Raw genomic sequence first — 141,264 nt, forward strand, 5'->3', positions numbered from 1 at the left:
GGCTCGCCCAAGATGTTTCATTAGAGGAACAGGATGCCAGAGGCCCTGCTTTCAATGACAAATAAATGAAGGAGGAACAAAGGCATTCACAAGGGGCTCCAGAGGAAACGGAGAGGGGACGGAGGGCAGCCACCTGCAGAATCACAATAGAGCCGACTCTCTGCGGTGGCCGTGGGAGCTGCAGAGGCCCATCGCTGCTGGACTGGACACGAAAAGTCCTTCTGCTGTAATGTTGCCATCTGCTGGCAGCTCTTTATCAATGCGTGACAGCAGCCTGACATCATCAATTTAAAAAGAGTTTTGCAGTGTGTGTGTGTGTGTGTGTGTGTGATACACACACTTTCTTTTTCCTGAGAGCCACACGAAAACCACAAAAACGTTTTGATGTCTGTACACTTCAACATGAGTCCAGCCAGTTGTGCCATTTGCTGGCACAGGCCTCTTTGGGCAGTCCGTCACAGCGCGTTATTAGAACTTGGCATCAAGCGATCGAAAAGGCAAACAACACTCGAGTTCCACAAGATTGCAGAGGGGAAACGGCAAAAGCCATATTCTCCGTTCCACATATTTTGTATTTTTCACAAGGCCCGGTTTGTTAATAAACTCCTGATGTTAATAAAACGGTTTGACATTTGTGGAAATGCTTCACTTTGCTATATAACTGACAATTAAATGAGAAGATTGATACCACTCCTGTGTCTGCACACGAAGTATGAATATCAATCTTCATCTGACTCGTCGGCAGAAACGTAATAAACATGTTTCTCAGGATGTCAAAGTATTCATTTTACTAAGGTGTCGGAGTCAAGGACTAAAGCACTTTGGATTGTCAAAAGAGGGGATTAAATACAAGAGACACTACTAGTTTTAGCCGTTCTTGTCAGGTCATGCCCCATTTGTGAAATTGGGGATTTTGCATGTCGACGATGGATTCCTTGAACTGAAGGTTCTTTAGGATTTTCAATAAAGTAAATAATAATTTTAAAAAACACACAAATTGTTGACGAGTGCTCGACCTACGCCAAGTTATTGGTTTTGTTTTCTTCCTTCGGGAACTGAACAGCCAATAGAAGCTGCCATGTCTCGTTCTGTTCTGCAATACCATTTCTCCACTGGCCCGCCGAGAATGGAGCGGCGCTACTTCCTCTTGGCCCGGCTCGATGGTGATGGACGCCGGCTCTCTGGGTTTTCCAGTGTTGGAAGAGCAGCATCCCCGGCTCACCTGAGTCAGACACACAGGAAGCGTTTGCCGCCGTGCCAGGAACCACAAGAGCACTGCGTGAAAAGTGGAACACTTTCGCAGCAGGCACCACGGCGATTTATGCAAACATGAGCACCAATGTATTTTTCGGGTTTTTTTGCATTGAGAGTAACATTGCACACATACACTTCCTCACTAAGCAGCCCTCAGTCTCACTCCACAGATTAAGCCCAGATGGGACCGATGTGATGAGTATGAAGGCTTTTGCAGCATAACTGAAAACACTCGCTTTTGTTAACGCACTCCACAAAACTTGCTCCATCCATCACTGGCCAGATGTTCTCTGAAGCCCTTTTTTTTTTCCTCCTCAAGTGGGACCAATCCCCCCCTCAAAATTAATTCACTTCCCATTCCACTTGCGTCCACAACAAAGGCCGTCATGAAATCTAATTGGATGGCTTGTGGTCTTTACGATCAAGCAATCAGGCCAAGGAGCGCCGCGTTTCAGGGAACATGCGTTGTTGTTGTTGACGGACGACCACTCGGGACACGTTTGCACACCCGTGACCCCACTTAATCCTGCCATTAGACCCTGAAGCTTCCCCATCCGGAAGACTTCAAAATACTGCGCTCGCTGCATTAAGACTCTGAGAGGAGCCATTTCCTTGAATAAACATCAAAATCGGTTGCTTTTGTGGCTGGTTTCCTTTTGAATTCCAGCTGAGTGCGATGAAGTCTGGCAGCTCACTGAAATCCATCACGTGTTGAAAGCAATAAAGCATGTCATTTTGCAATAAGTCCGGGGGTAAAAAAAGGAGAGCAATATCATTGTCACAGCTTGTATTGTTTGCTGTGTTGTATTTGCAGCAGTGATTTTTAAACCAATATATTAAACAGAATTTGTGTTGGGGGGGGTAAAAACATGGAACGGCACACACACACACACACACACACACACACACACGCACACAGCTGGTTTTTAGTTTGGCGTTATCTCTGTCCTTCAAAGTCCCTGACCTTACTAAGCTGATTGGCCAGAGGTCACTACACTAAATACAGTTTCCAATTCCTCTGGTAAGCACACAGCTACCACTGATATTTTCCCTACATCCCGCCTGTAATTACTTCCTGTTGTGACGCCGCGATAGGCCTTTACTGTGAGACTTGTTTACGTTTACTAGCTTATTAGTTCAGCCAGTGAACGTTTTCCAAAAAACGTTTGGTCAGAATGTTTTGGACAAAATATGTTTTATTACAGGTTTACCAAATGTTGTCTTATTACCAACTCATTTGTCACAACAGGAATTAAAAAAATAAATAAAATAAAGTTGCACACATCGGAGAGTCAAAGATTTAACATTTGGGTATTAGAAGCGATGACAACAGAGAAAATGAAAAAAGCAAGACCAATGCATCAGACCAAATTTGGCAAAATGCCAAGGATAAAAAAAAAGAAAAGAAAAAAAGAAACTTTTACAAAAACAAAACAGCACAAAAGGCAAAAGCAAAGAGAGGCACGGAGAGACCAAGTGCTAAATCAAACAAAACGAAAGCATACAAAAAGGATTTGCGTTGCTCCGTCGCCCGGACAGGTGCCAGATTCCTGATTTACGGGGCCCAACACTGGTGCTCAGAGAGATGCATGCGTGTCTTTTAAGGGCACAGCCTCCTGCGCACACAAGCACCTTCAAATCCAACAAATAAGAAGAAGAAGAAGAAAAAAACTGTTACTGGAAGGTTTCACTTTGCTGCACAAATCGAGGGAATAGAGTGAGAGCAACAAGACCCTCCAAGAATCACTCGAGGTATGTCATTATGTCACCCACAAAGGAAGGTCTATTCCATTTAGGGTTGGAGCCACAGGCCATTTGGCCCACACACACACACACACACACACACACATACAGACAAGTCACACAGCTTCCAAACAGCCACGGACACAAATATAAAGTCCCATTCTGTCGTTAAACTGCAATGCAGAGACCCTGACCTAAGAGAGCGAGGATGAAAAAGAAATGGCCACCGCACAGCAGGGGCCGCGTTGTAGGCAGCAACTGTTGAGGGCCCGGTCTCCTAAAGCGAAGCCCACGGGGGTCACTCTGGTGTGTGTGTGTGTGTGTGTGTGTGTGTGTGTGTGTGTGAACAGATCGACGGCCGTCACGACCGACTTGAGCAAAAGAAAACAACAACAACAACCGCGCAATTGATTCAGTCTCGTTTTATACGACAGAGACACGAAACGATCGTACCGATGTCGCTTGTTGGGACACGGAGGTCAGTGTGTGCGTCTCACTGAACAGCTCTCGGAGGCGATGAGCAAAATGATATAGAATGTAGTTCCGATGAAGAGAAGATTAAAGACTCATTTATACTTTTCAGATGATTGGGGGGTGGGGGGGGGGGGGGGGGGGGGGGGGGGGAGACATAATCAAAGGTCTCACATCGAGCAGCTTCACAATGATGCTCATGCGCATTGTAAGCCCATCAATGTGCCAATTCGTGATTTTCGTCCCAACAGGCCTAATTAAAGTGCAACATAGTCAGGCCAGCCCTGGACACTGGCCTGGAAAGAGTTGCAAAGCCTCAAGCGCTCCTCTGTCACTGACGGTGGCTGATTGCAGCATGGACCGACGTGCTCAGCGGGGCCACATGGCAGCCAGGGTGTCTGAAGCCCAAAATCACCTTGAAGTGCCCGGGAGCACCTGTCGTGGTCATTTACACACGCCGACAGCGGCGTCCCGCCCCTCTGTGAGGAGACCCAAAGTCTGTCTGCCAGACAACTGCTTTGTGTTCCACTCTTGCTCGGCGTGCAGCATGTGTCACTTTTTACACGACTTTGTGAGTCGTCTGCCTTTTCGGAGATGACCCGTTTCCGTGGCGACCCCCACCGAGTGTGCTGATTTGAGGAATTTGTTCAACGCGGAGAATGATAAGCGTTTGACCTTTCAGCGATGACCCACAAGCACCCGTCTGTTAGAGTTTCACGTCTGACATTGGCAACGGTAAAAGGAAAGTTGCTGTATATTATTACACACGACTTTAAATGCGCAGAAAATTCACGCACATTTGATCACAGTGATCAGTGTATTCACGCTCACTCTTATCACACGCATCATCTCATGGACCTGCTTCAGCATCACTGGAGGAAGAGGATCACCACACTTCAATTCATCCACACAAAAAAAAAAATGATCGGAATGGGTCCTGTATATATCTTTAATATGAAAAATATTATAGGCCTTTGCAGTTTAGAGATTATAAATGTTTTTTAAATCACATACCCAAAGCACCTGGTTTACAATAGTAACGTGTCCTTTAGAGAAAGAGGACAGGTCAAGTTGAAAGCAGTAGTTGAGTACAAATATATAACAAATTGAATTACATTTTTTAAAAAAGATAAAAGACAAATGAGGCGCAGGCGCACCACAGACGCATCTGAAAGTGAGGCGCCTTCCTTTCACGTGCTCAGTGACTGAATTAAACGGTGACGCTTACCTCCACACAGGCAGCGAGAACCAGCAGCCCGGCCGTCCACCAGCAGCCCCCCGTCATCTCTGACGCAGTCAGCCGAAACCTTACTTCTAACTGGAGAGACGCAGTTGCGTTTGCCCTCTCTCACTCTCTTTCTCTCTCCCCCTCTCTCTCTCTCCGTCCCAGTCTGCCCAGTCACTCAGGGAGGGGAGTAAGAGGTCCGCTCTCCTCTCCGCGCTGCGCCTCCGGCTCCAGTTCAGAGAGAGAGAGAGAGAGAGAGAGGGAGAGAGAGAGGAGGGGGGGGGGGGGGGATGAAGGTAAAAGTCAGCCAAGACTCGGGCGGAGACGACGTGCCACTTCACGGTCGCTTCCAGATATTTTGTGTGTCCCCCCCCCCCACCCCACCCCTGGCGAACACGTTGCTTCTAAATGTATGTTTGCATACCGGGCGCGCGTCGGGGGGAAAAGAAAAAAGAAAAGGGGCTCACCCACCTTTCATTCTTAAAGAAACACACTCGCGGTCCCGTTACACGCCGACAGGCTGCTCGGTGCGCAGGTCGTGCGAAGGGGTGGTTATGCAACAACAAGTATCACACACGCTGAAAAGACTTTCTTTTTTTTTGGGGGGGGGGGGGGTCTTATTTTTAAGGCTCGTTATGAGTTCAGGGGTTTTGCATGTCCAGGGGTGAGATATACAGGTACAGGGACGACCTTTTTGAACTTTAAGACTCCTGTGCTCCTTGAAGGCCTCGTGACAGTTGGGACTCGAGACTTTCCCATGAAGCCACAGCGCCAGGAGCTTTAGCCTCTAGCTGTCAACAGACAGAATATGTAGCAAGAGTGCAACCGAGCGTTTAAACTTTAAAATAGTTTTACGTCTCGGGGAATGCACTTCTTTGTTTTCTTGGCGAGCGTCAGATGAGAAAAAAGGATGCTGGTACTTTAACATCTGTACAGTATGCAGCTGGTTAGCTTAGCTTAGCACAAAGACTGGAAACGGGGGGAGCAGCTTACCAGATCGTCTAACGCTAACTAACATGTAACCTTCAGACAGAGCTATAAGGACCTCTAACACAGCTCAACAGAAAGCAAATAAGTTAAATCGTTCCTTTCATTTCAGCTGCCTGTTGTGAACAGCTGGCAATAAATATCTTTCCCTTTAATGACCCCTCTAATATTCCAATAATGCGTCAATGTAGATTTCATTCTTTCATTTCAAGCCGCCTGTGGTTTCTCATATCTCACGATCAATCTAAAAGACTGAGCTCAGCATTGGATTTAAACGTTGTTTTGTTAATTACTGGCAGACCTGAATTATACTGACGGTAAAACAACGTGAAAAAAAAGGGCCTAATTCCTGAGGCCGTGCTCCCCACATCACGTGGACTCCAGGTACACAGGCTTTCCGTTGGAACGTGGACCATGTGTTGTCGGCCGCTCACCAGTTGAGGATTTCGCCTACTTTTCACAGCTTTAGATTTAGTCACAAGTATGAAATGCATTAGTCTTTCAAGTCCGGCGCCCAGCGCTGCCAACCATGTGCCATTTAAGGTCAAGAGGAGTTTTATCTGAATCGAGCTCTGACTGCTTATGAACTGAGATCAACTGGATGGAATGAACCGTTCATACTCTTGGCCTTTGCTGGCGTGTGACTGAAAGGTTGCTGTTGTTTCTCATTTACCTTCGATGAGACCCGCGTCTTTCCGTTCCGGCTCCAGGGAAAAGAGCAGCTCCCTTCTGTTTCGGCGAGGATCGTATTTTTTCTTCTTCGTGCACCTTAATGAAAGTCTGCATTGTATCTTTGGACGTGAATGCCTCAGCACACCATCGAGCTGCGCTTTAAATGCGGGCCTGACCTGATGTGTTGCACTTTGTTGAGCACAGTAAATGACTTGTACTAACACACTGTGACAGAAAAAAAACCACTTTGTGGGGAATCTATCACATTTAAGACAAACTATATTTCTCTGTGATTCAATAAGGAGTACAACATTTTCCACTTCAGTGAGAAAGGAATTTTTTATTCCAGTATAATTGATGGCCGGGGTCGGCAACTCCTCTTCCTTTTGATCCCATACCTTCATTAAAGTAGGAGACATTAAGTTCTTTGAAGCTCAGCCCAAAGTGGCCGTGCATTAGGACTTGCTTGTCGCTTTTGAAGCTGTCCAGGGCCACCGTAATAACAATGTTCCTCGAGAATGTCGTCTGCCCTCAGCCAAGCTCAAAGGGCTGAGGGAGATGCCCTTTGAGAGCCACACAAATAGTATAGGTATGTATGGTATGAGCTACCTGAATTGCTGTCTGACACGCAGGCTTGAATTCCGCTTAATCTCTATTAACACAGCGAGCACAGGAATGTAAATGTTTATTTTCCCCCCGGATAAGGAAAATAAATCTTTACCTGAAGCCTGAAGAGGGAGAAGGGGGGGGGGGGCCTTAAATAATTTCCTTTCCATCTTGGGGTTAAATTATTGTCTTTAATAGCTCCTTGAAATTCAAAGCCAACCTGCTAACGTGAAAAGTCCACCGTCTGTGAAAGAGCCAGCAAGCAGGAGGAAAGGCCCCTGGTTGAACCTTGACCAGCCCCCGGCACCCTGAGAGCACAACAGACACCCCACAAAGCCGGAGCGAGCGGCAGATAATGCTCCGAGACATGAATAGTTCACATTCACCGCGACTGGCGGTGCACGGCTAAGCCACGTCCTCATGTTTCAAATGCGGTTACGCTCTCATTGACGGACATGTTCAGCGGGGATCACCGCGCTCAAAGCTACCGTCAGAGGCGAGTAGCAAAATCGCTGCCCCCTGAGCGCCAATGTATTTTTAGGGACTCCGCGTGCTTGAAGAGCATCTGTCGGTTGTTTGCTCAGCAGATCTTACGGGGACTTTTCTGTGCGGGAAGATAAATGAGGGGTTTGACGCAGCAGCTAATGACTCTCTTGTTTGGATGCGAGATGCACAATGACACCGTTTTACGCTTCCCGGCCTTATTAGAGGCAGCGAGCGCTTCTTTTTTTTTTTTCTTTTTTTTTTTTACTCTGCACTTTATATGCATGAACACACACACATGTAGGTATGACTTTACAAGTGCAACATAGGGCCACAGTATGTACAGTACATGTGTTGGTTTCCTGGCTAAACATCAGTGCCCCTCATATGAGTAACCTGGTTGTCCCCCAAACATCGCTGTTTGATCAGCGATGTTTGGCCTGAGAGTCAAAGCGCTGCTTGTCACATGTGTTCAAAGAGAGGGCAGGAATTTTCAGGATACCAGTGAGAGAAAATGCCATTCACGGGACACCAGCTAGCTTGTTTTTGCATTAAAGAGGCAGATAGTTTTTGTTTTTTCTCTCCTACAAACGGAAACTTCATGATTAAAGAAATACTTTTTTGGAGGTACAATTATTCAATCCATGGCCAAGAGTTAGATGAGAATATCGATACCAATCATGTGTTTTCGGTGAAATATGAAGCTACAGCCAGATGAATGGGGAGATTATCGTCCCATAAGTACTGGAATCAGGAGGAAACGGAAGGCCTGCTTCTGTCTAAAGGGAACAAAACTACATCCCGGGGTCTCCAAAGTTCACCAATCAACACTTCTAACAGGCAACCAACGCCAACACCTCTGCACGGCTACCTCTCGACACGATTCTAGAAAGTCACCGCACTCGGAGTAGAAACTGTCCGTAATATAACCCCCCCTCCCCCCAAGTAAAAACAAACGTGTCGTTTTTTACACTTTGTTTTTTTTTTGCACAAATCAGGCGAACAGGATATATCGGGCTTACTTGTGAACTTTAGAGGCGCTAATGAGTGATTGTATTGCCTTTGACAGAGCTCTTTCCCCCCGCTTTGAATCTTTATGCTAAGCTAAGCTTCATTTTGAAGGCCCGGATTTGAGAGTATTACCGATCTTCTCGTGTACATTCGGCAAGAACAGCTCAAAAGTGTTTCTTTTAGCAGAGCACACAAACCCCCTCATGTTGTTGAGGCACCTTGTTATGTCTTCCAGCCCCCTGCATGCAGTTTACCGCCACTTGGTTACCTTTCTCATCTGCCCCTGATTGCCTTTACGGCTCTGTGGAATTTGGCATGCTATCTGTGTGTGTGTGTGTGTGTGTGTGTTTGTACGTGTGTCTGCTCATGCTTGAGACTCCGGAGGAAACGAAAGCCCTCACCATTGCTGGCCCACAGTGTCCCCGGGCATGCCAGGCCTGCTAAGGGTACAGTAACCGGTGTGTCTGTCAGCGCAGATCGGTTTCAGCTGCAGGCACCGCGTTCCGTCAGGCATGTCATAGCCACTGCGTGCTGTCTGAGGGCATCATGCCACAAACCACCAGTCAGAAATGTAGACAGTGGGCACAACACTCTTCACGTTGTTGCCAACAATCAGTCAGCTTGTCTGAGAACCCAAGGGTATAATCTTTTCTTTCTTTCTCTCCTCGGGGAAGTATCTAATTACGTACAAATCCTAGCTTACAGCTAAACCCAAAAATGCTGCTGGATGAATATTCATGGATCTGCCTTTGCTATTTCGCGATGAATCACTGGCAATGAGTTCCCCATAAGACGATTAAGGCATAGCAGCACACAAATCCAGGATTTCCTGTCATCTAGTAACAAAGTCAACGTGATATCTGATGTATCCTCATTAGATTTTCCATGAATATTACAGCTGAGCAAAAATCTGACTAAAATAATCAAGCGGCTGTTCAAATAGAGAGAGACAGAGCCGCAGAGACGGCCTATTGTTTCAGTAAATCGGCTGCAGGCTGAGAGCTGGCAGAAGAGTTGAGCGGCGTCATTTCGGGTGAAGAGGACTAAACATCCCTTGGGATCAGTTTAATATACGAGGATCGGGCAAATAAGTTCCCAAGCATGTTTTTCACATTTGTCTTCTTTTACAGCTTAATCAATAACCGCAGAGCTGTTCTACAACAACAGTGATGTTAAAACAATAGGTTTTTAATACATTTTTGACCAAATATGTGGGGACTGTGGCAGCATCGTCCCCTCATCAGATAATCTCGAACCTTTCCTTACCTTGTGTGAACCTCATCCGTTAGGGAATGCTTTTTTAGTTTCGACAGGTGTTTCGTAAGGCTTTTGGGCGATGTCGAAAAAACATGTGTGCTTGAAATTGAGTAAGTACATCACAATTCATGACTCATCTCCTTTATTTTTTTGGAATATGAAAGAAAGCCAAAAAAATGTATTTGCTGAGTGGAGATAACGAGCATCGGGGGTCATGCAACACTTAAGCGCCGCAAGCCCGGACCTCACAGTGTATTCTGCTCCTGCCAGTGTGGTTGCTTCGAATTTCAGCATCTTGAACTGGGCTGCAGACCATTGGCTTCCCATACAGACCACCTGGGCAGAGGCCTGGTTGGGTGCATGTCCTCTGTTGACAACACATGTGTGTGGAAGAAGGAGAGGGAAATGACGGACAGCTTGGCCCGGCTGTCAGCTGCTACTCGGTTCCCATTACGACTTCTCTCGTGTCCGAGCTGCGCTCCCTTGGTTTCTCCCCACTTCTGCCTCAGGTAGTACTGTCTTAGAGGCGAGCTGAATGTCCGTCTGACAGAGAGATTGCAAAGGAGAAGTCCGGAGAGAAAGCAGAAATGAAGCAAGGGCCCATTTCCCACGTTGTTCTTGGCTCCTGTCGGCCCCCGAAGACTGAAGCGAACACTTCCAAAACAAAGAGATTGTCTGTGTAGGTGCCCAAATAGCCAACCCACGCATGTATGCACACTTGCACACAGACAGAGACGCACTCACGCTGGGACATAAAAAATGTTATTCTAAATCCTTCTAAGTGCCTATTTAAGCAGCTGTTTTCTGTAAACACTGGCTCGGACAGCAGAGCTCGGACATTTGCTTTTGGATTACGCTCAATTATATCATAATTACCAGGACTCGGTCTGGTTGTCAGCAACAGCACCCAGAAAATATAGCTGTGAATGGCTGCCGCTTTGCCAGCACAAACAGCCGGCCTGCTAATCCCAACACGGCTCTGTGAGATCGGCCTGTGGCGGCATATTGTAGAAACACGACGGGGTCATGTGGGACGGTGTACGACCCACAGGACGGATGGCCCTCTCATCTGACCCATTCACCTCTCATCTCCTCTCATCTGACCCATTCACCTCTCCTCTACTCTCATCTGACCCATTCACCTCTCATCTGACCCATTCACCTCTCCTCTACTCTCATCTGACCCATTCACCTCTCATCTGACCCATTCACCTCTCCTCTACTCTTATCTGACCCATTCACCTCTCATCTCCTCTCATCTGACCCATTCACCTCTCATCTGACCCATTCACCTCTCATCTGACCCATTCACCTCTCATCTCCTCTCATCTGACCCATTCACCTCTCCTCTACTCTCATCTGACCCATTCACCTCTCATCTGACCCATTCACCTCTCCTCTACTCTCATCTGACCCATCCACCTCTCATCTCCTCTCATCTGACCCATTCACCTCTCATCTGACCCATCCACCTCTCATCTGACCCATCCACCTCTCATCTGACCCATTCACCTCTCCTCTACTCTCATCTGACCCATTCACCTCTCCTCTACTCTCATCTGACCCATTCACCTCTCATCTGACCCATTCACCTCTCATCTGACCCATTCACCTCTCATCTGACCCATCCACCTCTCATCTGACCCATTCACCTCTCATCTGACCCATTCACCTCTCCTCTACTCTCATCTGACCCATTCACCTCTCATCTGACCCATTCACCTCTCATCTGACCCATTCACCTCTCCTCTACTCTCATCTGACCCATTCACCTCTCATCTCCTCTCATCTGACCCATTCACCTCTCATCTGACCCATTCACCTCTCATCTCCTCTCATCTGACCCATTCACCTCTCATCTGACCCATCCACCTCTCATCTGACCCATTCACCTCTCATCTCCTCTCATCTGACCCATTCACCTCTCATCTGACCCATCCACCTCTCATCTGACCCATTCACCTCTCCTCTACTCTCATCTGACCCATTCACCTCTCATCTGACCCATTCACCTCTCCTCTACTCTTATCTGACCCATCCACCTCTCATCTCCTCTCATCTGACCCATCCACCTCTCATCTGACCCATTCACCTCTCATCTCCTCTCATCTGACCCATTCACCTCTCATCTGACCCATTCACCTCTCATCTGACCCATTCACCTCTCATCTGACCCATTCACCTCTCATCTGACCCATTCACCTCTCATCTCCTCTCATCTGACCCATCCACCTCTCATCTGACCCATTCACCTCTCATCTCCTCTCATCTGACCCATTCACCTCTCATCTGACCCATCCACCTCTCATCTGACCCATTCACCTCTCATCTCCTTTCATCTGACCCATTCACCTCTCATCTGACCCATCCACCTCTCATCTGACCCATCCACCTCTCATCTCCTCTCATCTGACCCATTCACCTCTCATCTGACCCATCCACCTCTCATCTGACCCATCCACCTCTCCTCTACTCTCATCTGACCCATTCACCTCTCATCTCCTCTCATCTGACCCATTCACCTCTCCTCTACTCTCATCTGACCCATCCACCTCTCATCTGACCCATTCACCTCTCCTCTACTCTCATCTGACCCATTCACCTCTCATCTCCTCTCATCTGACCCATTCACCTCTCATCTGACCCATTCACCTCTCATCTGACCCATCCACCTCTCATCTGACCCATTCACCTCTCATCTCCTCTCATCTGACCCATTCACCTCTCATCTGACCCATCCACCTCTCATCTGACCCATTCACCTCTCATCTGACCCATCCACCTCTCATCTGACCCATCCACCTCTCATCTGACCCATTCACCTCTCATCTGACCCATTCACCTCTCATCTGACCCATCCACCTCTCATCTGACCCATCCACCTCTCATCTGACCCATTCACCTCTCATCTGACCCATCCACCTCTCATCTGACCCATTCACCTCTCATCTGACCCATCCACCTCTCATCTGACCCATTCACCTCTCATCTGACCCATTCACCTCTCATCACCTCTCAGCATGCGCTCATTGGCCTGCGAGAACTTCTTTTTTTGTCCTTCCTAAGAAAATCGTTACTGAATAGCCTCAAGGTGGAAGTGGGTCAGGGTGCGGTCCTACAGAGAATCTAATTTTCAAGCACGTACTGAGCCCTTTCACCCACTTTTAACCTTGCATAGTCATTGACCCTATTTTTTTTTTTGTCTTGATCCTCGCAGTGGGAAATGTAGATGGTTAACTTGGATGTTTTAGCTAATGAGCCGGAGTCATTATCTGAGGATTACATCCGACAGGTGCACAGAGCCCTGCTTAACAAGGCCCTGGTCTTGTACATTTGTCTATATTGTAGCCATAAGTCTGCAGTTACTGCCCACATTGTCTGTGTAGATCCGTTGTTTATGGAAGGCTGAAGTAATGGTTATTTAAAGAGCGCACTCATCATCTTGTTAAGATTTTAAGAATTTCTGCATTCACGACCCCTCCAGCTCCGGGGGTTGGGTTGAAGCCGGGAAGAATAATAGCGCCAAATTTAGCATAGTGTTAAGTCACTCTGATAATAAGAATACAACCAATATTTAGTCCACCCCTACTTGATCAAAATGACGCCATTATAAATTGGATATTCATTTAATGTTTTGTTTTTTTCATGTTAATCTGTTAATAATAATCTACAATAATATTGACACATGTTTTTCCAGTAATGAACAGAAAATCATTATCTAACTCAACACATGCGATAATGGGTGTCTTTCAGCAAACAGCTGGACTCATGACTGTGTCTAGAAAAACACCAGTGACTATTATTTAAGATTTGCTATTGGGGTTTGTTTATTTGTACCGGACGGTTCCTCTAACTGCTACAGACCAGGACGGCCATTGAACACCGGGACCGGCACCTTTCATAGTGCCGAGGTGACCCCGGTGTCACCAGGTGCACCGACCCCGTTAATGACACCCGTAAATGAGGGTTCCACCGCACCACGAAGCTGGATCCTCCAGCTGAAGAAAAGGCTCTTTTAAAAACAACAAACATTTCAAAAGGGCAACAGAGAAACGCTCAAAGACCACCGACGGGAACGAGTTCATGAACGTGCGTTTGAGAAGACGAGATGAACACGATTCTGCTAATCTGAGTTTAAATAAAGGTGAGTTTATTGGACATTCTTAATCAGTGTTTTTCTTCAAACAAATGACGACAACCACGCAACTGAAAATGTGTTCAAATGAAATGTTCGAATTTAGCCTTGAAGAATACTAACCGTTCAGTTTTATTAAACATAAATACTTGAGCGTTAGCGGACATTAGTACCGGCCACAGACTGATCACCTTGTAGCCCCGCCCCTAAAGCGTTGGTTTATCACATACTTCTATACAACCAGAGGAGTCGCCCCCTGGTGGTCAGGAAAGAGAATGCAGCTTTAACACATGAAGCATAGACTTCTATACAACCAGAGGAGTCGCCCCCTGGTGGTCAGGAGAGAGAATGAAGCTTTAACACATGAAGCATAGACTTCTATACAACCAGAGGAGTCGCCCCCTGGTGATCAGGAGAGAGAATGCAGCTTTAACACATGAAGCATAGACTTCTATAGAACCAGAGGAGTCGCCCCCTGGTAGTCAGGAGAGAGAATGCAGACTAAGATGCTGTATTTTGTAAAGTAGAAGTAATGTTGTGTCGAAAGGCTTTTTGGTTCTTCTTTTATGATGAAAATGTATCCCAGACACAAAAGGGGAAGTAAACAACAACAACAACAAACATATCGTGAAATTGTTTTCTTTAAACATTGAATTGGCCCAGAATTTCATAATTGGTGCATCCAGAATCAAAAGAACTAAAAGGAAGTCGCAATGACTTCAAAATAAAAACAAAACGCCCGTCTTCTGTAAATCTCGTTTCAAATCAAAAAGGAAAGTTCTTTAAACAGAGGGTGTCTTGAAAAAGCTGAAGACTATCTACACATCGGGGATTTAAAAATCATAAATATTTACGCAAAGACCGTCGTAATTGAGAAACTTGACGCGAGAAAGTTGAAGAATATGTACAGAATGTGAAATACCTCAAGTGGGTTTGATTTAGAGCGCCAGGCGACAAACAGCCACACGGGAATATTGTGCGTCGTTTTTTTAATTGATCAGTGTTTTTAAAGACTTCACATGTTGAGATATGTTGAAGTTTAAACAGCTGATGAACAGACGGTTACCGCTGCTTCTTTGCTGTGTTCAGAGTGTGTGTGTGTTCAGTATGTACAGTGTGTGTGTTCAGTGTGTGTGTTCAGTGTGTGTGTGAACTCGGCGATCTTCCGCTAGAGAGTCCTGCACACCGCGCGGCGTGCCGCTGCTTTATCTGGACCGGTGGTTGGCGAGCAGGAAGTCCTTGTCTTTGCAGGTGAGGCAGAGCTTGAGGTTCCTCAGGGAGCCGGCGGCGGCGTAGAAGGCCCAGACGCCCATCAGGAACAAGATGATGTAGGTGGGAACCAGGCTGCCGACGTACTCAGGGTTCTGGAAGGTCTGCGTGAGAAGACGAGAACCATAACATGAACAAAAACACATTTAGTGGAGGAGTCCTGCAGCTATAAAAACTGTTTTCTTTGTTTTAATAATAAATCGAGAGAAGTAGAAGTCATTTTCTCATAGACTTCTATACAACCAGAGGAGTCGCCTTCTGGTGGTCAGGAAAGAGAATGCAGCTTTAACACATGAAGCATACTATACAACCAGAGTCACCCCCTGGTGGTCAGTTAAGAGAATGCAGCTTTGACACATGAAGCATATACAACCAGAGGAGCCCCCTGGTGGTCAGTAGAGAGAATGCAGCTTTGACACATGAAGCATAGACTTCTATACAACCAGAGGAGCCCCCCCCCCCCTGGCAACACTCACCAGACAGGAAACCATGAGGTGGCTGGCGACGACAGCAGCCACCGCCCACCAGCGCTGCTTCTCGCAGCCGTCAAAGAAGACGACGCCCCAGAACATGTGAAGCAGGATGATGGCCATCGTCATGAAGGCTGAGAAAAGGAAATAAAGTTACACTTTGCAGGATTGATGAATCAAAGCCAAATGATTCCGTCTCGCTAACCCAAAGGAAAAGGGGAGGGAGCAACTAAATAACGTGAATAAATACACGGTGACTTCAAGCTGTTGAAAGCGTTTTTTTTAACCCAATAACTGCGTCGGTACCCGAGGACAGAAAGTAGTGCTGAGAGTCTCCGTGGATCCCGATGGTTCCCGGCCCCACCGAGTCCGCCAGGATGTTCACCACCGAGAACTGAAGCCGAAGCCCGACACTGAGACAGAAACACCAACAGATCAAATACGTCCGACTCCATCTCATAAACTGTGAAATGAGGATTGTTCACACAAACGTGGATGCGTTCCATCAAAGTACAGCCTTTAGCCTTTAGCTTAGCTTAAGACACAAAGTACAGCCTTTAGCCTTTAGCTTAGCTTAAGACACAAAGTACAGCCTTAGTCTTTAGCTTAGCTTAAGACACATGGTAATGTTTGATCGGTAAACAGACGATGTGAGGACTAAAAGGTACCGTAGGCCAGCGTCGTATGGAGATCGGCATGGTTTCCTCCTGACTGAGAGTGAGGAGGCCTTCATTCGTTTTCCTGCAACAACAAAACAACAAGTTTTTTGTTACCGAGTGTACACTTTTGGGATGGCGACGACTCGTCTGTGTTGCATCATTTGACTGAAACCTATGCATTTATGTTCTTTTGGGACTATTAGTAAATTAGTAAACTAGTAAAAATAATTGTATTTTAACATTGCAAGGGGAGAGGGGCTGCAACTAACAATGATACTTGCATTATTGATTGATCCATTTATTATTTAAATAGTTTGTACTCCCTGATATGAACGTTTTACAGGCTTTTTTTTTCTCTTTTCTTACGTCTCAGGCTTTGTTCAACCTCGCATCGCTGTGAATTGTGGGTAATTCCCTGGGACGTAAAGCACGGGCGTCTTTCGGAGGACTCACTTCAGCAGCTTGTAGTAGGTCGAAGCGGAAGGCCTCCTGCAGCAGGACGGAGAGCACCACACCGAACACCAGGAGCCCCTTCTGCTGATATGAACGGAGATGAACCAAACCAGGGACGCCAGCAGCAGAGACACCAGCCAGAAGAACGCTCTGAGGGGGGGGGGTCAGTCACGTGGAGAAGACGGTCAATTCAGAGTACATTTGTGAGTCATTTGTGGAGTCAGTATCGACCCGGTACATCCGGGTATCGTTATTGGTGCATCCAAATTCTTTGTGTTTCAGGTGGGAAGGAATTCTTTGTAACACAGGTCACATGACAGTTTCCTGATTGGCTAATTCTCTAGTTAGCTAGTTAGCTAAGTAGGGTCCTTGTGACGACTTCGTCGTAGAGGACCCTACTTGGTAGGCATATGTAAAACATGTAAACTGAAATGAAAGTCTCTTGGGACCATGCTCTAAACGTTACCGAAAGTCAGCCATTTTGTGATTTTTGTGTTAAAAATGTTCCATGCTTTAGTCCAGTGGTTCTCAACCTTTTTTCAGTGATGTACCCCCTGTGAAAAATGTTTCCAGCCAAGTACCCCCTAACCAGCGCCAAGTACCCCCCTAATACACAGCGCTCTGCCATCAGTGTCTGATTTATTGAACTATAGAAACTGAATATTGCATTGTTGCATTGAACTGAGTGCTTTTGCACTTACATTTTAGTGAGAAACTTGTGCTTGTGCTTCACTGATGATCTTTGTCAGTCTTAGTGACAGGGAGGCGACTGCTGTGATCAAGCTCTTCTCCAGGCACAGTCTGTTTCTTTGCTTCGTTTTGATCACAGTCAATGCAGAGAAGGAGGCCTCACAGATATGTGGAGGCAAACGGTAGTAGCTGCTCCAAAGCTTTCTGTCCCAGGTCAGGGTGCTCCTGCTTCACACACACCCCAAACTGTGTGAGTTTTTCCTGATATGTGACAGGTAGCTTGCTTCGGACAGAATAAATGGGTTTCTCACCCAAACCAGCTCTGCAGATTTCTCCTCCACGCCAGGAAAGTAGGAATGAAAATCTTGAATCAAGTTGGTCAAATGTCCCACTCTGACCGACTTGACTGGAGCTCTCCACCTGAGAAAAGCAGGTGAACTCCCCCTGTGCAGAGGACCTTCTCCACAGCTCGGCTTTCTTCAGGAAGGCACCCACCTTGTCATACAGGTTTAAAATGCTGGTGTCCTTGCCCTGCAGAGACACATTCAGTTCCTTAAGTTTGCTGAATATATCTGCCAGATAGCACAGCTTTCCAAGCCAGTCTGTGTCCTGGAACCAGGTTGCCATGAGGAGATCTGTGCTCGATCAGAAAGACCTGTACTTCAGATCGGAATTCCAACAGCCTGTTGAGTATTCTCACCACGTAGAGACACATGTAGAGACACAAAGTCCACCACCTGGTTTGTAGTCCAAACATAAAGTAATGCTCGATTTGGAAGTCAATATGTAAAGATCAGTCAGAAAATGTTATCTCATAGCCTACATATGTTATCTGAATTATTGGAAATAAATCTATGTACAGGTTATTTTCAGAAACAGTGATAAGGAAAATATTATGGCCTTCCATGTTTATGCCAAACAAGTAGCAAGACACTGCAGGGAATCAAACCCCATCCCAGTAAACCTGGAGTACCATTACCAGTGCCTTTTGCTTTTTGAGGCTACATGGGAGGTAAAGCAAAACCTGCCAGTACCTGCGACGTGCGAGGAGGAACGAGGACCCGCACATCGCTGCTTGCAGCTTTAATTCCACCATGTTTTTTGTGCGACACTAGTTACGGAAAATTATCTGAGCAAAGTTGTCACTCAAAGTTGTCGCAATGTGCTTTCTTACGCTGTGACGAGAGAGTGGACGGAGCACTAAGTTATTAAATGTTACGCGCGTCCGAACTCGTGACTCGAAAAACACACAAACAAAATGGCCGCCGCTCTGACCGTCCTGCTCCGTCGACGTGAATGGGAACGTCCGCTCTACTCCTTTTCCTGTTTGTGTCATGTGACTTGAGAGCAAAACTTTATGCACTTTGTGTGATGCATGCATGTAAAATACAGTGAATTAAACTTTTTTATTATATCCATGAAGTGAAGATGACGATGAGATTCTAGATGTTATATATTGTGTCCTGCAGCACCACCTGCTGGCTGCCGGAAGACCAACATGTCCTAAATATTACAATTCAGAGCTTCACTATCAAAGGAACGAAGAATTTGTGGATACTAAATGATTCTAAAGACCCTTATATATATATATATATATATATATATATATATATATATATATATATATATATATATATATATATATAAAGGGTATCTCCATATATATGCGACAGGGAACATCTACGTTCTGACAAATTGTAGTTTTAGCACTCTGGACACACATTGGACTTTGGAAGATGGTTGTTCGTGTTGACTAATTTTGGACTATTTGGATTGTCTTTGACCATAAGAATACAAAGTAGGATTTTTTTTTTTGAAATAGGCGTAGTTCGCCTTTAATATAGTTGCTGTATTATCTGCTACTTTTCAGTTGGATGCAGAGTTTGGGAAAATGTTCCCGGTGAAGTAAGACCTCTTCCTTCGGAAATGGGAAGGACATATTGTTCCGAAACTACTGAAAGTGGCTGCACTTGAAAATTACCCTGATGTCCTGCCAGCTGGTGAGGAGAGTGATGGTGAGTTATCTTCAATGCATATCAAATACATTTAATATGTTGTATTTAATTGATGGTCACAAGGACTTTGCCATATTTCGTTACAACAGGCATGAGGTGTCTGAATCCCAGAGCTTCTTCCCAACCATACTATATTAAATCAAATAAGATAGTGTTAATATTCCTACCAGAGCTAAACGATTTAGAAAAAATATCTAATTGTGACTGTTATAATTGATAGTCTGAATTCCCCCAGCACACCCTTGTGGACTCAGCTTTTTCTATTGTGATAATTTGGTGGACAACTTAATGTCTGAGATGGCATCACTAATTGTATGTATACCATTGTTTTTTGTGTTCAGCTTAGAGTCACTTTGCTTCAGAGCTCTTCAGATGCTCACACACTATTTACCTCCGACTGAAATCAGCCCTTTCGTACATCGTGGACATAAAACCGGTAAGAAAAGCTGCTTTGATCTTTGAATATCCCACACCTCTTTTATTATCTGTGAATCTCAAGTATCAATACATGCTAATCAGGCTTTTGCTTTGACATAAGGGCTATGTCTGACTTTCAATATCTGCTTGGGTATGGAAAATCACGTTAGATAATCCAGTTGTTAATCATACTAGACTGCATTGATGTACAGTGGTTACGGAAAGTATTCAGACTCCTTTAAATGTTTCACTCTTTGTTTCATTGCAGCCATTTGCTAAAATCAAAAAAGTTCATTTTATTTCTCATGAGGTGAAACTCAGCACCCCATCTTGACAGAAAAAAACAGAAATGTAGAAATGTTTGCAAATTTATTAAAAAAGAAAAACTGAAATATCACATGGTCATAAGTATTCAAACCCTTTGCTCAGTATTGAATAGAAGCACCCTTTTGAGCTAGTACAGCCATGAGTCTTCTTGGGAATGATGCAACAAGTTTTTCACACCTGGATTTGGGGATCCTCTGCCATTCTTCCTTGCAGATCCTCTCCAGTTCTGTCAGGTTGGATGGTGAACGTTGGTGGACAGCCATTTTCAGGTCTCTCCAGAGCAAATGAGAATCATGAGGTCGAAGGAACTGTCCAAGGAGCTCAGAGACAGAATTGTGGCAAGGCACAGATCTGGCCACGGTTACAAAAGAATTTCTGCAGCACTCAAGGTTCCTGTGGCCTCCATAATCCTTAAATGGAAGAAGTTTGGGACGACCAGAACTCTTCCTAGACCTGGCCGTCCAGCCAAACTGAGCAATCGTGGGAGAAGAGCCTTGGTGAGAGAGGTAAAGAAGAACCCCAAAAAAAAAAATTGGAACACTGCTCTCGTCTGGATTCCAGGCGAGGCGCAGCTCAAGCCCCCCTTAAAATAAGCCTATACGCGTTTGGTGTGAACGCACCATTAACGACGCGCCTGCTATTTTGCAAAACACAAGAAAGATTTTTGAAGTATTTGGCTATCTATTAATCTTCGACCGGTCTTACTGATTAACTTTGTTTTAGCATAAAATTAAACAACCGTCTGGCTTTGCTTAAAGCATCTGTAATCAATCAATTTGGTATCAACGATAAATTACCTTGCTACTGTAAGGCGATGGGGGTCACTGTGTGATGCTCTCACAGATAATTATCAACAAACTGCCCCTCCTTTCAGCAATGGATCTTTAGAGCGACTTTTGGCTAATTTTTCTTTTTTTGGCCCACAACTCTTTTGGTTCCTTCTCATAGCGTAATTTTGGGCCACAGCAAAAATTAAAATAAATAAAAAACATTTAAACAATTGTATGCCACTTGTCCAGCTCTGAATGACAGAGTAACAAAGTTAGCGGCTAGCTAGCTGGTGAACATAGCGGAGCATCTAGCAGCTAAAAGAGCTAGCTTGGTGAGCAGTTAGCTACAGTAGCTCATCCAGGATGCTAGGTCCTGTGTTTACTTTCAGTTTTAAGATTATTTTTTGGGGTTTATTTGGAACATTTTAAAGAAGTTTTGTTCTGACATGAATCTCTACAATGGGTGTAGTTTTAATTTCTTTAATCTGCACATGAGAAGCATACCAAGGTCATTTAGAGAGCTCTCAGCTATCTGTTGTGGCACACATAACTCCATTGCATCTGGTGGATCCTGCAGTGACTTGTTACAGGTTGGATGGACAGTCCAGCAGCAAGCGTCGCTCAGGCTACACAGTCCGACAGCAGATGTATTTAAGGCCGCGGCAGCGTTTGAGGGGAGAGTGAACCAAAGCATACCGCTGCACCAAAGACATGTCACCTCCTTTCTCTTCCGCTCTGAAGCCACATCTCTGACCACTCCCGTCGCCTTTCTCTCTCCGTCTGTGCTCTTCTCTTCTCGTAGCGCCTCTGACTGTGTTTGATCCGGAGGTGTGACACTTTCCCAGTAGCCCACAGGTATCTGTTACCCAGCCAGGGGGCCTTGGCATGCTGCCCACAGGCCTGCCTGTCTCGGAGGGCACAATAGAAGGATGCCGTGTGAGGATCTCCTCTCCGATCCTGCCAAGATCCGGTAACCCCTGCTGCCACTTGCACACCAGCGAAAAAAAAAGCCTGTGCACGTGTCTATTGAATTTGTCTATAAAGAATGGATTTGCTCTCTCACCCTAAATTTCGGTCTCCTTAACCTCATGTAAGATGTTGTATGCCCCCCTTGTCGTATACATCAATGTTCCTTTGGATGCATCTTTATTACTTCAATTAAACCAATGCATTCCTAATTGTGCCCATTTTACAACATTTTTAGAAAAAGGATAGTTGTATCTACTATTTCTTTAATTCCTTGATATGTGCGTGCCTGTCAATATGAAATAGCAGGGAAATAAATGAAGTAGAACAAGGGTTGGCATGGAAGAGGAAATCTCTGGGAGACACGCTGTGAACTTTTTTCTGAACGTTGCTGCCATCTAGTGGCCTGAATCTGCAAATACTAGGAAATGTGCTCATAAAACAGCAATATGCAAAGAACAGATGATTGGTTTGGCCAGCAGTGATACTGTCATAATATATACATTGTTATTTGAGGTACTATATTTGGATTATTAACTACTTAACTTAACGAGGTTCAAATAAAATGACTTTGGCTCATGGTTGATATCTTCTTCTCCACGAAGGACTACAGCTAGAAAGCAATACATTTCAGTTTCTGTTCAAATTTAATCAGAGAATCAGCATGTTCATTTTTTTAGTTAATTGTTACTCAAAAATGTTCTGTAACTGCTTAAAAAAAATAAAACTAATACAGAATGAATACCAATATTAATCCCTGGGAGCAGACTCAAAATGTATTGTTTTGACCTTTTCACTTCAACTGATTTCTGAGGTCAAGTTAGGACACTGAATCAAAATGACCCTGACTTCGTCACTTTGAAATGTATTAACGCAATGTGGTGAATAGAGCTCAGCCATGTGCATGGACGTACTCCTCAACTAAACTGTACTGGTCTCATTTAACTGTGCTGTTTAAAACTTTTACAAATATCGATTCTTTGAGGGACACATTTACCATGTCGTCACCAACACTGTTGATTTCTAACCCTTAAAATTGGACTGAAAAACACTATAATTTCCACTATTTAAAATTATAGTATTATAGAGTGCATCATGCAATGCTAATGAGTCATTGTTCTTGATCATCTGGTTGTACTTTGCTTTGCCAACGCGTCACATTAAGCCTGATCAAAGTGATTCAAAGACGTGGACAATAAAATATGAGATCAATGTCCATTATAATGTGCTATCTGTGTGAGCGAAGATAGGCCTATATTCTGTCAATTATATGATGAATTTACTTTATTTTAGACAAAATCGTATAAATAATTAGAGTCTGTTTGTTTACTGAAGCCAACATTTTCATATGGGGTCTATTCGAATCATGCAATGGCCGATAAACGGGCCCAGTTTCATCTACAGAATCCAATGTGTGTGAATCTGATTGAAGACCATGTTTCCTCTTCTGGCTTCCAAATGTGTAGTATAAAGGAAACTGCCTTCACACTTAATTTACATTTTTAATAACACAAAAATGATTCGCAGAAATGAGCACACTGGTGGATAGAAAGAAAAAAAAAGTGCTCTTGAAGTCAGAACCGGGTCACACATCTGGCTCTGATGAGCTACTGGCAAACACAGACTTGTTCATTGGTGGGTAAACCACTGATGTGTGGTGTTAGTCAGCCCCTTATGTGGAGTCATAAGAAATGTATGCAAGGTGTTAGTTTGGTCACATTTCTTGCATTAATTTTAAAATATTATATATGTTTCCCATAAATAGCATGACATCAAATAAATTAGCTGTTTTGGACTATTTTCAAAATACAGGACTTGGACCTTTACCTCCTACTGTATGATGTGAATAATTTAAGGCAGAATAAAATATGATCCAAATCTCACTGCTTTTTAACTTTGAAAATACATGGTCCAATTCCAACAAAATGATGATTATGATCATTTTCTGAGGTATGTAAAGCCCATGGCTTTGAGCCATGAAACGGGAATGATAGTGAGCCCACATGGGTCCCAAATGATGAGGCCCATCTGAGCCTGGGCCACACAAAGTTTAATGAACAGCAGACAAATGTTTCCGGGGCCCGTGAGTCACAGGCTCGAATCCGTCGTCTGTGACCATTTCATTCATTGCAAATTAGTCTGATAACACAAACTGTGGCCTACTCGTGCACGTGGAGAGCGAGAGGTCATGGAGGTCATGTACTTTCGTCAATCATCTTAGAACTGTGCTTATTGTAGGAGTTTCTACTTTTCAAATACTGGCCTATAACCTACTATAACCCAGACAGGAACAAATAATAATGATAAATATCATTTTTTGTCAAAAAAAAAGAAGATATGGCTTGTGAAATGCTCATGAATAGACTGTGGGTGTGTGCGTGTGCGCGTGCGTGCGTGTGCATATGTGTCTGTGTGTGTGTGTGTGTGTGTCACAGCTTGTGTCCGCGTGACTGCTGGTCAGAGAGGAATTCCCCCACTAAACTTCTACCCGTCTTACCTTTGCCCTAGAAACATTACTGTCGCTTACGTCAACGAGCTGCGCGTCACATCTCGCGATGACACACGGAACATAAATAGAGCTGCGTGCGCTCACAGCCAGTATCAGTCCGCACATTTACAGTTTGGGAACGCTCGTGTCCACTCGTGAGTCTCTTCGTGTCTCTTTTTAAGTAACTTTGTTAAACTTCTTGAATCCACGGGGACTATTATTATTATTATTATTATTATACTATAATAACTACTGTTATATAGTATTATAGCTGTATATGTTCTGTGACGTCCTCGTGTTTTCTCGTTCTTTTGAGCAGAGACGTCACATGTTGCGTCTTCTCTCTCTGCAGGTTGTTTTTAATCTTCTTCTCCCAGCAGAAATGGCAGCAGCTGCAGTTATTGCAAATCAGGTGAGTTAGTCACAAAGACTCCAATCCAATAACATTATTATTTTTGCTAATATTTGTTGGAACGTGTGAAGAGAAAAAAGCTGCTTTTGGCCTTTTGATAATAATGATTTACGTCTTACTTTTTTTTAATGTAATGCCCAAGGGCCATTTATTGCATTTACAAGTATGTGAAATTGCCCAGTTGTCTTAATTAATACTCTAATAGTTAACGTGTTTCTTCCTGACAGAATGTGGTGGAGCGGGTGACCAACCTTCCTCTGGTGAGCTCCACCTACTGCCTGGTGTCCAGCGTGTACTCCAACACCAAGGACACCCACCCTTACATCCGGACCGTGTGCGAGGCTGCGGAGCAAGGAGTCCGGACCATCACCCACGTGGCCCTCATCAGCGCGTCCCCCATCATCGACAAGCTGGAGCCTCAGAGTGAGAACCCTTTCGTGTGGGATTTGAGATAACCTGCTAAAGTCACGACGCTTCAAAGTGTATTCGGATGGCAAAAACAGAATCCAATGCGCTGAAACTGGGAGGGTGATTCTGTGCTGACCAGCTGAGTCGCACACAGCTAGGAACGGGAAGTTCAGGTCGGACTAATCTTGATCCCTCACCCAACGTTTCTGTTCAATCCCAATCGTCCTGATTTAAGTCCCCAAAGCTTGATCCACAAATATTTAACTTTAAAAAAAAAAAAAGGAACATCAATATTATTTATTAATTAAACATCTTTGATTTTGTTTTTGCCTTCAGTTGCCATTGCCAATGACCTGGCCTGCAAAGGTTTGGACAAGATTGAGAAAACCTTGCCGATGCTTCACCAGCCACCTGAGCAGGTATGTACGGGATTATTGAGCAATAGCACACGCAGTTACATGGTGTCAAAGGTCAGCGCAGTTATAATCAAGCCCAATTGCACAACTCCGTAGCCAACATTTGATGTGGGGATCCATTTCCTGCAGTTTCCTCGTGACCTTTGCCCTGTCTCCCACCTTGTTTGTTTTTAACCTTTGAACTCATACGCTGTTACTTAAAAATGTATTTGCTCGGAATCTTGTCCCTGCCCAGATTGTCTCCAGCGCCAAGGAAGTTGTGACAGGCACAGTGTTCGGTGCCAGGGACACGGTCTCCGACACGCTGACCAGCGTCGTGGACAGGACCCGGGGGGCCGTGCGGGGCGGGATGGACAAGACCAGGGCTGTGGTCAGCGGGAGTGTCAGCACAGTGCTGGAAAGCAGAGTGGCCCGGCTGGTGAGCAGCGGCGTGGACACGGCCCTCAGCACCTCGGAGAGTCTGGTGGAGCAGTACCTGCCTTTGACGGAGGACGAGCTCGGTGAGCGGGGCCAAAGATTACCGATTAGACCTTCATCTTGTGTGTCGCACAAAACCTATGACTCTGTTTTACTGGTGTGGTGAATGACAACAAATGATTCATCTTATTGGTTGTTTAAAAGATTGCCGTTTTTTGGCTTGAAATGATACCCAAAATCCAAATAAGGCAGGCTCGTGAGATTAAGCTTTTTATTCTGTCAGACTGCAACAAAGGTCAGTTATTAACAGGCAGCTGGAGTATGTTGTTATGGGTGGATTAGTTCCCAGGAAAACACGACTGGTGTGATTATGCTGTTGCATTAGTGGCTTGTTTTCCCACCCATAAAGGGAGCTGTTGTTTAGAGTGACGTGTGCTGACTTTTATAGAAAACAATCCTGTAAACTATTTTAGTTTAACGTGCAAAAACTCGTATCACATAAGTAAAACCGTCACATCTTAAGTTATGAGGAAAAAAAAAAAAAAAAAAAAAAAAAACCAAACTCAATGAACCCTATGTCCTCATTTTCCCTCCCTTGCATCAGAGCTGGAGGCAAAAACTGTGAAAGGCTTTGACAACAAAGAGTCGAGCTACTACGTCCGCCTGGGTTCCCTCTCCAGCAAGCTGCGCACGCGGGCCTACACCAGGGCTGTGGCCAGAGTCAGGGACGGCAAGCAGCGAAGCATGGATTTCATCTCAGAGCTGAACTCTACCGTTGACCTGGTGGGTCTACTTATTATAACTTCGACACGTTTTACAGAGAAGACTGAAGAGTCATATCCTAAACTGCTGCTTAATATGCGTTAACATTCTGCCCTAAAAGTACATTTCTTTCACCGCTTATGGACAAAAATAACAAACATTTAAACGTTTGTCCTTCTAGATTGAATATGGCAGAAAGAATATTGACGGGGCTAATCAGATGGTAAATGCCAAGCTGACCGCTCTCGTGGCGTGGGGGGCCAATGGTCCAAACCAGGAGACTGGGCACGAGGCACAGGTAGGAAGGTGGCCAACACACATATGCAATGAGATGACAGTGAAGATTAAAGCACATGCCAGGTTATTGATATCATTTCATCTGCTCCTCTCAGGTCATCGAGCGTCGCACCTTGACCTTGGCACATTCCCTCACGCAGCAGCTCCAGACCACCTGTCTGGTCTTAGTCTCCAGCCTGCAGGGCCTCCCCAACCACATCCAGCAGGAGGCGCTCTCCCTCAGCCGCTCTGCCACGCATATCTACTTCAGCTTCCGCAAGGCCAACATGTTGAGAGACCTGCCAGATAGTGTGCTGACCGGCAGCAAAGTCCAGCTGGGCAAAATCAAAGACTCCCTAGACAACGTCATGGACTACCTGGTCAATAACACACCACTCAACTGGCTGGTCGGTCCCTTCTACCCCCGGATGGCCCCAGAGCTGACTCATGAGCCAAGTTGTGCTTCCAGCAGCACACCAGTGTGGCCCTCCAGCTGTCCCTCCACCCAGTCACATCGAGAGGAGCCCATGGAGGTGGAGATGAAGACGCTTCATTCCCAGCAGCCATAGGGATCCATCCCAGCTTTATGTTTCCGAGTATTGTATTCTTCCTGGTAGACTGCCATTGTTCAGTGTCAAACACCATGCTATTTTAAGACTGTTTCTTGCTGAAATCCTATTTTTATATGCTCGCCAATCTAAAGAAACATGTAGTCCTGTGCCTTCTACATAAACTACTGGAATTAAAGTCAATAGTTTCAAACTCATCTTTTTTTTTTTTTAATTTACAGACACAAATCTTACTCAATGGTATAATTAAAATGAGCTTTATTATAGAATTTTTAAAAACTTAACTTCTAGAGATGCATTTAATTAATAAGTTTCAAATATATTAGAGGAAAGCCTGTTCCTTAGGTCATCGCTGGCGGCGACCTCGCCTTGACAGGTAGTCCATCAGACTCTGAAAACACCAGAAAGCAAATGGTTCACATCAAATGTTTAACAATATATTTTTAAATAAAAATAAAGCTTTTTGTCAAGTCCCTTGTACTGATGAGTCACATTAAAAAAAAAAAGAAAAAAAAAAAAGGAATGAGTCTTACCGTAAGCTTCTGAATCTGGCACCATGCCGCGTCATCCAGCACGTCTAAGTTGATATCGTGCTTCGTCTCTTCAGAGAAGCAGACCGTCTGGGAAGGAAAAGAAGAACATGCACGTCTGTGTAAAATGCAGCTTACAAGTCTTACAAAGCTTGGGGAATTCCAAAGCTTTCAATTAAATAGCATTGCTTCCTCAAAAGCTGGCATCAAGTGTCTACAAAACCCACTAGTACCTGTCCCTGTGCTGTGGTAACAGTGATGTGCGAAGCAGAACCTGCCATGGAACAGTGCAGATCACCAGCAGAGACGACAGACCTGGGGACAGCACACGAGTCACAAATTCATTTAGTTAAAAGATATATATTTGTACTAAGTGCATTTCTTTAAAAACATGTTGTAGAGAAGCACGTCACATGCAGCTCGACACCATGTTTCGCTCCTCAGGAGGGCAGGAACCGACCTGAGTTTAAGGTTGGCCTTCGCGGTCTGGTCGTTGGTTTTGATCAAGCAGCTCCGAGTTCTTTTGGCAGTGACCGAGCCACTGTAGAAAAATAATCTTATATTACATACTAATTTACCACATGCAAATACCTCACCTTAACCTCCCATATTAACCTGAGATTTCCAGCGCTGTTACTACTGACTAATGCTCTGCTCCTTTTCGTTCCTTTTCCTGCCTAGAATATAGAGGAAAAAAAGGTAAGCAAACTATTGGGAAACAATTCTAGAAGCTATCGATTCGGTTATAAAAGTTGGCACTCAAAGTTAAAACCAGTTCATCTCTCTGATGTGTGGCAACATTAGCCGCCATCATACCTTGGAGGTCTTGGCTGAGGACCTCTGGACTGGGCTGGACTGACCTGGATAAGAATCTGTTGATTTTACTTTTTTTTTTTAATAAAAAAAAAAAAAGAAAAAAAAGATTAGTTATGCCAAAAGTTGTATTAAAAAGGAACGATTTTAAACCTTGCTTTTCACAGTCAAGATACATTGTAGTCTTACCTCTTTTACTGTGCGCCCTCCTGAGGGGCTGCTGCATCTCAAGGGACTCCTTCTGCAACAGGTGATAATCATGGCGTTATATTTATATTCACATAGATATAATTCAATTTAAAAAAAAACATACTTAACGGACTCAACTCACCCTCATGGCAATTGACACCTCACTTGATGAGATTTCCTCCTCTAATAAAACAGATGGGGTGATGAAATAAACACGACAGGCATGACCGTGGACGACCATGTTATCGTATAGACAGTTCTGATGTAGAAATAGAACAGACTTGACCCACTCACCGCTTATTAAATCCCCGATGCGCGTTTTTTGAAGCGAAGGAGGCATCTTCATCAGCTCCACCTTGAAGACCTTGTCCACTGTGGCCAACATGTTGTCCATTCTGGCTTCGAGCTCGTTCATACGCTCCTGTGCTGTGGAGGAAAACAATAAAATACATTTTAAAATTTTTTTTTTAAAAAAGGTCCGCCATGTTTAGGACCACGACGTTTGAACTGCAGTCACTGCGAAACCTTCTTTCTCGAACTGCTGAATGAAGAGAGCCAGTCGGCTCTGTCGCATGTCCCGGCTCAGCTGCTCTTTGCTCTGGGCCTTGCCCGCGTGTCTCGTCCTCCTCGCCATCATCTTGCCGTCCCGTCCTCTGGAACCTCCGGGGCCCGGTTCTCAATTATACACACCTGGCAGCGACGCGTCCAATTAAAAGATATTCATGCGCTTCATACGCGCGAGGTTCAAAGCGCTACGTGTGCTGGCGTGGCGGAAGGATACGATTAGTTGTCGATGGGAAAAGGGGACCCTTTGTTTGAACCCTGAATATTCCCGATTAAGAAGCCATATTGACACCAGAATAAGGATTAGTTTTAGTTTATGTGAAAAGTCCATTATTTATTTTAGCTGACAGCTAATATAGATACAAAAAGAAGGCTGTATCCACTGAGAGGATGGGGCACTGCTTTTTTTGAACACTATATGATCCATTTTTGGCTAAGATATTGCAGCTTGACATTGCAACCTCACAATTAGTCCACAACAGCAACACCACAAAACAAGGGCAAAAGTAGGCATGTGGTTGTCACAGGCACACACACACACACACACACACATTCACTATAGGGAAAATCAATAAAAGGTGTCTGCATATCTGTAGCACTCTTGAAAGCCGGGATATTCTGGGAAATATCAATAGTTGAATTTCTAGCTTTGAGATGACCCTTGACTGTCAGACGTGCAGTGACGGTGATATCAATCGTGGGTGAGGAGCAAGTGTGTGACCAGTGATGGAAGAAGATGTCATCAAGGAAAGGAGGAGTTGGGAGGATATGGAGGGAGTAAGTGAACATTGGAATTAGAGGCTGATCAGGAAAATCCATCAATGGCTTCGCGGAAGTACAGCCAAAATAAAATCAGCAGTCAAAGGTTTCAATGCAGGTGAAATAACATGAATCACTGGAGCTTCTCACACGTGACCCTGAACAATACAAATCATTATTGGAATGGAGACAAAAAAGAAAATGGACACATTTGGTTTTCAATCAATTCATAAACTCGTTTATTGCAGCACACACAAGTGTCGACATTCAGTTCCTTTCCACAGGACGGTAAAAGGTCACTTAATCTATTGTTACAGAACAGTCTCTTCTGTACATCCTCTGCCATATGGAGGTCAGATTTACAAAATCAGTACAGGATGGGATCCCTTAAGACGGATTAAAAGGCGAAGGGAAGGTTGTTAGTCATAACAATGTTACACTGTCTGCAATCCAAATGTCAATGATACAAAAATAAATAAGTGAGAATTTTAGTTTTGGAGCAGAAAACTACTGTATGTTACGTTTTGATTTCTTCTTTTTCACGTGGTCTCATCTCATCCTCACCCTGGGTCAAGGTCAGGTTGTTATTGATACAGCGCAAATTGAATATTTCACGATCGCGCCGCTTCTGTACAAAGCCAGTCTCCCAGGTCTACACTAGGACCATCTCCACCCACTTCCCCAGCAGTTCATCGGAGCACTCGGCTCTCTCCTCCGTGCGGTTTTCCGCATTCATGGAATGTCGTGTTGGAAGATTGTTCCTTTCTTAACAGTGTCAGCCGTACTGAGGAAGCCCCCCTTGCAGCATAACGCTCTAAATGCTACCACGAACATCCAAAGCTCCTGTGTGTAAACCATACCAGCAATCATGTCTGCAAGTAGTATACCCAATTAAAACATAATAATAAACTGGTTCATTCTATGCTGGATTAAGGAGTAGCCCCAGTACTTGAGAGTTACAGTTCTAATTCAACATTACAATAAGGCGTATTAGCTGAACAAGTAACGTATATTATCGATTAAAAGATGCAGATATTAAAAACACAAGTTGGATTGAACGCTCGGTCACCGAGCCGTCTGTCCCTCCAAGAGAACACACGTCTCTGTTTTAAAGTGTGGGTATCGGTCGTGACCCGTCAAATGCGCTCCAATCGGCTGATTTTAATCTGTTGCTGCAGAGATCAATAATACTTCGTTAAGACCTGTTTTGATTGCAAGGCATCTGGAATGTTGCAGAATCGGTTTTAGTGATCGATAATTAGTGATTGTCCTCAGTCCTCTCCCGTTTAGCTTCCGATGCATATTTACACAGACAGAGGGGCTCTGAAGCTGTACATTTTCAATAAGACAAAACTTGAACATTCATTAAGACTCGGATCACACAAACAGTCAAGGCATCGAGGCAAACGCTGTTTTTGTTTTCATAACTCCCCCCGCCCCTCCTCCCCAACCCCGAAGTAAACATTATGTACAAAAAGTTATTTCTTGATATCTTTTTCAGAAAGTGCACAAGCGAACAGTCAGGGGACGTACACAGTCTTAAAGAAACTTAGACTGATCTAATGGGGAGACAGTTGGGACAAGTTTAGGCAACGTGGGCAAAAGGCTACAAGACAGGGAACTTACCACACACACACACACACACACACACACACACACACACACACACACACACACGCACGCGCACGCACGCACGCACGCACGCATGCACGCATGCACGCACACATAACAGGGGCAGTCGCTATATTCTGTACAGTGATTTATCATTCTATACACCAGCTGTAAAGAAGCACACCTCAACTAGTCCCGAAAGTTTCACTGGAGCTCTCCAAGTCATTTACAGAAACAGTCCGTCCTGTAAAGTAGCCGCTTGGAAAAAGCCTCTGAAAAGCATCATAGGTTTGTAAAGCAGACTATGGGCATCTTCCAAGACAAGGGCAAGAAGAAGTGCCTTGTTTGGGCGAATGGAGGCATTTAAATACGCCATCATTTTGCGCTTACACTCCGGCCCGCCACCCGGGACGTCCCGTCTGCTGTCGCACTCGACCAGTCAGATTTTCCCTCTTTGCCGCGGGTATGTGTGTGTGTGTGTGTGTGTGTGTGTGTGGTCAGATGACGGGGGTCCCGAAGCATTTAAGGCACCACTGGACATTGGGGCTGGGCGGTTCATCGATGCGGTGCAAGGACTTGAGCTGCTCGGCGCTCAGTTCGTCGTAAGCCAAGCGGTACTCCCTGTCGAAGGCCTCTGCAGGTAGACAGTAGGGGGGGAGAAATTCACAAAAGAAAGAAGACATAAGACTGTCGCTTGATCTCTTCATCTTTTTTTTTTAAGGATAGATGGTAGAGTATTGCACATAATAAAAAAAAGTTGATGCGACGAATACGATACAGTATGAGAAAACCCTTCAGATGGTGGTGTGACATCACGGGTCGATTTAACTCACCCACGTCGATGTTCTCCTTCCCCAGTGCCACCAGTGAGAGGAACAATATTTCTCTATAGATACTCCTGAGAGTAATACGGGACACAGAAATGACACATGAGGCGTTTTCATTAACATGAACAAGATCAAACAAAATCTTGAACCACCAGAAAGAAGTCAAAAGTGCTTGAAGAAAAGCTCAATTGGACACATTTCTAAGGAGGAGGACAAAGACGGACCTTTGCCTTTTGACGCCCTCTGGGCGCTGCTTGATCTCTCGGATCAACAGGTTGATTGGCCCGTAGATGTCGTTGGTCTGGATGTTGCGAACAATCGTGTTGAGGAGGGTACGAATCTCCTGGTGGTCTGTGGGAGCCAGCATCCCCTTCTTCTCCACTGGAAAACAACACATGCACCATTAGAAAGACTGCTAATCTATCCGTTCCATGAAGGGAGCCTTTAGTCTTCTGGCCAATAGTGATATTGTATCCAAGGAGGTCAAATAACTACATCATGCAATTTTCTTGCCAAGATTGCAGCCGATATTATAGCCCATAACAGCATGCCCCATATGAAACATTCATATTTAGCTCTATTTGCTCTACAACGATGACCAAAACAGGAGGGTGGACACTTCAGACTGGATGTGTGTCTGAGTGCACACTCACACAAGGTCCTCCAGGACAGGTAGAGGGGCTCTCCATGTTCCTGGTGTAGATTGATGTTGTCCCACAGGAGCTGGACGTAGACCTGCTTACTGTCCTGGGACAGTGACGTCAGGGGAAGCTGCAACGATCAAAAACCTTTAGTTACATTACGGCCAAAGAGACCACTTGAGTAACTTGTTTAGGACTGGATGAGTTCGACGACGAAGAGTAAATGACAAACAATGATTAGATGACCCGTTAAGTCTCTTGCCTGTACTCCATTGTTGCAGTGTTCAGAGGTAAGAATGAGGCCAGGTAGGTGAGTGGGAAGGTCCAGGCGACGGAAATACCAAACCAGGTTCCAGAAGATGATGGGGTGCTGGCTGAGGAACTTGTGGGTGTAGATCACCTGGTTGGACATGGCAGAGTAGCTCAGCAGCTGTGTGGCAAACGTTTGCGATAAAACAGACTACGGGATCATGCGTGTGTGAGAACTTTTACCTGATCTCCCTCGTTCTCCAACAGGGTCTCCAGCTCCTTGCGCAGTACCAAGGGGCTGAGGTACGGTACGGACACAGGCTTGGGGTTCGGCCTTTTGGTCCCCATGCCATCCTGACAAACAAACAACACACAAATCATTTGCACTGCACGCGCGCACGCGCACACACACACACACACACACACACGCACACACACACACACGCACACACGCACACGCACACACGCACACACGCACACACGCGCGCACACGTGACAGTAAGGGGGACTGACCGACACCGCTTGCAGGCTGCAGGGCAGGCTGGTGGTGGAGACGCCATGTCCAGGTCTCTGGGAGTAGTCCAGGCTCTGCAGCGGGCCACCGACACTGTTGCTGCGCGTCAGTGACGTCCCACTGGAGCTCCGCTGCTTCCCCGCTGCCTGGTGCTCCAGGAGACCTAAGGGGTCCGATTGCGCCGGCTCTGGAATAAGACTAGGAACACAACAGGCATCATCATCATCATCCTCCTCGCCATGGCTTTTCACATCTGGATTTTTTCGTTTGGCTTATACCTCTTATGTGCAACAGGCAGGTTGTCTGGAGTCTCCCGAGGTTCCTCTTCAGGGAAAGTGATAAGTTCTGGTGTCTTAATGTCAGCTGAGCTGCTGGCTATGGGCTGGGTACTGGTGCTGTGGATACTGTCTCCTGAGGCACTGGGATTGATGTAAAACCTGAGAGGAGACATTTTTCAGAGAGTTTGTATTGTACTCGTTTTAATATTACGTTATAAGGAGGTACACGGGTGACAACATAAAATTCAATTCTTACCCGGTCATAGTTCGCAAGTCGTGAAACTCGACGTGCAATAAGGGAAGAAAGGCCGCGCGACAGAAGGGACAGTCGCTATTCAGGTTGGAGTCGTCAGCTGTCCAGCCTGCCATGATCTCCTCATCGTACACCAGCGCTTCACAAGAGCGGCACTGGGAGCAGCTGGACATCAGCACCTGTCAGCGAGGAAATATGTCCAACCAGTTGATTAAAACCTTGTGGGTATTGGCGTAGAAAGCACAGCAGTACAGAACAATGCAGTTTACTGACCTCCAACGCACAGTTCTGGTAAATGCTCGAGGAGGAAGCGTGATGTAAAGAGCCGTGCTCGGAGTCTGGACCCCTGGCTGCTCGTCCAGGAGTTGGATCTGCGAACAGAGAGAAAAAACTGACTTTAAAAAAAGAAAAAACGGGCAGCGAACCTCACCGGCCTCCTTTTTTTCTTCCTCTCCCTTGCATGTACCTGCGCTACAGAATGAGTGCTTACGTGTCTGGTGGGTCCCTCGGCCCGTGTCGCTGCTGCCACTGCTGCTGCCCAGGCTGGTGCAGCTCTGGTTGAGACCGTTGGCCACCAACCCTGGGATGGCTCCTCTCTCGGGGCTCTCATCTGCAGCCAGCGTGTGCTCATCCAGATGGGATGGGAAGCCGCCGCCACCCTGAGCTTGGTCTTCCTGCAGAGTGCGGTTGGAATTGGTGAAGAGGATTGCTCGAAAAATCATCAGCAGTGATGACAAAATTCTGGGCGAAACCCCCCCCCGACACAGCTTAAAAATAAATAAATAAAAAGAATAACATCCTTTAAAAACACTCACCTCGTCATCCGAGTAGGAGTAGGCTGAAGCAACTGCTCCCCACACTTTGCTGGCCACATTTGCCGCCTGTTTCATGCTCGATTTAAGCACATCTATCTTAGGTCCCGACAAGAGGTGGTCCATCTTGATGGCTGAAATGGAGTTGATGACTGAGCCCAACGACCCTCCCTGGGAGGACTTGACCAGCGCCGTCAGCGAGGCCGATCTAGGACCCGGGCTACGTGTTGCGCTGCTGGGGGTCTTCGTCTTCGCTGCGAAAGTCTTGGAGCGAGTAACAGTGGTGGGGCTGCGTTTGGGTGTGTCGCCTGGGGAGCCAGTTGGAGTTTTGACAGGAGGCACAGGGAGGCTAGCCCTGCGCTCCAGAGACTGCTTGGGCTGTGGGGGGTCGGCGGAGTCTCCCTGGGCCTGCTGGAGCTCCATGCTGGAAGACTTCACGCTCAGGGGGCTCCTCAGGCTCATGTACATTTCGATCTCCTCGGCCAGGTTGCGGGACACCACAGCAGGCATGGAGCGCGGCGGCTCCAGGCTGCTGACGGAGGCCGACTCGTCGCTCTCGGTCACCAGGAGGGAAAGTGGGTCAGCGCCCACCTCCACGTCCGCCCTCTCCAGGGTCGGCACTCGCAACCCAGGGTCCTCCTCGCTTGTTTCAGTCTGCTTCCTCTCTCGTTTCCCCATTTTGAACTCAGTCCCGTCTACCTCTTCATCCTCTCCCTTCCCTTCTTCTTCTGCTGCTGTTGCTGCTCCTGCTGCTGCTCCCTCTTCCTCTGGCAGCTTCCCTAATGTCAAGCCCGGATCGTCTTCCGGCTCTTCCTCCAGGTCTTTAAAAAGTGATTTGGACACACTATTAGGGGATGGACTTAGGCCTGTACAGAGCGCTGCAGCCAGGATCCGGGCATCAGCACCCATCTGACTGGCCATGTGGTCCACGCCTTTCTCTAGGAGCATCCTGTCACGGGTTTCAGCGCTGAAGCTACAGCTGCGCTCAGCGAAGGACTTCTGCCGCTGCTGTTGAGGCTGGTTGGCTCCGTCCCCTGGGGGCAGCGAGGCATCGTCTTCAGGGAGAGACACGTTATCGGTCTTGCTGTGTCTCCTGAACAGCTTCCCTGTACCTGCAGAATGCGTACAGATATACTGAGGGTTGTCCTTTTCAATATGGGAATGCAATGACGGAACATAATTCAAATGGAAAACAAAACTATCTATCCGTCCTATAAAGTCATAGAAGTGACAAAATAGCAATCCGCATTTCTGACTGCAATCTAAAACCGTTAAAAAGATACATTTCATCTTTCTCCTCACCCGTTTCCCTGCCGCTATCAACGCTCCCCGACAGTTTCACAATGCTGGGCACAGGCGAGGGGACATCAACAGGACTGGGGGGCTCTGCTACTGCTACAGCACTGTCCACCGAGCCAGCAACGTCTCCTCCTGGTTTTAAACCTACATTGTCAATAGAACAATGTACAAGGAGGAAACAGGGTTTCTATTGCACACGCATTTAAATGCAGAAGCACTGGAATGAAAGGAGCTTTTCTTACCGTTATGCTGGGCTCTGGGATTGTTTCTCCCCTCCGTGGACAGGACAGCTGAATGCGAGGGCTCCATCAGCTCCTGGTGTAACTCATCCTTGGAGCCGTAGCCTTGGTCAGACTGCCGCCCTGTGGACCACAGTATCAGCAAATGTGGTTTTGGACCGTCACGTTTTAAAGCCTTTTTCGAACCTCCTGAGAAGTTAGTGGATCAGTACCTGTGCCACAGTGGTTGTCTGCCGTGTCTCCCATGCCGCGGCTGTGGGCAAATAGGTTGTGTTCCTCACCGTTGACTTCACTTGAGCTGTCAGCACTTCCATGACTCAAGCGGTCAGCGTCAGTGACTGCTGACCCACCGATTGATGGCGCTGAAGACAGCAGAAAAAACAAAAATGGGATGAGAAGGAAACCGGATGAGAGGAAGAAAAGAAAAAAGATACGGCGTCTCCAATTATCCAGCCCTATCATAACATATATTCCAACCCCACCTGTGGTGGGTTCCTTCTTGGAAGGTGTTCGGTCTAGAGCGTGCTTGAACTGGGCCACTCCACGAAGCACATTACGGAGCTTGGTCCACATAAAGAGGCCACTGCGGTTAGTGCTCGGCCATGGGCTCTCTAAGACGGCCTGCAGAGGGAGCAGACAGACGGATGAGGACATGCATAGGTAGACACAACGTCTTAAAAGTGATTTGAGCTACAAGAGAGATGCATTTGATCAATGCAAAGGGCTGGATGTGACCTTGTTGTAGTATCCATATGTGATGGCGTTTGGATGCACTCCAGCTTTCTTCATCTCAACCAGGATTCGCACGGCCATGACAGGAAGACCCCACACGCCACAGAGCTGCATCACCACTCTGTAACACACCTGATAACCACAGAGAGGAAAACATGAAGGAAAAAAAAAAAAAGCTGCAAATAATAATGAAAGCATTATTTTTGACATGAAAACTTGAATAGTAAACGAGTTCAATCTGACTGTACCTCATCCAGCACCTCCACCTCAGTGGTCCTCATCTTCAGGAGGACGTTGTACGCCTGCAGCATGGCACGGCTTTTAGACTTGGAGAGTCGCACAGCTGCTGGCAGGCAGATGAACCACAGGCTGTAGCAGTGACTGAACAGGCAGCGGGCCCACAGCGGAGGGTTGGAGTGGAAATGCTTCGCCATCTTATACGCCAGCTTGATCTCCTGTCGGACAAGGTGGACATTCGTGGTTTGAGAGTCGATGACGACTGAGGATGGAGAGTGAGATACGTTTACTAAAACTCTGCCGAGCGTGCCTGCGTGAGCATGTACACACCTGCTTCGTCCTCTTAGCCAGTAGTAGACTGGCCCCGGGTGGTCTGCTGCTGAGCACTGGGCGGAACTCCCGAGGACGGTCGAACAGCTCCGTATGCAGCCGGGGGAAACTTTTATAGCTTGAGGATGAGGAAAAACAACACGCGCTTCAGACTTTGGCATCAATCTTTCTACGGCCGATGAAGCTTCACCATACTAAGGGTGTGAGACGTACGTGTATCTGGTGGCAGGTTCCGTTCCATCGCCAACTGGAGGCTCAGGGGGCATGACAAAAACAGTGTGTTCGCTCTTCTGGGACTCGTCCAGCTCCAACAGTCTCGTGTCCTCGGACGACTCGCCTTCAACCTGCGGCAAGGAAAGCAGCAGCGTGAAACAATCTAGTACGCGTTTCCAATTAGGCAGTGAAACTGCGCTCATTTGATTTGTAGGTTAGGATTCATGGGCAGAAGTTAGTCACACACATAACAATAACAAGGTGTGAGGAAAGCTGATTACAGTGTAAGCACAGTCTTACCTTGGTGCCCTTGTCGGTGATTTTATCAGAGGGAAAAAGCTACGAGAGGAGGAAAGAGAGCAAAGGGACCAGGATGAATCAAAAGGAAATGTTGGCTTCCTTCCACTCCCAGTGGACGAATGTTATTTTGTCAATAAAACATCAAACAAACTTCGTGGAAGGAAACCTGCGGTGGAAGAGGAAAAAACTAAACCAGTGTACATATCGGAGACCAGCATGACGGCGGTCTGGTAATCACCTTCTCGACACAGTCGTCAAAAAAGGCCAGCCCGGTGTCCTTGTCACTGACAAAGGTGCACTCCTCAATGAAGCGGATGAATATCTGAGTCTTGGTGAGCTGGGAGTAGAACTTCTGGTGGGCTCGGTCTCTGCTTTTGAGAAGCCCTGCAGGAAGGCAAGGACAGCTTGTGGTATCACTTCACGGAAATCTACATTAAAAAAAAAGTGCCTTTCCCCAGTTGTTCTCGTCTTCACTTTAACATGTTTTTTTTGTTTGTTTTTTTAATCCCTCTTCAAAAAAATGAAGTGTAGGTGTTAACATATGCTGTGTTACAAGCCCTTCCCTCAGTCTGCAGCAACAATCAATCTGTCAGGTGAATGGAAGTGAGACCCAATTTCCCAGCAACAGACATTAGTGAAGTCTTATTACAGCCAAGGAGGAAGCTGATCGATTTGTAAAAACACTCCTCGAAATAGAAACGCCAATAACGTTCAACATTAGGTCAAGCTATCGAAATTAAGGCCTGTAAATGATGCAGAGGTCACGAAGCCGGGAAGCCATCAACACATCCAGGTTCTATCGTTTTAGGCTGCTCATTAACAAAACCATTAGCCACATATTGATTTCTATGCTTTTACAACATCATCCGCACCGTCATTTCCCCCTCGTTCCACATATTTGAAAAGCGAGCCGTCAATCACTTGCTTACCTTGCAGGTCGTAGAGGGAGTCTGCAGCTGTGGCCTTTTCGGAAGGCTCCTGGGTGATGGGCTTGAGGTAGTTGCGGTAGCCTCTCAGGATGGTGGCCATGAAGCGAAGGAAGGCCTCCTGGATTTCCATCTCCAGGGAAGTCTTCTTCTTGTGCCAGGTGAAGTCCGCCTCTATGGGGGTCATGTCCACTGCAGAGTTTTCCTGTTCTATTTGAGGTACTGAAACTAAAAACAGACAGCAAACTATACGGTCAATATCAACAATTGAAGTAAATTATGAGTGTGTTTTTTGAGGAGCTTGGCATGGCAGTACATTGAAAAATAAATATATATATATTAAACTAAGTACTAACTATGGAGGCAAGGATGGAGACCCAAAACAGACTCAATCTAGTAAAAGGCTATTATATTAAATAGATAACTGAATGCATTGTTAACTAAATGATTAAAATAAAGAAAAGAAAAAATATTATTTTCAGTTGGTATATACTTTTTTTAAAAGCTACCAATCGATTGATAAAATACATTGAATTACTTAATTTATATTCCACCATCTCATTCCATTGAATGCTCCTATTCTTTGGTCTTGGCTCACATCGAGTTATTTATCCGTCCTATCTTTTTCTCACACACTGACTGAAGGTTAAAAGGAAAAGTATAAAGTTTAATATCAAATCTCTTAAATGTAAAAACTGACTTCGACAAAATTAGCTTAACTTAACTTATCTTAATAATGCTCCTATGTTTTATTTGTTTACGTTGTAAGTTGCCTTTGACCTTACTTTAACTAAGGTACTTTTTGTCCCCCATTCAAATGAAAAGAGCAGGTAAGATGCTGTGTGTACCGGTGGCCAGCTGGTGGTGCAAGTTGCTCAGTGCGTTAATGAGACTCTTGCCGGGCTTCTTTGGCAGGTTCTTCCAGTTGCTGTGTCTCTTTTCGTCAGAACTGTAAAGCACAATACCACAAAGGCAGTTAGCTTGAAGTAACAGGATAACTGCACAACAATAAGATGCACTGTGCTCGTGGTTTAACAAATATGTTGCTGCAATATTTGAGATAGCTCCACTTTATGAGGGCTGTAAATATACAGTGAAAGAAAAAAGAAGCAGACGGAGACATGTAGGATCAAAGCACAGCATACAGATAGATAGTGTTGGTGTCCAGATCCACACAGACGACATCTGGCGGGGGGTCGTAAAGGTCGAAGTAGCGGGAGTCCACGCCCACGATAAACGGACACGGAGCATTGAGGACGCCTGCGAGGGAAAGTGGGCACAGGGGGATGTAGGGACACTGCCACTGAAAGGGGAAGATCATCTGAGGGGAGACGAGAGAGAGAAGCACATTTACTACAACCGGGCAATAATTAAGAGTTTTACATTATACCCTCTGGGGGCAGAAGCATTGTGACACTTCATATGCATTTGGGAAACTTTGAGGATTGGGACATCCTGTGTTTTCAAAGAGACAATGTTGGCAAAGTTCAGAGTGAAAGGTATGACTGTGTAACTGTCACGGTAGAAAGGGCATCTTAAATACAAAACGTTCTTAAAATAAGGTGTTACCATCCCGTAAACACTTTGATGACCAAACACTTTCAAAGTAGTACTTGCAACATTTAAAAAATAAATAAATAAATAACGGCAAATCCGCCGTATCAAATCGATTGCGCAACCATGTCGTGAGTGTCAGAGATGAAATAGAGGCACGACTGTGACTACGTGTAATTGTCTGAATAGTCAACAATCACTTCGGTTCACGATCACCTGGGCGAATCGTGATGCCTGATTAAATGTAAATGAGTAAATGACATAATGCCTGTAAAACTGATCATGTTGCTATGAAAAAGGTGTTTGTCAAAAACATGTTCCTTCTTCTGTACTCCAAAGTACTGCTCGTAACCGACATCAAACAGAAGTAAAGCAAGTCGTGATAATGATAGTTCTTCATAGTTCCACCATGTTATTGTGCTTTCTGGAATGCTTTGTGTGTATGTATGCATGTATGTATGTATGTATGTGTATGCATGTATGTATGTCTTCATGATTTTGTATTTTTAAAATCACACTATGTGTTTCTGGTTAACCCAAGATTAATGCTGTTATGTATGCAGATGATTTGGTTATATTTCATAGCTGCTTAATCCCAACAAGAGTAATGTAATGATCATCATACATAAAAGGGGTTATATAACGTTGTATTTCCTTGAGTATAGAAACTCTTAAAAGTAGTTGGGCCACTATTTAAGATGACTTAATGCACAATAGCGATACGATGTATTCAACTTCATTCTCAGGGAAACACATCTGAACATGCATTTCTAATGTGATCAGTCAAGTGAAGGTCTGGCTGTTCAAAAAGGAAGAGAAAGGCTGATATTAATGGACTTAATGCGATTTCCTTCAATTGCCAGATTTGATATCTCCATCCTAACCAGATCAAAAAGCGGCGGATGCTGCGAACACTCAAATCTCGCCCCTTCGTGCCACTGAGCACGTTTGGGTGTGGCTCATACTCACAGCCACCACAGCCTCGGCCACTCCGGTGAGCACGGCGGGCCGGAGGGAGTGCAGCAGGATCTTGCTCTCCAGCAGGACAAAGTGCAGCAGCGTGGCGCAGTTCTCCGAGCCCAGGTTCATCAGCAGAGTGCCGTAGTCCGCCCCGCTGACGGGAAGGGAGAGCACACGGGAGAGGAGTGAGTGGACGGGAGAGGAGCCGTAAGGGATGAAGGGAGCGTGAAACAAGGGGTTCTGAGTTTGGACCTAGAGGCAGATATTAGATACGTAGGGAGAAAACAAGGCTAAAAACTGGTGCTTTCCTAAACTTCAAAAAAGCAAAGTAGCTGAACACATTATTTATTGTAAAAGGAAAGTGTTAATAAGGATTGTACCTGAGCGGCAAGGGTGTACACACAGGCTGGGAGAGGATCAAGTTGTCATGTGCCGAGAGCTGAGAGGAAACGATATATAATGTTCATGTGAGAAATTAGAAAAAAAAAAAAAATTGTATACATGGTAAAGAATATATTTGACTGACAAGATTATCGCATTCATTAAAAAAAAGTGTAAAGAGATGTCACCTGGACTAATATTCTTGGCCTTTGAGGGGAAGGAAATGACACATTGTGCATGAAGTGTGAGATGTGCCTGTTGAGAGAAATAAAACTCACATTATCTTAATATGCAGCAACCACATTCACACTATCAAACGGAGAGCTTTGAGATGTGTATATTGCATTAATGTCCACCCAACAAACGATGCAAATGTCAATAGTTGCAGGCAGATTGTTACTTTTCAATAGGCAGCGGTTGAGGGCCGGAGACGGAGAGCTTGTAGAGGAACATCAGGAACTTGCGGAAGGACTCAAAGAAGGGCCAGCGGGAGAGCAGGCAGATGCATTTATTGCTGTTCACGGGCCGGTTGGGGATCACCTTCTTCTCCACGGTGGTGAGCAGGCCCAGCTGGATCTTCTGCTTCTCGCTCAACTGATCCACGGGATGCGGCTCGTAGAACTGGATGGCTGATCCGTACACCTGGAACCAGGAGGCACAGACAAATCCCTCTCAAGTAACGTTGGAGGATTTTGGCTGCCTGGCTAGTTTAAACTCAACATTTTTTTAAGCCCTTGTTACTTTTTTTCATTAATTACAGCTTGCTTTCGCTTGCTGCCTCTCACCTTTTCACCAGAAGAGATGGTTAAGACAAACGTGGAGAAGACGGGCAGAGGATCGCGTGTGTTTGGATCCCAACACTCGATCTTGGCGCCCATCGGCAAACAAAACAGAGGGACTGATTCCGACAGAGGAAAAGACTCATAGTCCTCTTCTGGGTAACGAAAGATGAGACCTGGAGAATGCCGGGGAAAGCAAAAGAAGGGCTTTATTTCTCTGCCGGGGTAAACCAAAAGAAAAGAAAAAAATCATTTTTAGGAAAATAACTGTTCTACGTCACAGTGTAACTTGTTGTTTGGTTACAAACACATTCTCGCGTGGTACGCGCGCATACACAAACATGGACTGCAGGCGCACAAACACTGGGCGTGGCAGGAAGTGCCGTTGTCCGAGATTAATACACAGGAAAAAGGCCGGACGAAAAGATAAAGCCGGCGTGTGTGTCTGCAATGGGCGTGTGAGTGCACGCACCCATTGGAACACTGATTACACGCATGTTCACACAGTGAGCCGTTCCAAAGGCCAAGCTGTTAAGGAAAGCATCCAGTCAGTGAAAATGTCACACAACCATTTAGAAATGCCAGCTGCAATAAGCAATAACTATCTCGTGCAACATCACGGATACACTGAAGCTTTGAGACAAAGACGTAATGAAGACGGATGGAGACTTTTTTGGTATTATTATGGCAAAACATCTTTAACACCAATTGTTATCATGTAGGGAGTTTAATTCCACCAAGAAAAAAAAAAAGAAGAATACATTAGAAAAACATAAAGTAATGTAATAATGAGTGCGTGAGTTTGAAAGTCAGAACTTTCATTGCTTCTCTATTCTCTAAAGGGTCAATAACAATAAAATAAAAGGTAACTGCAGACAACTGTGAACTTCTAACATGGTAAACCATCGGCGGCTTTTACTCACCGGCTTTGTAACTGATGGAATTGGACGCAGACACTGATTTCTTGTAACACAGGAACACATTGGAGCCCCACTGAAAGTCACAAATAAATGTCACCCAAACTGTTCTCTAGTGACTGGCGCAGGTGCTCTCGTGCTCGAGAATGAAAAGAATCGGACTCACCATGCCGCAGTTGAGGTTCTTTTCCACTTTGCAAAAGGTATGCGGCGGTATCTCCCCTTTACTGGTGACAATGACGCAGATGTCCGTCACTGCGAGGGAGTTCTGAGGCTGGATGGGCGGCGCGCGGCGCAACGTGATGAAGATGCGCTGCGAGGTGCCGGAGCTGTTGTTGACGTTGGCGCAGCGGCCGTACGGCGTGGCCTGGATGACCTCGCAGCCCTGGATCAGACGCTCCTTACCCTCGTACAGCACACTGATAAAAACACAATAAACTGTTTTATAAAATCAGGAATTAAGATGAGATCACGTACAACAACAAAAAAAAGGGACGGCAGAGAAAAGACTGAGACGTAGCCCGGGAGTGAGTCGGGGGAAAGCCGCTTTTCACGTCAGTGCAAAAGTGAGACAAAATAAATGGTGTGAAAACGAAGACGGCAGACAGAAGAGCAGTGCCACAGCACTGTGGCACTACAATGACACACTCATATTACAACGCTATCAGAGACAATTAAAGTGGCTCAGAGAAGGTACCGTCCTGGACTCAGTCATTGCTTTTCTCTCAGGCATGGCTTACAATTTCTTAAACAACCTTTTTACACTGCAAAGAAATAAGGACATTCATGTCCGATTTACCAACCACAAAACGAACGTTTTGAAACAGGCTGCAAAAAAAGAAAGAAGACTCCAAAAGAGAAAACAACAACAACATAAATGAGGGATGTTTTCTGCTGGTGTGGTTTTTCCCCAAATGGTGAAACAAAGACTTGCAGAGGATCCTCTAAAGCAGAATGACCAAGGAAGATAACGGTCCATGTCTCGTTTTTTGTTTCCGTCAGCCGTGGACCAGCTCATGATTTCCGACAGTATGCAGGTTATGTAACTTCCCAAAAACTATTTTAAATCAACTAATCAATGTACAAAAAGATGTGCAATGCTTCCTGCGAACGTACAAGTCCACATTCAGACTGATGTGCGCATCCCTGAGAGACAAGAAGCAGGAGGCTTGTTCTGGTGGCGAGGATCAGTGTGTGTGGCCAGCGCCACAGGCTTTCTTCTTAAAACTCTGGTTTCCCTTGGAGGCCTCGGTGAGAAGCCGGTCTTCGATGTGTGATGTGATTCAGACATATTTTCCCAACTGACTCACTCAAGTCCCAGACAGGGAAAACATTCATATCAAGATTCTTACATCAAGCTGAGAGCAAAACACGCGCTTTGAGTGAGAGAGTATGGGTATATCACAAGCTTGCTTACCACTCCTGTTGCGGAGTCAGGAAAGCAATCAGTTACCCACAGTTTTTTTTTTTTTTTTTTTTGCATGACTGCAGGGCTTCTATGGCAGCATGCTCCATGCGCTCCCATTCCATCTGGACAATGCCACGTGGGAGGCCAAAAGCTGCGATTGCTGCCCTCTTTCAACCCCCCCCCCCCCCCCTCTTTTCACAAAAATGTGAAATCTGTTCATGTGCAGGCTACAGGGCCGGCGCATCGCAGATATAATAGTCTCGAAACACTCCACTTATTCTGAAAAGAATACAGGACAAACCCAAAAGAGGCCAGGAGGACAGTTGCCAGCTAAATTCTCATTTAGGCGACAATAACGGCATCCTAATGAGCACAGTGAGTCGTGACGCTTTGGAGCCCCCCCGGGCTCTGCTCTGCTCTGCTGGCTTCGCCGACACACAAGTGGCAGAAGGAATAATGAATGATTTACAGGTTGCTCGGTTTTTTTTTTCCACTTATTATTTCGGTGGATGAAGACAAGCATGTGTGGGCGGGCGGTGGGGGGACAAGAATATACATCAAAGGAAAGTACCTCCAAGGCCAGAAATATTTACTTCTGTGTTCTAGTTCAAGCAAAACGGAACCGTGAAGGGAACCACATGAGAACGCATTTTTACTCATGGTCCCTTTGTAAATATCTCTGTTTGCAGGGACAAATGAACCAGACCTGTGATATCTGCTATTCAGTCTCCAATGGACAACAGACGCCAATGGGAGAAGCAAACTATAAAGCAATGCTTCCAGTTCATCCACCCCATACGCCCGTTTGCCGTGCTCAGCGGGATTGCGCAACCCTCTTAAAAAGGAAACCTGACTTGACATATAGATCTTCTGTTTCTGCTCGGGGGGAGGTTAGTAGTTCTGTAGTTTAAAGCCATATTTAGCAGAAGGGACGCACATTGAGCTTTAACGAGAACCGGACTGCCGGGGATCCTTTCAAAGAGCAGAGTGCCGTCTCTTTTGACTGGAACCTCCGGCTTAATAGCAAGACACAAAAAGGCTTTGGGCGAAGACTAAGGCGTGTGTGTGGAGAACTGAAATGCCTCAGGCGGTTGTTGCATCATTGCTCCCATTATTAAAGCGTGCTTAACAGATACAAAGCACCCGTGATGAAATGGTTTGCAGTTGTAGCGTCAGGCTCGCGGGATTGGATGAAGTGAAACGTGACGCAGTTCCCTTTTATAAAACACGATAGAAGGAAGCAGGAGAAGTGCATCAATGGATAGGAGCCAAGCAGCGTGGCCCGGGGAGGAGAGGGCCATGATGCAACGGGGGCCCCCGAGTGAACGGTGGAGTCAACACGCCTATTTCCTTCGTCCTGACTAAACGCTTCGTCATGCCATCAAAGTTCAATGGAAAACATGACAAACACTCACAAATATGAGAGACATTTTGCATGATGAAACACATTATAATACATCACTATAAGCCTATAAGGTGGGAGGAGTGACTGAAGGACTTGGCCCTTATTCCTGCCAACATGCGCTGCCACGGGGCCCATTCGGGAAGCCCACTGGCGTTTTCTTTAAGCCCGCCTCCCAACCGCTCGCTCACATGAACAGCAGTTCATTAAGCATTTCAGCTTTTAGGACATAGTGATTTACATAAGATCTATTTAAATCGTCGTACTGGGAAGTCGATTTTCCTTTAAAACTACTGAATCCTCTGATTTACAGATATAAAGCCGCATTTCCACCAAGACGTTTCTGGTCATTTTAGTCTCGGTACGAGTTTTGAAAGGAACTAAAAATGTTCCTCGTGCCCATTTTTGTTTGCGTTTCCATGAAAGTTTAAAGACCTGCGTCATGACATGGGACAAGGGCTGCTGGTGGTTTCCTCATTGCGATGACATTTACTGCTGAAATGTGGGGCTATTGACTGGTGCACATTGAATGTAATACATTAAATAGAGCAATGTATCTTAGAGTGTCTTTATCAGTACAGCAAATCCTCTGTTGAGTCTTCGATCGTTACTTATTTGGAGAATACACTGCCTCTTTTATCACTCGCTTGAGCAACATGCGTCTCTTTTTCCTCAAGTGACAGACCAGGAAGTTGAAATTCCACGGTTTGGTCACTACGAAAATTGGTTTCGAAGCCCAGTGCTTTTTCTGGGTCTTGTCGAAAATGCTGCAGGCAGCAATACATGGAGCCAAGCAAGCGGATACGCGTTCTGAAGGGGCACTGCACTAGTAATGCTAAATCCAGTCTTATGTAACTAACAGGCTATATACTGTAACTGTTATCTACAAACCTCCGCTGTCCAAATGAATGATTGTAAACTGTTTATTGATTTGTTTTACCACTATGAAGAGCTTCAGTGGAACCTAGCTTCAGCCACTGCCAAGGGAAGCCAGTTACTGTCTATTGAGCCTCTTGCAGGCATGTGAGCGTATGAACAGAAACTGTCGACTCACCCGATGTCAATGAGAGGAGACTTCCCCCGACCTCTCTTGTAGCACAGGAACAGCTCGGGGCTCTTCAGACTGCCGTGATTAAGGTTGGCTGGATGGCCGCTGTAGGTGCTGTCGATGCACGTGTAGCCCTCGGGGACCGTTTCTCCCGCCGACCTGTTGATGACGGCCAAGTCGGTGATGGGCGCTTTGGGCCCACTGGACTTGGTCTCCGACAGGTCCTGCTCCAGGGGGGTGGATTTGTCCGTCAGCCCGGCCACTACAAAGTAGTCGGTCACCCGGTGACCCTTGTCCTCGATCATGGCTGGGAGTACCTGGAAGGAAGAAAATGCAGATATAAAATTAATTTAGAATACAATTTATACACCGGTGGCCGTTGGTAAAACCTCTTGCAAGTCACAGTCTACATACAGCTCATCACGAATACTGTATCCAGGCTATAGCTAAGGAGAACGTGCGTGTCCATGTGCGTGTCAGGGGACAGCTCTTCCATCTCACCGCGGGACAGCGGGATGGATTACGCGTGCGAGCATACACAGAATGTTAAGTAATACTGTGGCAAAGGCGATGAAAGGATCCTTTACGACCGCTGCGCCACAACGGAGCAAACGAACCGGGGGAAACACAAGGAGGAGCGACGGGACCCGGATTTGTTGACGTGCGCAAACACTCTTGTCGTTGTATATTACCGCACCGCTGCGTTGATGTTGAGAGAGTTGAAGCTCCGGTTGCTACAGAGAGCCGCGGGAGAGCAGTCGGGCCGGGTGGAATGCTAAGAAATGCCACCGTGGGCGTTAATCAAGCAGACACCAAAGTCTACGAAGCACATGAGATGTGGGCCTTTTGTAGAAAAAGAAAAATTACGAATATATGCAAGTCACTTTCCAAATGTAGTTGCCGTTTGTTTTCCATATTATGTTTGAGTCAGGACACCAACCAGTTGATGACTCAGTTATCCAAATGACGTTAACGGCATGTAGATGTACGGCTTCCATTTAGCATTCAAAGTTGTGCCCTTTATCAATGAAAAAAGCCCTTCACTCATCAAGCCTGGTTTAAAAAACAACAGAGAGCAACGGGTTGTCTCGGGAGGAAAAGAAACCTAAAGCTGACACGTCAACGTCTTCTTCAACACAGGAAGTTCCATTTTTACAGTGGTGAGTCAGCTGTGGCGCGGGGGGGGGGGGGGGCGCGCACAGACAACGATTGTGGTTTCTCCTTCAGTTCTATTTTGGACTTCTTTTTTTTCACCAGCCATGACGGTGGCAGCAAAAAGGCAACAACGTGGTTTATGCAAGAGAAAGGCAGGGGGAATCCAAAGGAATGAAAGAAGGGCCCGGTTCTAGCCGTGGAGTTGGAGATGGGAGTGCACGCCGGCGTCTGCAGTGCCGTGCAGGACATCCTCTGGCTTGTGCCGTGAAAGGAGCGCAGGCTGACCGGCCTGGGGAGGGAAATTGTTCAGCCACTGCACGACAGTAAACAGCTGACGCACGTTACACACACTTTCCACACACTTTCCACACAAAAAACAAAACTATTTGAGACTTCGAGACTGCTTTTCAGATTTCCATCGACTACACAGCACCCGGTGTTGGACAACAACGGCAGTATGTGTGCGGAATTGTTTGGGGGGATTTTTAACCTGTATTCAAACCCTTATCTGGTGGAATGATGAATTAGCTTTTTAGTTAGAAACTTGGTATTTGGCCCATGTGAACATGTAGAAATTGATTTGTTTCAAGTACATCGCCAGCCTTACAGTCCAGGTGGCTTTGAAGAATTGTAGTTGGATATTTGCCGATTTCTTATTTTCCTTTTGAAAACAATGTCGGGAAATCAAAGAGCAGAGAGGGCAACTTTATGAACAAAAGCAGCCCAAACACAGCCAGTTTCATGTCATATCCAAGCAAGAGACTGGACGACTTCAACCTCGCACAAACACGGCAATAAAAGTGCATCGATGGATTAGCGGGCTCACTCCCACAATTCGTTTAAGCGGGTCGGCTGTTGGGTGGAGAAGCTCAGATGGTTCTCACAGGTAAGGAAGAGAAACATCAAACAGGATCACCATTGCACTTTGATATTTTAGTATTCTCCTTCCAAAGAAGCACAATTACTAATTCTGGTGGAATGTCGCGGAAACTTATTTGTCCTTGTAAGTAAGATTCGTAAAAGCCCAAATGGTTCCAGATGTGGTCTTTTCTTCTTTCCGCTAAACAATAAATAAAGTTTGTCCCACTCTGTTAAAAAGCATGCTGGATCAAGCTCTTATTTTATTGACGATGCACAACAGCAATCTGGAGACATAAATCTGTTTCCAGACTTAATAGTCTGAAGAGATTTTACTGCACTGTATCCATGGTTACATCTCACCAGTCAAAACCCTATTCAAAAGCATAATGTTGTTTTCAGACTATTTGCTTTGTGACAAAACCAACCCTGTTAAATGTGTTCTCAACAAAGCTGTGTGTGTGTGTGTGTGTGTGTGTGTGTGAGGGGGGAATGAAATCAATAAATTATTAATTGCATTCATGCTTCGAGGTCTTTCTGATATTTTAAAAAGGCAGTTGTTAACTGCAGATGTTCCAAACTAACTACATTAGTGCCAATAGAGAAGCCCACAAACCCCACCAAGTATGTGAAAGTATATGGCATCTAAAAAGGAGGGCGCTCCATCTTCCAGTACAGGTCAGGCAATGCACCTGTTTCTGACACCTTTTCTCAGAGGAATACTGTAGATTTCAGTCTCTGATTCGAATGGTAAAGTCACACATGAGCCGGCCCAGCAGCATACAAGCTCTGTTTGCAGGAAGTGGCGAAAAACAAGCGGTCACCCAAAAGGTGATACGGCAGAGTGGAGAGCAAATAATTGGTTGTTTACACACCCAGCAGACGTCTTTCACCATTAGCTTGTACTTGGGAGTCACGCGTCTTCCCACCTGACGAACACAAGACCAATATTCACTCTCCTCTTAGCTCCGGTTTTGGTCTCCACCAACCTGAGGGAAATATGTGGCTCTAGCTGCTGTTCCCTATTCCCCATCAGCTAGTTGCTAGCTTTGCATATAGTTCTATCTTGGGAGCTGCAGAGCAATCAACGTATTGAATCGTAACCCCGACATCAGGATGCGTATCGTATCGCCAGATTCTTGCGAATGCACAAAACTCGTATTAGCAGGTCTCGGGTCAGCAGGATGCGATCGGATGTGGGTGCCGTGTCTCACTTTCCTTGATTTCTTAATTAACAACTCTGTTCTTCTGAGCAACTTGCACGTGTTAACCTTCGTCACAAACATTAGCCTCCACAATTAATCTGCTCTGAAATGGTAATGTTGGTATAACAACATCAAGACGGGCGAGTCATACAGCGTCCCAACAGCGTGGGCACAGATCACGACAAAGTGTCACAGCAGGGAACAAAGTAATGTCAGCCGGAGGAGAAAAAGAAAAGAAAAGAGAGAAAAACAAACACTATCCAGGGCAACCAGTAGATCTCGAGTCCTGATTGGGCTTTAAATGCTGCCCTATGAGTGATCACCATGCCGGAGAATCAAAATGCCCTGAGGACAATAAACACAACATAGTCACAAATTACCACCAGCAATACTAAAAACGACAACACACACACACACACACACACACACACACACACACACACACACACACACACACACACACACACACACACACACACACACACACACACACACACACACACACACACACACACACACACACACACACACACACACACACACACACACACACACACACACACACACACACACACACACACACACACACACACACACACCTTTGTGACGGTCCCCTGTGCCTCCACAACACACCCAACCACATCCATACAAATACCTCTTTGTGGCCCACAGTAGTGAGGCTGCCATGGCAACCAAACCCCAACAATGCCCCGTCTGCGAGACTCTGTGTTACTCTAGCTGAGGATATTGATCTGAGTCTTTCAAGGGGACATTTAGTATAGCCGATGTGTTTCGCTGTAGCCCGCCATCGGCCTCAAAGGGCTGGAATAAATAAAATAATAAAATCCGCCTGTTTTATTGTGCGCGGCGACGTCTGGCGAGCAAATAAACCACGATAGTGGCCATAAACGTCGATGGCGGATTAGACTAAAAACTTTAAAAAGCGATCGTAAACAGAAGTGAACATAACATTAAGGAGTTTTTTTTTTTGTTCTTCACTTGTGACAGCATGCAGCGGGCGGAAAAACATCCAGCAACCTCGAGGCTCATACACGGTGAGGCGTCTCGGGTCAAATGGTGAAAACGGGCCCAGTCAAACCGGCAGGCCAACTGGTGCGTTGCATTTCCACAGTGTTGAGTCTCGTGTTGAAACTCGAGCCTCTGCCTCTAAAAAAGGTTGCGCTCTGCCCCTCCCGTCCCATGTGAAAACCTGTTCCTCGGTTACTCCCGAGTACCGGCGATCGAGTGTCACTCTCTTTGTCTGGGTTGCACTTTCAGGGAGCGGGGGGTGGTGGGGTGGTGGTCTCTACGACTCGCAACAAATACACTACGAAGCATAAGGCGACACGTACTCAGACACCGGGCTCTGGCGTTTACTCCGGCACACTTTTGCTTCAAATGTTTCCTCTAAACATACCGTATGTTTATGAGTCACTAGAATTAGCTCAAGTTAGGTTTGGCATGTAATGAGGTATGACTATTTAATGGTTGCTTTTCATTTTTACATCAGTGTAACAACATACCTTGATATTTATGTCACGATATTAAAAAAGGTGGACTTTTCTCAGAAGAAAATAAAAGAGGACATTATATATATATATATATATATATATATATATATATACACACACACACACACACACTTGGAATCAGCGTGACGTCCTCTTTCCAGGGATAAATAAATAGTATTGTGGGAAAATGTCGACAAATCCACTGCGATTTTCAAGTTGTGTAAAACCTCTTTTAAAATCACAAAATACATCGTTATTTCAGAGCATTTACTATATTAGAGTTTACTATAACTGACATGGTAAATGACAGCATGTCTGAGTATCTAACTACTTACTAATAATACAGAGGAACACATTACCATTTCAGATTAGCAAGGCCAAGCGAGAAAGTAACACAAGTACCACTATCTGTGGGACTATAGGTGTTTTATGTCTTTAAAAAAAAAAAAAGGTTGTTTGCATGAATAAAAAGGTTTTAAAATCCGGTGCGGATCATTCCTCGAGGCCCCTGATTTCCCTGCACTTGAAAGTCTTGTTCTGGTCTCAACTTGCTTGCGACCGTGCCAAAAGGCTGGTTGATGCAGCCCAACAAGCCCAGAGGGCAGGAGAAAACTCCTTCAACTGCCATCAATAAAAGCGGGGAGGTCCTGCTCGACGTGCGTGCGCCAAACCTGTCGTGTGTTTACTTTTAGCACTTTGCGTTAATGGCAGTCACCTGGCCAGCCAATTCATTTCCGAGGTTCCACATTTAAAAAGACACGGAACGGGGAGATGGCGGGACAGGGACCGAGGCAGATTTGAGATTTCTCTATTTAAGGACACCGAGTGGAACCCCTTACTCCATCCCCCATAGTCTGCCCCCACAAATGATCTCATCCCTTTCTACACAAAAGAGCATGGAGGCTTGTTCCCCAGGGGTGAAAGAGCCTGCCTCTGTGTGTGTGTGTGTGTGTGTGTGATGCTGGACAACAAACAGTGCTGTGTCTGTCTCAGTTATTTCAGCAGGAGCCATGCCGTGTAGATCCACTCACAGCTTGACTGAAACAGCAGCTGAGCATGACACACACACAGCAAATGAGAAGAAAACGCAGTGTTTACAGAGTGTGTCCAGAATGCAGTAATTATACTAGGGAGTGGGCCGACCCTCGGTTATAAATAGTAGGAGAGGCCGATCCTTCGCACCAACCCCTCTATTGTGACATATTGCCCTCTCAGATCCGGTGTCAGCCGCTGAGCGCCGACGTCCGCCCCCAAGTGCCACACTCTGTACCTCTGGGCTTGGGCTTGTAGAGGATCCGTGGAGCAAAGTGGTCCTCCCTGCCACCTGTCATCGCAGCGTGCCGTTGGCGGCGAAGGCCAGGTCCGTGTGCGAGGTGCCAATGAGGCGACGAGAAGTCCTCCATTCGCTGTCCGAGGGTGGAGCGTGTAGTGGGAGGGGGCTCAAATTGAAGCCAGTTGCGTGAGTGCACTGCTCGATTGTACTCGTGCGGCACAAGGCAGGCGACAGTATGTGTGCACATAGTTGGCCTGCTGAACCGGTCACCCTGCTCAATCCTGACCTGCAGTCTGACACGGGCGGGACGAGCCACGCCGGCCTTCAGTTGACGTGACAGAAAAAGAGTGTGAACGCGGACAAAAACATGCTCAAGTGCACATTAGAAAAAAGGCATGGGGGGGGGGGGGATTTATTTAACTGTTCAATATTTGCTGTTCAGAGTGTGTGAGAGGTGGAGCATTCACAGCCTATCTGTTCTTTTGGCTTCAGATAAGCCCGCGTGATAGCCTGGCACTATCATATCCATATGCTAACAACCGCTCTTGCTGCGCGCAGAGGATAAAAGGCCATCTTTGAACTCTGTTCCATCGAGGCGATGCGGAAAAACCCAGCTTCATTTAGGGACTCGCAATAGCCGCCAACGCGCTTCTCAGAATAGGCATCAGACTGCCAAATCACACAAATAACAGATCAAGTTTGTTCTTTCTTCCATTTCACGTTCTTCTTTTGGGCATGGGCCGTTCTGTTTGAACAGAGCATGTCACTGAAATACTGTCCTGATATTTTCCACGATACCTTTACCATGTCCACATAACAACATTTAAACCATGAATATATTCATGGAATAAAAATGATGTGTTCCAGCTAAAGTATATAAATGTACAGTAGAAAAATAACACACTTTTCTCACATTTTAGAAGCTGCAACAAGCACGTTTGTCGGTATAAATAAATAAATGATCAACTCATCGCAGAAGGCCCACGCGGTTCCCCTTTTAGTCATGCCTCTCTGTAAATCTCTGGATTCTGTTTAATGTTTTGTCAAGATAACATCAAAGCAAGCCCTTAGCAACAAGTAATGACTTAGAACTGAAACTGAAAAAGTCTGAAACTGTTCTCCCCCTCCTTGATCACTGTGGGTCTGTAGTCACAGAGACCCGAACACCTCAAGAGCCAGGTGTGCTTTCAAGAGGAAAAGTGACACACTTTTTAGGTGTTTGTCGAACTGCTCCGGGAAACACCTGTTGCCTGCAGAGCCAACCGCAGCAGGTAGGCCACGCAGCAAGAGGGTTAGACTAGGAACAAAAATAAATAAATACAAGATTTTTTTTTGCATCTAGTCAATTCATTTAAAAGTTTGATCCAAAATACGACGACTGAAAACAACCAGGGCATGTTAGACGACGAGAGGCAGCTCAGCGGAAACGTCACAAGACTGCCTCCCTCCTGGAGCGTGGCGGCCCGGCGGAGAGAGAGCATTCTTTCCACTCTAAGGCGAAGGAAGAGAGGGGGGGGTCAAACTCTGTGCCCTCGCTAAACCAGCTGGGCCGACAACAGCTCGGTCCCAGGCCTACTGAAAGAAGAAGACACTAACTGGCACGTCGCACCAAAGTACAAGGGTCAGCGGAAGAAAAATGGGTTACCAGAGACGACGATCTGGAGTTAATGTGTCTTAAGACGGTGCAAACGGGCGCAGCTTAACGGGAAGGCACCGAGGGGTTTCAGGTAGCGGCTCTACAAGCCCACGACCTGCATCGTCAACAGTCTCGGTGTAACATCTGCAGTTATTTCTGGATAATTAAAAGTAGAAACACCCACGACGATACTTTTTCATAGCAATGGCGAGAAAGAAGACCGCAGTGTTGCCGACGATGACCTCGAGCCTCTTTATGGAGGAAGACATCCTTTTGCACCAGGAATAATAAACATATACAGTTAATAACGCCGAACTACAAAAGACTACATTTGTTGAGGTGTTGGAACGTCAGACAAAATGCAGGTGATGAATTGACCTGGAGGTGTCAGCTGAACTGGGACTTCTCCCAGAAACTCAGTTCTAGTGCATTTAAAAACAGAAATAACTACGTCAGTCAGAGCATCGGTCGAAGTGGAAGCACCGAAAGCAGTTGCAGCGTATGAACGGTTGAAGTGTCAATCTGATATATTTAAATGCAGAGTAAAGTTGAAGTGCTAAAAACAACTTTGTGGAACTCCCGAAAAAAAGTTGCGACGTCAGCCAAAGGACGCGTGTCGGTTGTAGTGAAAGTCCTGCTCAAAATAAGTGCCAGTTCAGGTGCATGAAAACTGAATTATGAGGTCAGTGGAAGTGTTGTATTACAAATTTGAGGAGTAGGCCATAAAAATCAGTCGAGATGTTAGTCGACTTCCTTTACAGAAGAGATCTGCGCTAATGTAACACAGCAGTCTCTTTCGTTGCTCGGAGGGGAGAAACACTCCTCTCACTGAGTTTTCTCACACAGCCGTCAAACTCCTATTTGAATTTTGCCGCGGCAACCAGCGAGTCCTTCAACAGCCCCGGAGCTATGCCCTTTTGCCATTCTACTTCCTTTCCCCTCGTCACCTGACAGAGCCTGTGGATGCCCAGCGGTGGTGGCAAAGTTCAACTTCAACGTACACAAAGCCACAGCGAAGCCGTGACCTACTTTGTACCTGCTGCCTGCAGCAGCAGCAGCAGTTAGTAGGCAACAGTCACTCCACTCCCCTTTTCCAACCGCAGTCGGGCCAAACCAAGGTCAAGAAAGGCATTTTTCTATCCGACTGCCTTTCCCCGCGTGTCCACCGCTCAGTGCCGATGCATTTTCTGCAAGAGCACAGTTCCCACTGTTTACCTCCTCCACACGCCTTGATTATTCTGTCATGAGATCACATCCCTGGAGCCATCTCAGGTGACAAACACAAGTAATATGTATATATGATCAGTACAAGAGGAAGTGCCATTCTCGGCCTCGCTGGGACTTGTGCCGAGGCCTTTCGGAACAGGAACATCACATGCATGCCATGAATCACCGAAAACGGTGATAGGAAGCTGGAGCCGGGGAGAACTCTGTTGCCCTTCAGGGTTCGACTGCTGCTGGCTGGCAAACAGTCAAATGCTGAGGCGTAGATATGCGAGCACCTCAGAGATGCAGTCAATGGCATTTGTGTTCACCCCAACACACATCCACAGCACCAACGGAGGCACCGGACACAACTCTGTGTCCTGGGTTTAGGGGTCACACAGGTGCAGACAAGGCACATTCAGAGAGCCGTCTTGGTTACAGGTCTGATTGGTCTTTAACTGCAAAAGAAAAAAAACTCCCATTTGTTTTCTAAATACCTCAAGCAGGAACATTCAAGTATGTGTGTGTGTGTGTGTGTATGTGTGTGTGTGTGTGTGTGTGTGGTTGAGAGCAGACACCTGCAGGGTGGTTAGACAAGGCTCCAGGAGAGCAGAGCCGGATTATCTGGCGTCAAGTAGGGCCCGGGAGGAGAGAGGAAGAGGAAGAGGAGGAGGGGGAAGAGGAGGAGGAGGGGGCTGTTATATTCCCAACTGTTGCATCCATAATCCTAATGATGTCAATTTTCGAGACCAAGAAAATACCCATCAACGCGGATGCAACAAAAGAAATGTCCTCCTGTGATCAGCCTGCGCGGTGATACGTGGCTGCGTCTCTTTCCGCGGTTGGAGAACACGCGACGAGGTGAAGAGGGGGACAGACCAACAACCCGGGGCGGAGGGGGTGGTCGGGGGGGGTACTTAGACATAGCTTAAGTCGCATTAAATAGTTAAACTTCTACGTTTTATTCTCACGACGAAAAAAATAACTCTGCCAAGTCTCCGCTATCTGTACATAGAAAAAAAATAGGAGCACTTACCAGCTGTTTACACTGCAGCGAGAGACAATGTTGACATGGAGGCAACTTGCTGTTTGGAGCCGCTTGATAGATTCCGTATTTCTATCGCTGCAAAGGGGTCAAAACGGGACGGCGGGCGGTAAAACAACACAAAAGAAATGCACGTCGGAATACTCCTTTGAAACTTTGCTGGCCACACTTTTCATCTGAAGTTGTCGGCGGAGGCGGGCGCCATGTTTGAGACTGCGCCGATAGTTTTGTTAGTGGGCTTTCTTCCTAAACGTCTCTTTGAGGCTTGGAACCGCCCAGAGGAGAGGCTACGGCACGGTCCCCGCTGCAACTGACGGGAGGCTGGCCTCGGGGAGCGCTGTCAAGCTCGGCGACATGAAACCGGCCTCTTCCGGTGGGCCTTTTCAAAGTAAACGTGCCGGTGGCAGTTTTCAGAATAAAGTCAATCATTATTCTTTTTACACCGAAACTGAATTGTCAATAAACAAACTGTTAATCGTGATAATATTATTGGTAGTAGAGGAAATGTTAACACAATTACAATATATTAGAGTAGTGCATGTCATAGTTGACATGTATGTTTACATTTTGCATGTATTATAAGGTTACTGCTTAATATTAGCTATTAAACATACATAACTGTTTGTACTGATATTACATAAACCACACGTTGATAGCCTATTAAAAAAATTTAAAAAAGCAGCAATTCTTCCTACTTTAGGCACAAATCATATTTATAGTCCAAGTATTGCTGTGTATGAGTCTTTCAACGGTATGTCTTTAAGGTCTTTTTTGATTCATAAGTTTGTAAAAGTTGTTACTTTTTGTTATGCTGTACTGTGAATTTGTCGTCCAATGTTCCTATATCATCAAAGGGGGTCTTGACAGAAAAAGTTTGGGAACCACTGCCCTATATCTACCAGTTTATTTTCATCAGGTATGGAATATGCAACACATCTACTTAACAGACCCTCAAAACTATTCTTTCAACAAAAGGCACATTTTAGTGAACAGTTAGAAGATTTTGCCATCAGAGGCGGACCAGCTTTTCAGCAACACTTTCTTTTCTTTGACTCAACATTTAACGTACACCCAGATCCTGGAAATGAAAAGGTTTCAGCAGTTCCGTGTTGGTCTCCTCACAAGCATAACAATGAAGTTAAGCCTCAAGTATGTACATGTATTTTAAAATATATATATAATTGAGCCTTAGTTTGCAATTTTATTAAACCACCATTTTAAAACACAACAAAAACAATGAGCATGAACATTTAGTATGACAAAAGTTTATTTTACAGCTGTGAACAAATATTACATTAAAATAAGTAGACAAAGTGGTTTTAATATGAATGGAGTCAACACTTCATGTCATCCATCGGGGAGAATGTGATCAGTTTTGGGAGGCTGTACTCCTTCTTCTTGGGGGGTGAAGGCGTCCCCAGTGTGTCTAGGTCCAGAGAGAAGACAGTGTCTGCGACTTTCACCGACTTTGAAGGCTCCATTTGCCAGTCTCCATCTTCTGTCCATTCACACGGTTTCTGGTTAAGACACTCAGGCATCCTCATCCTGTTCTCCATAAAGGAGCCGTTACCGCATTCCTGCTGGATCTGATCCAGACTATGACGTTTGGTCAGCGGCGACGGCGTCTCAGTGTTCACGGAGGGCATCAGGAGCTCATCGTCATACTCCTCTTCATCGTCGAGGCTCAGCAGACTGTCACAGCTCGGCATTTCGGGTAGTGTTTCTTGGTCGAGGCTGTACAGGACTGCACTGCTGCCTATGCCACTCAAGCAGTCAAGGGCCTCAGTGTTGAAGGTATCCCACAACAGAGAGGATTTGAAGGAGACTGGCTGCTCATGGAGAGGAGTGAGGACCCCCTTTACGCCCTCATTAAACTTAGATAGTAGCACGATTTTCTCAGCTTTGTCTTCCTCAACTGCCTTGCGCCAGGAGGTCTTCACATCCAAAACTTAAGAAAAAAACAAAACAAGTTTTACAAACTGAAAAACGCTTAATGTTCACACCATGCCAGTTTGATTTGTTACTCATAACAGTTGCACACTGACTATGCAGTAAAGTGTAATTTCCCCATTAGATTTTCCTCACAATGTAGTGAAGCTCAGGGACAGTGAAACCAATACAGAGAAAATCTCTCGCCAATAACAGCTCACTATGTGGCCTTGGCTCAGTGCTAATCGCTGAGCCAAGTTGGCACATTGCCCTGCACTGTCTTCAATTCCACTGATGAATGGATGAGTAACTTCAAAGTCTGGCTCTTATTTTAGTAGCTTACTATGTATACAAGTAAACTAGTCATTAAACCCAGGTTTGATGAATCCCAATTAGATTATGGTGCATTATTTCTTATTATGTGTAAACATTTCAACATTTCATATTCAGGCTGTGAGGTTGGTACTTAGAGTAACTTGCCCCCTCTGCTCTAAAAGCTGTATTTAAGCTCAATTATTATTTTAACTCCTTTATATAATAAGTAATGCAGAATTTTAAAAAGTGTCAGCTCCGTATCTGTCCGTGACGATTTCACTTAATTCGCCCCGGTCATCAGAGAGCAAGGATGCTGTAGGGAGGACTAGTGACGGACAGAGCATTGTTTAGGACTGCCCAGGTATCTGCCTCCCATCAGAAGAAAAGACAAACAACTTAAAATACTACATTGTGAAATGCCTTGCGCCAGGAGGTCTTCACATCCAAAATAAAAACGGAATATAACGTACATTTTACCAACTGAAAAACGCAAAATGTTCACACCATCCCAGTTTAATGAGACGACAATCTTTAGTCATGCCATTCTAAATAAGCTCATCCACTTCATTCTTTTCCCTTCATGCATTGGCACAGAATTAAGGCTGAGGGCAAATAAAGCGTGCTACTTACTCAAGCTCTCAGGTGTACGTTGCAGCTGCTTTCGAGTAGAGAAGGGATCTCCATGAAGAGTGCCTAGAAGGCCATCCAAGTCCAGACCTTTGACTTTGCCTTCTGTGGGACTGGTTGTAGTTACAGCATCTGCAAACTAACACACACACACACACACACACACACACTTTATTCAGGACTGTCACTATAAAATCCTAGCCTCGAGTCATGGTCACTACTCGCCTCATTCCAGACTTTGAGATGGTAATACAGCTTAAAAATAAACTAAAATCCTTCAAGGATTATTAAATGATCTGTCATTTCTCCTCAATTACACAACCAGACAAAGATAGTATTTACAACTCGAAGCTCCTGAATTGCAGCCTTTAAAATGTCCATTAGTTTGAAGGCACTATACCTGATCAGCGAGGTTATCACATTCCATGTCTAATATTTTGGTGCTCCTATCTTGAGTGTCGGTCCTCATTGGAGCCGCCTTCTGGTGAAAACAGACCGTCTTCCTCACACTGGCCTAAAACGAAGCACGCCGTTGTTAAATATGGCTCAACACACATTTTTGTTCAACTCAAAACAGAGATTATCTAAATATAATACTAGCCTGAGGTGGTGATACTGGTGGAGCCCTCGGAGGAGGGGAGGAAGGTACGTCGAAAAGCCAGTCGAGAGAGCTGTTTGCTTGTGACGCATGAGTAGTGACAATAGGACTTTCACTCCTTGAAAAAGACAAAAAGCTTGATTTGTTACTCATAACAGTTGCACACCGACTATGCAGTAAAGTGTAATTTCCCCATTAAATTTTCCTCACAATGTAGTGAAGCTCAGGGACAGTGAAACCAATACAGAGAAAATCTCTCGCCAATAACAGCTCACTATGTGGCCTTGGCTCAGTGCTAATCGCTGAGCCAAGTTGGCACATTGCCCTGCACTGTCTTCAATTCCACTGATGAATGGATGAGTAACTTCAAAGTCTGTCTCTTATTTTAGTAGCTTACAATGTATACAAGTAAACTAGTCATTAAACCCAGGTTTGATGAATCCCAATTAGACTATGCTGCATTATGTCTTATGTGTAATAAGTTCTTTTTTTAACCTCAGGGCTGTACAATGACACTACCAAGTCTACTGTACAAGCTTCTAGAACTCAACATTTCATATTCAGGGTGAGAGGTTGGTAACTTGCCCCCTCTGCTCTAAAAGCTGTATTTAAGCTAAATTATTTTAACTCCTCATGCAGAATTTTAAAAAGTGTCAGCTCCGTATCTGTCCGTGATGATTTCACTTAATTCGCCCCGGTCATCAGAGAGCAAGGATGCTGTAGGGAGGACTAGTGACGGACAGAGCATTGTTTAGGACTGCCCAGGTATCTGCCTCCCATCAGAAGAAAAGACAAACAACTTAAAAGACTACATTGTGAAATGCTGACATAAGCCTACATTACCTTTTACGGGTCGTATAACTTGGAGGGATGCTGTCCGGTAATTTACTCTCGGCAGGCTTCTCTGAAAAATGATTAAGAAACAAGATTAGAAAAGAAAAATGTTATGACAGACCAAAATGCCTAATAATCAGATTTTGCTTACCAAGAAGCGTTGCAGGGTACTGAGAGAAGACACTACTTCTGTAGCTAGCGCCAGCCGCCGGTTCAAAAGACAGTGGAGCCATTGGTGAGAGGAAGCAAAGAGCCTAAAAACAGTCAATTAAATATTAAAGACATTAAATTATAGTGAAATGCCTTGCAAAACATGTTGGTACCGTCGGTGATTGGGTTCATGATTGCCTTATAAAAGTACATAGAAGTACTCACAGGATCTTCATTCAGAAAAGAGACTAGTGGTGTGTCTTTCAAAGTATCCATCCACTTCCTGTCCCACGCAACCTCCAACTCTCGGATGGTACTCCGGGCCTCAGGAATTTCTTCCTTGGAAATCCTCCGTCTTGGAAAAAGAAAAAGGTTAATACACTCGTTCTCAACTCATCCATCAGTTAACAAGCAAATTCTATTGAGACAATTCTTCCCCATGATTTCAAATGTTACATCAACCATCAAAGTTTCCATTTGAAAAATGGCTGATTTATAGATACAGATATCAACCTCAGCCACCTAACAATGAAGATGAACGTTTGAAAACATACATACATACATACATATCAGAAATGTTAATCCTCTACTTAAACGACCGCAATTAATATCAATACCTATAGAATCAAGCAAAGTTGCAGCACATCAGATTGTGGAAAGTGCGGCCTATCCATTGAGTCAAGGTACCTGATGAGGTGAAGGTTCTGCAGCGCACGGGCCATCTGCTGACATTTCTCCTGCAGTTGTGGAGGACTGAGCTGAGGCATTGGGGCATGAGAGACCCGACAGCGCGCCTCCATCAAGAGCTGCAGCGCATGGTTCATCAGCTCCAACACACACAGGAGGTTCAGCTGGCCAGCCTCATACACATTACCCGAACTCAACTGGAAAACACGCAAATGAAAACCAAAAGCTAAAGTGATGATTTGTGAATTCACATGCTGCAAAAAATAAATAAAAATGCTCGGACTGAACATGGTTTGGCACCTCCTGCTTTTGAGTGAGTCCATGTATGCAGTACTCACCTTCCTCCATTTTTTAAAATAGATTGTATACACAATGCAACTATGAGCGTTCGCATATCTTCATTCCTACCTGATGTGGGAGCTGTTCAATTCTATCGAGAAGACTGCGAGGAATATTCAGGACTCGATCCGTCCCGTCCAGGATGTATTGATCTACATCCCCCTTTAATACACTTTCCAGTACATGCTGCTCCTCTTTGGTAGCTGACAGCATTCCATCAATGTCAGACCACAAGGAGCGCACCTTAAGACAACCAAGTACTTGTGTAAGCTCTAGGAAAAACAAACACGTTTAGGTTTTGCAGGAAGTTTGACAAACATTACATACCCCTTTGGCCTTCTCTGCTAAAGAAACTCCCTCCTGTGTCGAGTCACTGCTGTGACGCCTAAAAGTAGAAAGACAGATTGAACTACTGGACTTGGTCATAAGTACCGAGGGGAAAGAAAAGAGTAATACATACTTGAGTAGCTCGTCGTACTTCGCACCCTCTGCTCTTATGTCCCTTATTGACTTCACCAAGACCCTTGAAAAAAATTAGACGGGGGTGGGGGGCACGACAGACAAAAAACAGCTTAAAAACATGACCGGTAGTTGCAGTAGAAACCAAATTCCATGTGCAAAATAAACTCTTCCATGGCAAAGTCACATTTAAACCCCCTTCTAGAATCGTCTGAGCACATTTCAAGAGGCCTTTTCCCACAGCAGACATTTGGCATGTGATAGCTGAAAAGGCACAGGCGTAATTGATAATATGGGCTCACTGGCTCGGCTTATTTGGGAACTTCATGTGAAGGAGCTGTCGTTAACTAAATTTGTTTCAGCTTTGATTTTCCAGTCAACTGTCTGAAACAAGGACACTGATTACGAACACCTCCAGCAGCTGCCAACCGGCCTCGTTAACCGCAGGGTTTACCAATTAGTTCACAAGAAACAGGTGAAACAAATAGCCAATGAAAGATACAACATCAAGAGCAATCACCAAAGATGTCAACAGAAATACCTCTGAAAAAAATTGGGGGATCGCAGTGATGGAAATTAAGATTCAGTAAAGTAAACCACACAAGAATAAGCAATAGAAATAGTCTGCATTGAACTACTGCTATTTATTGGAGCTCATATGTCTCAGTGTGAACAAAGTATGATGAGAGTATATATATATATATATTTTTTATTTTTTTTTGTTGCCAGACTTGAGCAAGTTAGATAAATTGGATGTCATAACCTTAGCTGACAAGTGGTGTGTTCATAAGAGTTACTGTAGTAATAAAGTATAAGGCATCCATCTACATTAAATAATCTGTCCAGCTGCCAATATGGACCGCCAAGGACTCACTGTGCTCGTCTCTGGTAGTCGTGAAGAAAACGATCCTGAGCCACTGCAGCTTTCAAAAACCTGGTATGGATCAGGTTGAGCCTCTTCGTTGCCATGTCCAGGGAGGTAGCAGGCATCGCTGTGGCCTCAGGAACCCAGCTGTCCTCTGACAATGAAAGCATTCAAGATGATGTGATATACACTTCTTTTTTTTTTACGTGAAACAATGGCTCGTCAAGTCAGATTGTGAACTCAAGCTGCTGGTATTAAAATTAAACAAAAATGATGAGATTTTCTAACAAGACCTACCTGTGGTGAAAGTCTTCATTTCTTGCAGCATGACATGGTTGGCTAAGTGAAGCATCAAAGTGGTAAACTTGGGGCCCCCGGGTGAGAGGAACAAAGAGGCCAACACTTTGGATCCTGCATTTGCAGTCTCATCCTGCACAGTTAAAAATAGAGGATGGTCACTAAATTACGTCGTAACAAGTGATTTGTGTCTAATATATTTTAGACATTTCAACAGTGACACAAAACAACTACATATCTACAGACATGTCTAGTTATGTCCCTTTTATTTTGGACAGAAACGGTACACAAACAGATGTATGGTAAGTATGTAAGGAGAGGAGGAGAGTAAGGAGCAGACATGGGAGAAAGGTATTACACAACAAAAGGAAAACAAGATGGAGACAATTTCCCGTTTTGTGAGGACATACATTGAGTATATGGTCTATAAACACTGGGCAGTTTATAAGATGAACATAACAGGATAACACCCAAATACTTACCATTATTTCTCGCAGCCACGCGCAGGTAATTTTGCGGAACTCAGCATCTGCTTTGTGGCTCAAAACAGGCCAGCAGTGCCTAACCAAAAACAAACAGACATGTTTTGGTACAATTAATAATATGCATATATATATATATATATATATATATATATATATATAAATAAATAAATGGGAATAGAGCATTTCCAACTTTACCTGTATGCCTCTTTAAAACGTGTCGGGTTGAGTCTCTCCAACAGGAAATAGGCGACTATGTAGAAGGCATCCTTGTTTGGTTTGTCGAACATGTTCCTGAAACAATAAGTTGAGTGAGCGAACATTAGCTAGCTAGCTGTTAATATCGCACTGTATTCGTATGCGAACGCTGTGCACAACACAAGCAGACTCACGGTCCCAGGTTAATGTGTTTAGCATTGCTCGTTTTGCCGGCGATGAACGACACCGCAGTGTCTGGATGAAGTCCGAGCCCAAGGAGAGAAAACCACAGATACCGTCCATTCTTTTTCTGCAACAGCACCGGGTTCGCCATTGTTCCGAGGGAAGAAGCAACGCGAGCTTTAGCTGCTAGCCGCAGAGTTCACTGTCGGCTAACTAGCTTTCGGAACTTTTTTAGAGTTTGAAAACATAACTCACATTTGAACAAACTGTTCACGACTTCACCAAAAAAACTGCCGAGGGGGATAAAGTCACGCGAGTAGGTCCAGATACGTTTCACTCGATGTCCACACGTGTTAAACTACATTTCACAAAGTTCGGTCGGCAATACGAAAGACGAAACGCAAACCGCCAATTTTGTTCTAACAACTACCCGGATGTTGTTTACAACCACTTCCGGAGAGCGAGCAAACGCACATTGAGTTAAACGGAGTTTCTGTTGACGCTAACCTATATATTTGGAGCGTCTACATCCGTTATATTGTATAATAAATGTATATCTAATATCAGATTATTTTGGAACAACCTCGTGTTACTAAATGCTAAAGTATCTCATTTGATTTGACTTTGGACGAACTGGTTCTACCGTACACAAAGTGGACACGTTCAAGGCTTCAGGCTCTTTTTAATAGTTAATGAACCACGGAAAGAACACCGATGCATTGAAAATAGAGCTCACCCTCTTCGGTAGTCTGGAGGTTAGCAGTCGGTCAATTTAATAAGACACGTTAACCTGTGAGGACACTTAGTCACAAGAGCCACGTCCTTCATCCAAAGCTGTTTTCCCCCTGTTACGATTTGCATTTCACTTGCCCTGTAATAATACTTCATTGATGTATTATTTCTTCAAGTCAACATGTAAAATTACAGTAGGAAATCATATAAAACGTGTTACAAATAGATTTAACTTGTACACATTGTATTGTTAATAATCACACACATTTATAAGCCATTATTACATGCATTCTCCCCACATTAACCAACACATTAGTCACGGGGCATCAGAAAGGTGGTGCAGTAATAAAAACACAGGCTAAGCATATGCAGAGATTTCATTTGTCCTTTTTTATTGCAGAACATACAATTATTTAAGTCTCCACCACAACTGATTAAGCAGAACAGAGTGATAGTAAGAAAGAAGTGCCATTTTTCTCTCTAATCATTCACATCATTGTAGTTCTTTTAAAACCAGCTGGCAACACTCGGCCACCTTTGCTGGATCAGACACGGATGAGTACTTGGAAATCTGAGAGTTGACACCTAGGGAACGAGCCAAGTCCCGGGCTGTCTGGTCTGAGGCCACAGTAGTTCCCAAGGCCACCAGCAGCCTAAACACGGCCTCCTTGTCTTGTACGGTCTCCAGAGCTCTACTGGCAACCGACAGGCACTGGGCCTTGGCCTCGAGATCGGGCTGGCTGTGCAGGCAGCCCGCGTAGTTAAGCACAAGGGTGGCCAGGGCAATGTGGATGTTCTTATTGCAGACGTTGGCCAGGTCGGCCGCACGCAATAGCACCGTTTCACGCTGGGCCAGGAGGAGGGCTCGGCCGTGCCTGCCTCCAAAGCAGTTGCACAGAGTCCGCAGTGCCAGCATCTGGTTGGCAGGACGCCCCTCGGGCCTCATCAGGCTCAGCAGGTGGTTGCACAGCTGGACTCCCTCGGACTCTCCACAGAGGCTCTCGTTAACCTGCGGGTGGCGCACCGCCAGCCTCATAATGTCCAGGACAGGAAACACAATGTCTAAAGTCCAGGGGAAAGAAAGGGCAGTTTGGTTAGTGAACAGTAATGAACTGAAGAACCTTAAAAAGGGACAGTGTGTAGGATTTCGTGGCCGTTTGCCTCGCTCGGAGAGGTCATCCGTATCACTATAAATCTACTTTAGGAGCAATGGAGGTCAGGCGGCCGTACCACGGTTTTGCACTGTGCAGCTTACGATGCGTAGGAGCAGTTTGTGTAATGTAAAAAATGTGAAAGGCACTGGCTAGAGCCAGTATATGGTTTGTCGTTCGAGGTTACTGTAGAAACAGTCTGTTGTGTCTACCAACCCACACACTGTGAAATAAGACAAACTAGTCAGTTTTTTGTGGGCTGCCTATATCAGATTTAGATTTTGCTCCCTTTCATATGTCATAATCAGGCACAACTGAGTATCTCCATCCCTGGCTTGAGAGCTAACTTTGCAAAAGTGCGTTGTATTTTTCTCACAAGCCACAACCATAAAATAAATCCACAAATATGAAACAACTATAATTGGGTTGGAATGGAAAATGTATACCTTCAGGCCAGTGAGAAGCCTTCCACAGCAGGTTGATCTCTTGGATGGTTGGGGGAGAATTGGAAGAGTTGGGCTCAGAGACAGACACAAGTAGTCTCTCAAGGCTTTCCAGAACTTCATCGGAAAGCCTGTGCTCCTGAGGTGCATCTCCGTTCAGCTCCTTTATCTTGGCTGGCGAGGAAAGAAGAAATCATTAACCCTGACACAGTAAGGGAACCGAAATGAACCAGGAAAAACAACATTCTCATGTCAAGAAATTAAACCATGATTTATTTGGGATATCATGCAAAAAAAAAAAAAAGTACTATAACAAAAAGCTAGAAAAATACATCATAGGATATAATTTAATAAGAGTTTAACACCATGGTTATTCTGCTTCATCAGGACTGTGGTGGTGGGTGTGGTTTTATCAGGTGTTGTTGACAGTGTGAGAGGGAGATGCGCCGACCACGGTGCATACACACAAGTGTAAAGGAAAAATAGTTGCACACCCATAGACAGGATGCAAAAGATATTTGATAATTAAATGATTTACCAAAATGTTGGCATGAAAGTCTTTTTCCCTTAAGGGTAAAGAGAGATCGACAGCTCCCAAACTACAGACCAACGTCATCAGAGTTTTCAATATTTCGTAATCACATTTTCTGAACTGAGCGTCGCCCATTTCAAACCAGTGAGAAGAGCACAGAAATGAAATAGATAAACACTGAAGTCTGTAATGTTGCATAATATAAACGGTTCTAACTTTGTCAGAAATAAACATGCTCCCATCACACAGTGAGATGATAAGAGGAAAAAGATATCCAGGGGCCTTTGGAAAGAGCTCATGTGTCCAGACACTCACAATCTATTAATAGAGTTCTTAGAGATATTTCATCATTCTTAACTGAGGCGTACGCTCTGATGAAGGTTCTTTAGACCGAAAGCTAAAAATAAAGTGTTCTCTACTTAGATTTAAATGTGTAGAATCTATACTACCAGTTTGAGCTTTTTGATAATTCCCACACCTTACAGCCGGGTTAAGCGTTGGTTGTCCTGCATTCATCAGTCATTCTCAACGGACACATGTAGGCTGGAGAGACACATAAATCACACCTATACTCAAAATGCTCACCAATGATCTGCGAGGAATTGGCTTGCTCAAAGCTCACACCATCGGTCTTGGGGAAGTAGATGTTGGTTGCTGTCTGTCGGAGGGCTGCTGAGGAGTAGGCACCTCTCCCTGTAGAGTAGGAAGCAGAGTGAACCAATGAGAGAAACACTGAACATTAAAGGATTAAAAAAACTAAAACACGACTGGATTGACCCATTTTCATATCGGATAACATGTGTTTGTGGGTCTACCACTGAACAGCTGACACAAACCAATCCCTTGAGTAAGTGACAAACCTGTGAAGGGATCGGCCACACCCGCAGGAGCACTTGGGTTCGGACCCGACCCTGGGATGTAGCGACCGGCACCTTTGTGGAGAAAATAAATAAATAAAAAATGCTGTGAAATAATATCCATAGTGAAATTCAGATTGGGAAAAATCTTTCAGTTAACATACTAGTCTGTACCTGTGAAGGGATCAGCTCCAAAACCTGGCCTCTCATCAGACGCCCCGGGGATGTACCGAGCCCCTCCTGTCAGATAAAGAAACAAAACACATTCAGGAAATTTAAAAAATCAGTCCAATAACCTTTTATTGCTGTAGTCAACATATAAAACATGTATGGTATAGAAGACATTGGCTGTTTCTGAAAGGCAGACAAAACAAGCCCAAGTATCTAGCATTTGGCCTCACCAGTTAATGGGTCACCACCAGCAGGCAGGGCCGGTCCCACCACATGTCCTTTGGTGTTCTCTATGATAAAATTTGCAACCTGGTCGAGGAACATGGCGCTGAGGTCGTTCTTCTGCAAAAAGTTGTGCGCGGTCAGCCAAGGGTCCTCCGACACGTTGTACGGCAGCTTCATGGACGGCCCTCCCTCATTCACGTCAATGGTGAAGACGTAGTCGTATTCCTTAAGGGGAGAGGAGTCGTCATTCGGGACGGTTCTCATGCCTGCATGCACAGTTTGCCTCGTCGATAAGCGTACTGCCTTACCTTTCCTTCATACATCACGTTCTTGGAGGTCTGTTGGTTTGAGCCTCCGACCACATCTCCGATTTTCATCCAGCGGCCATCACTGACGCTCCACTGATATGCCTCCACCTTCTCTCCATCTTTAATCAGACGTGTCTGTCCGTCACGATTCCCTTGAGGAAGTAAGCAAACAAATCTTGATGGAGGGGATAGCATTGGCATTTGTTCTATTGTCAGAATTGGATGTGAATACAGTAGTTATATTGTTGGACAAAGGAGAATTTGTAATGCCAAGGCCTATAATTTTACCCACCAGATTGAGAAAACGGTGAACATAAGATAACCCATGACTCTACTCAGCCCCTCAGAAGTGTGTCTGCAGAACACATCCACACGGCACACTACTGAAATCACACACCCATCTCAGTGCTTTATAGGGAGGAAATCTGGATGACACCTCGCTCTGCGCCGGTCATTAAGAAATTATCGTGAAGTTAGGAAGAGATTCATATCTGTTAATCTGCTTGCAGGGTTTTTCAGAAATGATTGCACTAATAGCCCACTATCCAAGCCTTATGCCACGCTAAAGAAAATAACGAAAATATACATATATTAAAGCAAATGATTCCCGCGTGAGCATAAAAAACATAATTTACCGAGGTGTAAAAAGAAGCCGATGTTCAGCGGTCAAAAAGATAAAGTGAACAAACAACTATTTGTGTTGCTGTTGCTCCTTTAAGTATTAAATCATTACTATTATTGGGTTTTGGTGAAACTGTCCAACTCAAATTAAAACCAGGTTTCTCTCAGCGGAGGTTATCCAAGGCTTTTTTGGAGTACACAGTATTCCGGTGCCGACTGAGTTCGGTGCGCACGGAAGAGAGGGTTCCCTGGCTGTTTCTCTGTTGCGGCTCATCTATCAGGCCAGCCGGGTAATTCATATGAAGAGAGCTAGATCTCCGCCTCGCACGGCTCTTTTCCGGGACATTGTAAGTCACGAGTGTCCCTCCAAGTCAGAGACCTAGGAATAGGTGCGGGAGCAGACAATAACGTTAACGATATACAATATGATACAATAAATGTCTATTTTCTAACCAGGCTCATTAAGGTGTTCCCTTCCTGGGAGGTCTTCCATTTTGATGTCTCCGAGGTCGCCTGTCTTGGGGTCAATGGTGGTCTTTGAGAGGTCATCCTCAAAAGCCTGTAGATCTTCTGCGCTCGCTATGCGGTCCTCATCTGGTGTAAACACGCGGATAATGCCATCACTGTGGACAGACAAGCAGCATTTGGGTTAGCAGCAACACGACTTACTGTGTCTATTCATCTGAGGCATGTCCCCCACGGTGTGTGAGTGCAAGAGTGAGGTAAGATATGAAAGCAGTAAACAGTAGAAGGAAAAGGCGATTAAATATGTGTTTGGGGACACGTGCATGACTATGGAATGACCACACAGCATGCCAGTTCTTACCTGGACCCAACGGCTATATCCCCATTAGGTAGAATACAGCAGCACCAGACAGACTGGGCCGGCAGACGGATGGTCTGCGAGCACTCTCCCTGTCTCCATATCCTCAAAGTCCGATCCTCTCCTGTGCTTACGAAATCTAAGGGAAACGCACCAGTATGAGGTCAAAGGCAACCAGTTGACAGCAGGACAACAAATGTGCACTTTACAAGTCTCACATTCAGCTCTTATAAAAGGCATTTCAATATCAATATAAATAAACAAACCTTGACTATTGGGGAAGACAGCTAAGCTGTAGATGTAGTTGGTGTGGCTGGAGTAGACCTGTACACATTCGCCTGTCACCAGCCACCTTCTGATAGTTGTGTCATTGCTGCAAGAGAAGAACTCTGTGTTGCTGATCACTGCTAGCCCCCTTACGCAGTCCTCATGACCTAGAGAGAAAAAAAAGACATGTTGTGTTGTAATCATGGATTTTAAACATGAAGCCCCTGGATCTCTAGACAAATGTCTTTAATAATTATCGTTGACTAGATTAAGATGCTCAGCCAAATTCATGTTTAGTTATCCGCACACAGATCAAAAAAAAGAAAAAGGAAAAAAAGTGTTCACTCATGTCAACCCTCTGCAAAGTCTCACCTTCAAACGTCTTCTCACAGCGGCCAGCTTTCCAAAGCTTTATGGTCTTATCTGCTGATCCAGACAACATAAGGCCTTGTTCAGGTAAGATGACCACTGCCCACACTGCTGCCGAGTGGCCCTGTAGTAAATGAACAAGGATAGATTTAGCTCTCTCACAACACCCTATGATAGTTTTGCTTATTACAGTTGCATAGATGAAATAGATCAGGGAAAAGGAGATTTACAGAGTTACATTACAGAAGCTTCAGCGTACCTGCAAAGTCATCATGCACTTCTCATTGAGCCAGACTTTGGCTGTGGTGTCCCATGAGCCGCTCAAAAGTGTCCCAAACTTCCCAGAAGACAGAGTGCAAACTGTGGAGATTAAACGTTAGAACGCTGCGATGCTCGGCATAATGAAAAATATAAAAGCAAATTAAATGCTTATTAGACCGTAATGACCCTGAGAGGACAACATTAAGTACAACCAACTCACCTGTACTTTTGTGACCTGTGAGAGTGAATAGAGGCTGTGATTGGTCCAGTGTGAAAACACATATGTTATTATCATTTCCACCTGTGGCAATAAGTCCGCGAGGATATGTTTCACTCGGCCCAATGATACATACACAGGATACAAAATTGGAGTGGCCAGACAAACTGTGCACCTCTGTGAAACCTTTGTCTGGGCTGTAAGAGAAGAGGAAAGAGAGCAACGGAATCTTTGTAATGAACAAGTGGTTGACAATTGTGTTGCTAATACTTTCAAGAAAGACCAGTGGATTAACTGACAGACAAAATATCATAATGTCAATCTATATCTGGTTAACTTCGGCGAGTACTCCATCATTCGCGCTGTGAACATTCAACAATGCTGTCAACACAGAGGAGCAGCTGAATGAATGACAAAGCTAATTTGAGTAAGCGTTAGCAAACGGCTTGCTAGCTAACTTGGCTAACCACATGAATACAAAAATAGTATTGCTGTTAAATAACTTCATTGGAGTCGTTAGTTGACTTGCAACTAGTCTTGGTCGGGGCATCTTTCCGGACAACATAGTTAACGTGACGTACAAACTAATAAATCCGAGCCAAAAATCACAATTAGTTAGTCAGTAGCAGGCTAATGCTAGCTACCTTGAGTTTGGTAGCCAGACTCTTCCGGTTCGGTCTCTGGACACAGACACGAAGGCTCCATCTGGAAAAAGCGCAGATGCGAGTCCCCTGACGTCCATTTCGTGGCCCGGGATGGAGCACCTGAGTTTGTATGAGTTGGATGATGCCATTTTGCCCTGACGACACGATAACACTACCACAGTAGAGTTATGTTAAGCGGCGTTGCTGTCAACAAACACCGGCCGCTAATGCTAGCGGAAGTTGAATTACGTCACGGACATGTCATGTAAGAGAACTCGCCATTCAAATTTCTTTTGTATTTAGATATTTTAATTCAAATAAAATACAATACATAATTATAATACAGTGAGCGGTGGTACGTTTAAGGCATTAACGCCGATATACTATTTAAAAACAAATTTAAATCATAGAAGTGAACGAAGCAGACTGCCTCCAGGTGTACTACTCATGTTTGACCACAGGGCGGCAGCAGATCGTTTTCCCTGTTGCCGATGGTGCACTGCGCTCTAACCGCGTCCACCGCCCACCTGCCCACGATTGCTGAGTCAAGCTGCCGTAGACAGCCAGGATACAAAAGGACACTTGCATGTTGTTGTTAAAATAAAATAAAAGCCCACGGTGGTATACAGTTAAATCGGAGTCCCCGCATTCATCGTCTCCTCATGTCCCACCAAAAGAGTGCAATGTCTTCCCGAGGGAGTTTGGATATCAATATATATTTGATATCAAAACAAGATTAGTCTACATGTGAACGTTAAACAATAATAGTCTGTTGATTAACCATGACATGAACCATGAATCATGAATAGATAAATAGATTATCATAATTGATTAATTTTCTAATTCATTAATTTTCTGTTTTCCCATTTTTAGCGTTTCTTTACAGTGAGGGAATTAAGTAAGAACATGAGTAAATATAAAAAAGTCATAATTAATAAATAGAAGTTGAAATCATCTTAATAAACAAAAAAATGAAAATGACAAAATAAGCTCCTTTCAGAAAACTACTTCAATGTGCTCGTTATGTTCAGTCCCATACAACAACAAAAAAATAAGTTTTATTTTGTAAACATAAGCAAACCGGAAACCTGTTTTTTTTGGGGTGTTTTTTTTAAACGGCAGGTAGCGAGCTACCTCTCCTGTCCAGCCCACAGAGGCTCGGATGAGGAAGTAGCCACACTGATACGTGCGCTGAGAAGGACAGCGACCAAAAAGAAGTATGTATCGTCTCATTCTAGCGTAGGGAATGGCGGCTGACGCCTCGCACGTTCAATGACTTCCTTCACACACTTTAATGCGGCTCAGTGAAGTCGCGTCGGCCCGCTGACGTGAGCTAACACACCGAGGGCTGCGGAGCCCATCGCGGCTGTCAGTGGGACCAGGCGTGTGAATGATGGAGCAGGCGAGCTGTTGCAATGACTAATAGAGGGTTAGACTGCAGACTAGCAGGTTTATCAGGGCCGTCGGTGCTCATTATAGACCGGGTTACATTAGCAGATGATGCTAATATTAAAACATGTTTAAATCATTGTACGATAGTTTTAAGGTTGGGCTTGTTTATAGACACATACCTGCTTTATAGTAAAATAGTAGGCCTGTGCCTTCCTCAAGGATAATAATGAATACTACTTTACACAAACTAATGGCAACACTGATCAAGATGGCAATCAAAAGGTTTCCTCGAGGAACTAATATAACAATCACAGTTGAATGTTGTAGGTCATGTTTTTCAACTTTATGTCAGCGAGCAGGTGACCAGTTCCTGTCTTGTTATCTGGAGATCTGTTTTAAATCTCCCTTGTGTGTGTGTGTGTGTGTGTGTGTGTGTGTGTGTGTGTGTGTGTGTGTGTGTGTGTGTGTGTGTGTGTGTTCACTGTAGGCTTCCCCCCTCCTAACCCCCACCCCTCCCCTCCCCGGAGTGCCAGCAGCCATGAAGCTTCGACTGCACTTTGTGGTGGACCCCATGGGCTGGCTGTGCATCAGCATGGTGTTTGGGATCTGGCTCTACAACACTTTCTTCATCCCTAAACTGGTTCTACATCCACACTACAACGAGGGACACATCCCCTGGGCTATCGTCGTTTGTGAGTGTCCGTGATGCCACCGTGGGGGGGGGGGGCTTCTTCGCTTGTCACACATTGAACCCGTATTAAACGCTGTTTACTCCGGCAGGTTATTACATCGCATCGACCCTCTGCTTCGCGGCCCTATTCAGAGCTTCCACAGCAGATCCCGGCCGTCTTCCCGTGGACCCCCACATACCTCACGCTGGTATGGATCCAGAATCCAGACTGTCAGATTGTGCACATGCGTGATTGTTTACCCGATGCATCTTTTATAGCGGTATAAATGAAATAACTGATGGCATTTGAATTCTCTTCCAGTTTTGTTCCTCATTTTATACAATTGGAGCACGTTTATTTAGTTTAGTTAGGAATATCGCCGTGGTTTTTAATACCTCTGAGTCTGTAAACTGGTTTGAATGTGTTTATTACTGCGTCGCTATGTCTGCTACCGAGGCCGACACCACCTGTAATAACCAACATTTCTGTGCGTCGCAGAGCGAGAGCACTGGGAGTTGTGCAATAAGTGCAACCTAATGAGACCCAAAAGGTCCCACCACTGCAGCCGTTGTGGCCATTGTGTGCGCAGGATGGACCATCACTGTCCTTGGTAAGGACGCACACACACACTTACAAAGGGCTTACCTTATGTATCGGACGCCTATTGAAAACGATGGTGACAAGTAGAATAGGAAAACGGCAACGTGTAAACGCTTTTTGCATTTTACTGGGGTTTTTTTCCATGAAAATAGCCCAAACTGACACCGTAAATCCTCTTTATTTCCTTCCAGGATCAATAACTGTGTGGGAGAAGACAACCACTGGCTCTTCCTGCAGCTCTGTTTCTACACTCAGGTCCTCAGTTTGTTCACCCTGGCGCTGGACTTCTGCCAGTACTATTACTTTCAGCCGCTTTCAGGACAAGACCAGGTACATTCAACGGGAACATAAGTACACCATACACAGATTGCCTTTCAGACACGCATGTGTAGCAAGGTTTGCAGGCAGTATTCGCCGTTTACCTATCCGTTGTCTCAAAGTGCCGTGCGAGGATGCTGAATTCAAATGTATGTTTACATAAGCGATCACATTGTTGCCATTCTGCTTTCCTCTGCCAGGGGAAGTTTACGACACGCCATGAACTGGCTCTGCTGCGAGTGTCGGCGCTCACGGGTCTGGTCATGTTTGCTGGCATGACCAGCCTGTTTTACACTCAGTTGACCGGCATCCTCTCTGTGAGTACTGCGCGATGCATAGAAGAAAGGACATCCGCGGCTCTAATTGGGTCACTCGGATTATGTCGTCTCTTAAAACGACTGCAGCAAATATTTCCCAGCTTGGTCGGATCTATAAAACAAGCAGGGTGCTACTTTATTCATAGCATTTAGCCTGTTTGTCTGTCTTATTGAAAGCTAATTCTGTCCCATCAAGAGAGGCAGCAGCACTCTGAGCTGCAGACGGAACCAAAGGACGTAGTGCACAGAAATAAAGCAATCGATGCTGGAGAGATCAATAGAAAAAGAAACAAGAGAGAAAGTCTGGGGTCAGGCTGGGTGAGCGTGTTTGTACATCCTGAGTCAGTGACGGCAGTTAACCGCAAGATATTGTTGCACTCTTAATATCTCCCATGAGGTCATTTTCAGCTTTCGTCGGTAATTTTGACAGAGCTGTAATGGTAGAAATGTCTATACTTGATCTGTTGCTGACAGAAAAAAAAAACAGTTTTCAAGAGATGGAGCTGCCTGAAGGAGCAATACGTGAAATGATCATCTCATTTAACATTGTCCTCTGCCCCCCCCCCCCCCCCCCCCCCCCCCCATTACAGGATACTACCACCATCGAGAAAATGGCTCAGTTCTCAAATGAAATGTGAGTCCGGTTCACTCCGTTTGTCCTAAAGTCGCCACTTATTCTCTTTCCTGCCGTTCAGTGTGAAGCTAAGCTTAGCTTAGCATAAGGACTGGAAACAGTGGGAAAGTTGTCAGCATGGCTCCTTCCAACGGGAACAAAATAAATCTACCACCGCCTGTAAAGCTCACTGAAAATGCTGTTTCTTTGTATAAAATAATATTGTATTCTTCTTCTTCTTCTTCTTCTTCTTCTTCTTTTCAGATATGGCTCAAAGAAATCTTGGCAGTGGGCGCTAGCTGAAGTTTGCGGCACTCGCTGGAAACTCCTGTGGCTCATCCCGCTCCGAAGCAGAGAGCCGATCCAAGCCAGCCACCACTTCCGCACCCACGTGTAGGCCGGCAGCACTCCAGCGGCTCCTGTCCTGCAGCGATTGAATTGGGGTGGGGTGGGTGGGGGGACTCCGCTCGCCTTCTCCGACCTCTTTTGGGCAGTTTTGGTCTCCGGAAACTCTTAAGAATGTTTTAGATTTTATTTTTTGCCTTTTTTTTTTTTTTACTCCACAAGGCCTAGACTGACTGGCAGGAAACCGGGTCGAGAAACACCGATGTGGGTGATGAGGGAAAATGTTGCTTTTTTTTTTTATTTTAATTTTTTTTACTCACTGCGACTGCTACTTTAAGCATTTGGAAACTACTTTTAATGGCTAATTGCATCAGAAGGATGGAAGTCTTTACCCCGAAAGCAGCTGGCGAAAGGGACCCCTCTCAGGTTACTTTGACAAAGAGCCTTTACTACTGACCTTTAATCAGCTACGGGCCGAACCAGTGTGTCTATTAGGAAGGCAGTTTTTTTGTATACGGTTTGTGCCTTGTTTCTTTTACCGTAACTATGTCAGTTTTATTTGTCATGCATGCGCAGTGTATATTCGTGTGTTTTTTTTGGTTTTTTTAAAGATTTAAGCATTCCTGTTCGGTTCGATGATTCATGAATGTTTTTCTCGTATTGTTCGACGACCGTTTTTTCCTATGTGATGTTTTTATTAAGCATGGCCACAGAACAAAGTTCATATAACTCGAATACTGATATGGGACACTTTTACGACACATAGCCAGCCGGCTATGAAGACATGTAACAGCGAGCAGACCGTAACTCTTCGCCACTAATAATCAAGCTGTTTCTCTAAGGGAAATCCTTATTGAGGGGGGGTTTGAGTGTCACATACTATGAAAGGTATATTAATACAGCTTAAATGACTCTGTTCACCTTGAAAATAACAGTTTTTTGGGGGATTCATACCCTGATTAGCTTTCTCGCTACTCTCCTTCCAGTTAATCATTCAACTCTCGGCAAGACAAGCAAATACCCGTAACTCCTCTCACACGGGTCCGTCTGGCTCGGTCCACCACAGCATTTACGGATGCACTGTCATCACTCCCCTCACTTCTGAACACGTTAATTGTGCAATATAATTTGTGATTTTAGTGCTGCGGCTGTCGTAGTTCGGTCTTAAATGTGTCAGAACCAGTGGTTTTATAAATGCATATCTTAAGCGGTGATACAAAGACTAGCGCATTAGCGTGGTGACACACCACAGATGCTTTTATGATGGTTTTGCTGTAACACTACGGTACTGTTTAGAGACTTTATTGAATTCTTCAATGGGATACTTACGTAGAAGAGGATTCAGTGCATAATAATACTGGCAGAGCATGGTTGTCATCGTCTTTAATACTTGGCAATCGCATAGATGCGCCTGTACGTAAACACAGCTTGCCATATGTGGGAAATATAACAATATCCAAGTAGTTTTAAGTGCCTTTCTAGGTCTTCTTTTTACCCTCACGGTACGTCATCATCGCCATGTCGGGTCTACATGAAAAGCCCAAAGACCGGGGGGGAATGGGGCAATAGTCAACAGGCGTTCGGTAAATGCATGTTTCACCCAATTTGTGACGGTAGCAGTTTTAAAATATGATGCACTGATTGTCCCACGAGCACACGATGGCACTCCTGAAGGAAAGCCTCCACTTACAGTTGTTGTGTTTTGTGTTTGACTCAAATCTGAAATCTTCGCATTTCCATGAGTGTGTGTTGATGACTTTGGCTCAGTGTTTTTTTTAATTTTTTTTATTATAACAGATTCAGGTTCTTGGATGTTTGTGTGCTTTGTTTGTTTTGTTTGTTTGGGATTATGGCTGGGCAACGTGTGTGTGTGTGTGTGTGTGTGACTGGCATACTGACAGTTTCCATTCAGTTTCTTTTTAAAGCAATAAGCATTGTGTATATGTAAAGCCATCTGTATTGTCACAACAGCAGTAATGTAAGTATGTGAACACCGGGTAGAAGAGCTTCCCCTCATCGCTCACTCCCCGGGGATCAGCAGATTGAAACACGCGTCGATGCTTCAGTCACCTCAGCCCAGATTAACACTACTGTCGCTGCTGAGTAGAGTTGTACATGAGATCCTCCTAATCCACCTGATGTTAGAACTAGAGAAACACACAGGTTTGATTCGGCTTGATTGGAATCGAGAGCTGCAGGAGACCTTCAGAGGGGCTGTGCACGGCTCACCGTCTTCCCCTCTCAGCTGTTGACGGGCGTCCCTCAGGGCTCTCTGCCTGGATCTGTGGACTTTTCTTTTTCTTCTTTTTGTTCAGACCTCAAACACTGGAACGGTTACGTTTCGTGAATTAAATGAATACGCCATGCATATTGTTATCCTTTTTTCTTTTTTTTTTTTTTTTATGTGAAGAAAGCATATGAAATGAAATGCGAGAAAACTGTATTCATTGTGATTATATAAAATATCATATCGGTATTCATATTCTAATAAATTACATTCTGGATAAGTTTGAACTGATTCTTTTCTCTTTCTTCTACTTACTGAAGCTTTTATTTGACTGTTGTAGACATGAGATAAACTAGTAAACATGATGTCAGATGGAGACATTGGCTATGAGGCGAGCTCTGAAGGAGCAGTAGACCTTTTATCTCGCGTTGCCATACCCAACGTTACATCCTTTGATGTATATATTTGTGTCCATTTCAGGGGCTTCATAACCCGACCAAATGATCAAAAAGGCTCTTTCATGTCTTGGAAGCCAGAAAATGACGACAGCAGGTAAGAAGGACGTCGTTACCTTTGAAGAGCAAAGTCTAGAAAAAAGTAGATGGAGCGTACAAAAAAAAAGACCGCAGACAATTGGTTCCCTTTGTCTATTATGTGATGTAATCAGCCGTAAAATGTGTAATGTGATGACTCAGAGGCCCACGGTCAGACAATAATGATCTTTTGTGGCCTGTTCAACACGCGCATTACTTTAATAGATAACTGAAGTAATAGCTGTTTATTATGCTCCTTAAACTGGTAGCATTTTGAATGGACGTGATATTCACTTTAAACCAAAAGAACAATAACTTTTCTATTTTTTCCAATCTAATTTTCAGCCAGTTTTGCACTAAATACCCGAGTCAGCAGGATCACAGTCACACTTTCCAGGACGGTTCAAGTGTTGCTGGAGGCTCTCGGCCTCCGTACGATTTGTGTCACAATAAGAGCCCAAGCAGCAGTTCAGTTGTCCCCCAACCGAATGGTTCATTGTCTGGAGCAGTTCTTTGGTCTCGCTGAGGCGTGTGTAATGTGTGCATGAGCCGTGAACATAATCTATGCCAGTTGTCTAAAATGGTTAGATGTTTGAAATATACACTGAACACCCGCACACACATTTTATTGCCCATTCGACAAACCCCAAAAAAGCTTGAATATCTAAATCCATACAGTTAGTCTTTATAAGAACAAATGACATGTCAGTGAAATTCTAATATGATCTCACACCTCATGAGAATCCCCGGACTACAATTTGAGCGTTCCCAAAAAAATACCATGGAGGGTTGAATATATAAAAAAAAAAAAAGGTCAACAATTTCCTAATTCCTTAAAGTGTTCTCTCTTATGATGGTGGATGCTTGATGTTGATGGAGGTGCTTAAAATCTTTGAAAAATATGGTAATTAGTACAGGAAAAAGAAAACATGTGTGGTCCTGGAAGAACATCCACTTATGTCGTTGTTTTTACAACTAATATTAAAACAGAAATGTTGTAATGAAATGTAACACAAACATGTATGTTCGAAATGGGCCGGGGGAGAAATTTAATTTGGCAGTTTGGGATGGCCCCGTCTCGATAATAGCGGCCTGGGTTAAATGTGCTCTTAATCTCTGGTAATGGTTGGTCAACTGGCCTAATTAAATAAGTGACCACCTGCTACTTGTTCCGTCTATGACATCTGGCTGAACAAAAGAAATAATTAGCCACATGCTTGAAAAACATACACTACGCTTGGACCAGTTATCTCTCCGATACGAGGCTGCGTACCTGTCTAGGATTGGAGTTAGTGGCTTGGCGTGTTCTGCTGCCATTCTGCCAAGCCCAGACGAGGATTAAGTCTCGGAGATGGAAGATAAATTTATGATCGGATCACAAATTATGGGGAGCATGATCATTTTTAGATTTCTATCCATATGGGACATATATCCTATATGAGTTAGGGATGAGGGTCATTCCCAATATCAGTTATGCTTTTCTTAGTAGACTTTTCTTTATGTAGCATTTCAGAAAAAAAACAAAAAACCTGCCATATTTGACAATAACCTATTTTTGTTGTTATTTTTGTTGTTTTCTCATCATTCAGGCAATTAAACGCTGCAATAAACAATCCAATCACCTTTATTTAAACCTCTGAAAACGACCTGACGCTCTGATTCCACTTAACATGATAAGAAATTATTATTTTATTCTTTGTCACTGTTCATGAAGGCATAATTATATTTCTTTTTAGACCTCAGCGATGTCATGTGGGTGAGTTGCCACTGGCAAAGTGTCTGACTACGTTCCTCCATCTTCAGCTGAACTTCCTGAACGTGGGGGTATTGATTGGCCTATTGATTTTCAAATAAGCTCACATAGTAGAAAGTAGAAATCCAATTAAAAGTTGAACGTGAAACAGTTAATCCAATCAAGACGATGAAATGTATCGATTTTTACCCTCAAAATCAATAACGCGGCTGTGGCGCGCGCTTGGCCCAGAACATTTTCCTTTCTCCAAAAGAATGAAGAGCATGCTTTAGGTCAGCTGCACAATGTGACAAATATACAGTCCATCATCCCACACGTGTTACTTATGTTTGGGCTCAATTAACCCAGAAGAACCCGGACCCATTTCTCCTTCAAAAGGAAATTATGGGGGACATAAAACAGATTAAATAGAACACAGAGAAACACATTTCTGACATTGTTTTCAAAATAGTGTCAAAGATCTGAAATGTCGACTCCAGAAAATAAACTCCCCTCGAACACATATATACATACAACGTGTAAAACTCTATAAGATAAATTCACATATTTGGGATTTGGGAGGACTATTGAGTTTAATTAACACTCAAACAGAACATTATGGTTAAAAAACAGCTTTTTTTAAAAAAATCAGCCCCAAGCACATGATAAACCACTTCTTCCTGAAACGCTGAATAATGGGTTAATTAAGGACTAATATGTTCCAACATATAACCGTGCAGAACAAGGCCTCAAAAGATGCTGATAACAATGATACAGCTAGTTAGACTTGTTGCAGGTTCCTCGGTCACGAGCTGACGTCCACGTCGACTGCCGGGGCGCCTCTTTGTTGTCCACGGTTAAGAACCAATTAAATTGGTCCGGGGCTCCTAATTAGGCTCCTAATTGGTGCTTTATTAAAGTCAGGTGCGTGGGAAAAAAGGTCAGCTGGAAACAGTCTCTTCTTAAAAGAAGCCGGTACGGTGCAATCAGCTGTAAGGCAAACATACAGCATGTTTTCTACACGGCAGGGGCTTAATTATAGTGTTTAAGTCCTTCTATGAAGTGTCAACTGTACTTTGTGAGATTGAACCCAAAACTTCTGACCTGCGTGTCAAAAAAAATAAAAATAAACACACAATAAAGTCATTTCCAAGCATGTTGGCCCTGTTTGTTGTAACTAATGCTACGCTACTGTTGCTAAGTCCACCCACCATCGCTGTGGGGAAATCCAGCTGCCGGCGAAGCGGCCTCAGTGAGGAGGATTGGAATGTGACGGGAGAGAAAAGGGCTTTTCAGTCGCCATTCAGATAACATTTACATGGACGCGGCACATGTCTTAAGTCATGGATCAAAGTACAGTTGGCCCGAGTTAACCCCCGTGACAATGAGAAGTAGCAGGTCTCTTGTCGACCGCTTTCGGCCCTCGTGGCTGCTTCACAGGTTATGGATCGGACCGTCTTTGAATGAGAACAATCACGTTTCAGTGGAAATCCTTAAACAAAATCACCCACAACTACGTTTTTTTTTTTATATGCAGAAGTCGTTTAAAAAAACAACAACAACAACAACAACCTTTAGCTCAGTGCCACACTGTGATATCAAGCTGCTCTCCAGTGGATCACTCCAAGCACGGGTGGTGGTGGTGGTGGTGGGTGGGCAGGAGAAGGGGAGGAGGTCGGTGTAGGAGGGGGATGGTGAGGGTTGCAGGGTCACGGCTCTTGTAATTACCAAAAGTCAGGTTCAAGTCACTGGTCAAGTGTGATTTTTTTTTTTCTCCCTTCTTTTTCCCATGATGCAACGTGGACAAGGACTGGCCTACATGTGGCACAGCATGCCTCCACCGATGCCCCTCTGATTAGGTGTCCCGTCTTCCACCGGGGCCGCAGCGTCCGATGACAGCCGGGAGCACAGCGATGGCTGGGAAACTGGCAGAGAGGTCCATTAAATGGCAGCTTTGTTATGACGTGTCGGCTCGGACGTGGTGGATGGTAAGTGGAGCTCTTTTTGTCGTGACTTCTTCCTCTTTAATCACCGTTGTTAAGAACAAAATCAACTTTATTTCATGAAGTATCCAAAATGTTACGGTGACTTCTGACACTGTTTGGGGGAGAAATGTTTCTCGTAAACGTCATATTCTGTTGACTAACCTCTGGAAATAAAATGTACATCATTTTGTATTGCTTTTAGTTGTAGAGTTGTGTGTGTCTTTGTGTGTCTGTGCACAGGTCAAGATTGCCTACATTTGCAGATTGTGGAGGAGGCTGTTTTAATATGAACACATTTTGACTGCATTTTGACATTTAAAAGAGATGTTTTTTCCAGCTTTTATTAAACACAATATTTTAAGCGCATCCCTCCTCTAACATTCTTCTTTTTTTTTTTTACGTTTGTGATCATCAAGGTCAGCAGTTAAAACTTTGATCATTGAAGTGTTTAAAACCCAGTGATGCTGCGAGGATCAAAATGGCCTTTAAAAACAATATCATTTTTGTTGTGCCAAGATCAATTACCAGAGGAACTATTCAGCCTCCCTCCAGTGTAAGAGCATCTCTCTGTCCACCCTCTGCAGTGTTAATTTCGTGGTGTCGGACAAAGAGCCCTTTCTCCAGCCCGCGCCTTTCCCATGCTGAAGAGGCAACACAGGCTGACATTTCTTTCTGAATATTTATTTACTTGTGTGACTACAGGCGACCTTTTATTGTGCTCCATCGCCCGCGGTTTAAGTTGAGGTCTGTTTGTCTCTCTCGGTGCATCTGAGCTCGGAGAATTGACCCTTTCTACTCTGTTTCCTTTTAGAGATATTCATTACAGCAACATGGTTATACCTTTTTTAAAGGAAGACTTAAAAGAAGGAGAAGAAATCTGCTTCAACTCCTAGGTTCACGTAAAGAAAGAGTCTTAGTGCTTTTGAGAACTCAGGAGGGATTTTTAAGACTCATGATGCAATGCATGTCATGGTCATGAATAGCATTCAATTCAAAGTTCATATTAAGATTACAGTTTTGAAGGATTTAGCAGAGACCTGCAGACCTGCTGTCTTACCAGCTGTTGTGAAATGCCCATAGGAGATGGTGTAATTGAAAAGGCCATTTGAGCTTCGTGGACAAAGGATCATTACTCACATCCTCTTTTGCTGTATAGGAACTTGAGACATGTAACAGAAGCAATGGGAGCAATAGCAGTCGCCTTGTCGTACGACTGTATGGTTATCACAGCGTATTGGTGTACATCTTCTTTTTTTTGTTGTTGAGAGAATCCAAATCATATTTCCTATACTATGACCAGACTTTGGTTCAGTAAGTTAAATGTGGAGCATATTGGTTTAATAAATAGTACTAGATTATAACCAGGTGACACAGCTGGTCACAACAGAACTGGTACATCGCCACCTAATGGTAAAAAGAAAACTGGTATTGTGCAAGCAGGCTCTGTCCTTTTACTGGTTTACTGGGGAATTTCCCTTGTTAATGTCAACACCTGTGCTTGTGATCCGTATTCTGTTTCACCCAAGATGGTTGATTTGTTCAAATTTGGCTTTTTATTATATTTACTGATTGATCATTTTTGTGCCAGTGTCTTTTAAAAAAAAAAAAAAAGAAGTACATTTAGCCTAATGGTGCCAATGTTCCACAGATAGAGAAATACAGAAACTACAATTGGTGACACTCCTGTAGGCTTGTGTGTATAATTTGCGTTTTGAATGGCTTAAATTGCATAACAACTCCAATAAGACTCTCTTAGCCCTCAACAAAAAATTGGAGCTATACAATAAATAGAGCGCCTCGGGTTTTCGTTCTCCAGTGCCACACAAGCAACGCGAAGTTACGTTTGTGACCACACGGGGGCGGTACATCCACATCCAGAGGGATGGATCCTACATCTGTGAAGGCGCATGCCATGTGCGCCGGCAGGCTGGCATGATATAATGCTTGGTAAACCGGGCCAGAGAGAGAGAGAGAGAGAGAGAGAGAGAGAGAGAGAGAGAGAGAGAGAGAGAGAGAGAGAGAGAGAGAGAGAGAGAGTATGGAGTCAGGGTGTGTGACAGTGATAGCCTTTCATCTTTCCAGTTGATAGAAATAAACCAATTAAACACACTCAATTTAAAAGTAAAACATTCTTGCAAAATAAACACTGCGGGTGAATAGCAAAGTATTCCAAAATGTATTAATGCTTGAAATGTGCATTCAGTAAGGGTTTAGAGGCGTGTTTCTGAATACACACCAGCAACATCAGTCTGAATTTAGCCTTGAAACGATCATTGATCAGCCATTTGTTCTGCAACTGAATGCTCTCAGCTTAATTGTTTTTGGATGTGAATCAAAACGGATCACTAGGTGTGTGTGTGTGTGTGTGTGTGTGTGTGTGTGTGTGTGTGTGTGTGTGTGTGTCTGTGATGAAGATACTGGACCCACATGAAAGCACTGACATTTTTAGATTGTGTGCATACTGTTAGTGTCGTGATAACGGTGATGGGAAGGCAGTGCAATCTATTGTCCGCCTGTCCATTCAAGCCATGCTTGTGATTGTTCTGGTAAACTGTGATGGGATTCCAGTGAAGGTTACTCTTTTTAAATCAGTCCACTGCACTGGCAACTTTGCGCCATTGCTGTGGCTACTATACTACAGTGCTATGACGGATTGTTGTACCACTGCTATGACTGCTGTTCGACTGCCATTTGTATTAATGAGCGCCACAACAGCATCGATTAATCAGATTACCAATACATCTTAATTATAATATATTAGTGTGGAACAATGGCTTACCCAAATCAGTGCTTTGAACACTATTTTTGTTGTATTTGATTGATTGGGTGAATTACTTTTTAATGATAGTGGGAAGTATGTGTATAATGAACCCAATAGAGGGATACTATAGGGATCATGGCATTTCAAAATAATAACCTGGAAAAAGTGCCTTCATCATGATACATGTTTGGTCTGAACATGGTTTGCCTTGTAAAATGTTTATTGGAAATGCTAAATGTGTGTGGAGAATATCGGATTGTCGTTTATTACTGGCAGTCCTCCTCTTTTAACTGCCAATAAAACAATTAATAATAATAATAATAATAATAATGATACTAATAATGATACTAGTAATAATAATCTAATTTAGTTGTAGCAGTAATGACTGCCGTGATTTCCACCGTTAGTCTTTGACCACAGAGCTATTCAGGCCGACTGTCCAGCAGCGGCTCTGTCAGAGGAGCGGAAGTGAGGGGCCCAGGGCAGAGAGTCCCGGGGCCACTGACTCTGGCCAATGAGAGGCAAGGATCCAAACACCAATACGAGACCGAGCTGTGTCAAGCTCCGGGGAAACAGGTAGATCATCCCCGGGAATAGGGGAGTTTTTGCTTTCAAAATAAGAGGTACAGGTTTTTCTCATTTTGGGATTAACACAACTATGTATTCCGGTGGGCTACTACAGAGGCTTATGATTACACTATTGTTTTTACAATAGGCCTATTATCAATTGTAACACTCTATGGCTACAATAACCCTATGGTATTAGACAGTAAGACACGACAATGCAAAACAAACATTTCATTATCCAGTGGAAGCTGTCTGAATTTCTTTGGTGATTTTTAGGTTAGCCTAATCTTTTGTGAATTTGAACTTTGTAATGAGCAACCCCCCCCCCCAAAAAAACTAATTTACCACCAAAAAAAAACACTACTGAAGCTGAAGAGACTGCTGTTCATCTTATTTTGTGAAAACAAAACATGGGGTGCACCACAAGAGCCATGAACACATATGTGTCTATCGTTCATCCATTAACAGCAACGTTCACGTTAATTGGCATTGTATTCACGTTTGATATTGATAGGTGTATTAGAGAAATTGCTCAATCGGTGTTTCCAAAAATGGGGTTTTATTTTGTAAAAACCTTACCGGAAACTGTCTCTCTAGAATCATATCCGACTCGACGGTTACTGCTGAGAGCCGGAGGGGCGGCAGGCAGAAAGACAGTGAAAGTGAAGGCGGAGACCAGCCAGTGCCGAGAACTCAGCCTCTTCTGGATCACGTTCAACTTCACTGAACAACCCCCCCACCCCCCCACCCCCACCCCAAAAAAAAAACGATCCAAAAAAAGTAAGACCTGAAGAGGAAGGAAAACAAGACTTAAAAAAAAAAGGCAGAAAAAAAAACGCGAGGTGCTCCCAACTTCTGTTCACCGCTGCAAAGACTTGTCTTCCGGTGTTGACTTTTCTTCTTCTTCTATTTTTTTTTTTTTTTTTTTTTTTTTTTGCGAGCACCGCAAGAGAAACACCCCTCCAAAGCACAAAGTTGAACGTGAGAAATGTGAAGCTACCGGCTTGTGTGTGTGTTTCAACCAGGCTCCAGGATTCCCCATTAATCCATGCAGTACAGTGCAATGGTACGTGAACACGGGTTATTATTGCTTTCGTATGTTGTGATGAATGATACCATTTATGATTAGCATTATTGTTGTATTATGGTTTTATTTATGTATAACCTGTCCTCGCGACGATTGAGAGAAATGCGCAGAAGTGGGGTTGACTTTAACCACGGAGCGCAACCCCCCCCCCCCCCCCCCCCCCGGGCCAAACGCGTATACGGGACCTAAACTTGGCACAGATTCCTCCGGCCGCCTATGTTAACATCCCATTCCCCCTTTTTAAAAAAAAAAATGTGGGCAGATGAACTCTTATGTGGACTGCTGGCAGCTCTGTGGGACACACACACACACACACACACCACGCAAAAGTAACACTGTTTAACTTCCAGTCTTCCCAAAAGCGTCGCCGCTGCGCTGCTCTGATAAACACCCCGGCCGAGTGTGGAGTGTGTGCGGTTCGCTGTCCATTGAATGCTGCGTTCAGGTGTCCACCGTATAGGCTTCTATACACGGCCATTTTAAAAGTCAATCTATAAACAGCATCCCCATTCCATACACTACATGTAACGAGTCAAAAGTTGTTTTTTTGTTTTAATTTACCTGCATGCTTATGCTGCAGTAGGCTCAACAATAAAATGTACACATGATGATGATCTTCACAAAAAAAGTCTAATTTTCATCAAATGTGTCGATCCTATTTTTATTTAATTTTTTACATTATATACTATATTTCTCGTATCGCGATTTATTTCAGGGACTTTTCAGAGAATTTTAAGGCGAGTTCATTGGCGGTGTCCTTGGTACAGTGAGACTTGCAAAGTAAAAAAAAAGAAAGAAAAGAAAGACTGGAGGTTCGTTTTTCTTTTTCTTTTCTTCACCATGAACAAGGCGAACCCTGCGTTGCGTGATCTAAACTGGGAGAGGAGTGATCGCATGCTGTTGACACGGAGCTCGGGGGTAAAGGGTGCCGGAGCTGCAGGAGGGAAATGTCCCTTTTCCCGTTTGTATGTGACGGAGGCTGTGTGCTCCAAAGTCCCCACACACACGCACACACACGCACACACACACACACACACACACACACTCTCTAAATCTGCTGGAGTGATATGTATGCTGTGTTTTCAGATAGGAGGAGAAGAAGGTGCTGGATGGTGAATAGGGTTTGTGTGTTAGGAGGAGGAGGAGAAGGAGGAGGAGGAGGAGGAGGAGGAGGAGGAGAAGGAGGAGGAGTGTGACTGTGTAATTACGTGGGTGAAGAGAGAGAAAAAAATAAAAGTTGGGTCTGATTTGCTGGAATCGCGCAGGACCGAAGGTGCACACCGGTCGATTTCACATGAAGTTTGGTTAAAGCAGGGGTGAACATCACACACTCTGGTGCCCTCTGAAGCTCCACACAATGCTTTTATGAACGAGATAGCGCCGCACGGAGACGCGCACAGAGCGCGTGCTGTAGCTCGAGGAGTACGCAGCAGCCCCGTTCGCACCGGCTTCTACGAGTAGAACTTGGCGAGCGCTTTAAACCCGCATGCCAACTTAAAAAAAAAAAAAACATCTCCTGCATAACATTTTTTTAATTTTTTTTTTGTTGTTGTTGGTGGTTTTGTTCTGCGGAGACGACAATCTTTGGATCGCAAAAGAAATTCTCGGATGTTCTTGGATAACCTCTTTCTGTTTTACGCGGAGAGCTGCTCCACGGTCTTTGCACGGTGCACGCGCCTGTCGAGGAATGGCGCGATGAAGTGATCTGAGGAATCGGTCCAAGTGCATTCGCGTTGTGTGTCGCCGTCTCGTCATGTATTCTCCAATTTGTCTCACTCAGGTATTTGTGTCATTTTTTTAAAAGAAATATATATATATATATATATTTTGAATTGCTATGGGTTTGCACATTTGTAATAGAAATGTTACCGACAGTGGTCAAGGGAATTGGAAGTTTCGTGCCTGCGTCTGGATTGTTCAGTTTTGAGCCGGGGGGTGGGTGGGGGGATACTTTCATAATTATTCACCCCCCAAAAAATTGAAGTTTTGCCTTTTGGAAGGGGAAAAACGTTGCGTTAGAACTAACTCAAATTTAAGTCGGTAATCCAAAACGCACGTGTCTGTTCCACGATTCTGTTGATTTTTTTTTTTTTTTTTTTTTTTTTTTTACTTTCAAGAGCTTAGATTCTAAAGAAAGCCCCTTTGAGAAAATTATTTGATTAGTCCTCCAAGCAAGTAAAAAAAGAAAGTGAAGTGCCAATCTTTATGCGCCCTTTGCGTGCGTAAAGTGATGCGTAAAGATGGACTTTATGATAGCATTCCACGACTGTCATTTTAATAATCCTGGCGCAGGTATGCTAATTTTCTCTCAGGTTTAATTAGGTTATTTGTGTCCTCCAATAACCTCACACACACCTCCCAGCCTGCCCGGAGCTGTGTTTATATATACATTTTGTATATTTATATATATTTTGTTCACGTGTATATTTGTATTTAAAGTAAAATCCCTATACTCTTGGGAAGTGGAGTTGGAAGAAGATAAAGCCACTTTCACTACAGGGAGATCAAATGATAAGGTTGATTCAGCGGTTGGACAGAGTAGCTGACTGTTTTGGCTGACTCAGTTTTACTGTTTATATTTTACTTGGCATAAGTAAGTGATTGACTGAGATGTGGTTTAGTTTGTACTTAAGAGGATTGTGCTTTTATGGCCCCAGCTGAAGTGCACTGCATAGGCCCTGGCCAAATCATTTATCTTTACAGCGTTTGGCTTTAAAAAATTAACACAATATTTAAAGTGTTTTTGAACAGGAAACTAGGAGCGAAAAGGACTTCAGAAACACTTGCTGCCGAGCACATTTACTAGCATTTACTGCTCACTTTTGTCAGTTTAATTGGCAACGTTATAGTGAGGAGATGACATTTAAAGGAGTGCTCAATTTATTTTATTTATTTGTTGTGCACTTCTAAATGACTATGGATAGGTATAGCATCCATAGTAAATATAATACATTTCAAAACCATCTGTAGATAATTAAATATTTATTCCTGCTGTTTAATAAATGATTCTAATTTGATGTTGCTGTAATGGAGCAGAGTTTTATTGGCCCAGAAGTGCAGACCAGAAATGTGGCTTCTCAGAGCAGCACCAGCGGCAGGCGCAGATAGGGAGTGGATTTCTGTGGTTTCCTATCGCCTGCCTGCCTGACTGCCTAAGAAAAGAACAATATGTGGTTTAACTCCTCAAACGCCTGCTCAGAAGGGGCTGCTCACACTTATTAAATTTGACATTTTAATGACCTAAAACCTAGATGGGTTCATGTTTCCACGTGTCACTCGGAGCTGCTGTAATTCTGGACGAGTCCTGAATCTTCCCCACCACCATGTACATTCCTTCACCTGCAGAAAACAAAGCATTAATAAGATTGCTCGAATTTGTTTTAGATTTGCTGAAGTATTATTGATATACAGTAAGAGCCCGCAGGCTGGTGAACTGCTGTAGAAATGTTGGTGTTTAGCTTTCTTTTAGTCGTGAGGACGAAAAGAAACTCTGTCCAAAAAAAAAAAAAAAAACTTCTCTTTTCGTGACTCGCGTTTGCTGTAATTTTTCTGTTTAGAAAGTGGCACAAAGTATAATATACATTACGTATGCACCATTTGAAAAGTAAAAAATTCTGTGGAAAATAATTCCATTAATATTAATTGATCATTTATCATTTCAAGTTTCAGCATAACATTTCTTTAAATATATATATATATTTTAATTAAAGTAGAGATTGGAAATTCTAAAAGTAGGACATGCTTTTCATATTGCCGGCTCTTGTTTTAGGAATGAACCTGAGCAAAGCGTCATTCTGCGTGTTAACCTCAAAAACTCTGGCACGAACTTGAAATCGAGTCCCAAATACCTTTCATGCACTGCTTTGATATGCCGCCCTTCTCCCCTGCCTGCGTTTTAATTATTTCTTAAATGCATTTTGAACATGCAGCCTGTATACGAAGTGTGCCAAGCTGCTATTGTAGTCCTGGAGAGTTGATATAAACAGTGAAATGTCCTCGTCATACCTGCAGGCCGCCTGATAAATCTAAAATGGTAAAACCGCTGTTTCAACGTGAGGAGGACCCTCAGCAGTTGAAACTGCCAATGTGATGTTATGTGACTGATTATGAGGAATTGTTTATTTGTGGTCTGACTTCCACACGGCCTCAGATTAGTGGCTGACTGAACCCATATTCTTTCTCCATGTGTATTGACACGAGTTTCTTATTATTCCCCCCCCCCCCCCTTCTCTCTCCTCCCCTCCCCACTGTGTCCCTTCAATGCTCCAGGATGAATTTCATCCCTTCATCGAGGCACTTCTTCCTCACGTCCGTGCCATTGCCTACACGTGGTTCAACCTCCAGGCACGAAAACGCAAGTACTTCAAGAAGCACGAGAAGCGGATGTCCAAGGACGAGGAGCGTGCGGTGAAGGACGAGCTTCTGGGCGAGAAGCCCGAGGTGAAGCAGAAATGGGCGTCCAGGCTGCTGGCCAAGCTGCGTAAGGACATTCGGCAGGAGTACCGGGAGGACTTTGTCCTCAGCGTGACGGGCAAGAAGCACCCGTGCTGCGTGCTGTCCAACCCGGACCAGAAGGGCAAGATCCGCCGGATCGACTGTTTGAGGCAGGCCGACAAAGTTTGGCGTCTGGACCTGGTGATGGTCATCCTCTTCAAAGGCATCCCTCTGGAAAGTACAGACGGGGAGCGCCTCGTCAAGTCTCAACATTGCACCAACCCAGCACTTTGTGTCCAGCCACACCACATAACAGTATCGGTCAAGGAGCTGGACTTGTTTCTAGCATACTATGTCCAGGACCAAGGTAGGTTCAAGCTCATGCTGTGTGTGTTTGTTTCATTGTGTGTGCGTGTGTGTGTGTGTGTGTGTGTGAGCTATGTGTGAATGATGGCTCGGCAAGGTCAAGGGTCACATGTGTTACTTTCTGGCAGTCTAGCTGAGACTGGCTGAAATCACCACTGCACTCGGCAGGCAAATAAACACTGGAAACTTGATAGTCAGTCCTGTATATATGCAGCGTACATTTTTATATGCCTCAAGTATGACTCATTGCTAAACAGAAAAAAAAAAGACATTTTAAATGTGCTTTTGTTCTGCTGTACTCCAGCAGCATGTTCAGTAATTACTCAGTATCTCACACACACATACACACACACACACACACACACACACACACACACACACACACACACAGGCGTGTACAATTGCACACACACTGTACACATTTTCTATCGGTCTGGATATTAATTCGTGACAAATGTGGAAAGTTGCCGTATAGACTGGTTAAATTAAAATGAACCCACTCGCAGTGCATTTACCAAAACTGAGTCTATGTACCGGTAACACATGATTCTTATGAAGCCCTCATTATTACAGTTGTGTTTATTAACAGCATATTTAAAAAAAAAAAAAATGTGGTTCTCCTTACTATATTAAAAAACCTTCGTCCTCCATAGTCCCCTTTATATATTGAAACATGCAATTTAAAAAATGGGTTTCAATCATAAATCACATTAGAACAATATTGTTTTAAAATGAGATTCCCACCATTTAAAAAAAAAAAGAAGCTAATAGCAACATTATCATATTAATAAACGGATTGCTGTAAGTCACATTACAGCCTTGCATTGAAAGGTATGAATAGACCTAAGTAGGGCTTTTTAAAATATTTGCAAAACACTTCAGTGTATATATAAGATATTGTGTCTGTTATAAATCATGCGTGTGATCGCGTTGGCGCCGAAATCCGGCTTTTCTTAATTCCTGAAAAGCTGGTTTCTTTTACATGAAAGCCGTTTGCGGACACAGTGATGAGCTCGATGTGGAGACTGAATCCTGCGTTTTATTCAGCTCAGTGTTTAATAAGAGGCTGGAAAAAAAATGTGGTTCCAGGTACTGGGATCGGTTTTGACATGCACATTTTTAAATTGGACGTGTTAAAGCCTTTTTTTAGCTTTTTTTTTCCTCCTTCTTTTTTTTTTTAAGAAGGACATAAAAAAAAAAAATGTTTCTCACATTTATACACAACCAAAAGACTGCCATTTACTGGCATTTAGCTAAACACGTATGATAATTTACAACACCGACAATTTAAGTCCACATTTATTTTTAGGAAAAGCGGTGCTGATTGGAAGAAAGTAATTGTGAATTTTTTTACACACATATCATTTTACACACTAAGTTTCAAAAGTAGTAATTAAGGACCGATAATCCACAAGTCCAGACGAGAATATTATTTAGTTTTCGTACATTTTCTCAATAACGGCATCCATAGAATGTTTTTTTTGTTGCCGAATTTGACATCTTTCTCAAAATGAATGCAAAATAGATTTGTTGCGGTACATAAATACATTTCTGTCTGTCATGTCCCTCCCCTTATCCATAGGAATCTGTTGAAATTCCCCTGTATTAAATCCACTGAGCGAATAACCACCAATACTTTGCTATTGAGGCAGAAATGATGGTATAGCTAGCTCATTATCATCAAACCCTGAGCGCCATTTTGTGTTTGATAAGTGCCAGGGAAAGCAGAAGGCACAGCACACAGACAATAATGGTTGCCACTGGCACCGGGGTTGGCATCAGACCCTCTTTTGTGTCTTTTGTAGGATGCCACCGCTCCCTCTAGTTTGCATCTGCTGCATTTTTAACTGTTCAGTACCACGTTGAGAATGGCCCTTTTTTAGTGCACCTCCTTCATAATAGACACCATTTAGTCGGTGCCTGTATTGTGGGGTCACGGATGGCATTTTTAAAAAAATTTTTTTACCAGTTTTGATTTAAACAAATGTGTCCTGCCATTGGAGGAAAATTAAATTTGAGCGTTTGAAAATAAACGGCGAGCGCAATGTTCCCCTTTCGCCAGGAGAATGAATTCGCTGCGATTCGACGTTGCATTTGCGGATCAGAGCGATTATTCACCGTTGTGCTCCAAAATTTCGTCCGCGTTGAATCTTTGGCAAATGCAAAATAGCATTCTTTTACCGGGATCACAGAGACGGGGCCATGCTTTTTTATTGTTTGCGAGCTAAAGCGTCTTTTTTTTTCTTTTTTCTTCCTTTTCTTCAAGTCACCAAGCGGTGCCCATCTCCAGACAATGCAGCCATATTGTGTTAGCGTGTGGTGCGGCGCCATTTTGTTTTGCACTGTGCCAGGGAGGCAGGAGAATCACCAGTAAATGGTTGTTAGAGGTTTGGAGGTTGGCATCAAACCCTCTTTGTCTGCTTGCAGCATGCCTTTGATTCGTTGGTTGGCATCCGCAATGCAGTGGGCACGTTGGAAAGTTTTTTGACAGTGGCAGAATGGAAGCCGCTGCCTTTGTTCTGCTGCAAATGCACGAAACAAACAAACATACAATCAAACACAAAGAAACTCGCAAACGGCGCAAAAGAATCTGGTGTTTGTGCGAACTGCAAAAAAAGAAGTAAGAAGAAAGAGTTAAAAAAAAAAAAAAAGGGTCCAAACTGTGCTTTTATTTCCCATTCTCTCCATCCTGCTTGCTACCTGGCAGCGGCTCGCTTCTGCACTGTCGCGTAATTGGATGACAAAAAAAATAAAATATATATATATTTTGACGCCGTTATTCACGCAGCAGACTTTTTTTCTTCTTATTATTGTTTTTTTTTCTTCCTTTCTTTCCTGGCAAAAATCTATAAGTTCAGAGTGTATTTTTTGCAGTTTTTCATTGTGGCGGGTCGCTGCCGGAGAAAGGTCGGCGGGTTGGCAGCGAGTGTGCGGGGTGAATTTAGAGAGGGCACTCAGCCCCCTTGTTCTTGGGCACAGATGCGTTTAGCCAGGCAGAGCCGTAGCACCCATGTGCATGCCCAGATGAATGCCCGCTGGGAACTGGGCAGGGGGCTGAGGGTGGGGGCTGTGGCATCCATTGTGCCAACTGGCAGACCGTGTTCAATACAGGGCCCTGGCTTCTCACACACACACACACACACACAAGGCCGTTGTACTCCAATGCACTGTTTTATCGTTATCTTCTCAAACAAGAAGTGACATTTCAAAAAAAAAATAAAAAAATTCTTTGAATCATCGCCTCTCTTCACCTGGATTCATATTTCACATATCCCATTTGACAGCTTGATGGAATAGTTGTAAGAAGGTATGGAGACGATGGTCATGTTTGGACATGTTAGGTTACCGTAGGACTTGTTTGCATTTGGCTTTGTTATGCTACTCATCCCTATTTCCTCATTAATTATAGGAATGTAGTTCATATGACTCTCTCGTCCTGCATATTTAAACGTCTTGTTCTTTAAACATGTTTGCAATTATTAGAATATAAAAAAAGAATAAGATGTGTGATTAAGATGCACAAGCAAAGCCGACTGAAGGATTTGGAGGTTACCTTGGAAAGTGTCACGGAAATGATGTGTACATTTTTCTACCTCATTTATTAATTTGTCAGTGGAATAAAGTAAAAATTGGAGTAGAAATTTGAAATGAATTCAAATAATTCTGAGCATTTTTGAAAGTTGTCGGTGCCTTCGAACCAGTGAAAGAAGAGGATTGCTGAGGTAGTCCAACGGGGGACCATAGAAGTCAAGGTCAAGTAGCTTTCCCATTACTCTGGTGGTGAAAGTTAACACGGCCGTAAAACATCATTACCTTGACCCCCCCTCCAAACCCTCCCCCAGTAACGTAACTTCTTTTTCACACTGCCATGATAGTTTGTGGGAATGGATGGATTACCACAAACCTCTGAATACACTCTGCCATGTTAATGGAGACCTTGTTTTACGAGCGGCCGACTTAACCTCTGCCCCCGGGGTCGTGACCTTTTTTCAAAGAGATGTGACGGGGTGTCCTCTGAAGTTTAATTGAGCAAAACAGATCGGTGGAAACGCGCCATTGCGGTCCCAGGGCACGTGGTGGAGGAAGACTTTTTGCCCGGGGGGGTTGCGGTCAGGAGAGGAGGCTGGGGAGCTGCGCGTAAGCCCCCCCTGTTGACCTCCTCTATCGGGGTCAAACCACGGCGGCCGCAAGATCACCGGTGGTCTCTTGGCAACTGTTTGTCTCCACTCCCCCGCCATTGCTTCTGGTCTGGTGGTCCCTTGGCCTAAGTGAGGGGGAGTAGGTACCACTGACTCCCCACATCTCCTCACCCCGCCTCCCACTCCAGTCCCTCAGGCTGGGTCGTCTGGCTGGTCCCTATCTCTAAGGTTGGCCTGCTCCACACTGCGTGGGGTAGCTGCTTGCATCTTTTCCGCCCGGCTGCCTCAGAGGCTGTGGTCAGGCGGCCAGTGTGGAGGCCTGACCTTCTGGGTCACAGTGGAGGCCTGTGACTAAGCACAACATCCCTCCCTCCCATCCCCTTATCCTCCTCTGCCATCAGGAATCACCCCTGCGGCACACTGCCCGGCCAAATGACTCTCTCACTCCTTCCCTCGCCCAGTCGCTTTTCTTTTCACACTCCCTGGCTTTCCCTCAAGCCAGAAACTCTGACCATGACAGCTGTCCCAGGCTCAGGCGCTCGGCCAGAGAGAGGGTGGCTGGGTTCCAGCCAGAAGTGTGAAACAAAAGTTGTTGTAAGCAGACAGCGTTAAGGACACTACTGTTTGTCTTCGTGTTTTGGGCTAAGTCAAGTTATTAAGTGGCCTGTAATAAAAAAATATCTCCTGGCGAGGTGATACTCCGATTGGTTCTTGAGGAAGAACGAGTAGGATTTTTATTTCTGGACTTGAATTTGAACAGTGAGCGTACAGAAGTAAATCAACGAGGCCGTGAAATGCAACTCCTGGGAAAAACCTTAACCGATGACTCCTGAGCCATATAGAAAAAAACTCTTCCGACTGAACTGCGCAACCCTGTGCTCAGCTTCCATTCGGGCTTCCTTATTAGTATGCAACAGAGCCTGCGGTGTCTGGCTACCTCTCTGTCAGAGCCATAACCTATCGAACACATTCTCTCAATCTAATCCACTTAGAACTCCCTCCCAGCTTCACCGCTTGCCTTATTGATTTCCGCTTCCCACTAAATGTCCTCCCGATCCTTTTTCTCTTAACCCGGGAGCTATTTATGTTTCTGCAGTGGTCTTTCTTTCTTCTTGTGTCTTGTTTGCTTTCTTGTCTCTTGCCTTCTTTCTTTCTTTATTGCTTACTTACTTGCTGACTTTCTTTCCCTCCTAATGGCTCCCCTCCCTCTCCGGGATCTTTGGTGGTTTGTGATCTCCGTCTGACTTTCCCCTGCTTTCCTCTCTCCCCTCCTGTTCTTTCTCAAACACTAACCTGTGTTGCAGTGCAGCCAGGTTGCCTGGCTCAGTATGAGGCTTGTGTTATTAGCAGCGGGGTTTTGCTCGAGCAAATACCTCAAGGCTTAAACAGGCCGTGTTACCTCCTTGGCCCTCTTTTGTGTGCCATGTGTACATAAATCTCCATGGAAACAAGGCAACTCGGAGCAGAGGCCACTGAGAAATGTGGATTCCTTCTTTCTCAACAACATTTACAACTCCCTCCTTTGCTCCGCTACAGTGTGTTTAATTTGCTTGTGTCACAGTTTGCGCTGTTGCAGCCGTCAGAAAAATGGGACAAGGCCTTTCTTCTGCATTCTAAGGCACGGGCATTGTGTTGAAAAGGCTTTTCTTGTGTATTTCAGCAGGAGACTCAATTTTGCGTTTGTAACTCCACTTGGTTAAGGACTGCAGTTTGTGTCATTAGTCTATGGTTAAGATCTCAGCTTCACCACACTTTCCCAGGCTTTTGGGGAGGACCCCAAATGCATTTCAAATCCCCCTGAGGCCACTTGACTGGAGGGCCGGCACCTCCCACTCCTCCCGGATAGATTCCCCACCCCCACCCTGTCTGCCGTCCCTCCCAAATGAAGACAAATGGGTACATTCACCCCTTGTCCCAGGCACTACACTGTACCTCACTGTCCTGCCTTACAAAGCCCTGTTGCCTGAGTTTCTCCATCCAATGACTGCTCTCTCTTCTTTTGCCATCGCATTAGCACTGCTAGAAAAACTTGCTGTTGGCCCATCTGCGTGCTAGACTGGTCATGTTAGACGACAGGGTATGGAGTGGAAAGAGGGACAATGCGGTCCTGAGAGGAGAATTCACGTTAAGAGGTTTTTTGACCTCCCATTTTTTTTTCAAGTCAACCAGGAGAAAAGCACCCTCAAGTACCAGACTCAGACTTTCATGCAAAAGACAGTCCCCTTCACCCAGGAAGGAGCCTTTTGAACAACCAATGAAGGGAAGAAAAAAAATGGGAAGGGGTATAGTAGGTGGGGTGTGATGGGGAACTTTGGGCAGGGACAGACAATCAGAGTGGTTGCCCAGGAGACACTGACTTCTCTGTGCAGCAACCGCCCCCCCCCTGCTTGGCCCCATCAAAGTCTTTTCAGTCCAGACAGGGCCGATCAGTGGCCCAGAGTGATGGTTGTCTCCTCTTTTGTCTGTACGGCCCATCACTGTGACGGTTCGACAAGACCTGAGCGGGACAGGAAAAGAAAGGCCCGCCATCGCAGCGCTATGCAAAATGTACTTTTGGGTGGGCGTGTTGCTGTTTGGGGGAAGGGGGGGGGGGGGGGGGGGGGGGTCGAATCCCCCAGAGGATTTCATTCTAATGTCAGTGCAGCGGGTCAAAGAGGGGATATGGTGTCTGGGGCTTGGGAATGGCCTGCTTGGGACGGATTCATCAGAGCCCCATTGAGTTGTCAAAGCTAGCCAAAGGGCTTCCACTCCTCCCTCACATATGTCAGGTTCACTTCTCAAAAAGCTCCCAAATTTAGAAACCAACTCTCCAGCAGCAGAATACACCCAGTGTAATAAACCATACAACCCCCAATATGGTTTCTTTTTATTGACCCGTACAGAAAAGTTACAGAACAGCAGAGAAGGCAAGGAGAGTAGGAAAATAAGTCATTCACATTTTTAGCACTTCCATAAACATGTAGTCTTTTACGAGGGACGGCATCTTCGAGCGGCGTCAAATGTGATTAAAGTGAGTAATGGGATAAGAGGAAATATGGACACATTGTTGGTTGGAACAACATGAACATCTCATATCTCAGGCTCACCAACCCAGCAGGTGTTACAGATTCTCTACAGAGGTACTTCCTCCATTGTGACAGACATAATTTCACACTGCCTCTTTCCATCAAGTCATTAAAACAACAAACGGATACAGTTTATGTGAAGAAAGCACCTCTCATTCCTTCTTTTGAGATTTTACGTATTTCTTGTTCTGCATAGATAGTGGAGAATACAATGTAGGCATGGCATAATATATACAATATACACAACCAGCAACTTAGTGCCCAACTGAACGCCTGTATGATCGGGGTCCATAAATCTCCAGCAGTGTTCCGCGTTCTCTCCAGGCTCCAGCTGGTAACTTTGCTGCACTTTTGGAAAAACATTCCAAAGTGCAAACACACACGCAACACATGTTCACGATCACACGGCCGCATCCATGGGAGTGTAGAAACCCATGCACAGATTAATGCTCACCTGCACTGCAGCTCAAAAAAGACTGCATTTAGCCCCAGTGAGCCACAACTTCTCCCAATAACAACAGAGCTCCGGCATCTGTCGGGGAGAAAATTGAAAGTTAGAGTGCTTTTTAAAAGCTTGTTCCGGATTTACAGAGTCAAGATTTTAATTAGGCCTCCAACATGTGCGTAGACCTACAACCCACAATTACACTGTGGAGTCTTACCAAAAAAAGAACTCCTAAACCTCATGGTGACATTACCGAGGAAATTTGGAGGTCATCCCCTCTGTCTAGTCTTCTCATTGTTCTTCACCGAATTGTTTGCAACCTGTGGGATTTCTACTGGCTTAATTGAGCTTTTTGAGCAGTTATGATAATGACCCCAGTTGACCCACAGATGGCTAAATGAGTAATGATCAAACTCATCATGATGGGATCCCAGCTGTGTCTGCGTGGTGTTTCCCAGGAACATCTTCATCTGCTTATGCACGTCTGTTTCACAAACTATTAGATGTTCGCCAGACATTTTTTCTCCCCTTTTTCTGCAAAAAACTCTGGCTACAACTTGGGTTGCCATGTGTGTCTTGTTAAGGGCAGTTATGACAAATGGCAGCAGCTGTACAAACTAATCTCTCTGTAGCTTTCACACATGGCGCCCAATTAACAATGGACCACTGTGGGGCCCTAATCCACGGTGCAGCCATCCTCCGGTCCCGCTTGCTGGGCCAACTGCCCCAGGAGACCCTTCTCCTCTGCACTCCTGTTCGCCAGCCTGTAACTCCCTTCAGATGGGAGCCCCATGAGCACCGCGAGGCATGCTTGGGTTGGAGACGCGGTAGCCATCTTGTTTGTTTCCACGTTGGGCGTCCCGGTTCCCGACGGTAAAGACCCTGGTTTTAATTTGACACACTGGAGTTCTCTGGGATCGGGTTGCAGCCCTGAGAGTGTTTGGACTCAGATGCTCACATGCACTATAGGAACTCACGTGTATCCAGCTTGTGTGCGTGCATTAAAACACATGCACGCAGCTGCAGTTGATAGATTTAGCAAAGTGGCTGTTGAATGGGTGGGTGGCGCGCGTGTGTGTGTGTGTATGTGGGCTATAGCTTTCCTGTCAGTGGGCATATTTCTCGTAGTTGCATGATGATAAACTGCTGTTTCTTGGGGCTTCAGATAGCTGAATCCACTGTGTAATGCACTTAAAGTGTGGGGGGAGGGAGGGGAGTGCATTCACTACCTCCGCAGTCTTAAGGGATAATATACTATATGAAGGCAGGGGGGATGTTCGCCCACATTTACTTAATGGTTCGTTTTGACTTTGGATATATTCCAACACTGCTACTCATATACACAAATGGTATCCATCCATTTTCCCAAGAAAAGGTTCAACGTGTGAAGTCTTTCTCCCCATCCAAGAGTGTGTCACCCATGGCTTTGCATGGCTTTGCTAAAGTATTTCAATTTTAGATTCCAATGAATAATTCCAAAACTAAAATACTGTAAGTCCACAGCACTTTGATGCAAACCAGTGTGAATTGAACAAAACAACGACACAAACGGGAGTTCGAGACTCAAAAGAAGGGCGTCGAAGGGTCGGCGGCCATCAGGAAAACGGCGCAGGCCGCTGCCAAAACTATGACATGAATGAAACAAATGGATGAAGGAAAATGAAAATGGTTGCGGTGTGATCTCTGGCAGGCAGCGCAAAACCAGTGCCAACTGTTATGAATGGGAAACCGCTGCTGAGCTAATGAAAAAGAAAAAAAGAAAGAACTCACTTTTTTCATCCGCCATCCAAGAATAATTAAGCGCGCGCAGGCCTTCTGGTGAGGGTGGAGAAAGCCAAGCAGACACTTGACTCAACATCTCACCGCAGCGGAGGACAGTCAGACACACAAGAGGGCGAAACTGAGGCAATAAAAAAGGGGGTTCGTAGCACAAGGAGTGCAGGTGAAACACAAAAACTGTCAAGAGCCGCTTCTAAAAACACTTTATTAAAGAAAGAAAGCAAAGAACATGAAACATAGGAAAAATACCTTTGGGTCTTACATCCTCATGAATACAGATCACATGTCACATAAAACATTTTCATTTACTCCTTTATGCAGAAAAACACATAATAATGGCGTGCCTTGCCATAGATCTCTGAAACTAACACACACGCACACACACACACACGCGCACACACACACACCTTGATCTCTTAACTTAATCCCTGCTCGAGGTGTTTGGTGACGGGGCTTAACGTATCTGCGGGGATCATGTACTGTACTGTACCGTAGCGCTGATGTGATTAGTAGATGAATCAGCTGATTGACAGTTCATGTCCAATAATCATTCAAACGTCAGATCTGCATCCTTTTAATTTAATATGCGTGTACCTGTTGTCCGGACCGACCACGCCTATTTTTCCAAGACGTATATTCTTTTGGAGAGCACAGAAATTAAGAATCAGGCAAAAAATAATCAAACCAAACCAAAATAGGCTGCGCCGTAAAGTTCTATACTGTGTGTATCTCTTACAGCCTTCTCTGTTCAATGACATGATGGAAAGAGCAGAATGGGGCCAGATGTACATTTATATATAGGACCTGACAAGAGTACAGAGCAGGACACCAGGCGTTGCATATCACATGCACCCTATCACGTACGCCACATGTATGTGAAGCAAAAAAAAGAAAAATACACTGATAATGATGCTGAGGGAACTACAGGAGTTACAGAGTAAAGTCAAATAGAAGTTTAAGTTTGTCAGTTTATTCTAGTCACTGATGGGGGCCATATAGGCGCCGGCTTTATTTGAATCCAACTTCTTATTCAACTCGCCCCGCCAAGAACAACCACAGCGTTTCTTTACCGCTTTACCGCAAAACTTTTTGTTTAGTTTATTTATTTATTTTTATAATCGGCATCTTGTATGCCACGAACGTCACCCGCGGCTGACAAAGCCGCGCACTGTTTGGAGGCAAAACGCTCAAAACAAAAAGTGCTTTCCCCATTATGGCAATCAAAGCAACGTTATCAGCCATCAACATATTCTCACCCAGAGACAGAGACGAGAAGAATGCCCCATTGACTGATACTGCCTGCGAGGCCGGTCGCGCTGATCTCCTGAAGAAAAGGCCAGTGTCGCTGGTGGCCCCCTCCGCTCAGCCCCCTCAACTGCCTCCCCACTCTTTGCCTTCTTCCCCTCAATATATGTCTCAATACTAATAGCCGTTGAAGAGCGCTGCATGTGTGTGTGTGTGTGTGTGTGTGTGTGCGTATTGTCGGGGTGCTGCCGAGCGACTCTCTCCCATGCTGGTGGTGTAAAGGGCTGGGGTTGGGGTTGGGGGGGGGGGGGGGAGTCACCTGCCAGACTGCTGGAATGTTAATGCCGTGGCTCTGATAATTGGATTTTGTACACACCGTCTGTGAGGAACGTCCAGCAACTTTCCCCCTCTTATTGTTCAAGCTGGCCCTGGACCCTCAATAGGGCTTGGCTATGTTTATACAAGCACTCACGTCTCAATAAGGACTGTTTACAATGCGTGTGTGACTGTGTGTGTGTGTGTGTGTGTGTGTGCAAGCGTGCGCGTGTGTGTGTGTGGGGTCGGACTTCTGTATTACGGCGCAATCGTGTGTGACAGGATGACTGGAGTGAAAGCAAGAGAGTGTCAGATTATCCAGATTTGGCAAATATGTAAGATATTAAGAGATTTGTCAGGTCTTAGAATAGGATTGTTGCAGTAAGATTTAGCACACACTTGGATTAAAGACTTTTCACGATGGGACATTCAAACCTCAAAGATTTTTGTGTGTTTTTTTTTTTGTTGCCAACCATTCACACTGACACCGAGCCTACATGTCCTGAAGTGCATGCAGAATCAAAGGTAGGCACGACAACACTGTGAGGTCAAAGGTGACGAGCAGGCGCTCCCTATTGGTGGGATATGTCTGCGGCGTACATGATCTGGGATCATTAGGGAAGTTATGGCTCTTGTTTGCATCGGGGGGAGCTTGGAATCGGGCCGGGAGCTGTGACGCACTGGTTTCCCTCTTCCTGGCCTCCCCGTGCTATTTCCACCCGGGCTGCAGCGGCTTGTGCTGGTTAAATGTCTCGGCTGCACTGACCTAAATTCCTCATATTCACCTCAGAAGACCTTTGCCTTAGCCAACCAACCGTTTTTTTTTTCCATCCCTATAGTCTTCCTATGCAACGAGCATAAGCTTTGTTTGTGTGTAAAAGTTCCTTCCTGTACATAAGGAAGCTACGTTTTGGAAAAAAAGAAGAAAAAAAAGAAGTCATCCTATTCCCAGCTGTAATGCCTCAGAGCAGAACTGCTCGAAAACAATGACAGTTTTCTCCTTTTGGCAGAGAGACTTGTTGTGGTTAGATAAACAGCCTCTAATTGCATTTAATCTGTGTTAAAGTAAGGTATTTGGAACAATTACTTTGGTATGTTTACCAACCAGCTGGTGTGTGGATCTCCTCCCGCCCACCCCACCACCTCTCTCTAAGATGTAATGGAATTGGTTCACCTCGCTGGTTAGTGGGAAAATAAGATACAGGCGCCACATTAACTTATGCATGGGTTTGTATTCAGGCTTCGACTGTTACAGAAACAACAGCATTAAAGTTAAATGATTTTGGTTAAGGTGCCAGATTCCCATTCTGTGTCACTGTGCCACATCTTGTCAAAACAAACCCAATCGAAAAGCACAGGTCATTCCCTCAAATATAATGTTAATTAACAGCCTCATTCCTTCATAAGCGACATGTTCAATTGAACTGTAACCATCAGCGTTCTACTATGCGGCGGCAATACTTTTAAATGTGCAAAGAAGCAGACATTTTTCCAACAACGTTTAATTTCCCTCCCTTTTTTTTGTGCTGGAAATTACATCTTTAAAAAAAATTAAATAAAAAAATGATGACGAAGGGTTAAAGCAAATCAGTTTAATCATAAAATCTCACAAAGCTGTATTTGTACAGGGAGGATTAACAACGAGCATTACTCCGTAACAGGCAGCAGCCCCGCATGTTTATCCGCTGTCTTGCTCTTTTTCCCTTTAACCTGGCAGTAGTGTGCTGTTGCATAAACAATGGTCTGGGCAGCCACCTTTGGGCTATTGTAGCCTTCCACGTGGGTTGAACTCTGGCCAAGTGGATGTTGTTGCATGAGACGGCCCCCGCAGCCAAACGCACGAGCCAACCAGAGGCCTCCGTTCCAGGAGGCGAGCACTCACTGGCCGACACCCCGAGGATAGTAGCGCTTGACAGCTCTTGGATCGCGTCAAAGGAACTCGACTTTGAAATTCAAACAGAAGATGGGGGGGTGGGGGTGTGGGGGGTGGATTGGCCGCGGCGCACCCAAAATAAAAAACGACGCGTTCCCCCGCAAAAATGTCACCACTAAAAATCAAAACTCAAGCCACACTTTGGACACGGCATAAAGTGCTCGTCTGTGTGTCTGTATTATTTTGACATGCTGCATGTGTTTAGTATTCATAACGAGGTGTTGCAAAATGCATGCTCTCTGCATATCTCGCTCGACTCGCCCGCCACCTGTATAAACAACATTGCTATTGCGAAACGGTTCCAGGGAAAGGCTCTTCCCGGGGCTTGTTGTTAGAATGAGGTCAGCGAACACTACTCTTTTCTCTTATTTTCCCTTCCGTCTCTCCGCCTCTCTCACTGGCGCTCTCTGTTGTACTTTGTCCTTCTGGAGCACAGGATGAATAAGGCCCGCTGGATCAACTGGAAGGCATCTGTATCCACACGTCGGCGTGCATGTTTGTTGCCGGGCGGAGAGAGAGGTTTAATCATTTCCTTCAGCACCATTGACAAGCGGCAACTTGCCGATATTTGACTTAGTATCCCAAAATCACTTGTGTCATGTTTTGATTCAGGATTATTTTTGTCACATGTTTCGAATCCATGGGAATTTGCTGGTATTCCTCAAGAAGTGACAGGCGCAGAAAGGTGCTTGAGCATTAAAGCGATTATTATCGCAACCAGCGCATGGACTTCAGGGAATCCTGCTGGAGCCGCTTGTATATTGTCTTTGGTTGCTAACGGGGGATGGGAGGCTCGCGGCAGGACGTCATCCCCCCCCCCCCCCCCCTCCGCTGATCATTTTACCCCATCGGGGCACAAAAGTGCACTCGGAGACGTAAGAGGAGCGCACATGTATCATGTGCTCGAAAGCCCCAAAACGCCGGCGCTCCGAGAGGCAACGGCGGTGGACCGCGTCGTGTCTGGAACGCTGTAACAGGATCTCCAGAGAGGAGCACAAAATGGGAGCTCTTGTGTCCACGATTTTTTCCCCGACAACCCCCCTCAGATAAGGAAACCCAACAAGGGCGAACCCGAAGGAGCTGCCTCTGTGACTTGAGCAAATAACCTTTAATCTAGGCCGTACCAGCAATGGCACTAGTGGTGACGTAAGTGATAAAGAGTGCTTTAAGCGGCCATTCACACGGATTTACCCACAGTGTTTGGGAGTGCGCGCTCCTGTTGGGCCCCGCTGTCACGAAGCAACCCGACCGTGCGTTGCAATCACGATGATGAGGTTGCTGTAATTCAGCAGTAAGTTACACAGACTAAAGTAAACAAAGTGAAACAAAGATTAATGGATTCCCAGCATCTGGAAATCCCTCACCGTAGCTTTACTGCTCGATCTGTCCAATAGGATGCCTTCTGCGCGTCTAGCATTGGTAAAGTTTGTCGTTTTATTTCTACATCGCCTGAACCTTCGCCGGTGAGAATGAACGAGCACTATTTGGTTTAGTCCACACTCTGTGGTAACACACTGGTCACACGCAGTCATAACAAGACCCATAACTGTGGCCGGGCCCCTGGGCGCTGTGTATGTCTCCCTCTGCCCACATCTCCCTGCTCGTCTCAACAACAACAACAACGACAAAAAAATAGATGGTGGGGAAAAAGACCAGATCGCTACATGGAACATATGTGTTGGCAGACCACAAAATCCTGAAGCCATTACTTGGCTCACTCCGGTGAAATTGAAAGCAGGAGCCAGTAACAGCAGCGGCAAAATAGCTAGTTTTGGCTGGAGTGTACGGGGGCAGTGTAAGGAAAGCCCAGTCAGATGGTAGTGCTCATGCTGACTTGTTGACGGCAGCAGGCTGCAGACGGCCGATGTCTTGTTGTCATAGCGCCAGCTCCTCCCCCCTCCCCCCATGACCTCCCAGTGACGATGTTTGTATGCTCCTTTCTGTTTTCGAGTTTGCAAAATGTGTCTGCCTTGTGGTCACTGAACCGCCGCTCACACGGCCCCCCCTCCCCCCGCTGACGCCGTCTTTTGGACTTGCGTAACTATTTTTGATCGTTTCGTAAGCGGCGGCGGCGTTAACGACAAATAACCTGTTGCATTTTGGGTGTCATTTCGAAGAGTTCTCCCCCTTGAATGGGGCTTTCTACGGCATTGCATGTGCTGAAAACATGTATTTAGGCAACGCCGTCTCCTGTTTCGCGTTATGTATTAATGATGACACATTCGTCCAACCACCGCGTCATCGTGAGTCGCAACACTACTCTTGGCATTTTAGAAAAAAAAGGCACAGCGAGAACATTATCCCCTTGGCATTAGTTCGCTGCCCCCCCCCACCCCCCGGTATCCAGCTTCCCTTCAGTCCTCTCGTGACATATGCAGGAAGCGCATGCATCCAACGCATTAGTTCAGGGTCTTACATTTCGTGCACCGTACATCATGCTTTGCGATTTCCGGTAATTTATATGCAAGACGCGATAATTTGAAGGAAATTTCGCCCAAGTTTACTTCTTTTTTTTGGGGGAGGGGGGGGAGGTGGGAATGCTACTTTCTCATCTAAAAGTTTCTGTACTTGGCAGCTGGTTGATTTGATAAGTGATCATGCTTATTACCCTGTAAGTCAACAGGGGGTTTGTTTGACTTTGTACACTGGTACATGTTTGAGTATACATGTACCAGTAGTTTTTGTCTTCCACTCTCGTGGTGGCTCGCCCGCTCCGCTTGGCCCGTCCGGGGGCCTCCCCTTCCCCGGGTGTTAGGTATCACGTTAAGGCCCTTTCGCTGTGAAAGGGAACATTCACTTGCAAAACACACCCTTCACTTGCCCATTGGACGCCTTCAAGGTGGGACCCCGCTCCGCCGCAATTGTCATTTTGTAACCCGTTTATGTCTTTATTTGGTCGGGACGGCGGGTGTTCGTGGGGATGAGGGCTCATGGAGACTTTATCTTCAAGCGCGCGTCTGTCATCTGCTGCTGCAGACAGAGTGCTCTTTCATTCGCTGCAGTGAAAGAGGGTTCACAGAGATTTAAGGGCCAGCATTGTTTGTGCTCCGCGATGCTTAATCACTTTTGATTGGACACCATATTAAAACTGGGCCTCCAGACGGGAGAGGGGCTCCACCGTCGAGAAAGAAAAATAAAAGAAAAAGAAAAAGAAACGACTCGCCGCCCTCCACAAAGCAGGAGCGGCGCTGCCACGCAGGGCGGACGGCGGCGGGGACAAAGACACGCTGACGAGAGCCGAGCCAAGAGACGGAGGAGATGGGGCACAGATGAGAGGGAAGGTCTCCAGCGGAGTGAAAGTTAACACCCTACTCAGGAACCGCTCTCGCCTGCGTTAAACTTGCAGATTTTATTCATTAAAAAAAAAATAAACAAACAAGTTTTGTCCTCCTTTAATTCCCTGTACGTTGTAAAAAACAACAACAACAACAACAACATATAAGCTAAGAGGTTCTGCTGCTCTGCCTCCAATGTCTTATCTTTCCTTGAGCTCAAGGAGTAAGATGGCGGCTTATTCCTAAAGCACTTCACTTTCCCACCCCCCCCGCCCCCCACTCCATTTCACTGCAGCCCTGATTACACATGGTGTTTACATATTCCATAGAGCACTGTGGCAGAGATAAACCTCTCCTGATGCTTATCCCCTGGCCACAATGTGGAAACCACTAAGATATAATGTAAACCAAACGTCGCAGCTGCCCTTTCATGTCTCAAGTGCAAGTTCTGCGTGCTGAGCGAGAATCTTGAGAGCTCGACCCTAAGTAGCATTGGTTAAATTCAAGTTAAAACCATCAGGTTTCTTTTTTTTTTTCTCCCCTTTTCTTCTTCTTCTTCTTTTAACGACGTCGGCAAGCTCCTTTCATACGTGTATTTTCAACCGCCTCACGTGGTGCGGAGGTACTAAAATCCCAAATTAGAAAGATTTTTCCCAAAAAATTTTTTTTTTTAATACACTTTAACCAGCTCCCCTCTCTCGATAATCGACCGTGGAACGTTTGAGTAGCTTGCTCTGGCGAAGAGGAGTTTTTTGGACATACATAGCTTTGAGTTTTGGGAATGCATAGCTGTGTCAAGGGATATGAGCGTCTGATACGAAATGGGATTAACGATCCGCACATCAGCGAAAGAAGGGAGCGCTCCCCGTAAAGTATAAAGTGTGTTGTGGGATTATACAGAGGGCTGCGCTCGGGAGGACTTCTTGGCATTAATTGGGCCCCGTCTCTCCTGTGGGCCCCGAGTATTGCTGTCACTCTCCTCGGCATGCTGCGGTTTTGCACATGTTATCACTCTTGAGGTCCTCCGCAGTAAATATGTCACAGAGATATTTGCATTGGTTTAAAAATAACCCTCGCATGTGCTTTTCCCATTGTCTTCACATATTCGGTTGCCGAGTGTCTCGTGCTGACCGGGGACCCCGTTGCCTTTTTAAAAAAAAAAAATCCTCTACGCCTTTTTTTTCGAGGATTGTGAACGTCTTCTCGTTTTCCCGAGCTCACTCAAACGCACTCCGTGGCATGAACGGTGTAACGTGTGTAATCTATAGGCTCCGACACACACTCCTCGCACAGCACCTGCACCACACCCTTGTTTTATGATGTGCTGATGAGAGCGAGTGCTCGCCACAGGGCTGCCGCTCGGTATACATAACCTGCTACCAGGACACACAATATCTACACACACACACACACACACACACACACACACATTATCACACAGTTGACTTTACAGAACAGACTGTACTGCAGTTGCCAAGGTTAACTTAGAGAAGTGCTCCGTCAAGTTGAACCGGTTCGATCCTTGTTCGCCTGCAAGGAATCCACGGCCAAATAACTCAAGAACAAGTCTCGTAGTGCTTTACGGCGAGCAAATTCTTATTAGTTACTGTAACGATGTGGACGTCTTTACAGCTTTGACAGACTTTGCTTTTCTGCCTGCTCTACATTGGCTCCAAGTTGCCTCCATAAATCTTAAACTAATCCCACCAAGTGTGAGCTCATCCCTCTTAATTTGTTTGCGTGCTTTGCGTCCATGAAGATGTTCTCCAGTGGCATCTAAGCCATCACGTTGACAACCCCAAGTGGCTCCTAATACTCCGCCTGATTCTCCTCCATGGCTGCTTTGATGCTCCCTTTTATTATGCTCCACGGGGCTATTTTGTCCCCTCCTCCTCTTGTTTACGAAAGTGGTTTCCGATAAGGCCTTCACTGCGCAAAGCTTGAACTTGCAGTCTGCCGCTTGGCCACTTGGGCAAAGCTGAGGCCTACTTTAATCAAGACATGAGAATGACCCACTTCATCTTATGCTAATTTTGTTTTGGGGGAAAATTAGCTGGGATTGACTGTGAAGAGAGTTTTTCTTTTGCTCCCTTTCATAAGCTTATACCAAAGCGATATCTGTGCATTGAAGTAGGCTGTGTTGACCTAATTCCTCTGTGGCTCTTTTTTTCTTTTACATAGGTTTTCCACATCCCATGTGATAACATTGAATCACTTTGCTCGGTCTGTATGAAAGCAGGCCTCATCCGTTGTACAGCGGGGAAGTGGGCTTCTTTTACAAGGTGCTAATGGCCTGCTAATTCTTGGGGAAAAGGCAAAGTGACCGGTTCCTCCAGCCGAGGGTTTACTACCTGCTGCCCTTTGACCCCTTCCTGTCAGGGTGAGGAAGTCAAATGCAAGTTGTCGTTCCGGCTCAAACGCCACGTTTACATTCCTTCTCGTATGTTGACTTTACGGTCTTAAATGCTGTATAGCATCACATTAATACGGTTTACGGTCGTAAAATGATCTTATCTATATCATAAAGAGTGTTTTATAAAGACCCGTCATCACATACAATTCAGTCATGAATTAGAGAGGTTTTATGTTTTCTTAGTGTTAAAGTGGACCTAATGTTTGTTTTTTTTGTTGCTCCCCCCCTGTCCCGCCCCTAATACATGTGATCCGACACATCGCTACAAACTATGACCTCAAAAGTGTTATGACAGCAGATTATATTTGATTGCACCGTGCAGGTGTTGTACATGTGTAGTCGTCTCGAGCTTTGTGTGCAGACGTATCGTATGAAAAGCTTTTTTCTTTTCTTCATGTCCTAACTCTCCATATCATTCAATTAGCTAATAGCCCTGTCCTCCCTTCTTCCCAGCAAGCCTCCTCAGATGTATTTACTCGGACTCGTTGTCTTTATGTTCTCCACTGGCTCATAGCGCTGGATAAAACAAGAGGTGATTTAGTGGCTTCGTCACAATGCGCCCTGCTCTCCGTGGCCGCTTCCTACCTTTGTGTGGTCGAAGGCTCAGGGGTGCGGCAACGGATACGCGGCCCGGGGTCCCGGCAGGCTCCGAGGAGGGAAGGAAACCTGGTGTCAAAGGCGATCGCTCGCTGCTTCTGTTATCTGAGCAACAGACACACGCAGCGAGACTTCGTGAACGTGTGGCCGGGGGGAGGGGTGGGGTTTGGGGGGGATACTACTGTATTAGCTCGGTGTATGTAAATGTCGTGGCACAGGTTTTTTTTTATTTTTTTTTTTATGTCGGAACACATGTTTTAGCATTTCCGGGGAAAAACTGAGAGTAGACCATTTTTTTCCGAAGCGAAGGCAGCACAAAAAAAAAAATAAATAAAAAAAGCCCGAGTGGAGAAGAAACCTTGTTGCGTGCGGATTGCTGCTGCATGGTTTCTTTTTCCTGCTCCTCCTCTCCGCACAGGCCTCTCCTGTAACCTTGAGAGAAGCCCGCGCAGGCCCCAAGTTCAACGAGTGCATGAGGCATATTTTCGCTGAGCGCGCTTGGACCGCCCCACTAAACACCCCCCCCCCCCCCCCCCCCCCCCCCCACCACCACTCCTCACCATACATACAGCTTCTTTTTTTCTTTTTCTTCTCTGTCTTTCCTCTCCTCCTCCTAAAGAGGACTCCCTGTAGGCCTCGCCTTTCACAGCGCCTGTAAAGGAAATACATTATGTGTAAAAAGAATTCCATATGGTGTCATACGATCTGTGTAATTCTCTTCTCGATTGATGAAAAAAACTATTTTTCACCTTGTATGCACAATTCTGCCCTTTGTGAAAGGCACTGTAGCCTCTGTACACTATGCACTACCGTAACACTTTTTTTCCCACACAGTTACAAACAGGTTTATACAAACACAATACTACAAAAGGGTTCCATATAAATGTTAATGTCTTCATACATTTAAATTAGTCACTGAAAGCAAGCAGCTCAACCAGCCAATCGGGGGAAAGTTTCATTATCACTTCCTTCTTCCTTGATAAATACCTGGACGTCACTTGGAGGCAGTTATCTGGAGGTGTGTGTGACATCAGCTGTTGTGGCTTACAGTGAGGCCTCCTGCCTTCCCTTAGGTGTGTGTGTGTGTGTGTGTGTGTGTGTGGGGGGGGTGGGGTGGGGATTTTGTGGCAGTCCTATGGGTAGGCTGTTCCAGGTACGCCCTTGCCAAGTTCAAGTGGCTTGGACCAGGCCCCGCACCGCAAATAGGAAATGCTTCTGCAGGGCTGCCAACCTTGTGAGAGCTGCGATTGTGTCAGGCGAAGAGATAGTGTTTTTCTACATACACATTCGAACAAGCCCTCAGGAGAGAAGAAGAAGAAGAAGAAGAAGAAGAAGAAGAAGAAGAAGAAGAGTAGAGATGTATATATGAAGATGCTTGCCAGGAGGGGGATTATAGAGTCTGCTCCAGTGGTGGCCCTTTGATATCCCTTCCAGCTCCCATGATGCAACACTGTGGCTACTATGAGGAGATTATGTTTTCATGGTCTTTGGACAGATTCCACACCAAATTCAGTGCCACCATAATGTTAAATATGATGCATTGCATTTGTGTTGGTTCGTCCTTGGCTCAGAAAATATAGATGTATAGTATGTGTTCACTAAGTGAGTCAAGGATGTGTTTTAAAGAGTAAACAAAAGGAAAAACACCAGGAGGCGACGACGGCGTCACATATCTGTTAACACGACTGCCTCGGAGGCACCACCCAGAGTTTAAGAGAGGCGACAGTCATTGTGAGTGTGTGACTATGTGTGCGGATCATTAATCACTATGTTTCTGAGCATGCATGAACCGCCATGCTTGCCCTTACCGACGCAGAACGGGAACTATCTCTCGGCTCATCCTCCCGCTGCATTTACCCCCAACCCAGTTTGCCCACCGCTGATCTCAGTGAGTGAATCCCGCCGGCATCTGAAAACAACATGCTTGGGCGAGTGGAAAGCAAGGACTGTGGGAGCTGACTGGGGGGTGGGTGGGGGTAAAAGGCCCCTGTGGTGTGGCCCAGAGTGGACAAATCCTAGCAGGCTGAGGAAGTGGAGGAAGGAGGGTTACACGGATTGGTGGGATGCGTGCTTGTTGCAGGGGAAAAGGGGGAGGGGGGGGGGGGGGGGGGGGGAATTCCCTTTTTCCTGAAACCGAAAAAAAAAAAGCGATGGAAAAAGTGACTGCTCGAACTCCTTCATGCCGCTCCATGTCAAAGCAGCCGAGCGCTGGCGTCATCTGTGCAAATATTTCAAGAGATTATGGTTTTGGAGCCTCGTGGGAAAGGCTGAAGCAGCGCAGCGAGGACGGCTCGACTTAAACTCGTTTCAGAAAGCCTTCCCCTTCCGAACTGTATCGGAGCGTGAATGGGGGAATCACATTTGCGGTAACTGCAAACTAACGCATACCTGCCAGGTGAGATGACGAATGTCTTTGTTCGGAGTATGATCACAGCATTTTGGCAGCAACCCAGACATTATTTTGAAACAAAGGCCCTTTACATTCTCGTCCTAAATAGCGGGAGGACCAGGCTTGCCGTGCCCAAGGACACAACACCCATGCATACCTGCTACACGCCTTTGTTTCATACCGTGTGCTCAATATGACCACAGTACATCTGATTCCTCAATACTCGTGGCGTGGTGATACTTGTAGAGACATATTCCCTCCTCCACCCCCCGCCCCCAAAAAACAAATAAAAAATCCCCCAGAAGCTGCTGATGCGGCGTGTGTCCCAACCATGTGACCAAACGCTGTGGCCGCCCCTCTTGGATGCCACGCTTCGCTCTAACATTGTTTATGACTCTCAAACAACAGAATCTGAAATTAATTTAACGCCTCTCCTCGTCCCACTGTAAACTGGGCGCTGTGCAGCCAAGCCACATGTTGTTATTGCTGCAGTGGCAGAGGGGGCTGCCCCAGCAGGTCTTAGTAGCGCCGAACACATTTGCTCTCTGTTTTTTTGCCAGGAATGTGGAATAGAGTTCTCTCTGGCTCTCTCTCTGGCTGTGTATACTTGCTTAGCGTGCACTTCAGTGTGATTTATAAAGCATACACTTGTGGCGTGGCAAAGGGAATACTCTGTTAAACCTGAGAGATTACATTTGCATTTTGATCTCCTGTAAGACCGAGATGTTTTGTCACGATTATATGGTGCTTTGTTGTGGTAAGTGACAGGCCGCTGACTGTGTTGGGTCTCTGGGTGTTTGTGTCTGAATTGTGCATCGGGGACCCACAACCACAAAGAGATGGTTTGCACCTTAACTGCTGTTAGCTGGATATCTCCAGACAGTCGGAGGGTCCGTGTGGAGCTCCACTGTCTCTGGATGGCTGCCAACACTCTGACCTTGTGGCGGGCACAGCCGCTGTCACTCCCTCTTGAGTTATGTGAGAACCTGTTTTATGATGCCGTTTTCTTTTTTCTTCTTCTTCTCAAACGACTGCTCCGCATCGGACTTTGGCTCACCAAATGAGCACCTACCTGGTGCTGCAACACCCGCGAGAACCACCAACACGTTTCTTTTATAAGAGTAGTGGTTTCTGTGAAAATTACTCCCATGATTTCCCTTCTGCCCTAAAAGCCTCGCTCCTTGGTCTTGTGCCAGTCGAGACACCTTAACCCCAGTCCCTCTACAACCCCAGTCCCCCCCCCCCCCCCCCCCCCCCCCCCCCCCCCGCGCCCCGCCCCGCCTCGATTCCCCACAGATGCTTTGATTCGGGGGCCTGCTCCGACTGGGGGCCTCCGTCTCCAGGCTCATTAACAGGAAAGGAGGGGTTTTACTGGCCATGCGGCAGGCAGCCGGCATTTAAACCACCAGCAAGCCCGCCGCATCTGAACAACCCACCCTCAAGACTTAAAAACACATCTTTCCGTCGTTACTGCATTATTAGGAGGAGGGAGTTGAGAAAGGTGTCGGCATTATTAGAGCTAAGGCGCTTGAAGATTGTAAGTGCCAGAAGGTACCGCCCTTACCCATGTGGTACACAAGCAATATCTAATACACATGTAGGATTGGGTACGTAAGATTTTTCGATTGCCTGATACTTCAGGTTTCAGTACTCTGCTTTTGTTAACCAGCCAAAGCTGTATGAGGCAGGGAAAAAAAAAAAAAAAAACGATGATTCAGCAGCACGGTAGCCTGGATAGTAAAGAAGAAGGCTACACGACTGTTTATTTGCACCTGCAGCTTCATTCCCTACTGGAGTAGTAACGGCAAAAAATAAACTGTCTCGACATCTGTTGGCAATGTCAGTAGTCTGTTTTTATGCTTGTAATGACACATTAAACTCTGTGGTTGATCATCCCCCCCCCCCCCCCCTTCTTCCTCCACCCTGTGTCCCGTTCCAGCGGAGCACTGCCAGCAAAATCGTCTGAATGAGTGCACGCTTTGTTTTCTTTGTCTGTTTTGGGCCAAGATCTGGCCTTAGATGCGGTGGCATTCTATGATCGGATAATTCCTTCCACGTCCCCAGTTTAAGGTGTGTGTGCACACGTGTGTGTGTGTGTGTGTGTGTGCTTGTGTGTGCGCTTTACCGCTGCTCGCTTGGCAGAGCCCAGGGAGTGCAAACAGTGGCAATGGGTGGCAGGGATCCTCGGTGGCCTCTCGCCCAGCTGGAGGAGAGCCATTTGCCCCGTGAGGGAGCACCCAGTCGCCCTGACTTGGCCCACTGCTCTTGCCAGTGGTAACTCCTCTTGGCTGAGGCGCGACGCCGTCGTAAGCCCTGACAATCACTGACACATCACTGACACGTCACTGGCCGAGGCCTCACAGACACACACCATTACACAGGCCCGGAGTCAAAAGTGAAGGTATCGAAACAGGAAACTATTGACATCATTGATATAGGAGCTTGCTGTTGTTGCTTTATTGTCGCTATACTTTTGCTTGTTCTTTTCCTCGCTTTCATATTGAATTTCGAGTCATTTTCACATACATCGCTTTTACATTCAAAAGTAGTTTGACAGGTTCGCAAACAGATTCTCATTGTAATTTGTAGTCGAACACAATTGACTTTTGGACGCATGTTTGCTTCAGGGCTGTCGGGGCTGTGAGTGTGCTTACTGAGATAAAGATGGAGGTACTACTGCAGTTCCTAACTGCGCTGCCTTATCAGTGGAGGCCAGAGCGCCTCCAAATGCATTAATTAAACAACACGTTGTGAACTGGTTCGCCAGCTGCAAGTCAGAAATCAGGGAGCATATTTCAGATGTTTTTTTCGTCTGAAAACTAAACAATGCAGTATTTATTAACTCTGTGTGTGTGTGTGAGTGTGTGTGTGTGTGTGTGTGTAAGTTGAAAGGAAATTGGCAGCTAAAACCAGTTAAGCTGCGCTAGTATCACAACCAGGTTGTCCCTGAACTATGATCTGTGGGCCAACTTGCCTCTCTGGGGAAAGTGGGGAATTTCCCAGACCCCTAAACACCCCGCCATCTCTCTTTCCCTCTGTGCCCCCCCCCCCCCCCCCCCCCCCCTCCCTCCAGACCAGTCGAGACGTGCAGGTTTGAACCCTCTCCCTGTGTTTCTGGCCTCCCATGCCCATTGCCACTCAAGCAGCAGGGGTCCAGTGCATTTGTCTCATAATTATCCGACTGGATGGGGGGGTTCTGAAGATGAAAGAGGCGAATCACAGAGCTCCTCTGTCAAAGGTCTGTCTGCCTGACTGGGGGGTTTAGATCTATCTCCCTTGTCCCCTCTCTCTCTCTCTCTCTCTCTCTCTCTCTCTCTCTCTCTCTCTATGCCTCCACAGAGCATAATCGGCGACAGTGAACGCTCGTGCACAGCTCCACCCCCCCCACCCCTACCAGCCTCCCCGCTGATTCATTCACAACTACAAAACTGCAGAAATACCCCCCACCCTCACATCCTGAAAGACTTCAGACTCTCTTCTTCTTTTACCCCCCACACATCCCCCCCCCCTTACATGCTCCGCCCACCAACCCACCGGCTAGCCGCCCACCTCACCCGCTTGCCCTCCCCCCTCCCTCACCCGCCTCCTCTTTTCTCCTCTCCACCCTCCCCACCACCACCTTTCTCCTTCTTCTCCTCTTAACTACTGGCTAGGAGTTAATGGACTGTTTTGGCTAGTCTCCAGACGGTGAGTGTCACCTCATTAGCCTATAGCGGCTCGCTCCCAGACTGCTCCTTGTGTGTGTGTGTGTGTGTGTGTGCAGGAGGAGGACTACAACAACGGAATGTCATTGGTCTGTCCCCCCCAAACCTCCCTCCACACACCCCCTTACCCTCTCCCCTTCCCACCACTACAATGAATGAGAAAACATGCATGCATAATTAAATCTATAGTCTCGCCCTCACTCCACCCTCCTTCCCTCCTTCCTCCACAGCCGTGCATTTAAAAAAAAAAGCTCCTATTTGGAAGTTTGCCACCATGAAAAAAAGAAAGAAAGAAAAAAAAGCAGTGTCTTCGAACCAGAGAGATGTGGCCAACCTTCCACCCTCGTATAGACCTATTCTTCTTCATCCCGGCCCGTCGAATGGCAGGGTGGCAACAGCGGGCGAATGTAAATGCCACCCGGTCCTGCCAGTCAATTACGCCGCAACAAAGCTAATTGTTTGTTTGGTGCATACCAAAAAGATGCCGAGGTTGGCCATTGATGGGCCCATTGTTTCAACGCAGATGCGAAGTTCTTTTTTCTCACAGGCTAGACTTGACGCTGATTAAACTTGTGAATGATGAGACTACACTTTCGGGGGAAAAAAACACGCTAATCTATGCGACTGTTATGCGAGTTAAACTTTTGTGTAGCTATTTTATGTTTACTACATTTAGGAATTCTTTCTCATCCGGGAATCTTTTGATAATTCTTTTCAATTTATCGATTAGTTGTTTGTCAGAAAATAGCCCAAAATTATTGTTTTGTCACGAATGACAAAGATATTCCATTTGTAAATGTAGAACTATTTACATTTGAGACGCTAAATCCAGCCAGCGTTTGTAATTTTTGCATCATAAATAAATAAAAAAGATGGTGTATGGGAAATCATTTTCCCGGCGATCCATTAATTGATTGACATTTTGCTCTCCATATATGAATATATCTGCAACGCTTAATGCAACGGATGATTCCAGGTGCCGCAAATTACAAATTTGGGAATAACGAGGGATACAGAAAGAGGAAACGAAGAAAAAGTAATGTAATAAAAAAAAAAAAAAAAAAGGAAAGGAAAGAGGCATTGTGGGGAAAAAGGACGAACAGAGAGAGAGTGGGAGGAGGTGGAAACGTTACGCGGGGCGCAGCGTGCTGACTGGAGGCCAGCCTGCTCATTTTTCATGGGACAGATGAGCCACTGTGTCGCGTTGTTGTTGTGTAGTTTGTCTGCAGCTCGGCCGCTGACCGCATCGCACATGTACACCACAGATCAGCTCGCAGCAGGATGCTGTGTGTGTGTGCCCCAATCTGTGCATGCATGTGCAGTGTGTGTGTGTGTGTGTGTGTGTGTGTGTGTGTGTGTGTGTCCACATGTCGTACAACAGTATAAATCTAGCATTCGGTGCTTGCTTTTGCGTTTGAATGCACAGTATATGCGTCCGTGTCGAGGTGGGTAAACTTTATTTCTCAAATTAAAAGGTGGGGAAGTTGAATTTAGACGGGTTAACCCTCATCTGCATCCGTGGGGTTTGTGGCTGTGTATCCCTTTGTGCTCGCCGGGTTCTTCCTTCTCCTCTCCCGGGGCCGATGTGGCTAATGATCCGTCAGGCCATTCAGTCCCTTGTTCAAGGCCCACTCGCCACTGAATGCGCTCCCTCCCCATCCACACTGTTTGGTGACCTCAATGAGGAGCCTGTTGTCCCGCCGGCTCGGTTAAAATGCTCTCCTCTTTTCACTGCCGTGAGAGTTTACTGAGGAGAAGGCACAGAGACTCGGCGGAGAGAAAGAGGGCCCGCTCCTCCACCGGCATTAGTATGCGCCGATGAGGAACAAACACACACACTGATGATCCGCGCGCACGCTCACGCCGAGGTGGCGGCGCTCACGCCGCGGAGACGCACACGCACACAGGGAGATACCAGTGAGCTGGGTCACACACAGTCAACCACACACACATACACTGTATGGCTCCTCATTGTTCTTGTCTGGGCTGGGATCCCACTTGATTCCATAAGTCTCAAAAACCCTGACAGTCCTACTGTGTGTGTGTGTGTGTGTGTGTGTGTGTGTGTGTGTGTGTGTGTGTGTCTCCCCTTCTGCTCCATTGAACAAGTCTGTGGTGTCTGGCTTGGAGAAAAGAAGGCAAAATGTCATTGTTCTCGCAGACGTTTCAACTTTGCCCCTCTCACTTTCTATCTGCCTTTCTCTCGCTTTCGTCTGAGAGTGTGTGTGCGTGTGTGTGTGTGTGTGTGTAACTCATCCTACTGTACCTGCATTCCCCGTCAGTGGCAGTCATTCGATAGGGTAGCTCGCCGGATTACCAGGTGCTCCTTTAAGCCAATAAGAAATACTTGCCTTGTTCCAATTATGAGATAATCATTACAGTGTCACACAGTGTATAGGCACAGTCAGGGGAAACACAGGGAGCCACAGTTTGTCAAAGGGAATACAATACCGTGCATATCTGTCTGTGCAGAGGTATCACTGATAATACAGCCAACAATAAGGCATGGACGAGGTTTGGAAGAGAAGCAACTCAAAAGGTGTTCAAGTTCAACACCCAGACCCCCGAACCGAATACAGATAAAATAGTTCAAGCAGGAATTGGCGCCATGTTTCGTTTTTTTTTTCGTTTTTTTTTCCCCTCTCGTTTTTTGTTTCACCGCTCCGTTGAAGCTCATCTTTACCGGCGAGAGACAATGCCACCCCAAGATGGCGTCCCATTTGGCTGCAGCGCTTGTCTTCCCTTCACCCTCGGCGCCAATATCACTTTTTCTTTCGGCCAGGCCAGCCCTTTGCAGAACGCCATCCATGGGTCGGGGTGAGAATTTGGTGTGTGTGTGTGTGTGCATGCGCAGGGAGGGGTCGGCAGGGGCGTGGGGGTGGGGGGGAGGGGGGGAGGGGGGGCATCGCCAGTTGGCAGGCTGGCACACAATGCCTGGCACGATAAGATCCTCCCTCTACTGCGGGCAGATTTTCTCGCCCATATCTTTTGTTTGGCTTGTTTGGGTTGCGGCTCATCCTGATAAAGGCCACTTTGTTTAGACAACAAAGCGTGAGGGAGGGAGAGAAGAGAGAGATAGAGAGACAAAGAGCTAGAAAGTGAGAGAGAGAGAGAGAGAGAGAGAGAGAGAGAGAGGGGGCATTAAAAAAAAAAAAGGCGGCAAAGGTGGGGGGGTGCCACCACAGATGGAGACATAAAAAGAAAGAGAGACATACGTGTTACAAGATAGGAGATATGAGGTGGGGGAGAAAGAGGGAGGGGAAAGAAATCCCGAAATTTGAAGACGGGAGCGTGCACTTATCGCCGGATAAGATGATATCGTCACGGATGCACACACTGAACAGTAGATCCGCGTATGAAAATATACAATAGAGGAGGGATACTGTTGCGGGCACAGGGACAGCTAGATAGACAGATAGCGAGGATAAGAAAGAAAGACCCAGAGATCTGGAGAAGAGAGCAGGTTTCTGCCGGCTGTTGGAAGGACGGGGGCCCGAGCGCCGTGAGGTCATCAGGCAGAGCTGCGAATGATAGAAACCAGGAGCAGAGGAGGACACGGGACAAAGTACACCGCACATTCCACACCGGAGCACATGCACGTACAGTCGTCTGCGCACACTGTCGAGACCTGCACGACACCCGTGTGCAACACACATGTAGTTCGAGAGGAGGACACGCTGGTCTCCTGCAGCAGGAAAGGGGGGAAGAAAAGCAGGACGACACTGAGCAGAAAGTCTGCTCGGCCACATCAAATATTTACTCAGGAGCAGCTGTATTGTCGAAACATTACGCATCGGAGCTGCTGCGTAATTAGGTCGATATTTTCTGCCCCTCTCTCTCTCTCTCTCTCTCTCTCTCTCTCTCCGTTTCCCTACTTCTCCCGGAGTTCCACCCCTCTCCGCCCTCCCCTTCCCTCCCCTCAGCCTCCCCAGGCTGCTGAAATGCGTCTTGGCTCGGGACCCATGCCTCTGGCAGCCAGAGTGCTATACATGTGCACAGAACCCCGCTCGGCATAAAATGGCTGCCAGACAGGCTTCTCCTCCTGAAATGTCGACAGCGGTATGCATCTGCACAGGGTGTGCGTGTCGCGCGTGCGCACTGTTTTTTTTCTTCTTCTTCTTCTTCTTCTTTCTTCTCCTTCTGCAGGATATATGTACGTGTTTGCGGGATGGGAGCGTGCATCGCCACTGTCCCAAAAAAATAATAATACAAAAAAAAAATAGAGAGAAAGTTTTCCCAAACTATGTGGCTAATTTAATCCACAGTGTGTGTGTGTGTGTGTGTGTGTGTGTGTGTGTGTGTGTGTGTGTTTCCGCAATTAAGTGGGAAAAATAATGGGTATAATGCCAAAAAAAAGTGAGAGGGTGGGTGAGGAGAGAGTGCGTGTGAGTGTTTTAGTGATTATAAAATCCAGGCGAGTAACACACACATGGAGCGTGGAGAACCCTCACAAGCACTGAGAAACTTTCTTGCAGAGCCAGATTTCTGTTGCCATTAGTCCTAATTGCCCTAATCGTTACAGCGGTATGATAAGTATCCCGCTGGACAAGAAGGTGTAAGAACTCGCGGACACGTCCCAAATACCCACAAGCTCTCTTTTTTTCCCTTGCATCTTTTTAAAAAAAAATTGCTGCGCAATTGCAGATAATCTGATTCCTATATGGGGTGTTTTTTTCTTCTTCTTCACTTCCTTCATGAACCGGTTTGTTTATTTAAACAAGTGGCAGGGACAGAGAGTGCCAAGAGATGTTGTTTTTGGAAAAAGGCCGCGTGTGTACGTGAGTGTTTATCTGCCTGTGTGTGTGTGTGTGTGTGTGTGTGTTTGTGTGTGTGTGGTGTCTAGCCCTGTGATCGAGGCCTGCCAAGCTCCCAGGGCAAATCCCAGCCTCCTCGACCGCAACACTGTTTATTTACAGGTTACACTACTGTTTATTTGAAGACTATCGGATTGGCTGGGGTTCTGCACAGGACACCTTTACAGACACCAGGCCTCAGGCTCCAAATATCCCACTTTACTTCAGCCACTTAATGTAGCGCACATCGTTCTTTTTAAATCGCAGCCAAATGATATGCTTTTTTAATCCAACCCTTTATTTGAGGTTTGATTTAAATACCTGTTGAGGGACAAAAAGGGATAAATGTAAAAAGAAAGAAGAAAAAAAAGTAAAGTAAATGTAAATATAAACAGCAGGCTTGCGGCCTTACAAATGTGCAAGCACTGCTCCAAACAATGTCATGATCACCCTGAAAGAAGATGAAAGAGCGTGTAGATGCCCTTCTCGGGTCAAAGGTAGAATGTAATGCAATAGGGGAGGTGTTTCCAGCTCCGGTGCAGGCCTGGCAGATGCGCCATATGCTCGCATCCCACCTTGAGTCATCCAGGTGGTCTCTCCTGGTGCTACAGTGGGGCCTCATGCTGGAAGATGCTGCCTGGGATCTCTAATTGCCGCCACCATCTGCTCTTTTTTGTCATGGTTGCCTGTTCCGCCCTAGAAGAAAGGAAAATAAATAAATAAAAAATCAACCAAACACACAAAACTCTGATCCGATCTAACCTCTCCCGCCTCCTCGCTCCCTCTCGCCCCTCGCCACCTTTTCAGCGTTTACCTCATCTCCACTCTCCGGTGCTCTTTTCTCTCCCCTGGCCCGTTTCTCTCCCACTCAGCAGTTCTCGGGGCGAGCGTAGACTTGGCAGTCGTAACGAGACTGATGGATGACTCTGAAAGTGGCATGGGGGGGTGGGGGTGGGGGGGAGGACAGGGAGACAAGGCCACTGAGCTCCCTGCAATCACTTTATGGACATGTGCTGTGCCAAATCAGCTCACAAAAGCTGCTTTAGACTGTGTGTGTGTGTGTGTGTGTGTGTGTGTGTGTGTGTGTGTGTGTGTGCGTCTTTGTAAGGAAACTTAATGGACTCGGTCAGGTACACGGCAAACTTTGTTGGGCCCAGACAACAACTTGAACAAGAGCGTACTTGCTAGGACACGATTAACTGAAGACGTACTCTGAAACAATTTTGATAATTGATCATTAGATTTATCTGCAAATGTGAAGATTTGCTGCTTCTCTCTGTTTTATATATTGGACTATTTCGGGGTGGGGGTTTGATGGGCATATTTCATTACTTTCTCCGATGTTGTCGCAAATAATCCTTAGCCTTGTGCCTCAGCTGCTTTAAATATGAAAACCTTTCTACGTGTGCGCAAAGAAAAAGTAAGATGAGAAAGCACAAGTCACCCATATGTTTTTAGGAAGCAGAGCGGAGACTATAACTTGTATGGTACTGGATCATTTTTTAGGGCTCAGCGCACTGAAAAGAGGGGATTTTTCCCTTCTTAACGTATGGTCCTGTTCCCTCCCTACTTTGTCATTGTTGAGCTTCGGCCAAGAACATTCTGTTTTTGCAGCGCTGTTTAATAGTCAAACTTAGGAGAGGGGAAACAAGTGAGCGAGGGAGAGAGACACCGCGAGGGAACAAGTAAGGGATAAATCTTTCGACTACTTTTCTTTTTTCTCTCCCCCCCTCCCCTCCTCCTTCTCCTTCCTTCTCCCCGTTGCCTCCGTAACACTGCTCATGAGAGCTGCGGCAGGAAAAGGGGGTGTTGTTGCAAGGCGAGGGTATCTGAGTTCACCGTCTCCACGGCTCCTTTTTCTCGAGGCTCTCTCTCTCGCGTCGAAGACGTAGACGATAATCTCCCTGCTGGTTCTCATTGGGCCCCCTCTCTCCGTCTCAGGCCACGTGTGGGCTTTTGGGGCTCCACGCAGACGCCGTCCTTCACTGTTTGGCACGGCAAAGCAGCTCGCCGCTATTCCGAGTCCCGTTTTTTTGTTGTTTCCCCTCCTCCCACCACGAAACATACGACCCACTGCACAGATTGGTTATATCTGACGACGATGCATACACAGTTCACTTTGATGTTTCACACATTTGCTTTGCAGTTGCGTGATATGGAAATGAACTATATATATATATATATATATATATATGTGTGTCGGTGGTCAACCCGGGGGCAGGAAGCTTCGAGGTAAAAGACGTCAGTCCGGGCCATCTCGTATCAAAAGCCTGCGCGCTGTAGCCGGTGGAAAGAATTCCACTCATGTTTCCTTGTAATTCCCCGCCCCTCCTGTCCTCTCTCCACGTTTTGTTCTGTGCTCGTACCTTGCACAGCAGGACCGAACACATTCTGTATCCCCCCCTCCCCCCCCACCACCACCACCCCCCCCCAACACTCCTTTGGCCCCTTTGAAAAATTACCCAGAGGTCTGCCGGTAAAAAACTTTTAGGCTATCCAGTGTCAGACAGAGAGCTCTTTTCTTCGGTCTGCCTTACCATTAATGATAATGCTGTTCAAACAAAACTGTCTTGTTTAATGTACAGTGGGTATGCTCGCCTAGACTGGGTAGATAAGGAAAAGCATTAATGCACCAGGAAGTCCTGAGTCCCCTGAAGTGCACTTTGTCTTGTTGAGTGTCTTGACAGAAGTTGTTCCTTAATTTTAATTGACCTCAGTGAATTTGTGGCCGTGGGGAGACAGTCTGTAAATCAGATTAAAGTTCTGATTCACTTAGTTTTTAATTACAAGTTACAGGATACAGTGTCCTCACCCAGCCACCAGGAGATATTTTCTAGAAATAATCAATGCTGACAAGAAACCAGTGTTTCAGTAAGATATCCTCCTGCTATACTAAGCACCCCCCCCCCCCCCTCCCGTCTCTCTGTGTGTTTGCAGACTCGCAGCAGTCAGGAAGTCCCAGTAACAATGAGCCAGGCAAGAACCCTCTTCCAGGTATGTACAGTACCAGTCGTCCTCCCGCCTGTCATCGCTCTATTGTTCCTCTGCAGCTTGCCCTCTGTACAGCGGCCTATGAACACCATAACTTACCTTATAGCAAATCCCTATACTATCGGAGCCATCCCCCCCCCCAAAAAAAAAACAAAACTGTACTGTACTGCCTTAGGTTCATACCACGTAATACCTTTGAAACAACAAAAACAGATTTAGGACGATTTCGTGAATGGATCTGCATTAAAGGGCCATCGGTACCAAACTTGATAACCCAAACTGACACACTTATTGTAAATAATAATTAAAAACTTGAAGTCATTTTTGACACCCCTTGCTGGCTCAGGCCGTGGTGTCCAAATGTGCATGTGTGAAGAGGAGGACGAATGAAATGAAATCGGATCATTCAATTTGGCCCGCCAATCGCCCTCGCGGCAACATCAAACACGGCATTAAAGAATAATAAAAAGGACAAAGACAGAGACACTGGTGGGAAAACGTTACAGCAGGTTGCACCTATGGCTGGCAGCGGAGTGTGTCGTGGTGAGCCAGCTGTAGGAATTGTTCTCCCGACAGCGTCGCCGTTCCCTTGGACTGACCTGCGCTGTGTCATCACGACTTTGGAATGAAAATAGTTTGAGAAGTATAATTAGTTGTCTACCTCAAGAGCTGGTTCTGCCGATGCATGGTGCCAAGGAAAACGTGCGGGCGAGCCAATGACTCAAGCCTCGGAGGCCCTCGGCAGTGGCACAGTCCTCTGCGAAAGCCGTTGGCTCACTGGAGGCATGAGGCTTTGTAGGTGCCAATGGAGCCGCCCCGCCTATCTTTCTGGCACGGCCAGAGTGCCCTTGGCATCGCATAAAAGCCGAGTCCGGGTCATTTCGGTGTCAATAACTTGTCTGGCTATTTAACGTGTTTGATTTATAGCCTCTGATTAGTGTCGTGAGTCCTAGGTAGGTCATACGGGAACACTGTAAACAATATATGTTTTGATTATGTGGTCTAAAAATACTTAATTGGAAAAAACGGGAGAAAAACATTTTGACGTCGAAAAGAACTCCGGCTTCCAAAAACTGTCGATTTACATTGGAAATATACGGATTAAATACGGCCGGTGCATGCCTCGTTAACGGTGGATGCTTCTCGGTGTGATACGGTGTCAATGTTGACAGTCATGAGGTGTTTGCTCGCGGGGTTGATCAAAGGGGCCGCGTCGCGCCTGGGGCTCAGCGTGGGCTTGTTCGTTGTACTTTCAGTTTGAGTCTACATGTCACTCCCTCCTTCTCCCACACCTGTCCTGTCACTCTTTACCGCAACGCACACAATGACTTGCTGTTTGTTTAAATACTTCAACTGAAAAGAAGAAGAAAAAAAACGCGCGGTAACGGACATTTCTTTTTTTTCTTCTTCATAATGCACTCGTACTCAAGTCAACAATCCACGGCTCAAATTTCACGGCAATGGGATCAAATACAGATGACTTAGACCCTTCGACTACAGAAAGACAAGCGTGAAAAATACTTGATGAAGTGCTTCGGCTCAGGAGTAGACACTGGTGAATCCTCCTCTTTACCGTTTTTTTTGGTTTAATATTATGGGATGGCGGGGTCTGTACCTGCGTGGTGGTCTCGTCTTTGACGTCTCTCAATCCTCTTGTTTGTGTGTGACCTTTGGGCTCTTTCTAAATCTAAGAAATGTTATAGAAAACACAACCCATGAAGCACTTCTTTTTTTTTTTTATGGGTTTCAGTCAGACAGAAAATATGATCCTTTTAACTTTTTTATTGAAGTGCAGAAAAGTCTGAATGGTTGAGAAGCGTTGGAAAGACGTATTGAACTCAATGTCACTCTTGATTTCACATCCACAGAACTTTATTATGTGTATGAAAGTATGTTCAATGAATAACAAGCATGCCTTTAAATAATGATCTTCCGTATGTCCCTGTGTCCACAGTCTACTTGGAGGACAGCTTCATCAAATCCGGAGTCTTCAGTGTTACAGAACTGGTGCGAGTTTCCAGAAGTAAGTACACACAGTAGCCGCCGTCATATCGTACACTCGCCCCCCTGCTAACTACCCTGCACACCCACACAGGTGTTTTCAGGTATTCTTTCACTTGCCACTGATTAGCCCTGTGCTCACGTTGACGATGGGCGGGGCTTCGCTGGGAATCACATCAGCACAAAGTCGTGTGTACTTACAGGAATGTGGAAGGTGTACGTTTCCCTGTCCTAACAGGTGCAACCGAGTTAATATGAGAGTCAGGGAGAAGTCAATCAATCACAGTCTGCACACGCCCACAGAGCCCTGAGAAGAGGTCTAATTATGCACCGGCAAACAACTTTAGCTCTGCCTTTGTTCTGCATGTTTGCGTGCTTACACTTAAACGACATCTGTCACTCGCAGCTTTACCGCGAACCTCTGTATATTTGTTGAAATGCGCACATTTCACACGTCTGTCGTGCGGCGGATCCGGTTCGTCCAGTCGGCTTTGCAGTGAGAGAACACGTGACTGCGTGAGCCTGTGTGCATCTGTAGAGACATGTCTGCCCTCCCCCAAAACCGTTAAACGGTTGTCCCTGCAGCAGTCCTCTTGATAACCGAGGGCGCCCCAAGGTGCCCTTTTCCTGTACTTCTAGCTCTGGAACATGCCTGCGGTGCACAACGACTCTCAGTCACCCTCAATAACCTGTGTTTAAGAGGAAAAATACCGGTGTCGCGACGTCTGTGTGTGTACCAGTTTATTCTGTGTAATTCCTTGTTTAGTGCTGCAGTCAGGACAAAAGGCAGCCTGAACCGGGTTTGGAGTCATTTGGCTACTAATTTGAAAAATCACGATTGTGATTACCAAAATTCAGATTATTTTTCACAAATTTCTCACATTTTACACACCGAATTATTATATTAAAGGAGAGAAAAAAAACGTCACATGTTCGGGGATTTAGAGCAACAGATAGCGTTTGAAGCTGACCTTGATGTCCGTTCACCTGTGGCGTGCCAAAGTGTTTCGGATGTCGTAAACAACGGACCAGGTTGTCTCCGCTGTCTCGTACATCAAGCTCTGAAAGGCAGAACCTACTCATTTTCGATGCACTGACAACTGAATACCCTTTGAAAAGGCTGTGTTTTTGTTTGGTGTTTCATTTGCCCCCCCCCCCCCCCCCCCCCCACGACCAGATGGCCTGCTGCGCCGGCGTGCTTGCTCTCATGTGACCGAGCCCGGTTTCACTAAAGCCAACTGAAGTCGAGCTGGAATTTTAAAAAGGTCGACGGACACACAGGAATTGTCACTCACTCAGCCGGTCACTCCCTGGGAAGATATCTAAGCAGCCGCTCGTCCGTCATCGCTCCTCTCTCCCGACTCTCCGGGTTGTTGAGACATTCTTTGAAGTCCATCAAAGGGGGCTGCGGAGTTCAAGGCTGACTTGCAATCCAGCATTTCGACGGGGACGCTCATTAATACAACAGGAGCCTCCACCCGCAAGTGTAAAGACTGTTTTGTCAACAGAAAATGTGGACGTGCACGGGCAGACGAAACGTCACATTTTCCCCCCCCTCGTACAGCGAGACGAGGTCCTCTGCTAAGAGAAGCGCTGTGTGGCGAATGCGGCGTCATTGTTGCATTCACAGTTTCTTTAGCGTATTAAATGAGATGACAGGCAGGGGCGCCAAGTGCCAAGAAGAGAGACAGGGCAGTAAAGAGAAACCAGCGCAGACATAAATGGTTGGGGGGTATCCTCATCCATGAATGAAAAGAAGAAGGAAAAAAAAAAACAATGCTCTTGTATATTCGCCGTCCTCGGGCCGGATGCATTCCTCCACAGACAGCTCGGTGTGGGTAGCAGCGGGTAGGGGCCTTTGCCAGGGCTGCAGTGGGCTGCCAGGGCGGAGGCTGGCGGAGGGATCGTGCCAGTGGTGAACCTCAGACCACAACAGACGGCGCCACACACTCCATCCTCTCATCGACTCACAAACCAACCAACCGCTCGAGCCGCAGGCTGCCTCGCGGGGGCCGCACGCTGAAGGGCGAGAGGCGTAGGGGAGAGAGGGGAGAGAGAGAGAGAGAGAGTGATGATGGGCGGTGAACTCCTTTTGTTCTGTAAACACTGGCGCGGCCTCCCTTGAAACAATATCCCTCACCTTGACCGCAGTGAGAAAAACAACACCTTTCCCACTGTAAATCACCACGTGAGGAAGCTGCTGAGGGTTATTCTGGACCAGAGAGAAGAGGAGGACAAATGTGGATGATTCAAGTTTACTTTACTTTGAGATGCCGAGCTCATGTAACTTTGTTATGCATTGCAAATGAATCTATTTAGCAACAAAATGGCCTACCTCTGGTGCTTTTAGCAATAAAGCACTGTTGTCTCACTGCTTTCCATTTAAATATTTAGTGTATATTCAGTGTGTCTTCTTCGGGCCACATATATAAAATGCAGCTCCTGTAAACATCCTTGTGAAAATGCCCTTACCTGCAGCAACTACCGCATCGGGGGGAAACGGTGACTTGTTAATCAGAGTGCTCAGCAGAAATGTCTGCGATGGTCAGACAGTTAACCTGCAAATGGGGAGCGCTTAATTTGATACACAGGGCCTCTAAACACAAAGCGTCAATAACCGTCAGTCGAGCTATCTCGCAATTAATTGTGCGCCTCCAGATGCGAGGGCGCAGCACTGAGTCTTGACAACACTGCTGACATCGTACTCCCTTCTTTGCAAGTGATTACAGACTAACTGTCTCTCTTTGTTTCCTCTGTGTTCCTCTGCAGTGCCCATCACCCACGGTGCTGCGGTAAACTTCTCCATGGCCGACATGCCCAGCCAGCCCTACTATCATGACCTGAACTCCAGCGTGGGGCTGCACCGCTCTCTGTCCTCCCCTCCCGGCAGGTCAGTGGAGGTTACAGCAACGAAGCCTTGTGGATCAAGTTCGGGGGGGGGGGGGGGGGGAGGAGGGGAGAAGACATTGTATATTATTATCAATACAGAAGAAATACGGCTTCTAGTATTTATCCTAAGCTAAGCTAACCGTCTCCTAGCACTAGCTTAATTTTTAGCATACAGCTGTGAGAGTGCTATCAATCCTCTTGTCTAACTCAGGGTGACACGGTGACTATGTGTATTTCTCCAAAATGTCAAACTATCCTTTCAACCAAGCCATTTTGTGATCTATTAAGGCATAAATGACTGGCTCTGCTAAACCATAAAACTTCCCCATGTCCCACAGCAAAAGGCCCAAAACCGTCAACATGGAGGAGAACATGGACACCAGCCCGACGGGACCCGACTTCTACTCGTCACCCAGCTCGCCGGCCAGCAGTCGGGCCAACTGGCACGATAGAGAAGGAGGTGATTTTCCTGTTTTTATTTGACCTTATCCACTTTTTATCGGGCTCGGTCGTGCGACCACAGTATGTTGACAGAGTTTAGTGAGCGGTAGGCGAGCATTACTCGCTTCACCCTCATCGCATGCAAATAGATTCCATCAAAGCGAGCACCTCACGTTGCTTTTTAACAGCTGAACTCTCTTTAACGCTCAGCTTTGTCATAAGCTACTGTACACCAAGGGACTGCATCTGGTTTCTCTGCACATGAACCGGTTCAACCCTCTTAAAGTACATACCATGACAGAGATAGCCCCAGGCCTCGCCAGCCATATAACTGTTTGAACCCATTTGAACCGCTGTCTGAATGTGGATCTGTGTTTGCTCGCACCTGTCGCTCACACAAAGGAAACATCGGATCCCACAATGCAGTGTCTCCGGTCTGAGAACAAACTGTTCCAGCTGAAACTCACAACTGCTTATCACGGCACATTTGAACACTCATTTTTGAGTCTTCAAATGTTGGGTGTATCATTTTTCTTCATGTGCAGATAGCTGAAGCACATTGTGGGAAGGAGGGGGCTTATATAGAGAAATGCCGAGCTATTAGACTCGCGGGGCAAACGTGTCAGATGACTTCTCAACCTGGAAATCAGTCCATGCATCTTGGCTGAACTTGAGAGGAATCTCCCCATCAGTGGCGTTTTGATGATCATGTCCACATTTTAAAGGCACAGGGCTAGTTTGAAGGGAATTAGGAAATAAAGCTCACCTAATGAGCTCATATATATAAGGCTTACTAGAGCTGAACAAATACAAAAAGAAAATTGAAAAAGTTAGAGCTTCGTGTAGATAAAAACAAGCTGTCCCGCCTGCTCGTTTCTCGCGGGACAGCTCGCATGTCTCATTACGTTGTCTCCTGGTGTAGAGCAGAGCCCGTCACCCTTTTAATTAAGGCCTCACTGATCATTCTCACTCTCTGCTGACTTCTCTCCGCACTCTGCTGCCTCTGGATTTTAACCAACAGAGGTGGTAGGAAACATTTCATGGGACAAAGTGATTTAAACCACAGCCCAATGTGGGTAGAGGAAAATGTAGTTTGTGCCTATGCACAAGGCCTGAGAGTATTGCTCTGCGTAAACTTAGACGCTTTGGGGCGAGGAGGAAGGGAAAACAGTGGGTAGGAAACTCTCAAAAGACCAATACCAAAGCCATTATTCTGTCAGGAGAGAATAAATGAGAAGTGGGGTGATATTAAACCCATATGAGGCCGACACAAGTGCCAGGCGGTCATTTCTCGCACATGGTTGTCGTTCGACAAGAAGAAATTGTTTCTCCTTTTTCTTTTATTAGGGAAAAGTACTGCATGAATTAAAACGTAAGACATTTAGACCAGTTGCGAACACATTCACAGCTGGTCTAAATGCGGAAAAGAAAGAAGAATCACTTTGGACTTGTTGTTTATACTATTTAAACTGTTTAATTTCTGGTAGTTAATTGTCCAGTTTAATTTCCCCAGGCGGTTCAGTCGATTCCCTGAAGGATTTAATTAGCACAAGAGATGAAAAGCTTCACCACAGAAAATATTTCCTATTTATACGTGGAAACATTTAGCAGTGATATCAATCTTCTCTGAGGTATTTCCCCCTCTGACACAAAAATGAAAGCACTTAAGCCTGTATCCTCTTGCAAACTCTGGGAAATCCCCCTGAATTCCAGCCACCTTTGTCGCTCTGGAGGAGAGGGATTCTTCTCGCCACTCGGGTGGATCCTTCCATGTCGTCACAGGGAAAAGCCGGTTAATACGGTGGGAATGCCTCGACAACAGGGTTTATATAGCTTATTTTGGAGGAAGGCGGGGGGGGGGGGGGGGGGGGGGGGGGGGGGGAAGAAAAGAAATAGATGGTTTGAAAGTTAGACGGCCCCAAAAATCTGTGAAAAATGTTTTTTTTAAAAACTTGACAAATGTTCACGGAAGAAGCCGGCGCAGACATCGGCCCCGTTGCCTCTCGCATCTATTTGTTATCGCGTTCCCCTGCAGACGCCTTGTCTCACCGTGGAAAATTGGAAAGCCGCACCGGCCGTGACAGCAGAACATTGCTCTTGAAAGTAACGGCGCAGCAAATATTGTGCAACTTTCAAGAGATCATGCGCATACTACGCTCAATTTAAATTTTTAAAAAAAAAATGTCCACGTCTTCTGCCGACCCTTTCGGGATCATTCACGGGGGAATTACAGTGCAGCTTGTCAGACACCGTGTAAGGCCGCGGAGAGAGCAGATGTTACAGTGTAATGTTCTGTTTGAGATTACGTGAGGGTCTCAAAATTCTTAAATCCCATTTGAGCGACCGGCTGCTTAACACTGGATTGTCTGCTCAGACTTGACAAAAAGACGAATTTTCACAGGACTCGTATTTCTTAGGGATGTCCAGTGATTTGTTATGATTCCAGAGATGATGAATGATTTTGACCCCTTTGCGGTGTCTCTAATTTGCAAAATGCACGTTCCCTTTTGTCTACTGAATTCGCTAAAGACAAGAGTGCCCTTGGTGATACTAATCCCACGCGGATCAAATTCTGCTTAATTTCAACCGTAACACACTTATTTATTTTTGGTGTAAATATTTCTGCCATCTGGTCCTGTGCAAATATGCTGAAAGAACTGATCAAATACTTTTGAGACTCTATATAATCAATAAGGCGTGTAGAAATGTTCTGACCGTGAGCATGTATTCATGTGTTTGTGTGTGCTTGTGTGTGTGTGTTTGTGTGTGTGTGTGTGTGTGTTTTTTCCCACCAGCAGACATGTCCTCTCCTACCATGAAGAAGCCAGAGAAGCCGCTGTTCAGCCCCACCTCCCCGCAGGACTCCTCACCACGACTCAGCACTTTCTCTCAGCCTCATCACCCGGGCCTCACAGGTGTAGGACACAGTGGTGAGTTACTGCTGACTTTAACCACCGTCTCAACCTCGCTAAAACCTGGAGTTCTCATCGACTTTTTCCTCCCGAACACGGGTTTTAATCGATGCCGATGCTTAACCCTCGCAAACAAACCCCCCCCCCCCCCCCCCCCCCCCCCCCCCCCCCCCCCGGAATCTTTATCATCCTCTCAACCCCTCTGTCTCTCTTTGCAGTTATATCGACGAGGAGCCCCCCTCCACACTCGCCTCTGCAGTTCTCGGCCTCGGCTATCTTGCCCCCGGCGCCGTCGCCCTACTTCTCGCACACCACCATCCGCTACCCGCCCCACCTCAACCCAGCTGATACCCTCAAGAGCTACGTGCCGTCATACGACCCGTCCAGCCCGCAGAGCAGCCAGGTCAGTGATTTATTTCCGTGTGTTTGGAGAAGCCGGTTTTCGTTGGCCAGAAGTCGGAAAGGCTGCTCCGGCGAGAGTTCCGTGGCCTCAAGTAGTCTTTTGTTATTTTGTTCGTCTCTATTCCCGTCTGACCTGAGATAAATGATAGCATGCATTTGTCATTATTTCATTACTGCCTCATTGGACTATTTACGTAATAGAGCAGAGACACATCATCCTGTTTTGCTGTTGTTGTTTTTTTTTTCTCTTCTTCTTTCTTTTATCTGAAACTGGCTCCTGGTCTTTCATTGTGTCATTAGAATTTTTTCGCAGTGCTTTTTTCCCCCGAAAATCTGAAAGACAACTAAATAAATTACAAACACCAAATGTCTCATTTTAAGCCCCTAAACTGACCAAAGTTTATATTAATAATATTGGTCCAATAACCTAGAATTACAGAAGCAAAAGAGTTAAATCATAGTTAAATCAAACCACTGTTTCAATTTGCAGACAACCCCAGACTGAACTTCATGTGACAGAGAAGCGTATGTTTTCGGTTTGATATAATGCTTTTGGCAAAGGTAGTATATAGTATACGCTCTCAGCCTTAAATTTGTAGTCATGCTAAAAACAACAACCCCAGAAGTCAACCAAACTATTGCAATTGCAGTCACACGTGACATACAAAAAAACTGTATCAAGACATCGTAGTAAATCAAATAGCTTAGGGCTCTTATATATTCTGGGCGTACACTGCAGCCAGTGTGTTGGAGAGAGAGCAGGCGTCTCTATGGATGAGAGAGCCGGGTGATATTTATGTGAGTTTTATATCCCCGCTGTTCTCACTGTAAACAAAGGCCTCGTAGACGGCTCCATCTCCAGAGCAGGGAGCAGGCCAGAGGGGTATGGTCGGGGGGTGGGGGGGATTGCTACTCTAGAGAAAAACCGCGGGGAATGATAAAGGTTGTAAATATTTGCCGTTGCCGGGGCCCGGCTCTTGTGTAGAATTAACTGGCCCTCTGCTGGGGTGCTGGTGAAAGGGGAGAGAGGGGGGGGGTTGGTGGCAGGCTAGTGAGGTGGGGTCTGACGGGGAAGAGAGAACGCTGGAAGACCAGTTGGGGGGGGGGGGGCGGGGCGCTCAGCAAATAACACAGTGCTTATAATCCCATGGCTGAGTGCCAGAATGTTTTTATGCTTGCTTTAACGCAGATTATATTACACTCTAATTAAACATTCTATTCACATCGAAGGGAACCCTGTGGACACAATTCTTCTCCAAAAAGGCCTGTTTGAGTTTTGAACTCGGGGCGGCCCTGAAATGAACGCCCCAGACAGTCTCCAGCCGTCTGCAAAGAGTAGCTCCCACTAGCTTCCTTTATTTCGTCCTCTATATATATATATATAGTCTCGCCGCCTCGCTCTCTGTGCTCGCACGTTCACACCCATTGTAACAGGTCACTCCACAGCTCGCTCGGTCTTTTCATGCCCCCGGAATCCTTTAAATTTCATTTATGAGCGCCATTAAAATCATTGTTTAAAATCATGTAGGAAATCCATCGTCAGTGACTGAGGATCTATTGTTCCTCTTGCCCCCCCTCCCCCAGAGTTTTAGTATAAACTGTGACAAGCCACAGCGACTGAATTTACTCAAATCTTTTCCTCAGATGGATTATTAGGTGCAAGAGTGAGCGGTGCGGTCACCTTTTGTGGTTGATTTTGTGAGGACAAACCGAGCAGTTAAGAGGAACTTCAGGAACGAGGATAGGACATTAGTTCTCTTTAGTGCTCACCGTTTTGGAAAAAAAAGTGTTGTTTGTTACATTTGTTTTATTGAGATCTGACCGACTGCACATTTAAAAGCAAACAAGATCATGTAAACATAAGCCACTGGACCACAGTGTGCCTGTCCTCCCCGTAGGGTGTTCAAAATGCAGTTCTTGCTTCTTATTTATTTTTTTGCTCAATTCACCATACCTGTTTTAGGATTTATTTTCTTTATTTACAAACATAAGCCGATATGAATATTTATCAATTCATGACCATCAAAATGTAACACAACAAAAGCTGCTTAACTACAGAGATGAAGCAAGCCAGTACACACGTTTGGCATGAATACATCTTTAAATTAAAGAAATCTTTTTGGTTTTTTTAAAGCGCTCTCGTTGAACTGTGTCTTGTTGTCGTCTGTACCTGCAGCCTAACAGCAGTGGTCAGGTGGTCGGAAAGGTCCCGGGCCACTTCACCCCAGTTCTGGCTCCCTCCCCGCACCACGGCGCTGTGCGACCCGTCTCTCTCTCCATGCCAGACACCAAGCCCATCACCACATCCACAGAAGGTGAGTCTGTGCCATCCGGTACTGATAACCCATTACCTGCTGAGTAAACATCTACCTCATCGCAGCAGGGTTGACTGGAAGTCAACATTTTGAGAAAAAAAAAAAAACATTTAAATGATAAACAATTACAACAAAAGCAACAAAAAAAAATGTATCCCAATGCTTGACAAAAAAAAAGTCCAAATAACTGAAGAATGGCAGTGTGTCCAAAGTTGAAGCTTGTGGGACTCCCCGTGCTCTTCACTATTGGTTGTTTGTACCGTTGACTGATGGTAAGCCACTGTGGATAAAAGCAACAGCTACGTGTGAATTACTGATATGCAAATTGTAACGAAAGCATGTATTTGTGTTTTTGTTATGGCATGTTACCCAGGCTACTCAGCCCCTGGCACCCCGACGGCCAACCGTTTTGTAGGCCTGAGCCCAAGAGATCCAGCTTTCCTCCACCAGCAACAGGTGAGATCTCCCCCCCCCCCCTCCAGAACTCACCTCCCCTGCTCCCCTTATCCGTTCATTTTCTGTCCCCCGTCTCCCCCGCGCATCAGATGTGAAATCCCTGCCCTCCCTGCAAAAACATGTCGCACTCTGAATTTGATCCTCTAGGCGCTTCGAGATCAGATCAGAGCACTCGTAGGATGAGGTCAAGCATAGCATTCACTACTGGCACAAAGAATTAACACGGTTTTCAGACCTCAAAAGGATTGAGCCTTCACAAAAAAAATTAAATAAGGATGCCGTTCAGGTTATTATTAACACTTCCGATCCCTTGAAAGATCCTAAATCACAAAATGAAATGAAAATTTTTTTATTGTATACACTCTATAAGCAGTGTAGAATTCGCCTTCTTGTCAGTAATCCATGCAGATGTATCTTCAAAAACATAGAAAATAAGATATCATTTGGAGTGTGTGTTAGGGTTTAAAACCTGCAGTCGAAGCGGAGAGAAAGGCTTCTAACTCTTTAGGTTTCTTTCAAGAAAGTCAGGAGAAGATGGATGGGATGTGTGGGTGTCTTCGAGAGTGTAATGTGCTCAGCTCTATTTCCTTCACACATTACTTTAGAAACACACGCACACACACACACACACACACATAGCACATGTAATCAGCACACTCATTTACGGTGCACAGGCTGAATATCGTAGGGCAGTTGTGGTCTCCCTGTGTGTGTGTGTGTGTGTGTGTGTGTGTGTGTGCGTGAGAGAGTAATTGTGAGTGTCTTGCGGTGTTGTCGGACCAGAAGACGGTGCTCTCCCCCACCCCGTCTTATTGAAAGCGCTGGTCTCAGGCCAAGGCTTTTCCAACCACAACTAATTGAATGCATCTGCACACGGCTACATAATGACCGTTGGGTTTCTCCTCAGCTCATTTAAAACATTTTTTTTATGTTTAGCGAAAATGACAAAGCCGGCCTCTGTTTCCGAACTCCTTTCCTTCTTTTTTTTTTTTTTTTTTCTCTCTTTGCCTTTATTGCTCCCCCTTTTTTTTGGTAGGCAAAACAAAAAATATACATATCGATGGATGTTTGTCAGCAGTCACGGGATGCTTTTATTCCACTCAATAGGAGGAGGGGGAGAGGGAGGATTCACTTGGCTGTGATGTCGCGCAGTTTGTCTTCCACATTTCCTTGTGGCCTTGCTACTTCTCTCAGTGAGGCACACAAGGCAGCAGCAGTCTGATCAGAGCTGAGCGGCAGAATTGTGTCCAAAGCTTTGCCCCCCAGAGGGCTAAATCAGCCACATATATACATACAGTATGATCAGTTCATAAAACAATACTGTTTCCTTTTTGTTGGCATTTTCTTATTCGCCTGAAACATGCTTGTGTGTGGTCCTGTTGCACTACCAAGACCAAACAGAAAGTATTTCAGGCCTAGGAAAGACTAACCTAACACATCTCCGGGTCTTTCACAGTAGGAAAGCGTAAAAAAAAGTCTCAAACGTGAAAAAGACTGCATGCTATATCTAAATTAATAAGTGTTCTTGTCAGCTTAAGGAACTGTAAACAGTCTTCCAATTGATTCATCATGCTTCTGCTTGTCACAGTTGTTTTTGTTTTCTGTGGTATGATTTAACGGCCTGGGGTCTGGCCCGGCGAAGCGGTCCGACACCGAGCCAAGTTCCAACACTTTCACCGAATGCTCTGTCTTTGTCCTCATCTGGCAACGGGGACGTTTATTGTGTGGGATGTGTGCGGCTCACCGACACTTTGACTTGTTTAGTTGCAGCCGTTTGTCGCTGGGCTCGCTAGGAAAGGGACGCAAGGCGACAGATTTAAGGTTTTTAAACGTGGATTTGTCTGTCTGTCACACAGGCAGACAGACAGACAGACAGACAGACAGACAGACAGGCAGACAGACAGACAGACAGACAGACAGACAGACAGACAGACAGAGGCCATGACTGGCACTGCATCCAGCTCTGCTGCTACTTTTTGTGTATTTCTTTAAACAGAGGAAAAATAGATTAATTTGAATTACATTTGTGGAGCAGCGGAGTCATTGTATATTGTTTTAATTACAAACACTAAAACATAATCATATATTAATTAATTACTATAAAATAACATGAACTTCACTTTTCAGAGCACCACTAAAATAGATTTACTTGGACACACACACATACATGCACACACACACACACACACACACACACACACACACACACGCACGCGCGCACAGTCGGCTTAAAACAACAGAAAGCAAAAGCAGCAAAACCAAACAACACCACCACACGCTCCCACACCTGCTCTACGATTCCCAGGCAGCGAATGTGTGAAAAACCCTCCATTCATCTCTCGCCTTGGTTAACCCCTCGAGGGAACGCCACCATCTAGCATTCCGCAGGGAAAGATCCCTGATCAGATGTCATTTGGTATTATCTAAGGAAGGATCCTAATCCACAATCTGCCCGCATCTGTTTGCTATCGTTCCCCGGCTCAGTCCCCCTTTTTCCCCGCCGCCCGTGCCACTCTGATGTGCCGGTGCCAGTGGACAGATGGCGAGCCCCTCGAGGAGCGGTGGCACCGAGCGTCTGGCCCAACCCGCACATTCTCTCCAAGCTTTTGTCAGGCTGGAGAGTGCGAGAGTGGCGCGGGGGCTTAGTTTTGCAACCTCCCCTGAATACAGAGACGACACACTGGATGGAACGAGATGCATTGTTTCCTATTGTAGTGTTAATTTAGCAGCTATTGATCAAATAAAACATCAAACTGGAACATAATTAAATGTGAAAAACGTCCTGGAAAGGCCTCGAATTCTCTTGTTTCTTTCCCAACTACTTAGCCTAAAAATCAAGCCACATAATCGAAGCACAGCGCTGTATTTAAGTGTGGCTTAAGTAGGAAAGCATCGCCGTGTCCGGATGTGTCCATCCAGGTGCTCGGAGGAGAAAGAACACATTTCTTGAC

General features: G+C 45.5%; 8 protein-coding genes and 2 non-coding genes across 25 annotated transcripts in view; 3 read left to right on the top strand and 7 right to left on the bottom strand.

Annotated features, from left to right (window-relative positions):
• Nucleotides 1–15,049: 15,049 nt before the first annotated feature.
• LOC117748155 (gamma-secretase subunit Aph-1b-like) lies at nt 15,050–18,012 on the bottom strand. The gene is given in 8 exon segments (XM_034557789.1): nt 15,050–15,217; nt 15,590–15,717; nt 15,890–15,977; nt 16,231–16,324; nt 16,696–16,712; nt 16,714–16,784; nt 16,787–16,845; nt 17,843–18,012. Coding segments are annotated over 8 exon segments (795 nt in total).
• Nucleotides 18,013–24,449: 6,437 nt separating this feature from the next.
• Nucleotides 24,450–27,825, top strand: plin2 (perilipin 2). Of its 2 annotated transcripts, none has more exons than XM_034557371.1 (8): nt 24,450–24,523; nt 24,721–24,780; nt 25,008–25,203; nt 25,525–25,607; nt 25,840–26,104; nt 26,626–26,804; nt 26,965–27,081; nt 27,176–27,825. In XM_034557371.1, exons 2-8 carry the CDS (start codon nt 24,751–24,753, stop codon nt 27,626–27,628), a joined length of 1,323 nt encoding a protein of 440 aa, XP_034413262.1. In that variant the 5' UTR covers nt 24,450–24,523; nt 24,721–24,750; the 3' UTR covers nt 27,629–27,825. The 2 variants fall into 2 exon arrangements, with proteins under 2 accessions (XP_034413262.1, XP_034413263.1); XM_034557372.1 differs by having other exon boundaries at nt 24,487–24,523; nt 24,749–24,780.
• Nucleotides 27,826–27,879: 54 nt separating this feature from the next.
• cdca9 (cell division cycle associated 9) lies at nt 27,880–29,816 on the bottom strand. The gene is made up of 10 exons (XM_034557373.1): nt 29,686–29,816; nt 29,455–29,586; nt 29,303–29,343; nt 29,161–29,212; nt 28,975–29,042; nt 28,774–28,835; nt 28,619–28,699; nt 28,392–28,473; nt 28,162–28,248; nt 27,880–28,019 (listed from the first exon to the last, which is right to left on the bottom strand). Exons 1-10 carry the CDS (start codon nt 29,795–29,797, stop codon nt 27,975–27,977), a joined length of 762 nt encoding a protein of 253 aa, XP_034413264.1. The 5' UTR covers nt 29,798–29,816; the 3' UTR covers nt 27,880–27,974.
• Nucleotides 29,817–30,693: 877 nt separating this feature from the next.
• dennd4c (DENN/MADD domain containing 4C) lies at nt 30,694–58,612 on the bottom strand. Of its 6 annotated transcripts, none has more exons than XM_034556620.1 (35): nt 58,274–58,612; nt 57,425–57,695; nt 48,400–48,710; nt 44,702–44,954; nt 44,542–44,611; nt 43,625–43,794; nt 43,240–43,481; nt 43,028–43,094; nt 42,839–42,897; nt 42,468–42,612; nt 41,090–41,265; nt 40,793–40,893; nt 39,948–40,172; nt 39,257–39,402; nt 39,019–39,057; nt 38,719–38,849; nt 38,506–38,623; nt 38,187–38,393; nt 37,942–38,070; nt 37,689–37,827; nt 37,419–37,568; nt 37,210–37,329; nt 36,971–37,099; nt 35,672–36,780; nt 35,347–35,530; nt 35,130–35,227; nt 34,860–35,035; nt 34,604–34,762; nt 34,325–34,523; nt 34,055–34,165; nt 33,825–33,962; nt 33,575–33,692; nt 33,146–33,302; nt 32,928–32,992; nt 30,694–32,728 (listed from the first exon to the last, which is right to left on the bottom strand). In XM_034556620.1, the coding sequence occupies exons 2-35, from the start codon at nt 57,554–57,556 to the stop codon at nt 32,592–32,594; spliced, it is 5,910 nt and encodes a 1,969-aa protein (XP_034412511.1). In that variant the 5' UTR covers nt 57,557–57,695; nt 58,274–58,612; the 3' UTR covers nt 30,694–32,591. The 6 variants fall into 6 exon arrangements, with proteins under 6 accessions (XP_034412511.1, XP_034412510.1, XP_034412513.1 ...); XM_034556619.1 differs by having other exon boundaries at nt 36,971–37,111; XM_034556622.1 differs by lacking the exon at nt 57,425–57,695 and having other exon boundaries at nt 36,971–37,111.
• A 915-nt stretch (nt 58,613–59,527) lies between these two features.
• haus6 (HAUS augmin-like complex, subunit 6) lies at nt 59,528–66,685 on the bottom strand. 3 transcript variants are annotated; one of them, XM_034557406.1, is made up of 17 exons: nt 66,501–66,685; nt 66,257–66,372; nt 66,063–66,158; nt 65,865–65,943; nt 65,383–65,515; nt 65,095–65,239; nt 64,222–64,284; nt 64,089–64,146; nt 63,831–64,004; nt 63,423–63,619; nt 62,961–63,090; nt 62,737–62,839; nt 62,595–62,655; nt 61,755–61,869; nt 61,554–61,667; nt 61,157–61,292; nt 59,528–60,230 (listed from the first exon to the last, which is right to left on the bottom strand). In XM_034557406.1, exons 3-17 carry the CDS (start codon nt 66,152–66,154, stop codon nt 59,617–59,619), a joined length of 2,214 nt encoding a protein of 737 aa, XP_034413297.1. In that variant the 5' UTR covers nt 66,155–66,158; nt 66,257–66,372; nt 66,501–66,685; the 3' UTR covers nt 59,528–59,616. The 3 variants fall into 3 exon arrangements, with proteins under 3 accessions (XP_034413297.1, XP_034413296.1, XP_034413295.1); XM_034557405.1 differs by lacking the exon at nt 66,257–66,372; XM_034557404.1 differs by having other exon boundaries at nt 66,257–66,685.
• On the bottom strand, nt 60,771–60,901 carry LOC117748248. The gene has a single exon (XR_004611573.1).
• On the bottom strand, nt 62,400–62,530 carry LOC117748250. Its single transcript, XR_004611575.1, has one exon.
• Nucleotides 66,686–67,346: 661 nt separating the features above from the next.
• plaa (phospholipase A2-activating protein) lies at nt 67,347–74,107 on the bottom strand. The gene is made up of 14 exons (XM_034557348.1): nt 73,867–74,107; nt 73,226–73,419; nt 73,004–73,104; nt 72,748–72,868; nt 72,375–72,542; nt 72,112–72,247; nt 71,739–71,908; nt 70,665–70,816; nt 70,362–70,581; nt 70,135–70,200; nt 69,964–70,035; nt 69,689–69,796; nt 68,575–68,745; nt 67,347–68,039 (listed from the first exon to the last, which is right to left on the bottom strand). The coding sequence occupies exons 1-14, from the start codon at nt 74,013–74,015 to the stop codon at nt 67,471–67,473; spliced, it is 2,397 nt and encodes a 798-aa protein (XP_034413239.1). The 5' UTR covers nt 74,016–74,107; the 3' UTR covers nt 67,347–67,470.
• Nucleotides 74,108–74,965: 858 nt separating this feature from the next.
• zdhhc21 (zinc finger DHHC-type palmitoyltransferase 21) lies at nt 74,966–80,633 on the top strand. The gene is made up of 8 exons (XM_034557525.1): nt 74,966–75,083; nt 75,746–75,950; nt 76,039–76,137; nt 76,428–76,539; nt 76,721–76,859; nt 77,048–77,164; nt 77,755–77,798; nt 78,042–80,633. Exons 2-8 carry the CDS (start codon nt 75,797–75,799, stop codon nt 78,172–78,174), a joined length of 798 nt encoding a protein of 265 aa, XP_034413416.1. The 5' UTR covers nt 74,966–75,083; nt 75,746–75,796; the 3' UTR covers nt 78,175–80,633.
• Nucleotides 80,634–88,860: 8,227 nt separating this feature from the next.
• LOC117747633 (nuclear factor 1 B-type-like) overlaps nt 88,861–141,264 on the top strand; it is a 63,249-nt gene continuing 10,845 nt past the window's right edge. For 2 of the 8 annotated variants that reach the window (XM_034557017.1, XM_034557021.1), the window contains exons 1-10: nt 88,861–88,993; nt 93,284–93,815; nt 126,844–126,900; nt 128,852–128,920; nt 131,668–131,788; nt 132,126–132,247; nt 135,024–135,158; nt 135,359–135,543; nt 137,719–137,857; nt 138,231–138,313. In XM_034557017.1, coding sequence (XP_034412908.1) covers nt 88,976–88,993; nt 93,284–93,815; nt 126,844–126,900; nt 128,852–128,920; nt 131,668–131,788; nt 132,126–132,247; nt 135,024–135,158; nt 135,359–135,543; nt 137,719–137,857; nt 138,231–138,313 — 1,461 coding nt within the window. In that variant the 5' untranslated portion in view covers nt 88,861–88,975. Of the gene's footprint in view, nt 88,994–90,250; nt 90,795–93,283; nt 93,816–126,843; nt 126,901–128,851; nt 128,921–130,075; nt 130,178–131,667; nt 131,789–132,125; nt 132,248–135,023; nt 135,159–135,358; nt 135,544–137,718; nt 137,858–138,230; nt 138,314–141,264 lie in introns of those variants that run through there. The other 6 variants (XM_034557018.1, XM_034557020.1, XM_034557019.1 and 3 more) reach the window with 6 other exon arrangements.

Source organism: Cyclopterus lumpus, chromosome 18 (genome assembly GCF_009769545.1).
Source record: "Cyclopterus lumpus isolate fCycLum1 chromosome 18, fCycLum1.pri, whole genome shotgun sequence".
In the NCBI taxonomy this organism is placed as follows: Eukaryota; Metazoa; Chordata; class Actinopteri; order Perciformes; family Cyclopteridae; genus Cyclopterus; species Cyclopterus lumpus.

Bases quoted from the DNA above. Each gene is read 5' to 3' on its own strand.
- plaa (XM_034557348.1), bottom strand. From the start codon at position 74,015: ATGGCATCATCCAACTCATACAAACTCAGGTGCTCCATCCCGGGCCAC. The intron at 70,582-70,664 runs GTAAGGCAGTAC...TCTCCCCTTAAG, and splicing joins ACGTGATGTATGAAGGAAAG to GAATACGACTACGTCTTCAC. The intron at 69,797-69,963 runs GTTTGTCACTTA...CCTACTCTACAG, and splicing joins TGTGGCCGATCCCTTCACAG to GGAGAGGTGCCTACTCCTCA.
- haus6 (XM_034557404.1), bottom strand. From the start codon at position 66,396: ATGGCGAACCCGGTGCTGTTGCAGAAAAAGAATGGACGGTATCTGTGG. The intron at 65,944-66,062 runs GTAAAGTTGGAA...GTTTTTGGTTAG, and splicing joins CGTTTTAAAGAGGCATACAG to GCACTGCTGGCCTGTTTTGA. The intron at 60,231-61,156 runs GTAAGTAGCACG...TTTTTTCTTAAG, and splicing joins ACGTACACCTGAGAGCTTGA to TTTTGGATGTGAAGACCTCC.
- plin2 (XM_034557371.1), top strand. From the start codon at position 24,751: ATGGCAGCAGCTGCAGTTATTGCAAATCAG. The intron at 26,105-26,625 runs GTGAGCGGGGCC...CCCTTGCATCAG, and splicing joins TTTGACGGAGGACGAGCTCG to AGCTGGAGGCAAAAACTGTG. The intron at 27,082-27,175 runs GTAGGAAGGTGG...TGCTCCTCTCAG, and splicing joins AGACTGGGCACGAGGCACAG to GTCATCGAGCGTCGCACCTT.
- zdhhc21 (XM_034557525.1), top strand. From the start codon at position 75,797: ATGAAGCTTCGACTGCACTTTGTGGTGGACCCCATGGGCTGGCTGTGC. The intron at 75,951-76,038 runs GTGAGTGTCCGT...TTACTCCGGCAG, and splicing joins CCCCTGGGCTATCGTCGTTT to GTTATTACATCGCATCGACC. The intron at 76,138-76,427 runs GTATGGATCCAG...TGTGCGTCGCAG, and splicing joins CCCCCACATACCTCACGCTG to AGCGAGAGCACTGGGAGTTG.
- cdca9 (XM_034557373.1), bottom strand. From the start codon at position 29,797: ATGATGGCGAGGAGGACGAGACACGCGGGCAAGGCCCAGAGCAAAGAG. The intron at 29,213-29,302 runs GTGAGTTGAGTC...CACCTGTTGCAG, and splicing joins AGGTGTCAATTGCCATGAGG to AAGGAGTCCCTTGAGATGCA. The intron at 28,700-28,773 runs GTTAATATGGGA...ATTTTTCTACAG, and splicing joins AACAGCGCTGGAAATCTCAG to TGGCTCGGTCACTGCCAAAA.
- dennd4c (XM_034556619.1), bottom strand. From the start codon at position 57,556: ATGCCATTGACTGCATCTCTGAGGTGCTCGCATATCTACGCCTCAGCA. The intron at 37,828-37,941 runs GTCACATCCAGC...CTCCCTCTGCAG, and splicing joins CATATGGATACTACAACAAG to GCCGTCTTAGAGAGCCCATG. The intron at 32,993-33,145 runs GTCCGTCTTTGT...TATTACTCTCAG, and splicing joins GAGGGCGTCAAAAGGCAAAG to GAGTATCTATAGAGAAATAT.